General features: G+C 37.3%; 10 protein-coding genes, 2 long non-coding RNA genes, 1 other non-coding gene and 1 pseudogene across 28 annotated transcripts; 4 read left to right on the top strand and 10 right to left on the bottom strand.

Moving 5' to 3' along the window:
• Positions 1-715, bottom strand: part of LOC126794426 (uncharacterized) — a 1,463-nt pseudogene extending 748 nt beyond the window's left edge.
• A 6,872-nt stretch (positions 716-7,587) lies between these two features.
• Positions 7,588-8,874, bottom strand: LOC126795717 (uncharacterized). Its single transcript, XM_050522490.1, has 2 exons — positions 7,938-8,874; positions 7,588-7,841 (listed from the first exon to the last, which is right to left on the bottom strand). Exons 1-2 carry the CDS (start codon positions 8,872-8,874, stop codon positions 7,588-7,590), a joined length of 1,191 nt encoding a protein of 396 aa, XP_050378447.1.
• A 4,732-nt stretch (positions 8,875-13,606) lies between these two features.
• LOC126795716 (uncharacterized) lies at positions 13,607-16,156 on the top strand. The gene is made up of 3 exons (XM_050522489.1): positions 13,607-13,676; positions 15,529-15,681; positions 15,821-16,156. The coding sequence occupies exons 1-3, from the start codon at positions 13,656-13,658 to the stop codon at positions 16,154-16,156; spliced, it is 510 nt and encodes a 169-aa protein (XP_050378446.1). The 5' UTR covers positions 13,607-13,655.
• Positions 16,157-16,204: 48 nt separating this feature from the next.
• On the top strand, positions 16,205-18,545 carry LOC126794428 (uncharacterized). 2 transcript variants are annotated; one of them, XR_007672148.1, is made up of 6 exons: positions 16,205-16,322; positions 16,404-16,528; positions 16,812-16,926; positions 17,105-17,271; positions 17,464-17,818; positions 18,083-18,545. XR_007672148.1 is itself a non-coding variant. In XM_050521144.1 (3 exons), the coding sequence occupies exons 1-3, from the start codon at positions 16,213-16,215 to the stop codon at positions 16,742-16,744; spliced, it is 321 nt and encodes a 106-aa protein (XP_050377101.1). In that variant the 5' UTR covers positions 16,211-16,212; the 3' UTR covers positions 16,745-16,794. The 2 variants fall into 2 exon arrangements, 1 of the variants encoding a protein (XP_050377101.1); XM_050521144.1 differs by lacking the exons at positions 16,812-16,926; positions 17,105-17,271; positions 17,464-17,818; positions 18,083-18,545 and adding an exon at positions 16,659-16,794 and having other exon boundaries at positions 16,211-16,322.
• A 674-nt stretch (positions 18,546-19,219) lies between these two features.
• On the bottom strand, positions 19,220-27,147 carry LOC126794421 (uncharacterized). The gene is made up of 8 exons (XM_050521134.1): positions 26,935-27,147; positions 26,694-26,785; positions 26,440-26,547; positions 25,447-25,553; positions 25,184-25,239; positions 24,094-24,271; positions 21,191-21,469; positions 19,220-20,433 (listed from the first exon to the last, which is right to left on the bottom strand). Exons 1-8 carry the CDS (start codon positions 27,118-27,120, stop codon positions 19,547-19,549), a joined length of 1,893 nt encoding a protein of 630 aa, XP_050377091.1. The 5' UTR covers positions 27,121-27,147; the 3' UTR covers positions 19,220-19,546.
• A 1,294-nt stretch (positions 27,148-28,441) lies between these two features.
• On the bottom strand, positions 28,442-31,505 carry LOC126794429 (uncharacterized). Its single transcript, XR_007672149.1, has 3 exons — positions 30,953-31,505; positions 30,126-30,205; positions 28,442-28,910 (listed from the first exon to the last, which is right to left on the bottom strand). It is a non-coding gene; the product is annotated as an uncharacterized LOC126794429 (long non-coding RNA).
• Positions 31,506-32,464: 959 nt separating this feature from the next.
• LOC126794427 (protein SMALL AUXIN UP-REGULATED RNA 51-like) lies at positions 32,465-33,336 on the bottom strand. Its single transcript, XM_050521143.1, has one exon. The coding sequence runs from the start codon at positions 33,298-33,300 to the stop codon at positions 32,812-32,814; it is 489 nt and encodes a 162-aa protein (XP_050377100.1). The 5' UTR covers positions 33,301-33,336; the 3' UTR covers positions 32,465-32,811.
• Positions 33,337-59,149: 25,813 nt separating this feature from the next.
• LOC126794424 (uncharacterized) lies at positions 59,150-85,235 on the bottom strand. Of its 5 annotated transcripts, XM_050521139.1 has the most exons (4): positions 85,043-85,235; positions 84,465-84,525; positions 80,601-81,514; positions 59,150-59,630 (listed from the first exon to the last, which is right to left on the bottom strand). In XM_050521139.1, the coding sequence occupies exons 3-4, from the start codon at positions 81,499-81,501 to the stop codon at positions 59,470-59,472; spliced, it is 1,062 nt and encodes a 353-aa protein (XP_050377096.1). In that variant the 5' UTR covers positions 81,502-81,514; positions 84,465-84,525; positions 85,043-85,235; the 3' UTR covers positions 59,150-59,469. The 5 variants fall into 5 exon arrangements, with proteins under 5 accessions (XP_050377096.1, XP_050377097.1, XP_050377098.1 ...); XM_050521140.1 differs by lacking the exon at positions 80,601-81,514 and having other exon boundaries at positions 59,150-60,544; XM_050521141.1 differs by lacking the exons at positions 80,601-81,514; positions 84,465-84,525 and adding an exon at positions 63,312-63,372 and having other exon boundaries at positions 59,150-60,544.
• A 10,636-nt stretch (positions 85,236-95,871) lies between these two features.
• LOC126796549 (small nucleolar RNA R71) lies at positions 95,872-95,978 on the bottom strand. The gene has a single exon (XR_007672391.1). It is a non-coding gene; the product is annotated as a small nucleolar RNA R71 (small nucleolar RNA).
• Positions 95,979-107,171: 11,193 nt separating this feature from the next.
• On the bottom strand, positions 107,172-110,349 carry LOC126795213 (uncharacterized). 5 transcript variants are annotated; one of them, XR_007672246.1, is made up of 6 exons: positions 109,874-110,349; positions 109,435-109,770; positions 108,958-109,081; positions 108,037-108,110; positions 107,552-107,724; positions 107,172-107,435 (listed from the first exon to the last, which is right to left on the bottom strand). It is a non-coding gene; the product is annotated as an uncharacterized LOC126795213 (long non-coding RNA). The 5 variants fall into 5 exon arrangements; XR_007672249.1 differs by having other exon boundaries at positions 107,668-107,724; XR_007672247.1 differs by having other exon boundaries at positions 107,172-107,724.
• Positions 110,350-115,700: 5,351 nt separating this feature from the next.
• LOC126793982 (purple acid phosphatase 23) lies at positions 115,701-121,346 on the top strand. 5 transcript variants are annotated; one of them, XM_050520619.1, is made up of 10 exons: positions 115,701-116,083; positions 116,192-116,383; positions 117,033-117,369; positions 117,775-117,992; positions 118,202-118,392; positions 119,671-119,952; positions 120,145-120,231; positions 120,362-120,415; positions 120,549-120,671; positions 120,792-121,346. In XM_050520619.1, exons 1-9 carry the CDS (start codon positions 115,753-115,755, stop codon positions 120,609-120,611), a joined length of 1,755 nt encoding a protein of 584 aa, XP_050376576.1. In that variant the 5' UTR covers positions 115,701-115,752; the 3' UTR covers positions 120,612-120,671; positions 120,792-121,346. The 5 variants fall into 5 exon arrangements, with proteins under 5 accessions (XP_050376576.1, XP_050376577.1, XP_050376578.1 ...); XM_050520618.1 differs by having other exon boundaries at positions 115,702-116,083; positions 120,145-120,267; XM_050520620.1 differs by lacking the exon at positions 120,792-121,346 and having other exon boundaries at positions 120,145-120,248; positions 120,549-120,668.
• Positions 121,347-123,863: 2,517 nt separating this feature from the next.
• Positions 123,864-126,156, bottom strand: LOC126794438 (pentatricopeptide repeat-containing protein At3g04130, mitochondrial). The gene is made up of 2 exons (XM_050521156.1): positions 126,003-126,156; positions 123,864-125,726 (listed from the first exon to the last, which is right to left on the bottom strand). Exon 2 carries the CDS (start codon positions 125,673-125,675, stop codon positions 124,215-124,217), a length of 1,461 nt encoding a protein of 486 aa, XP_050377113.1. The 5' UTR covers positions 125,676-125,726; positions 126,003-126,156; the 3' UTR covers positions 123,864-124,214.
• Positions 126,157-133,374: 7,218 nt separating this feature from the next.
• LOC126794751 (F-box protein CPR1-like) lies at positions 133,375-135,288 on the top strand. Of its 3 annotated transcripts, none has more exons than XM_050521526.1 (2): positions 133,375-133,512; positions 133,768-135,288. In XM_050521526.1, the coding sequence occupies exon 2, from the start codon at positions 133,777-133,779 to the stop codon at positions 134,986-134,988; it is 1,212 nt and encodes a 403-aa protein (XP_050377483.1). In that variant the 5' UTR covers positions 133,375-133,512; positions 133,768-133,776; the 3' UTR covers positions 134,989-135,288. The 3 variants fall into 3 exon arrangements, with proteins under 3 accessions (XP_050377483.1, XP_050377481.1, XP_050377482.1); XM_050521524.1 differs by having other exon boundaries at positions 133,379-133,512; positions 133,747-135,288; XM_050521525.1 differs by having other exon boundaries at positions 133,485-133,512; positions 133,672-135,288.
• A 2,796-nt stretch (positions 135,289-138,084) lies between these two features.
• On the bottom strand, positions 138,085-141,253 carry LOC126793704 (serine/threonine-protein kinase ATM). Its single transcript, XM_050520301.1, is given in 4 exon segments — positions 138,085-138,421; positions 138,424-138,488; positions 138,490-141,008; positions 141,104-141,253. Coding segments are annotated over 3 exon segments (2,628 nt in total). The 5' UTR covers positions 140,967-141,008; positions 141,104-141,253; the 3' UTR covers positions 138,085-138,335.
• Positions 141,254-144,179: the final 2,926 nt, after the last annotated feature.

Below are 144,179 nucleotides of genomic sequence, written 5' to 3'. Positions count from 1 at the left end.
TCTCATATTGACTTGAACCCTGAGTGCCAGAAAGTGAAGAAGGAATTAACACATGAAAATAACACAGACAACAACCTGTGAACTGTATTTCAAAGATTATTACAGACTAAATTCAATTATGAAATTAAAAAATTCAAAATTGATACTCCTAAAGATAAAATTCGACTAAAGAATACATATCGTATGAAGCATGATATCGCAATTAAATCCTCAAACTTCAAGAATTTTGCTCATAAAACTCTAATATGTAAGATGAAGAAACTGAAAAGCAAAACAGATTCAGATAATATTACCTTCCCAACCACAACCCATTTGTCATCTTGCCAGAACTGTCTGACTCGAACTTCCAGTTTCCCGACCTTGTATTTCAGGCATGATCCAACTATCTTGACCAAAAAGTACCTATTCCCTAAAACCTCAGAAATGGTTGCCATTTTCCATGTGAAATTGTCGAGAACCTCAACAATATCACCAGGCACCAAATTCTCGGAAACTTCCAACGGAGGAAAACAAATGCGGTTGTGAAGGCTGGATGACCTAATGTTTATGTTTTTTCAGTTTTCTGTTAAATCTCAATTATACCCCTGCGTGTCCTTGTTATTTTCGTGTCCAGTCCAGACACACACGTGTCCAACTCGGACACTCACGTGTCCACCGCGTGTCCAAAATCAGACACGCGTGTCCGAGCGTATTTGCGCGTGTCCGCGTGTCCAATACGCGTGTCCGTGTCTGACACGCAATACGCGACCATTTTCGCGTATCCGTGCAACATAGCATCAAACCCAGCAAAAGCATACCCGTTTCTTCGTCAATTATCACATTCATGCATCCACCACTCTAAAGATATCTCTCACCTTTTGGTTTAAGTTTCTGTCAATTGTCCTTGGAGTTATTCGTAAGTATAAGCTTAACTAATAGGTGTTCAAATGAAAACATTGCTAACCATAAGTTTTGGAGTCATTTTGATGGATCTGAGTTGAAGCCATTAGTTAGCTTATTCATATTTATTTGGAATGAGTCAGGTTTCCTAAGAATTGTCTATAAGTAAATTTTATTTGTTGTAAGGATCTAACAAGCATTAACAAACAACCCATTAAGGTCATCCAATCTTTGCAACTAAGCTTATAGAGGATTACTTATATTGAACTATTGAAGACTATATACGTGATAAAGATTCTTCATTCGGCGGTTACATTCAAGGTCTGGGAACTCAAAACCAATATTAGTAACAACTTTAGACAATCAAACCCATATGAATTTTGTTCTTCGACTTAAAGCTGCATGTGATTATGATTGTAATAAGATTGATTCCAATTCATGGTGATTCCATATCCGTACATGAGGGTGTGGAGTTAGGAGTTAAAACTGTTTCAACATTAAAAACAGTTGGGTACAAGAGTGTCAAACTTATTGGTTCTTTAATCTTTGGTAATTATCTTGATAACAATGTCATTTCGTATGAGGATGAAATAATATTTTTATTTAGTTAAGTATATTAAGAAATTTGCTGGGTATATTTAGCAATACTCTTTATAATTAGTAGCACAAAATCGAATTCAGCAAGTATCTTTGATAATCAATGATATTTCTTATATGAACTTTGGCAGTTGGAGGAAATCAGACCAAAAATGCATCACCACAACTCTTCAGAAATTTCGACCAAAAAAAAAACTCTTTAGAAATGTTATCGGATTCTCTGTTTTGCCTATGGTTTTTAACGTGACCGCATTTTGACGAATTGTGACCATCGACAGCTCTATATCTCCACCCACCAGGGTTGTGTGGAGCAACTCCATAAGTTACACAAAAATTGTACTACGATTAATTGGGAAACAAATCTCAAAACCCAGGTTTAACAACTTCTATACTACAGATTTCATTATTTACTACCAATAAAATATTCTACACGAAGAAAATTATAAATAACGACTAGCTTACATCAGCTATTTCTAACAACTAGCGTACAACCCTTTATTTCTCATGGCTAATTTACAATGTTAGCGTGATTCAAGGAAGAAATCACGGTGCCCGTAATTTCCTCCGTGATTTGTTGGGGGGGGGGGTAATCTGATTATATATAGACAACATTATGTGTAATATATCATCAATCAATATACATTTCATCTTGGTATCAGATCAAGAAAAATCGGCTCTGTTTTTCTAGGGTTTCTTTTTTCCGGCAAACGTTTTGGAAGTCTCTGCCTACTGCTCCTTTCTTTCCTGCCGGCCGCCTTCTCCCGTCCAGTGGCCGCCTTCATCTCACCCCTGGCACCACTCTCTACCGCTCTCTCCTCAAATCCACTCACCGACGTCGGCGAAACAGTCGCCGACTCCAACCCCTCCAGCTCCTTGGTGGTGTCGTCCTCACTGCTCCGATCGAACGCAATCACTGAAGTAGGCGACACTGTCGACTTCAGCTCCTTCGAAAACGTCTTCATCAGCGAACCAGGTGCCATAACCGGCTGGACCACCGGCAACGACAGTTTATCACAAACATCCACCTGTCCGACCACCGCCGCCACTGGGATTCTGTCGACGTTGATCGGAACCGCCTTCGGGAGATCATAACTCACCGGAGGACCTTTATACTCTACGGCAACGAGTACTGGACCCCATCCTCCACCTCCGACGCACCCGTCGGCATTGTGGTTGCTCTCTTTGTCCAACTTTCCTGAAGCTTCAGGTAAGGAGCTCCAAATTCGACACGGACCGGATCTGACCCGGCCCAGCCCAGAGTCAACCCGACCCGGACCAGCTTCGACCCGACCTTACCCGACCCGGACCAGCTTTGGTAGTCTTGGTTGTCAGTGCAGGTTCACCGATAGTGTACGTGCACCCAAGACAAGTTCATATCCGTTATTTGGTGTTTCCACTGTATAATTCATGATTTGTCAATTGTTTTTCAATGGGTTCTGGCGACGGCATTAAGAGTTCTCAGATCAATGATATTCTGACATTTGAAGTATCTGTCAAGGGTTATGACAGTGGTTCTTTTGGGGGAACCAAACTCAATGTGACCAATTTCCATAAATAGAAGAGAATTATGGCGGCTCATATTCGAGGCATGCACAAAATGGGGCATGTAACCGGAGTCACTAAGGCTCCTAGTGCCGATAATATTGTTGCCTATACTAAGTGGGACGATGATGATGGTCTTGTAATGTCAGTCTTGTGGAAAGCTATGAATGAAGAGATAGTTGATATGGTGAAGGCATGTGACACTACGCAGGTAATATGGAAGACACTGGAAGGCTTATATACTAATGACTCTGATTTCATACAGGTTCATGAGTTAATGTGCACAGCTTTGACGATGCAACAGGATGGGTAACCGGTGGCGCAATATTTCACCAAACTAAAGAATATTTGAGCTGAGATTGATGTGAAATGTCCTTCCCTGATTAAGAATCAGGAGGATATTGTTTGGTACCAAAAAGAAAAGGAGCTTGAGCGAGTTCACCATTTCCTGAAAGGTCTTGATGCAAAGCATAACACTGCGAAAGAGGAATTGCTCAAAAAGACTGAACCCCTAGCCTAATTACAACTTTCACATATATCCGTAAGGATGAATCTCAACAGGAGAGTCTTCATCAAACACAAGTTGAAGTTTCCAGCCTTACTGTTCGTGCTAGCTCTCCAGCACCTCCCCTTCAGCAGGCAACTCCAGCTCCGCTTCATCAGCAAGGACCGCCACAGGCTTCGGGAATCAGCTCCGCCCTCATTGCTCTTATTTTCATGATACTAACCATGCTCGGGCAACCTAATGGAAGCTGTATCCATACCTTAGGCCTAAGCGGCCTAATTATCGTCCCAAGGCGAAAACAACTATTCTATTCGTCCAGGAACCAGATATCTATGGTCTGCTTGGACATGATCATTACACAGCAAGAGGAGCAATACCTACGGCATCCATAGCTGGTAGTGGTAAAATTGGTATGACTTTAAATATTTCTAACTTTGTTGGTTTTGATACATGGATTATTGATTCTGGTGTGTCTGATCATATAACTTATGACAAATCTTATTTTACCGTATTGTCTCCTTCACCCGTACCCTGTGTTACTAATGCTAATGGTGAGGTCTTTCCTGTATTAGGTAAAGGGTCAGTTCGTATTACTCCAACAATAGAGCTTCACAATGTGTTCTATGTACCTGCTTTATCTCATCATTTGATATATGGTCCCCAATTGAACCCTGACGCTAAGTGTTCTGTGACATTTTTTCCTATGTATGTGATATTTCAGGATCTTCTCACCGGGGAGTTAATTGGTCCGGGGTATCTGAGGGGCCGGTTGTTTCATCTAGATCAGACATATGCGGGGGATAAACCAGTGGTACAATCTCGGACCGCTTTAATCTCCACTTCTGACAAGGTAAGTGAAGTTTGGTTATGACATCGTCGCTTAGGGCATCCATCTTTTAGTGTTATGAAAACATCTATGCCAACTTTGTTTATTAGTGTGGATGCGTCACTTTTACGTTGTGAGACATGTGTTTTGGGCAAGAGTCATCGATCTACCTATTCTCATAGTAATTCTAATAAACGTATTATTCCTTTTGAATTAATTCATTTTGATGTTTAGGGACCCTCTAGAGAGTATACTGTGTCAGGAATGCAGTATTATGTGTCATTTATTGATGATCGCACCCGTCTTTCGTGGATTGTTCTCCTCAAAACTAAAGATGAGGTTTTTTCCGGCTTTTAAAGCCTTCTATTACTGTCCAAACACAATATAATGCCACAATTATAGTTCTTTTTCGTTTTGATAATGGGGGGGGGGGAATATGTGAATCATGTCTTTCAGGAGTTCTTTAACACACACAGAATTGTTCATCAAACAACGTGTCCTTACACACCTGAGCAAAATGGAGTTTTTGAAGGGAAAAATCGTCATTTACTTGATATGGCTCGGTGTATTCTTTTTAGTGCCCATATGCCTAAGTACCTTTGGGGTGATGCTGTCATAACTTCCGCCCACCTCATTAATCGTCTTCCCTCTGGTGTCCTTTAGGGAAAAGTTCCATATGAGGTGTTTGCATCTCATGACTCATTACCCTCTTTTCATAATCTTCCTGCTCGTGTTTTATGGTTGTGTTGCTTTTGTCCATCTTTTAAAACATCAGCGGTCTAAATTGGATGTCCGGACAGTTAAATGTGTGTTTGTTGGGTATGGAGGACATCAGAAAGGGTACCGGTGCTGTCATCCACATACCAAGAAGTACTATGTCACTATGGATGTTACTTTCTTTGAGGACATGAGCTATTTTGCCTCTTCCGATACTGCTATTCAGGGGGAGAATTCATATTTTGAAGAGTTGTATCATGGAGAGGGGGACACAAGTAAGCCAGTAGATATGGTGACATGTTCAATTGAGATTACCAATGTGTCAGCTACACAACCACCACCGGATGATTCTGGCAGTGTAGTCACTCCAGAGATTCAGGTACCAGAAGATGACAACACAACTGCCCCTCATGTCTCCCGTACTACTATTTCTACACCTGACCAATGCTCTCTTAGTACGGAAGATCACTCATCTGAGGTTAGTCATCCTATTGGGGCTAATACTAGTAAGGCTAATAGTAGACAATATGTCTTGCCAAATAGGTCTACTCGGGGTCAGCCAACAAAAAAGTATGAACTTACCCTTTAGGCTAAAACTAAGTATCCTGTGGCAAATTTTATGTCTACCAAAAGATTGTCTAAGTCATATGAATCATTTGTGAATCAAATATCTATTGTATCAGTACCTAACAAAGTGCATGATGCATTAGAGCATATGCAGCCGTGCATCACCATCATAGCAAAAAGCATAAATTTTGCTTGTTTGCTGCTCTATTCCAATGCAGCCGTGCAAAATGAAGAGGCAATAAATGAGTGGGACCCATGTCAAATGATCAAACCAGCAAGCAGGCAGGCAACTTTTGCTTGCCGGAGTGATTGGCAGCAAAGGCTGGGACCCGCGCACGTGGGCGCCCAGCGTTCTCTTTTTTTTTTTTGAATCTGGCGCGTGTTTTACACGGGCCTTTAAAAAAAATTAAAAAAAATATATAGCCGACAGCTGCAGAGCCGATGGCCAGTTACAGGCTGCCACGTGGCGCCAGAATGGTACAACGGCTCCCTGCGTAGCCAACGGTCAAATTTTTTTTTTTTTCAAATTACTCCGAAAATGTACAAATTACTCATTATTTTCCCTATAAATACCTCATCATATTCTTCACAATTTGTACCACTTCTCTTTTCATCTCCTCTCTTCCATCTTCCTTTCATCAAATGGGTTCTGGTTGGCTTCCATCCGAAGAGTTGCAATTATGTGTTTCTTGGGTACGACAATCCACTTGCATCATCACCGGCCGATATCAATGCAAGGATAATTTGTGGAAGAAAGTTTACGAAGATTACGCCAAAAATTGGTGTGGCAACCCCGAAGATCCTCATCAAGGTCCTCGCTCGAAATGTGCGCTTGAATCACATTTTCCGCGCTTGAAGAAAATGCTCAAGAAGTGGCATACAGCATTAAGCAAAGCAAGAAGCCGTGCGGCTAGCGGGACGAATTTGGTAGATGAGGTATGTCTAATCAATTTTTCATGTATATTTTTTTTGTTTAACATAGATTAAATTTTCCTATTAATAAATTTTTTTTCTTGTTTTGTTATTTTTTTTTCTTCATATTAAATTTTTGTTTACATTAAATTTTCCTATAAATCTAATATTCGTTTCTATTTTTAGGAAACTCAAGCTCAATCATTATATTTCAAAGATATGAAAAAAGAATTTAACAAGAAAGATTGTTATGAAGCAATGTTGAGTCATCCTCATTTTGTGACGGTTACAAGTAGTACTTCTTCTCCGTTTGAGCGAAATTTTCCATGTTCTCCCGAGCAACATGATACGGATGAGCATATTGACACGGATGAGCATATTGACTTGGATGGTGAGGACGAATTCACAACTCCGCCGTCGAACCAAGAGAGACCCCGTCCCTCAAGCCCCGTTAGACCTATGGGAATAAAAGCGGCCAAGGAAGCAAAGAAGAAGGGGAAAAAATGTATGACGGAGAAAGACGAGATGTCTTTAGCTATTTTTCATAATATGCAATGTAATCAAAAATCACTTATGGAGGCTAACATGCGAAGAGATGAGGAGACCCTTCGGTTAGCTAGGGAGGGCTTAGAACTTGAGAAACAAAAGGAAGCAAGGTTGGCCCGACGTGATGCTATGTTGGAGTTGGAAGAAGAAACGAAAATTATGGCAATGGATAGGAGTGTCATGAGCCCGACAAAATTGAGGTGGCACACAAAGAGGAAAGCGGATATCATGGGTAAAATGAATGAGAGTAGTAACACTAGTGATGCTTATTATGTTCATTTTGATGAAGAGTAATGTTGTGTTATTGCTATTTTTTTTCAATTCCAAGTTATTTGATGTAATTTCAAGTTATTTTTATATGAAATAAATTTCATGTTTCTCAATTTCAAGTTATTACATTGCACAATATCAAATACAATACCAAATAAAATTACAACGCCAAATAAAATTACAATACCAAATAAAATGATAATACCAAATTAAACTCCATAATCGATTATTGTTGGTTGGCTTCCAAAGTCCAATTGTGCTCCACTAAATCATTCTGAAGAAGGTTGTGGATATAAGCTGACTCGAGGTGGTCAATACGATCCCAAAATGCATGTTGGTTCCGTCCATCTCTTTCCACTGGTAAAAAAGGAATTCGAACCCCCTGAGGATCCACTGGCCCATCATAAACTCTTGCAGCCAATGGGTTTAGTAGATCTTCTTCTTCCGGCTTGACATATTCTTCTTCTACAAATTCATCCTCTACAATCATGTTATGCAATATGATACAAGCTATCATTATGTTTTTCAGTGTCGAACTCCTATGCAACCGAGCTCCATGTCAAATGATTGCCCAACGAGATTGCAGGATGCCAAAACACCTCTCTACATCTTTGCGGTATGCTTCTTGTTTCTTTGTAAATAGTTTTTGTGCTTGTGATTCAGGGTTTGGAATTGTTTTTACAAATGTGGAGTACCTTGGATATATTCCGTCGGCGAGATAATAAGCATTGCTATATCGTCTACCATTGGCGTAAAACATCACAGTCGGTGTGTTTCCGGCAATGAGCCCTTCAAACACAGGTGATTGATCAAGGACATTAATATCATTTTGAGCTCCTGGTACACCGAAGAAAGCATGCCATACCCATGTGTCATGCGAGGCCACCGCCTCTAGTATTATGGTGGGACGACCTTTCCGGCCGCTGTAAGCCCCATGCCATCCGGTTGGACAGTTCTTCCACTCCCAATGCATGCAGTCAATGCTTCCAATCATTCCTGGAAATCCTCGCTGATCAGCTCTAGCAAGAAGCCTTTTAAGGTCAGTCTCTGTTGGAGCACGGAGATACTCGCCACCAAAATGATGTATCACCTGTTGGCAAAACTTCTTCATGCACTCTAGTGTAGTTGATTCCCCCATCATGCATATCTCAGCACACTGATCAGCAGCTGCGCCGTACGCCAACATTCGGAGGGCACCTGTCATCTTTTGTTGGGGCAGCAACCCTAGTAGTCCAGTGGCATCTGCTCTTTGATGCCAATAAGGGTCGTGGTTGCAGAGCTTCGTCATGATGCGGTTGAACAAATGGGTGTGCATTCGGTACCTCCGACGAAATTCTTCTGCCCTAAAGATCGGACGCTCGATGAAGTAATCTGCCATGAGACTAATTCCCCCAGATACCCTATTTCTGGGGTGATTAGGAGAGCGGCCACGACGTGAACCGCGTCCTTGTGGTTCATCTGAATTATCAAGATGTGCCATCATCATCGTCGTGTTCATCACCATGGCATCCATCATCTCAGCATCTTCTTGACTGTGTTGTTGTCTCTACTTCAACAATTTGCGAAAGAAGCTCATTATAGTGATGGGGGAATGTGGCGAAGTAATTGAAGAATGTGTTTTTGAGGATTTAGAAATGAGTTGTGAAGATTGAGTGAGTATAGAATGGGTGATGCAGCTTATTTATGGTGAATTTCAGATCATAGAATTTGAAGATCATGTTACGTGTCGAATTGTCATTCGTCAAAAATCTTATCAGAAATCCTATCGGAAATCCAATGAAATTATTTGGCCGACAAACACACACGTGTCACCTTTTGGTTGGTCGGAAATCCTATCGAAAATCTATAAAATTATTTCGGTGATAAGGATATCAAATAAATGCCACTTGTCATCTAGCAATTGGTTGATTATCATATATGAAATCTCAAAAAATAAAATATTTAATCAATGAATAGTAATTGCTAATTTGACGGAGTTGCACCGCTGCATAAAAACTAGCTCAGAAAAGCAATTTACAGTGAATAGTAACTGATGGAGGCAATTAAATTGATGGTTTGATGGTCTGATGGTTAAACATGGGTGCATATGCTCTTAGGAGATCCAAAATGGAGGAAAACAATAGAGGAAGAGATGGAAGCATTACAAAAGAACAATACTTGTGAGCTTGTATCTCCACCACATGGCAAGAAAACTGTGGGATGTCGTTGGGTGTTTACAGTGAAGCATAATCCAGATGTGTCAGTGAGCCGGTATAAAGCATGTCTAGTAGCAAAATGGTTCACCCAAACATATGACATAGACTATGATGAGACATTTGCACCTGTTGCAAAGATAAACACTATTCGGGGTATTGCTCTCTTTTGCTGCTAGCTTAAACTGGCCACTCAGACAGTTTGATGTTAAGAATGCATTCCTTCATGGAGAACTTATAGAGGAAGTGTACATGGATCTTTCGCCTGGATATGTGGCCGCTTCTCCAAGTAACTTTGTATATAGATTGAGAAAGTCTTTGTATGGTCTTAAATAGTCACCTCGTGCTTGGTTTGGAAGATTCTCACAATTCATGAGGAAAATTGGCTACAGACAAAGTAATTCATACCATACATTATTTCTCAGACATCAACAATGGAATGTAACAACCCTAATTATATATGTTGATGATATGGTAGTTACTGTTGAGGTGGATAGATTACAGAAACAGCTAGCCACATAGTTTGAGATGAAGGACCTAGGTACACTCAAGTATTTCTTGGGCATTGAGGTAGCCCGGGGAAGTGATGGTATTTATCTGTGTCAGAGGAAGTACATCTTTGATCTACTAACAGAGACATGTATGTTGGATTGCACTCCCATTGATACTCCTATTGAGCATAACCATCGGTTAGCATAGTATCCAGATCAAGTGCCTACTGACAAACCTCGTTATCAAAAGCTAGTTTGACGCCTGATTAATTTATCACATACCAGACCAGATGTTGCGTATACAGTAAGTGTAGTGAGTCAGTTCATGCATAATCCTAGTGTAGACCACATGGATGTTGTTGTAAGGATTTTGAGGTACTTGAAGTCAGCTCCAGGGAGAGGAATAATGTTCTCTAATCACAATAATATCTTTGAGGTTTATGGCTTCACAGATGTAGACTGGGTTGGAAATATTACAGATCAGAGATCCACATCAGGGTACTTTACCTTTGTTAGGGGTAATCTTGTTACATGGAAGAGTAAGAAACAAAAAGTGGTAGCTCGATCTAGTGTTGAGGTAGAATACATAGGTATCACTCAAGGAGTGTGCGAATTGTTATGGCTTAGAAATTTGCTACAAGATTTGGGCATTAAACCTAAGTGTGCTATGCAGCTGTACTGTGACAACAATGCGGCTATTGATATTTCACATAATCCTGTGCAACATGATCGTACAAAATATGTGGAGGTTGATCATCACTTTATAAAAGAGAAGCTAGACACAGAGATCATTAGTTTTTCTTTTGTTTCTACAGAAGAGTAACTTGCTGATATGCTCACAAAAAGAGTGTCTAAAGAGACTTTTTATGACTCACTTAGCAAGTTGGTTATGGTTAATGTGTATGCGCCAACTTGAGAGGGAGTGTTAGCGTGATTCAAGGAGGAAATCACAGTGCCCGTAATTTCCTCCATGATGGGGGGTAAATATGATTATATATAGAAAACATTATGTGTAATATATCATCAATCAATATACATTTCATCTTACAACCGCTGGTCGACATCGACGTCCACTTCTTTATAAGGAAGAACAAACAGCCATCACTTTTTCTAATCTCATATCACATTTATGTTTCTTTAATTGTAAGCATTTTTGGCTTACTATACAAAATTAATGTTCGTGAACTTTTGTTTTGATTTTTAAGTACAAAATTATGTTTGGGCGGCCGGTAAAGATAATATTGTAAAAGTAGGTTGTTCGATCTGTGCGTGATCACAATCCAAGTAAACTGTTAGTTCAATTTCAACATTATATATATGAACCATGAGACTTTTTCATAGATATCACTTAGCTTAATATCTTGCTCCTTTGTAATGGCACTAGATAAAGGTACTCGCCCAAAATTGGAAGGCCAAACCTCTGCCGAGCTCTAACGCTCAAAAGCGCAAGAAGTATGGCCTCTCTTGGCGGACTTCTGCAACATAGACAAGTGGTTCCCCAACCTCCACACTTGTTATCAAGTCGATGGAGTTTCCGGCCAGCCCGGTGTGGTTCGGTACTGCGAGATGGGTAGAGACGAGACTATCCTCTGGGCGAAAGAGAAGCTACTCTCGAGTCGTATGTTGCAACAATGCAAGTAGTCCCCATGAACAACAACCATGGCTGCAAGCTAGAATGGTTGTATGTTTGTAATCCGATCATGGGCTCGAGTTTGGAAGATCTCCAATCCTTCGTTGAGTATTCTCTCCATGGGATAGCAAACAACATGAAGCTTGCTCGTGTCTAGTTCTGCGACAAGCATGGTTACATGATAAACCATGACTTCCATGCCATATCAACAAGCAACGTGTATATTTACTATATATTAGACACGCTATAGTCGCGGTACTGTTCTTAAGGACTTTGTCCTTTTCCTGGCCAGCTGTGGCTATTCCCATGGACCACGTATTTTTTGGGTTGAAAAGCAATTCATTAAAAAGCTACTTAGCCTAGAGAGCAGAACAAAGAACTTGATAAACTGCAACCCGACAACCAGAACAAAGTCTCTGCTTTCTCCTCATATTCTCCTTTTCCCCTTAGAACCCAAATATTCCGGCAAACTTTGCGGTCACGAGACCTGCGTTGCTTTGGTGAGTTCCCCTTAGATCAATTTCATGTTTCAATCCCCGTATTCAGGTTTTTTTCCCTTCCTAACTACTTTGATTACATCAATTTTGTTGTTTGATTGGTTCCAACAATTTTAGGGTTTTTCGTTTCTCTTCCTGTTTTCGGTCATATATCGGCTCATCAATTGACTTGATATTTCAGCCGGGCTTTGTTTGCTTTCAATTTTTTTCATATAATCAAGTTTCAAAGTCAATTGTTCCCCTTAGATCAATTTCATGTTTCAATCATGTTTTAATCCCCGTATTCAGTTTTTTTCCCTTCCTAACTACTTTGATTACATCAATTTTGTTGTTTGATTGGTTCCATCAATTTTTGGGTTTTTCGTTTTTCTCCCTGTTTTCGTTCATATATTGGCTCATCAATTGACCTGATATTTCAGCTGGGCTTTGTTTGCTTTCAATTTTTTTCATATAATCAAGTTTCAAAGTCAATTGGAATGGCTTACAATACAATACCCCACGATCCAAATGCTAATATTGATGAATATTATCAATGTAATTTGAATAACCTATTAAAACAAATGTATTTTACATATGATCAATTAGGTGATATTTTTTCATCCTTGAGTGAACATGAAGTTTTAGATATTAAGAATAGGATCGCTAGCGGTAAATACAATTTCCCCACTATTGAAATATGTACCATTGAAATATGTATGCATGTATAGTGAAACTTTAAAATGCACACAGCATACAGTGCCTAAAACACTTGAATCTGTGTTCCAAACGGTATACAATCTCATAAATTTATGTCTTAGATTCTCTGTTATTTTCTATCTGCCTTCATGTTCATCCATTTTGCTATTTTTTATCGTCAACACACTAATATATGTATTTTTACACATGCAGGTGAGGTATAACAGAAACTTTTGTTGTGGTGGCATAGAAATTGGAACTTTCATTTGGGCAAAGCGGAACCAACCTCATTGTAATTTTTGGGTACTGCTCTCTTACTGTCTTTTATTAAGATCATAATGTGCTTATTCTATATTTACATGCTTTCTGTGTATTATATAACAGGGTTATAGGTTCAGTATACTGTATATAGGACAGCTATGACACCAAACTATTATGGAGTTGCTTAATTTGAGTCTACACAATGACTCAAATGATGCAAACAACTCAATAGTTTCAACTTTGATTTAGAGGGTGTCTATGTGTTCATAGGCTGTCTGTGCAGTTTGTAGTTTTCAGGGTTAGTTAGGGTTGTAGAACAATTGCCAAATAACAATGAATATATATATATATATATAAATATATCGGTTTATTATTTAGTTATTTTGTTAATCTTTTTGATTGTTTGATAATGCGTTTTTATAGCAAGTATGACAACTGGAAGGAAGTCGGGAATGATGAAATTTTTTGAACAAATGTTTCTGCGAGTGTGGCTGCTGACCCAATAGAAATTGAAGGGATGTCGGTGGCAGCTGCAGGTGATATGAGAAATGAAAATGCAACTCTGTCAGGTATTTATATTTTGTTGTTCATGCTATGTGAATTTTCATTAATAACAATCTTATAATGAACAATATAATTTACTGGTTCTTTTGCTTAGATAAAAAACTTTGTCTCATCTAACATAATGAACTATTCATACGACATTGGCTCACTTACACTAGCCTTTTAGAAAGTATCATTTACGGTTTCATACAACATCTCTACTCTTATACAAACTCAATTGATCTGAAATAGTTTAAATTTGTTTATCTAATTTGGTTTTAAAGTTTCACAATATCAAATTGGTAAATAGCTGTATCTAATATTTGTTCACTGACTTTTATGCAACACAGATGTGATACCTACAAGAAGTGGTAGAAAAAGGAAGTCAATTTGTACTTTAGATGAAGGGAAAAGAAATTATATTCATACAAGGAATGCTACTGATAAAGAAGCCAGTGCTAATCAGATTTCAGAACTTCATCAAAATTCAATAGGTTTGATAGTTTTGTTGTAAACACAATTAGTTTTGATTCTGATGGCTAATTAGAGTTGAAAGTCTTAATTTGTTTGCTGATTATAATTCTTTCATATAAAATGTGGTGATCATGTACTTTAATTTGTGTTAGCCTATGACAAATCTTTTTAGTCAACAGATTTAAAACAAATGTGTTGCTTTTATTTACTAAACTTATAATGACTTGATTTGTTTACTAATTATAATTCTTTCATATAAAATGTGGTAATCGGGTGCTTTCATTTGCGTTGGCCTGTGACAATTTTTTTATTAAAACAGATGTGTTGCTTTTATTTTTACTAAACTTATAAACATACAAAGAGAAATCAGTGCTTATATAGTGTCTTAATGTTTCCAGACCAAAAAAAAAAAAATATATATATATATAAAGATATTTGCTCTGTGGATAAATTGCTCTCCCAGTCATTTGCTATTTATCAGTCTTTTATTGTAGTAGAATTATATGTTTTTGTTGTTCATGAGCTCATATTTGATATCTAAGACAATGACAATAAAGATAAACGGTTAATATTAGTTTGTAATGTGTTGTGATGGCAATTTTCAGTCTTACTATTTATGTTGCAGCGAGTGATGAAACTGTAGGTGTAACTTCAAGGGGACAGGCATGGTACCAGAAAAATAGACGAGGTTATATCTCTGATATATTAGGAGTCTTTTAACATGAATGTGTTGTTTGTATTGATGGTGAAAACATTTCACAATTACTTGAGTGTCACCAATGTAACCATGATGAACTGTTTCAAATCCTCTTCTACCAATAATTCTCGCAAAGTTGTCGATCATATGGAGTACCTGAGACAACAAGTAAATTGACATCGCGATGATGGCTCGATTAACTTTGTATTCAATCGTCAACGTCTCTTAAGGCCATTAGGTAAAGGTCCAATTATCATTTTCTAAAGCAAAAAGTAAATACAAACCGGCAATTGTGAGTCTCCAGTCTTCATGTCATATTCACTTATTCAGTACCCTTTGAACATTGATACCAAAGCCCTTCAAGCTGCTCATGATGTTGTTCAGTCAATTAACTCTTGACATTTGAGCAGCAACTTCCGTGAAACTCTGATATGACTGTCAATAATAATTCTCTATATGCAGTCTTCTTCCATTTTATTTGCTTTGATTTAATTTGAATAGTTGATTTATCAATATTATATAAAAACTAATTTGGTAAGTTTAACTGATATCCTTTGTACTTATTTTCTTTCAATTTTACATAATACCTAAGATTTTTTTTAATATCCTTTTCTATTAGGTTACTGTTGTTTCAAAAATTCACTTAGTATATGTGCATTGACAACTTCATTAATATCACTATAATTAACTCTTTTTCTGATAGTCAGGCAATGAGTGAGATGAGCATAACATATCTGAATGACATACGCCCAAATCAATATGTGGGCAGAATTAGAATTCGTGTTGCAAGAGCATGGAGGCCAAAAAAGTTTAAAAGCGAATTCTTTGATGGATTACACTATCTTCTGATCGATGAAAGAGTAAGCTTTAGAACATTATTATCTCTTAAAGATCTATATTACCACACCGATATTCATACAAATAATTGGAATTGCCAATACAAGATTATAACTTTTGTTCTGTTTGAATTTATTCTTCTCAATACAACTGTTCATGTAGACTGACACCATGCATGCTATTGTTGCTGAGAATGACTATGAGTACACAACCAAACTGGAAAAAGGCTGCATGTATGACATTTATCATGTCTTCACCAAGAAACATGTCTTTGGATACAAAGTGGTGGATCGTAATCTACAATTGACTTTCAATCAACCCACGAAGTCTATCCCACTAAAACAAGACACATGCTCAATTCCAAGATATGCATTCCAATTCTTACAGTTTGAGCAAGTTGAAGATCGCTTCAAGGAACACGCAGAAAAAGACAAACAAAAGAAAGAACAAATCGTGCTCATAGGCAAGTTATCAAACAAAAATTCAATTTTTAACTAATATATGTTGCCTTCTTAATAGAGTGAATCATGTTGACGACATATGCTTCTTCTATAATGCAAGATATTTATGGCTGCATTAAAGATGTTCAATCAGAACGCAAGCGATATATACCATCAACAGATGAACATGAATCCATTTCTGTGGTTACTCTTGAAAATCTTAGGTATGTCTTTATTAAATTTGAGTTTTGAAAATTTTAATTGCCTTTTATAATAACTTCAACTATCCACATTTGATAATGTAGGAGACAACGCGTAATAGTCACACTTTGGGGACACCATGCAAGAAGTTTTGACTTGAAAGTTATTGAGGACCCAACAACATCAGTGTTTGTCGCATTCACAAGTTTGAATCTAAAAAAGTTCCGAGGTATTCATTATTCAACCACTTATATCTAACTGCTTATGATAAAATAGCCATAGACACAACTTTAATTTAAAACCATTACGTAATCATCAACATTACACTTATTTATGTTTTCCTTACTTTTTATCAACAGATTACATAACACCAACAAGCACAAATCACACATGCATTATCTATAACCCACAATTGCCAGATTCTGCAGAATATGAGGCAGAGTAAGTATTGTAATTAACTGAAATATATTATTTATATACAAACATAACACAATTACCAATATCAAATACAGATTTAACAAACCAGGAGACAAACCAATAATCACTGCACCATACAAGCAGAGGAAAAAAGATGAAACATGGAAGACAATTTTTGATCTATATACACTGGACCCAAAAGCCTATAAGGTACAACATATTATATTATCTAATTGAAAAAAGAGAAAAATAAACCCAAGAAAATACTTCTATGCCCTAGCTCAGCAAAAACTGACATGGGCACATTATTTTCACTTCTCTTATAAACTAATTTTTGAATTCTGGTATTAAATTAGACTTCATACTGAAACTAATGTAATTTCCACAGGATCAAATAGTTGTATGTTGTGCAACGATCATCAGATTCTCAACTCACAGCGGGTGGTGGTACAATAGTTGCTCAGAACCAAATTGTAACAAGCAACTGAAGCAACATGGAGATGATGGCACCTACGAATGTCAGAAACATAACGTTGTAAAAGGAGCTTTGCTATGGTGAGGCATCTTTATGAAAACATATAACTACCTCACGTATTTTTCATATTTTGTTAAAAATGATATTTTTGAAAATTTCAAAATTTTAGCCAACCATAACATTTTTTTATAATCCTTTAGGCTTTCACATGTTAGGGCTGAATTGGAGAACTCTATTATCATGTGAACTGATTACTTTTGTTACACAAATAGTTATAGAGTTTATCTAACTATAGAAGATGACAAGGAGGATCAAATCACCCTAACACTAATGGGACAACAGGCAGAACAGCTCTTTGGCTACACATGTTCAGAATTGCTAGAAAAAAGAAACTATGCGGGTAATCATGATCTACCGGAAGAAATAGCCGCCAAAAGAGGCAACAAGTACCTGTTTGATCTTCAAGTTAAGCTCGACCGTGAAATCACTGTAAAGGGCATACAACCAAACCCAGACAACGATGAACCAATATCAGCCACACCTCAAAAAAACGTATGAGAAAAAAAGGGCAGCTAATCTCATAGGCAAATCAATGGATGCACCAGAGAAAGACAAGAAGACCAAAAGGTAACCGTTAACATCCATGACTTGGAATTCTTAAATTAGTGTTAGTTTTTGCATTTGAAGCATGAAAATAAGAGTTGAAACATTTCTGTTTAATTTCTCCTATGATCTCTTTAGCATTACTACAAGAAAAAATAATTATCTTCTTCCATCCAAAATTTAGGTATACTTGATCTTTCTTCACTATTAGCCACCTCCAATATTTATAACCTCTGATATTCACAACCTTATTAACTCTGCCACAATCTTATTAATTTCAAATGACAGGCAAGGCAAAGAGGCAACCCCATCTCTTACAGAGAAGAAACAAAGTGAAAAAGATAAGAGAGAATGAACTAGGCTGAAAAGCATTTTCTATCTATATCTATAGCTTTTATGTCGGTATAGCAGTAGCTGCGCTTTTGTATCACAGCAGCAAACAAAAGCAATGGATAAATTAGTGCAAAAAAGGTTGGGGCAATATCCTTTTTGAACAAACCCCAAACTAAACTCCACATCCATTCAAGTTCACCACTGATGCAGTAAGAGGAAAACCTAGAGTTCAGCATTTTTTTTGTTATCTAAATGTTGTCCCATTTTTTGGATGGAAACAAACAGTTGTACTGCAACCAAAACCAGTTTCCTATAAAAACTATTGTATATTAAGTAATCTAACTCAGATTGTTAGATTAGGCTCCTCTATTTTGGGTCAGTTGTACTAGAGACAAATAGTTCTACTGCACAACCAAAACCAGTTTCCTGTAAAAACTGTTTGTATGTTAAGTAATCTAACTCAGATTTGTCTAATTCAGATTCTTAGAATTTCAATTAATCTAACTGAAGTAATCAGGTACAACACTTGATTTAGTAATACAAAACCGCAGCAAAGCGCGGGCCCCCTATCTAGTATTTTCTTATTTTCTCTGTGGCACTAGTGCACAATACTTGTACGTGGTTTATTTCACATCTTGTGTCCATTAATTATCGTCTATTATGATTTCAATATGTAAGAGGATTATTGGCACTTTACATTTGGTGAAGCGATAGGTGGGTATTGAATAACAAAAACAATGAAACCTATAAATAACTTCCTGATAGCCAAATATATGTAGTGAGAGAACCAAAAGATGGAGTAGTACGTTTATAGTTTACTTCTCTGATAATTCGTAACAAGCTAACACATCAAAAAAGAACCGTCGTCGAGTCTTTTCTAGGGTTTCAGGGTTATATTATAATTAACAAGCCACAAATGAGTTGTGAGATTTTGGGGGTTGGCCACATGGTTGACACCCACAAATGAGCCACATTTAAATGTGCTTATTGCTAATGTTTTGTTGTAGTGATTTCATTTTAGAAAAGGAAAATGGTCAATGAGAAATGCTCCATATTCGCAGAAATTTTGCCCATGATTCAAGTTGAAAACATGGGGCTTCAGTTTTCCCCTATTCGATATTAAAGACGGGGCCAAAAGTTGGGAATATCAGATTTACGACTTATCTGTGAAATAGATCGGGATCTAAGACAACACACGACCATACGATATAGACATGAGCACATGATTCAAAATGAAGATTGAGTATCACGGACAAAATTGCTGCATACTAATCCAAGTACAGAGGCATCCGATTAGTCATCACGACAGTTTAGCGCAGTAAGTCAGCTCTCTGGTATATTTTCCGACAGTTCTCTCATTCCAAAATTGATCAATGCAACAGTTTAGTACTGTTCCAGCAAAAATAAACTGCCACTACATTAAACTAGTATCCTCACAGCCGACTTAATCGCAAGTATTTCTTCCTCCCCAACTTTCTTCCAGAGACCACCAATCATAAGTTTGCCATTGACATATTCCGAGGACAGAGTATTGACCTCTTCTGAGGACAGAACATCTTCCTCGTCTGATACACAATCATTTACTACCGTCTCCCTCATCTTCTTAACACATGGATTATCGAACAGCTGCATATCAGAACTAGCTCGTCTCTTGCCTGTATACAAGTTCGGTTCGCACTTCTCGTTTTCTCCAGGTACTTCAGGATCCCTTTCAGAATCGTAATTATAGTCCAGGACAGGCAAGCGGCCGGAATACCCAAAAGCACAAGGTAACATTCCAATTGGACACTGGGTCCAAGATTTTGTTGTGATCCATCTTTTAGAACTTCTGATATCAGCATCTTTTGTTCCCTTCACTTCTTCATGCTTCATCTTGTGACATTTAATCAACTCTAGCTTCTTTGCTGCTTGCCTTATAAATTTTTCATGCTGAACAAATATACTATTTGGACTTGCAAGACTGGTGTTTTCTTCGGTAGCATCCAAATTTGATGATACTAAGAAACAGAGTTTATTAAGCTTTTGCACTAGATGGTCATCTCCTGTAAGCTTTGCAAGACGGAGGGCAGAGTCCATGAGCTGGCTATTAGCAGAAGCTGATACAAGAAGACATTTACGTACGACATCCATCAGAACAGCTGTTGGCACAGTTTTTTCTGGAGAGGAAACTTTGACATCTGGTGCAGAATCTTTTTCAGGAAGCTTTAATCCTTTGAAACTTTTAACAAGCCAGGTAAACAGAGATGAGAGGTGTTCAACTTGGCTTCTCTTTGGCCCACAGTCTGTTGATGTGTTCAACCCTCTTCCTAAAACAAATTCAAAAACATAAACTAAAATGAGGAGATGTAAACATAATATGTGAAATTCACTTGCACAATTATGCGGAGCAGAGAACTAGGTACGTCTAGCTGCACACTCAGTGTTCACATGTCAGTCACTTGGTTATGATGAAAACTGTTACTTGAAGTTTGCAGGGACTACCATATCTAAATCACCACATGCAACTACATTCAATAAATGACGTAAATAAATTGCATTCTGATGAACCTAAAAACAACCCAAAAACCTAGTCAAGCTTCCCTGTATGTTGCTTTGATGAACATGCTTTGAGAAAAGCAGCCCTAAAACCATCTAAGACCTAAAGGAAGGTGGACATTCTTATCCTTAAAGAGCACAAGGCAGTAAACCTCTTACCACAGGGTACACTGAAAACTGGATCTTGAATTTATATATCCTACTCCCCCCAAAAGAAAATGCAGAAAACTAGCCTTTTCAACTTAAGAAAGTACAGGTCCATATTGGTTTCTGAAGGAATTAAACATATTAATAAATCAAAGCGATCCCTCAGTGGAAAGCCAAAGAATTATACGACAGCAGCCTAGTCATTCCATGCAAAACCAAAATTTATATCTAAACTTGGAACTCAGAACCTATGGACATTAATTACCACTTAAGCGGGGCTAATATCAAAAATCATCCCACTTAAAGCCCAAGTACATTATATTCACATGTATTTATCTGATCAAGGAGCAATGAATACAAAGAAACAGGACAAGTGATTACCCAGAATTCCTTCTGTCTCAATCATATCAAGAACTGCATTCAGAAGAGCTAGATGCAACTCTGGTTTCTTATTTGAAATTTTTGTTATCACAGGCTTCCACTCATTCAATGACGTAGGTAGAGTTGTTCCCTTTTGGGAATCTACCGGAAGGTCTGATGAATCTGAAGAACTTTTAGTGTTCAACAACAACTCCAACAGTACAGATACAACCTCTAAGGAGAAAGAAGAGTACAACCCAACAAGACTTTTTACTATCTTGGTAACATCTTTTTTGTAACCTGAAAAGTAAAGTGCATCCATTAACAATTATACATGTAAAGCATGCAAGTAAAAAGACAAATACAAGCTATTAGCATAAGAACCAGCATTTTTACAATACATGCAACTATTTAAACACAACACTATCTTTGCCCCAAGTCTGATGATGTGCCTTTTAAACAAATTCAAATCAGAAATACCATGAATGCATGCAACTATTTAAAGACATCAATTTTAGCGAAAAGATCGGGTCTTTCAATTTCTATCAAAGCATACCTAGCTGCCTGTAGAAAAAAGCACATTTGATACACCCTTTCAAACATTCCAACTGATATATGATTGATAGGAACAGTGAAAGAACCAAGTCCTCTCTGTTCAAAAGGCACAGGAAAGAACCTAGAAGAATTAAGGGAATATGACATTATGTTTTAAACAAATCAGGAAATGGGAGTGGTTGGTTCTATTGTTTTGAAAGTATGCACTCCAACTATCACTATCAGTGAGAAAACACAACACTTGCATAAGAGCTTACGCAAGTGTCCAATTGGTTTTGAGGTGTTTAGATGGTTAACCCCAGGTATGAGTCTTGATGGCCAAAAGTACTCCTCGCCATCCAGTTTTGAGTAATATTTGGCTTGAGCCCACCGTACTGAGACTGAGAGATGGTGGAGTGGTATGCCACATTGGAAGAACAAGACTTCGGATAATAGAGTTTTGTGCCTATTCACACCACCAATCAGTTTCAGATTGGATGCTTATACGTTCTCAAAACAAAAACAAAAAAGCTATAGCCAACCAAATCCTTCTTTTCAGAACATAAATAATTGCATCATTTCTTAATACTAGCAACTGAAACAAGTCAGTGAGGTACAATAAATCTCACCTCAGTAAACTGTTATACCTAGATTAACTAGGATTAACCTTATTTTATCTCAGCATGCTATCTTCGCCAATAAAGAAAGTTGTCCTCACTATAGTAGAACCGAGTACTAAGCCTAGAACGTTTTGACACAACGTTGAGTGGTCAACACCAGATATTTGGACACGGCCCCAACCAACTCCACCCAATGATATGGAAAATATTGGGTAAATGGAGTTCTGGGATCACTGGCCTTTGCGGTAATAATGTAGCGATTCCAAATAGAAAACCCACATGGTGTTTGCTATCCATTCTGTTTGACACATCTATACAGTTGTATGAATTTGTAATTCATTACAAACCTGTTAAACTAATTATAGGACCTTTGATAACCTATTAATTCCAAACAATAGCCATATTTCATTACATATCATTCTTTTAACTATTTTGGTTCTATTACATAAACATGACCAGAAAGTTATACTAGAGCAGAAGAGTTAGCTTTTTCCTCTTTTATTTCTTTCACATTATATGACCATATGGCAGCAAGTATTGGAACCTACTTATTTTCTATTTTCTTTTCAGAGAAACGAAAAAGAAAATGATAGTGCATTGAAGAAATGACCACCTTTTGAACACCAAATTGATATAGTTAGTGATTGATCTTACATCAAGATTTTGATGAACGGTCGCCAGCCATTATTGAGAAAAATGTATTACACCGACAAACCCATTTACTATGTTATCCACCTAAAGAAAGCGCGAAATTTGACACAGTAAAAATCAATATCAAACAATAGTAAAATACTGTAAAGCTACACATCAACATGTGGTCCCCAGTTTAGGCTGACAAGTTGTAGTGCAAATGCCAGGCCAGTGGCAAAGACAGATGTTTTTCTCATATCATAGAGTGGCTATAAAATGAAAAATTTCAAGTGCATCATAGAAGATTAAAATATGTTTGCATTATTTTGACTAAAGTACAACACATCAATTTTACTTTTAGGATTAATTTCAGTTTACTACCCTGAACTTTAGGTCTGTTATCAGTTGTGCCCCTTTTCTTTTATAATCACGTGTGATAATCTTATATCGTATCTTCCCATATCTAACTTTTAATATCATGCTAATCTTAAGATCTGTCTATTTTGGCAAAGTGTTGTGTGTCAGGTGCCTGCTGACACAGCCCAACACAGTGAGACAGGGTGTCATACATGGCAGTCATATTATGTGTACCGGGTGGTGATGAGAGCCTATATGGCAGCATCAAACAATCAGCAATTGATATAGTGTTACTAAGTTAGAGTCAGCTCAGCTGTACAGCTATTTCACCCAAATAACTATCAATGCCCTTTTGACTCTTTAGTATGCTGACGGCATGACAGTTTAGTTCTTTTGAACCATACAGACTGATATTCACCGAAATGTAACAAACAAAGGAAGTTCTGTCTGTGCATTTAACCATTATACTTTCACAGATCCCTTGACTCTAAGATAGCATACATGCTGTGCCTACATTACTTGATGCAAGGTACAGTGAAATCTTAAAATGACAGACATGAAAACCATATGATAGAAATCAATTGATGAGGTCCTGACAAGCATATTTCTCATTGTAATCAAACTACTGTGGCCAAATTTTAACATAAAAGTTTGTCATAGGTGCAACTGCAGATTACACTCTATTGCAAAATCAAACTTGTTCAAAAGCATTAAAAGGAGACATATACTCCAATAAAAGTTTACGCATTATCAACATACTTAAAAAATAAAATAGTATCGTACCGCGTTTTTCTTTGACTTGAGAAGAACACGAGTGAGGAGTTGTTTTAACTCTCAAGAAGAAAGCCAATTCATGGAACTTTGACTTTATTTCATTTCTGATGCTAGCACTTCCACTGCTTTGAAATGGAATCGCATTCTTCTGAGGTTCCCAATAATAGTACTTCAACCAATCAAGGGCCTGAAAACACCAAGCACAGACATATTTTTACTCCTCAAACTTAAACCAAGTCATTCTTTCCACATCTACATTTTCTGGAATAAAGATTATCAGTATTGCTATGGGAAGTGGGGAAAGTGAATGAACATGAAATTGTGATTGTGAAACCATGTTAAGATAAATTTAGAGGCCCTATGTTTAAGATTAGATACAGATAATAAACAAAATAAAAATGTGGTAATATCTGGTATTTCATTGCAAAACACAAGTTCAAACTTTCATATGTAAGACATGAAAGGTCTATCCAACAGAGAGGGAAAAAGAAATAGCTGAAGTCTGCAATAGTATATTTCAGAACAGATCTACAGATTATGATCTTAGCAGTCACCAAAGGTGTGTTGGTCTAGTTGAAATACTTTCCATAATTACAGGGAGACTTGAAAGGAATATGGTATAATTACAAAATTGAGATTTCCCTCGTACTATATACAAAGTGGTTTCTCCTAAGCTGTCACCCCAAAACCAGGAAAGTGGTTATCTTTTCACCTAAGAAAATGGGAAGGAAAGAGTGATAACGTGTGTCCCTTCCACAAACTTGGATTCATCTTATGACAGGACAATATAAGACAATGTTTTCATGTTGAATTGTTAATCTACTTGACATATTATCATCTTAATAAATTTGATGTTTCAATCTTATGACAACATCAGCAATTGTCACTTTCAAGCTGGAATGATATATGTAGCTTGTAATCTAATCAGCACCCACAACTAGGTAGATCACCAAACCAAATCTTGGTAGGATACCCAATATAAATTAGCCACCAAATAAACTTGGATGTGCTGAGAGAAAAAAACTAAAAGCACGGAAAAGCGTTAGAAAAGTCAACTGTTCGACCCATAACTTTTTAAAATATCAAGCATTACGCATACCTTCATTGAAGCAGTACGAACAACCTGAAGAGCGGGAAGTTCACGGTGAGATCCCTCTGGTAATTATAGCAATGACACAGAGAAAAGAAAAATTAACTCACCATCATAAGTGTTTAAAAGATTATATATAAATCTCCACGGACTATGCAATGGCCGACCGCCGATGGTTAGTGTTGTTTAAGCTACATAAGCTGAATCGCCAAAAACACTAACTATATATAACTAGTGCATATCAACAGAAGTTTAAAGTTTGCATTGCTAACCGTGACGAATATCAATCAGTGATCGTGGAATGCCAATTGCATCAGCAGCCTCAGCAATTGAAACCTCATGTTTCTTGCGTGTCTTCTCAACAACACAATTCACAAGCCTTCAAAAATGGGAAAACTAGTGTGAAACAAAAGACTTTATCTAGGCATTATTATCATATATATGTATATATATCAGAAGATCATATATAATTATATACTATATATATATATATCAGAAGATCATATATAATTATATACTAGACTATAAAAGAAGCCTATTTTATTGAATTGCCAATGAATTACAAATACATAATGTTGTTGTTCTATGCCTAATCATGTCAAACCTTAAACACGAAAAATCCACAAAAAGCTATACTGACATGTTAACTTTATTAGTATCAAAACTTCTATTGGTGCACAATAAAAAAAAACTGCATAAATAGATACATATTTAGAAGTACCATTTGACTTGAATGAAGGTTTCTTCAAAAAATTTACTAGATTATACGACATTCATTACTTTCAAGAACTCCTTTGAAATGATTAGCACTCAGACCATATGCAATTGTATTACCTCCCTAATATCATGGTGGAGCACTTTCCATGACCTATTGATTTTGAAGTAATCTTTTTCTTATGCATATATTCATCGAGTAATAAGACTATGTATGGGTGAATTCTTTCATAAATAGTAAAAGGTGAAGGACTCAAAAGTTTCTTGACATTGGTTAACTTATAGTGCATCAGTGATCCTTGATAAAAAAAACCAACAGAGCAACTAGCCCGGGCATCTTATTGACTTTCTGTCCAGTTACAAGTTTTCCTACTAGATACACAGAAATTACCCTTGACTACTTGATCAACCATTCAACTCAATCCAAACCATTTCCCAGAGAGAGAGAGAGAGAGAGAGAGAGAGAGAGAGAGAGAGATGTCCATACACTACAGGATGATACGGGAGTAAAAATGAACAAATGCAAAAACCAAGAACATTAAAAACCTCACCTCATGATTGCCATGCAGTATAGCATGGCCAGCATTTCCTCAGACAATTTAGAATCACCTAATCGATCGGCTCTGAAATTATCCACACCATCCTCCACCCAATCCTTTCTAAAATTCACAAAAGAAAATCCTCACAGTCACACTAGTTTTCGATATACATCACAGCTCACCACTATAAAATAAATAAACAAATGCCAACACAACCAATGTAACGCAATAATTCCACACCAAGTTTCGAGTTTTTGCTTAGGTACCTAAAGTGAGGATCTTTCTGCTGAATTTCGATAATCGAAGCCGTAACTTCAATCACAGCAGGAACACACCCTCTGCTTCTCCATGCCGATATCTATAACGAATTAAAGAGAATTCCAACCACTCATTTCACCTCACTTTGAATCAAAAATCAAAACAATAGCACAAAATAATTACAATATACAATTATATATATATAAACAGAGTGTACAATATCCTAAAGAAGAGGCAGAAAGAGCTTACTCTTCTCAAAGCGGAGGGGACGGAATCAGGTGAATCGGAAAAGAGAGATTGAGAGACGAAGAGCCACTCGTCCCAGCTCAACCACGGCACCAATTTGTGGCTGTACGAAGATGAGGACGACGTCGTTTCGGCCTGGTCATAAGCCCCTGCTTCTTCTTCTTCCATAAACCCTAGAATCGATTCCATATCGGAAAACGGCTACTAGTCGAGTCTAGTGAGAGAGAGAGAGGCGCCGCGCCAATGAGAGAACCCAACGCCCACTCTCAAGTTTTGTTTCGGACTTTGACGGTTTAGTCCCCCGCTTTGTCGGTGTCTTTTCACTTTCTAAGGTTATTTTCGTCTATCTCTTATAATAACTCGGGGTAAAGTAGGTAACTTTTTAGAGGATTTATCTGAGCGTTAATGGCTTTTCTACCGTTGTTGTTTGGTTATTCACTTATTTGATAGCCAGCTAGCTAGCTTTGTTATTGACCAAAAAAAAAGCTAGCTTTGTTGATTCTTTCTTCAAAACTTCGCCGAGATTTCTTCAGAGTATCCTTGATGCATAGTGTGCATCTTCACAGTGAATTGCATAGATTAGAGAAAATCATGTACATATATGGTGAGTCTTGAATATGAATATCAATAACTAAAATTGTGTCGTGTATTATACACGGCCGTGCACACAAGATTATCTTTGTTCATCGTCTCCGTCTCCATCTCCATCCTTCTTCTTGGGTTGTAGTTATGTCTACGTCTGCAGTCCCTCCTCTTGATATGAGAGGAGGTATTTATAGTGCTAACGCTCTTTTGCATATGGAAAATGAAAACCCTGATGAACCATCTGATTATACAACTTGATTGTCAACTTTATTACAATGTTCCAAACTTCCCATCCATTTGCCAAGAGAAAAGAACAAATAGTATAATCAGAGACACATTAGAGACCTATTCCACGTAGATAGTTGCAATATGTTAAGGAAGATACGGAGGTGTCTCGAGAAGCCATTGATGATCTTTGTTTCTCATATCTGTTTTCTGAAGAGGATTGAAACTTATTTAATTACTATAATATCAGTATCATTGATGAAGATCGATCATCCACTTGGAGTCGCTTTCCTGATCCCACCATGGCAAAATCAAATGATAATCTGATAGATCTCTTCTGCACAACAACTCTCCCCGCAAAAAATCTTACCCTCAAGCAAATGAGACCTTAAAACAAGACCAGACAACTCCGGGGTGTCCAAAAATGATGGTACATCACTCACCAGGAATGCACCATACCACATATTCCTGAAAGCATGCAATACAGAACCACCATGACCAAATGTCTCATGTAAAGTTCTTCATGGGCTAGCAAATAAGAGAGGATCAATATCATGAGCAAAAGCAAACCAGTGACTCAGCAAATAGTTTTATATATAATGAGGATGTTGTTAACTGAAAATAAAAGATAAAAGATCGGCTATTATCATAAGATATCAACAATGGCTTTTCCAGGTCATCAAATGCATAATGAAGGATTAATCACCAGATCAGACAATTAATCAATTAGACTAAAGACCATCAGTATCTTATACGGTTTCATGTTCTTTGATGACCCACATGATCAAATCAAACACAATGCTAACTGCTCAGTGGTCAAAGTATTTCCCCACTAATACTTCCCTCAGAGTGATTACTTACTATACTGAGCACCATTAGTACTCACCAATTTGGTTTGCTAAAACAAATACCAAAAAAAAAAATTGTATCAATTTGTTGCTAAAACAGATAAACATACAATGAACCAAGGGAAGGGTATTGATGCTGTGTTTATGACAATGTTTCATAGGCCTAAACCCAACACCTTGAACCCCAACTGGGTAATAGACATCTTCCTCTGACCTTTCCTTGATCAGTGCGATTGTACCCTCAAAATTCCCAGCATCAATGGTCTTCTTCTGATCCAATTTTTTCAATTTGTTTTTGAGTCTGACGTCTGCCCCAATTATCTGGTACTCAAAAAAAAAAAAGCGGTGAAGAAAATTGGAAGCAAATTTATCTGATCAACAGAAAATTTGGCAGCTGACATGTTTCCTTTTTATATCAAGAAACAGAGATCAAAAGGTTGATGAAATATTGGAGGCTTTCAATTCATCATATTCACCTCCTTTACTTCAGCATTAGATCATGCTTGGACAAAATGAAAACAGAGGAAAATTATTCACCGACAGTAGATTAACCAATTGGATCAATGCTGGTTGTAAAGATCCAGAGAACTACATAGTCCAAGCTACTACATTTCATTAAACCAAAGGAAAAGACATATAGAGGCATAAAAACAAGCAAAAATGTTGCCAGAATGAAAACCATGGGGACTCGATCAGAAAGTTATGCAATAATGGTATAACCATAAAACAAGGGATTATACTAAAAAATTTGCACCATATCATTTATGTATCAGTTTCTAAAAAATTAAAGTATTGTTTGCAATGGTCTAAATATCGTTTTCGGCATTGTATCGGTCGAGAGGTAAAACGATATATCGGGAGATATATCGGTTTTATCGGGGATATATCGATTTTATCGGATTTGCTTATTTTCAATAAAATTTATAAAATTATACTTCAATATGTACCAAATAAACTAAAAAAACGGTACTAAGTAAACTAAAGAAAATAAATACTTGATTTAATGACAATTAAAGTACACGAACGACATCTAATAATTAAAATAGGTATTTAAAAATGATTATTTAGACTTGAAATTCATCATATATATTTAAAATTTATATAAATTAAAAATATAAATGAAAAAATGAAAAAAAATATAAGTTTTTCAAAAAAAAGAGGAAATAAATATTAAAAAATTAAACATAAATTGAAAAAATAATTAAAAAAATCAAAGTTTGACCGATATTTGACCGTTAACCATCATTTTTGCGTTGACCGATAAATTTTGACCGATATGCTCTTATCGTATCGGATTCGAAATATCAGCGATATATCGCCGATATTTCGAACAGAGATTGTTTGCATTCAACCATCGGCAATGATGCTTATTTTAAAATAGGTCTGAATCTTATGAACTCATGAACACAGGAAAGACGGGTGAGTTTATTTTCAAAATCTCAAAATTGCAAAAGAGAGTCAGAACAGATGCATTCCCAGTTTGCATCAAAACATCAATCAGAAGCAAGGAATTGCAACAATGATATATATACTTACAGGTGATTATTTATTGTAAGAAGCAAATTCTGAAAAGTTCGGCATGAGTTCTTCCTTCATTTCCCACTGGATGTAATAATCTAAAGCACAAGCAACAACCATCAGAAAAGAAAAACCGGATGACAAAATTACAGAAAGTGTATTGCTAAGGTAGTGATCAAATTCTAAATCCATATATATATATATATATATATATATCAATTCATAAAAAAAAACCGTTGAAAATGAGAGAAATATATATATATATATATATATATATATAGATATTATATCACTAGAACGCGAGGAAAAACAAATGCAAAGGGGAAGACCCTAAGCAGACATAAAGTATATAGCAACTGACATTGATCTATGTAGAAAGTTCCATGTGAACTGGGAGGGTCATAGGAAATGCTTCATGACGTAATTCCATATTCAGATTGAACGTTCTTGAATTTATTAAATTCATAAAATTGGGAGGATATAAAGAGAAAGAGAGGTCAATGCAGTCCAAATAGATAGTATTATATGAGAAATAGATTATAATCTAACCTTACTATAGTAAGAGATTAGCAATAACAAGGTAAGAAGCAGAAGCAGTATTTTAATCGGAAAATCATGAGGCAAAATAAAATATCGCATTTGTTGTTTCAGTTAAATGCTTGCAGATTCTCCCTCCTAAACAAACCGAGATCATAGCATAATTACATCGTGTGTGGAAGGAATAACACGTATGACTAAAGTTTCAATAGATCATAGTGCCTATATATTAGGTAATCTTACTATGCACACTATCATAATCAAACTTACAAATATCTACATTGAGGATATAGCTTTGTCATTTTTACCTGTCCACAGTTGCAGCTGATTTTATGACTCTCTCTGTCAGTATTGTCTTCTCCTCTATGTTATGAATGCTCTTATAGTTTTCTGAATCAGCTAAAGCAAAACCATCAATCATGTTGAGAAAAAAAATTGACTGTTCAAAGAACTCCCTTTCATTTCCAATACAAACAATAATGATGTTATGGAGAATAATATCATATAGAATGTTCAATATTCCAGCACAGAATTTCTCAAATACCAAATTCAGGAGGCATAAATCTGAACTCCATGTCTATATTTCAGAAAAGAATAATGTTAATTTCAGCATGAATGTCAGCTTCATAACAAGTCATTTACAAATATTGCTACAGAAGCTTGCTTCTGGAGTCATGATTTAAACATTTCAAACAAGCTAAAAAAATAAATAAATAATAACAGGAGTAAGAAAATGAAGTGGCAAGATTTGAGGAGCTAAATTTACATAGCAGATCATTTGCTAGAAGCCTAGAACAATACATGAGAAGGCTCAACACTTGATAATTCTACAAAGTGAAGCACATATGAAGGCAAAACCAAAGCTTGGGATGTTTATCCATTACCATTTGATAAACTGCCCTTCTGCATCATGCACGTAAGTTTTGAGTGATATAAAATTATAATTTGCACATCTCTGATACCCCATGACAATCCATTGCACCAAAAGAAACATTGACCTCTCGAACTTTCAAATTAAATACTAAAAAGATGGTTGCAAAGAAAAATAATAAATACCTCAATAACAGAGGTCAAATATACAGATTTGGACAGAAAACAGTGAAATACTTAAAGAAAACTCACGAGCAGTTTTTGAAGAGAAATGAATATAGATGTTAGATTCTCATATCTATTTGATGGCAAGACCTTTAATTTAAAGTTCAAAGACTAACAGATTCACTTCATAGGTATCTTCAAGGTATAAGTTGACAATTTCATACTACCAAGTATGAACTGCTCTTTTGACCTTCCACATATAGCAGTATACTGCAGTGAATACTGAATACATGAGTCATAGGCAAGCTTGGGGTACATAGTGGCTTTATGATAACATTATTAACACAAGTTTAGGTCTCAAAATGTCACAATCTAGTTACACCCAAAAACAATTGGTTAATTCGTCTTGACCTCCAGCTCTCAGATTTAGCAGGTTTGAGAGTGTGCAACTTAGTCAAAATTATTACACGAGCCTTGGCATCATATTAGCTTCCTCCAAAATCATTACTGTTACTTAGTCAAAACCCCTACATACCATTGCTACAGGCCATAGCTAAAGCCAAAGGAAATAATATTATATTTATGATTATGTTACAATTAGATGATAATTAACTTTCAGAATCTTTCTACAATCTACAAGTGGCCTGCCCCTCTCACCAACTCAATAAACAAAATGGCAAACTCCAACAAGTAGTTTCAATGGTAGAATTAAAAAAAAAAGTAAACCAGCAAAATAGAAGCCAAATTGAGAACAAATTTCAATTACCATTAATCATGATAAAAAATCCATTACATGATAAGAAACTGTTCTCGACGCTAGAACAAGTCCTAAGATTTCATCATCATCAAGTCTAGCTAGAAAAAACTAGTTCAAACATCTCATTGAAGCCCATGATCAAACACAATTAAAAACCATAGGTGCTTCAAGGATGATTACGAACCAACAATCCCTACAATACTCAGAAAACATTTCTAAAAAAAAAGAAAAGAAAATCAAGTTGGCTGCCACCCATATACAATTAACTCCCTATCATCACTAAAACACCTTATCCCAAAAAAACCAAAGGCATTAGATCGATTCGATTTCAATTCAAATCAATCAGAATCCTAAAAAACCTGAGAGAAGAATCCGTCAAACCCTAGCTTCCTGCAGGAGCGGAGTGAATGATGAGCCGGCCGCCCTCGCCGCCTTGCAAGAATCAAATCCCGCATCAGTCACCATCTTCAAGAATCCATCAAGCGACAACTTCCCGAACCTTCTCTCATCTTTCTCCAGAAACTTCAGGACGTCCTTGAAAAACGAAACCTCGCAAGGCAAGACGAGGCCGCCGGTGGTTTCGAACCCGAACTCCTCCGCGGTCTTTTCCAGCAGGCCGACGAACACCGGGAGGTTGACGAACCGGGCGGGAATGACGAAGCGCCTGCGCTCCGGTCCGACGTAGACGGCCAAGAATCCGGAGGGGGTGCGGCGGGCGAAGGCGGTGTTATCGGTATCGTCGATGTACGATAGAGCGGGTCCGCCGAGGCGGAGGCTGGCCAGCTTCCACCGGATCATGATTTGCTTAAGGCGAACAATCTGGCGGATCTTCTCTACCTTTCTCATCGCTTTTGCGGCCGCCATTGTTGGGAGGAGGAGAGAGAAACTGAGAGCTCTGAGAGAGAGGGGAGTATGAATGGGAATATATGGATTATGGAGTCCGAGATGTGTGCGAAGTTGGAATGAAGCGCACTGTGTCTGAAAGAATGACAGATATGCCCTCCTCGGTGGGATTAGTTTGATATTTCGTACCGGAGTGGAGTACTTATATTTTTGAAATCATGTTCTCTCTAGGTGTGAGTGTAGTTTCTTAGTCGTTGGGGTTTGTGTGGGAGCAGGGAATGGAAACGGTCGGTCAGTTAAGAGTTAAGACCAACGACTATCATCGATACCAACCGAGGTTTATAATATATGAGATTATATGCATGTGGAACATTTAGCCACCAAAGTAAGGCCCAATTTGGCACAGATTTTTAGGCTATTTTTAGGGCTATTTTAGTTTTTGGAAAAAATAAATAGTGTTTGGTAAAGTTTTTAAAAACTGTTTTTAAACAGAATAGATTTTCTGAATCGAGTATTGCAAGAAGCACGTACACATTATGAGTGGTGGATTCAGGATCAAATTGTTATCCGGGGTAATTGTAACGAAAAATAATTTGAACGAATCTGGACAATATATTATATTTTTAAGCAGAAAAAATTAGATTATATGTCAACCATTTTGAACTATTATATACCAGTTCATGCATATTACACCATCATCGGCATTAGACCTTCAATATTTGAGTTTCAAATGAAATTTTATTGGCACTATCAACTAATTATACTATTTTTTTAGCTAATTGATTCTAATACAAAAGGATTCGAATACGAAATTATTAATAATTTGTTCTAGTCACATTTTAAAGACAATCACAACTACTTGTATATAGTAAGAATTGAGGATACCAATTATGTTAGTGTATATATGTATACATATGATGAGTTTTTTTTTTAACCTCTCAAAAACTCAGCCTAGGTAAGCCAAGGATGGATCCAGCAGTGGACACTACCTCTAAGTCTGACGACCGATCCTCCTCCCCGGCGACGATGACGTCAAGATCTAGGACGCTTATGTTACGAATTGGTCGACCGTTTTGTATTAAAGATTTAGTTTGTTTCGTTGTTTCCTTAGTACATGATAGTGATCCAGTGACCCAAAAAAAAAAGTACATGATAGTGGGATTGGCCTTATCCTTACTGTGGTAGTTTAATTGTCTAAGTGTCCTTGTTTTTATGGAAGTCAGTGGAATACCTATCTATTTAAGCTGAGGTAATTCATTCAATTAAGTCATGCAGTATTCGAACTCTCAATAGCCTTGTCTTATGAGAGATCTCGGTTCCTCAATTAGCCGTAATCAAGTTCTCAATCAAACACTTTGCCAAAAAAAATTATCAATGAAATTGATCTATATGAATTTGTAAGTAAGGAATAAAATTTTTGGAATTTAATAGTAGACGAAGCACATGCAAAGAGTAGACCGAGTAAATAAAAAAACGCTCAAGAAAATTTTTCAAGACACAACATGTGTCTCTGTTAACAACTCGTGAAACATGTAGACTAACGATATGAAACTAGTAGACTAAATAAATAAAACCAATCTTATGAATATTTATCCAAAAAGTCCACTACTCAAACTTTGCTTCCCACAATTGGATCATCGATAGCGGGGCAACCGATCATATTTCATCATCAACTGAATTAATTCATGCTGATAATTGATGTTCCTTGCCTCCGGTCTTATTACCAAGTGAGGATAAAGTTGCTATGTCGCAAAAGGATCACTGCCATTAAGTTCCAATTTTTACCTCCATGATGTGTTATTTGTGCCAAAATTTAAAGTGATTTGATGTCAGTTAGTCGTTTGACAAGAGGTATGAATTGCTCAGTGACTTTTGATCCTTATTGGTGCATATTGCAGGATCTAACTACGAGGAGGATGATTGGTTTGGGTGAACAACGTGATGGATTATACTATTTGGTGGCATTAGCGACGGAGAAGTCCATGAACCAACCTACCTCCACCACCAAACAGTCTATCTACAAGCTCTTTATTTCCTCCACCGATCTCTAGCACAATAGGCTCGGACATGTGTCTTTACCATGCTTAGGTTTCATTGTTAAAACATTTTCTGAATTTTCCCATTCAATCAAATAAAGCTTGCCACATATGTCCTATGGCAAAGCAGAGTCGTTTACCTTTCTGTAATAGCAAAATTTCCTCGAATAAACCTTTTGAAATTATTCATTGTGATATTTGGGGTCGTTATCAACATCCTTCACTTTCTGGTGCTCATTATTTTCTCACAATAGTTGATGACTATTCACGTTTTACTTGGATTTTTCTAATGCGACGTAATAGTGAAGCACAACCTCTCATAAAGCGTTTTTTAAAATTATGCTCTTACGCAATTCGACTCTCACATTCAAATTTTTCACAGTGACAATGGTGCTGAATTTATCTCACTCCGTCATTTCTTTTTTGATAATGGAGTTGTTTTCCACCATTCGTGCGTTTACACACCTCAACAAAATGGGGTTGTGGAATGTAAGCATCGTCATATACTCCAAGTTGCTCGGGCATTAAAATTTCAAGTTCACTTTCTCTCACAATTTTGGGGTGATTGTGCACTTACAACCGTTCACATCATCAATAGGTTACCCACACCTCTTCTTTTCTTCAAAACTCATTTCAAACTACTCTACTCCAAACCTCATTCCTTTTCTCATCTTCGTGTTTTTGGGTGTCTATCTTATGCCACAAATGTTCATCCTTTCCATAAGTTCGATCAACATGCTACTCGATCCCTCTTTATTGGGTATCTGGTCGGTCAAAAGGCTTTTAAGCTATATGATTTGTCTACAAAAAACGTTTTTACCAGTCGGGATGTTAAATTCCCTGAAGATATCTTCCCTTATGCAGTCACAGACCCTTTGGGCCACCAACCCGGCCCAATTTCTGCTCCAATACACGAACCCGACCCGGTCATTCCTTCATTTGATATCGATGGCTTCACTTTCAATATGGCCCTGCTTGAGCCACAACCTTCACCACCTCACTCTCCTCCATGTCCATCCACGACAACTCCGCCCTCTACCTCACCTTCCCCGCCACCACCTCTGCCTCCACCACCTGTGTTCCGCACATACTCTCGCCGTCCACCATCACCCTCTGCCTAGCCTCTGCTAGCCGAGATCAGAGACGATCTTCTCTCCTCTCCGCCTAATCTGCCCACATCAGTCGCCCCACCCACCACCGAACCCATCCCCCTCCGTCACTCCAGCCGCCAGCCGCACCCGGACTGCCTCATTCACACTGTTCGCTCAGTGCACTCATATACGTCGTCCTTGTTATTGCCTGGTCTGACTAAAGGAACTCGTTACCCGTTGGCTAGCTATCTCTCTTACCATCGGTGTGTGCCCCATCATCAGGCTTTCTTGGCTCAGATCAGTCAGGTCATTGAGCCACACACCTATTATGAGGCAGTTGTTCATCCGGAATAGCAGCAAGCCATGTTTTCTGAATTGCAAGCCCTCGAGGCTAATGGCACATGGACTCTTACCACACTTCCGGCTGGCAAAGTTCCCATTGGTTGTCGTTGGGTATATAAGATCAAGTACAAAGCAGACGGCTCTGTTGAACGTTATAAAGCATGGTTGGTTGCCAAAGGTTTCACTCAGTTAAAAGGGGTGGATTATCAGGAGACTTTTTCCCCTACTGCTAAAATTACTACTGGCTGGACTCTTACCACACTTCCGACTGACAAAGTTCACATTGGTTGTCATTGAGTATATAAGATCAAGCACAAAGTAGATGGCTCTGTTGAAAGTTATAAAGCCTGGTTGGTTGTCAAAGGTTTCACTTAGTTAAAAGGTGTGAATTATCAGGAGACTTTTTCCCATACTGCTAAAAGTATTACTGTTCGTTGTCTCTTAGCTTTAGCAACTGCTCGTCGTTGGAAATTACACCAACTAGATGTGAATAATGCTTTCCTTCATAGTGATTTATTAGAGGAAATATATATGTCTCCTCCACCAGGTCTTCAGCAACAGGGGATGAGAATCTGGTATGTCGATTGCACAAGTCTCTATATGGTTTGAAATAGGCTTCGAGGCAATGGTTTGAGAATTTTTTTGATGCAGTAAAGTCAGCCGGGTATGTTCAATCCAAAATTGATTATTCATTGTTCACTAAGAAGAAATAGAATTTATTTATTATACTTTTGATTTACGTTGATGATATATTGATTATTGGGAATGACTTGGAGACAATTGTTGCATTTAAGACTTTCTTGCATAGTCAATTTCAACTCAAGGATCTTGGAGACTTAAAGTATTTTCTTGGCATCGAGGTTTCAACTTCGAAACGTGGTACCTTTATCAGTCAATGTAAATATGCCTTGGAGATTATTGAAGATGCATGATTATTAGGGGCTGCTCCGACAGATACTCCCATGGAAAAAGGCCTGAAATTGTCGGAGCGTAGTGATATGCTCAAAGACCCTGAGAAATACAGGAGGTTGATTGGCTGGCTCATATATCTCACTGTATCCCATCCTGATATTACCTATGTCGTCCATGTCCTTAGTAGGTTCATGAATCAACCTAGGAAGACGCATTGTGAAGCAACATTAAGGGTGGTACGTCACTTGAAAGGTTCTTCAGAACAAGGTTTATTCTTTTCTTCCATTAGTGATTTAAGGTTGAGAACCTATTATGATTCTGATTGGGCAGGATGTCCGGTCAGAAGAAGATCTACAACCTTTATCTTTCTTGGATCTTTCTTGGTCTCTTGGAAGTCTAAGCGCCAAAAGACAATGTCTTTATCTTCAACAGAGGCTGAATATTGAGCTATGACATGCACATGCTGTGAGTTGACTTGGTTACGTTGCTTACTTAAGGATTTGGGTATGTTGCTTCATGAGTCAGCTTTGTTATTCTATGACAACAAGGCTGCACTCCACATTGCAGCCAATCCTGTTTTTCATGAGCGAACAAGGCACATTGAGATGAACTGCCATTATATCCGAGACAAAATCTTAGATGGTTTTGTGGTCAACAAGACATGTAAGTTCTGCCTATCAACTAGTTGATGTTCTCACTAAATCATTGAGGAAAAAAAATTTTATTCCTATGATTCGCAAGTTGGGAGTGCAAGACATCTACTCTCCAACTTGAGAGGGAGTGTTGAGAAACAAATATGTTATATTGATTGTAATAGGTTGTGTATGAGTTGTAAAGTTTCCTTATGTGTAGTAATAAGTTGTGTATGAGTTGTAAAGTTTCCTTATGTGTATTAGTACTGAAAACAGATCATGACTTGTAGGATCTAAACGTTCCCACTACTGTATAAAGCTTTCATACTTACCACCAGAACGAAGCTTAAAGTGAATTATTAGCCGGTCTTTCCTTATTTCAGAGGAGTGCAAAACCTCTGAACCATGTAATTACCAGTGAATGGATTTAACTTGATGGTCTAAAGCAATGTTTTAAAAAACTTAAAACTACTTATATGACGTCTCTGTTTTTCGGTCTGGGCACCGAGGCTTAAAAAGCTTACACCTTTTACGCCTTATGTTACGTTTTTTTACGTATTTTACTACGTCTTAGAAAATAATCTTTGTAAGTATTTATTTATATTTATTTATATAATGTGTTTAATTTGATAAAAACTATCTAAAACGTTTGGATTATAAATTTTCATTATATCTATACAATAAATTGGTAAGTTCTTATGTATATTTGTTCTTTTTGTATGTGTATAATTATATATTTACAAATTTAACTACTAATATTTTATAACATAAGGCTTATGCCTTACGCGCCTCAAGTTTTAAGGCTCAAGGTTTTCAAGAAAACGCCTTGGAGTACGCCTTCGCTTTTTAAAACATTGGTCTAAAGCATATATATGTCTCTCCCTACAATGCTGGCAAACGTCTGTACAAAAACAAGGAGCTGCATGAGGTAGTGTTTTGTGAATGATGTTTTGGTGACAAGGTTTCTGTTAGTCTGAGATAATGATAATCTTTCTTGTCTTCTTGTTGTCTTTGACATTCATAGGTCTCCAGTAGAGGTGGCAAATGGGCCCAAAAGCCCGAGTCCGGCCCGTTAAAAATCGGCCCGGCCCGGCCCGATCACGTTAGAAGTCCTGCCCGACCCGAGCCCGTTATTATAATGGGCCGTGCCGGGCCGAGATATTTTGGCCCGTGGGCCCGTCACGGCCCGAGCCCGTTTTTAGCCCGGCATGGCACGGTCCGAGCCCATTTTTAGCCCGGCACGACCCGAGCACGGTTAATTCATGGGTCGGCCCGTTAAACACATAATTTTATATTATTTATATCAATATTTAAATAATTATCATTATTAAACTTGAATATTATACTTTTTAAATTAAAATCTATTGATTATTTCATTATTTTAACTATAATATTTCACAAATATTATCAAAATACTGAATAAAACATCATTATTTTGAGATACGTAACGTTTTAAAAATAAGATTATGAAATGTGTTGTAGTATTTTATGTATTTTACTACTCTAAATAGTTATATAAAACAAATATTCAAAGTACATAATGTTGTAGGAAAAATGGAATGAATCTACTCATCTCATTGATAATCCTCTTTATATAGGGGTCAAGATTACAATAGAAATAAATGCTAATTACAATGGCAATTAAGGCTACATAATGGTGATTGATCCGTTACATCCGTTGACCATAAACGTCATTAACTTATTCCTTTATTTGCATTAACGAAGGCACACTAATGGTGTTTTTCCTTCAACACTCCCCCTTGTGCCGAGTTTAAAGATATAATGGTACATAAGATGTTGCCTCATTAAAAACCTTGCCAAGTAACAAAACCCAATGGGAGAAAATAAAACCTTGGTCGAAGGAGAAAAGAGTACAACGCACCTATTACATTTAAGATTAACATATATGTGCTAGACTCCCCCTGATGTCTGCACCTCCCCCTGATCTTTACATTAATCATGGGAGTTATGATAACTTTTGCATATTTAATGATGCATCTTGTTTGGTAGGTATTTCTAATTACGCCAAATGTGTAACGACGTGAATAGAATTCATTCTCATCATGTCGTTTTATCTTTTCTTTATAGGGACTATAAACCTAAACCTTTAGGTATTGTTGTTGCGTGGGCGCTAAGCTATACATCGAATGAGAGGTCGAGTCAAGTATATTGTGTTAAGTGCAATAATGCGTCTTTACACTTAATAGGGAATCTCATTTCCTGACACTTATTTGTCATCTTTCATTTAAACGAAAACGGATCTATCTTTAAAGACTATGACTGATCATGAGAGCTATGGAAGCCTCACTTTTAACCTTTAGAGTGCTTAAAAGCCGATTGATGGTTTAATCATCAATATTACAGTCCTCAAGATCCATTTTGAGACTGTGTCTTCCCAATGATCTTTTTCATTCTCGACTTAGGATTTGTACTGGCGACATTTTTTTAGTTCATCAAAAGACTCTGCAAATCCATATTGAATACGCAATGACATAAGACATCTGATCCCTATTCATAATCAAGTATTTTACTTCGTGAACGTTTCAATTCCTTTTGTAACGCTACGTGATCTAGAACCATTTCTTGGGTGGATAAAGTCTGTTCTATGACTTTCATGTATATCTATTAATTTCGATCCCCATAGAGATACCTTATTTCACCATTCATAAGCTGCATTTGTCAGTTTTTCGGAAACTACCAAACTGATAAGGTAGTGGAGTGCAATGACTTCCATTACGAGAATATCTCTTTATGGTCCATTACAAAAGAATATTTCCTCGTAGTCGATTCCAGTGCGTTTGTGAGAGACCTTGCGCTATAAGGTGAGTCTATATTTTTAATTCTCATACGCATCCTAACAAAGATATATGATAGGGTTTACACTTGCGGTGTCGGCTTCACCTGCCCAAATACCTATCTCTTTGTTAGTGAACTTTAGTTCATGCTGGATCGCTTCTTTCCATTAGGCCAAAATTACTACGTTGTTATTTCTCAACGAAGTATGGTTCGATATGAAGACTCAATATCATACATCCTCATGTGGTTTATATTTGGTAGAGATCTCTATATATTCAAGGATTTGTTCTAACATCTGAGGCGTCCCCCAGTGATAACCAAAATCCAGGAATTCTTATGAGGCGGATTTGAGATTATGGATCAATGGATCCAATTGTGCCAAACTCGCTTTCTTCCTTTAATCGAGTATATATCGAACATAAGGTGGTCTCCCCCTCTTCCTTGGAGAGCCACGGCCTATGACACCATTTATGCCACTTTATGGTGCCAACATGCCACCATCTATGGTGCCAACGCAATGCCCAATTCATTTTTGGGTGGTGTCATGTCCTCTTGTTAGGACATTGAACCTTGCAAGCATATTTGTAGCTAATATATGTGATCTCATCACTTTGTGCAATAGTGGGGATCAAGATGAGACACAGTGGGGACAAACCACGACAATTCATGTCGTTCCACTTGAACATTCTTTGTTCTTATCTCCCCCTAACGACGGGAAGACTGTCTCATCAAAGTGATATTCCACATGTCTAGCGGAAAAAGAGATCGCTTGTCAAAGTTGATATATAGCGGACTATCTGGATGCTCGTCTCCAATAAGAACATTTACTCACATTAGTTGGCTTCACCATTATGCGATGTGGCATCGCAATTTGGCACGTAGGTTAATCTAGTTAAGCTCAAGGATTCTAGATCCGTGTCAATCCTGACGAGCTCAAGTATTTCGATTCTTCGATGTTATCGATTGTAATTCCTTTTACAATGATTAAGGTGATAGCCAAAAAACTAGTGAGTAATAAGTTGTTTATGCAAAAATTACATTACCATAAATGGAAAGATTGGTGCGCATTACAATTTACCAATATCAAGACTAGTACTTTAGTCATTTTTCGTGAGACCAAGTGGGTTTGTAACTAGCATAAGTAACATTAGTTTTAGTAGTGAATGGTGTGATGACACTTGACCACCGTGTCAACACATTAACCAACACCATAAATTATTTAAAGTGTCCGCAAGTTGGTTGAACTAATCCACATAATTGTCGTTGAATTCAATCCTTGAACACAATGAGAATACATGCTTTTGCATAGGATGATCTCAATACAAATTTCTTTAAAAAATTGATAAGATTTGAATGATTAGCTTTACATACCTAATAACAATGGATATAAGAAGCATAATATGGTGTTAGTGCATATACTTATGCATCAAAAATATCATTGTTCCATCTTAGGGGAGCGACGAAATCTGGGGATGAAATTACATCTTCAATTCCTCCATAAAAATAAATTTAAGGATTTTGACAGTACTTTGTTTCCTTAGTTCTTACTTCTATTTTATCCAAAATAATATGAGTGTCCTGGTGTAACTCCTTTCATATACGGACACATATGACACGACCTGGGTATCCCAGTAAATCGTGTCAAAGCCCAAATATGCCAAAATCCTGAAAGTCAATTTCTTTTGACGTTGTTGGATTTATTAAGCAGTTTCATATATAGACATATGAACTTCTCTAATACTCGGTTAAATCCACATTCATTAGAGATAGTGCAAAAGAAGTAAACTGTAATCTCACTTATTCATTTTACATGAAAAAGTCGTTGACATAAATATTTAAAACGTATGAGGGTTCGATTATCTCACGTTGACCCTTGTTACATAAAGTGCCAATGAAGTATATAGGTAAGACATGAAAATGGAATATAAACCCAAATTATTTAGAGTATTTTGATAGAATCGTAAAACGATATCTCCATATCATAATGCATGTATATTTTAAATTCTGAAGGATTATATATTAGCGACCATTATTAATATTATTATTTATATCCACGGCTATAGTACGATTATTCTTCAGTACTATTACTGTGGGGATCGCATGATGCATTTCTTTACATTCAGTTATTCATGTCATACTAATATTTTGTGAATTTACTTTACTTTATGCGGTACTTTGTAAAATCAAATATTAAAAATCGAACAATGTATATTAATATTCGAATATTCTCAATTCATTGAGAAAATTCATGACCTTAGTTGTATGTCAACGATTGCATTAAGGTCTTGTTCAATCCAAAAGCACTTCAATACCAAAATTTTAGGCATATATAATAGCCTACAATTATATCTTGGAAAATTAGTGACAGACTGTAATCGAAGTCTGAAACATTTTGAATTGACATAAATTTATGTCGCTCTTAAAATTGAGGAGGTTTCTCCACATAGTTTGATATTGAATATACTTTTTCAAATTGTCGTACTCTCATTATTCTATACTCTTTTTGTAAGAGGGCATTCCATTGCTCATATCATATCCCTTATGCATTTTTCAAACGGTACATTGTTATAATTGCCATGGATCGGTTTGTATGAATCTACATGTTCATAATATTTGCCATTTGCTTTAGGGTTATTTCTTCATTATTATCCATAGTTCGTTCTGAGAATTGTTCTCTTTTTTTCTTTCTAAAATACATTTCGTTGTCGTGAGAGACATTTTTTTGTCATTCAAGATTTTAAATATGCTTCCAAGTTACGTGCAGGGAAACATATTTGCATAATTCGATCATGGTTGAGCCTTGGTTGGCTTGTAGGGAAGGTCGGTACTCAAATTCTTTAGAGTCTAATATATGTTGGGTTGGTTTAACCAACTGTAAATAGAGTACGAGACATATTAGTTTCGCAGTCTAAAAGTGTAAATAGACTTACACGAAAATTAAACATACCAAAATACATTATGGTCACTTTGGAGCTTTTGAAGATGCTTTATCACAGTAAAGATATACAATATAATTAATTTCCAAGAAATACAAATTGGATTGCAAGACCAAGAATTGAAATGGTCGTATTTTTCGATACTTCATGAAAATACTTTATCACAAGAATATGTTTGTCCTCTCTTTGTTTTTGAATTATAAAATTCTCATGAAATTTCGTTATCATGGCAATGCTCATATAATATGCTAAATAACATAATTATAAAAATTATATAAACATAGCATATGCAACAAATAGAGCATATCATTGAACATGGTTAAGTAATTTACAAAACTTAGGCAATTATCGTATTCATGATACATGCCAATGACCATGTATAAATATATAATGCTTAAAAATTTAAATCATAGCATCATGATTTAATGACATGCTAAGTAATTAAATTTTAATAATAAGCATAGCATGTAACATGGTTACATAATACACAAGGCTAAGACAATTATTGTACTTGTGCTAAAAACCATGTATAAATATAATGCGTAAAACGTAAATCATAAAATTACGATGCAATTACATGCTAAGCAATTAAAAATAAATTTAAATTTGCATAGCATATAACATGTCACGATATTCAGAGGATACTTTAATCACGTAACATATATAATTTCATTTATATGAATGAAATGCTATAAGCAAGAAATATAATTGAGATCTTACTTGTATGTGAGTTTGCCATATAAACCACATATTAAGCGATTCTTGATCTCATAATCTATGTTGCTTCATTGTCAATTGGATCATCGCATTTCTCGCATTAATCGTCGTAGTGTAAGTGATACGTTACATACAAAACAATTAGAATTATATGATTAGGTCACATTTAATCATATATATATATTTATTTAACTTACCATAACAATAAGTGGTAAGTTGACAACAAAAAAGGAAATAATTAATGGTAAATTACATAATTACCGTATAATATTTTGGTAAAACATAAATAATGAAATAGTGAATTAAAAATCACTATGTGATAATTTTTTTAATTACCTTTTAGTTTACCACTAGTAAATTCTGATTTCCCAAAAAAAAATTTTGTGTGGATCGGATTGAGTAGATCCGGGTCGAGCACATGGGTGGGATCGACAGATCCGGGTCGAGTGCGTGGGTGAGATCAACGCAGTGAGAAGGAGGGTGGCATGCGGCGCCGATGGATCTCGTCATCAGGTGAATTATGGTTTAATAGCTTGATCACGTTGTGCCCTAGCTATATACTTGGGATTAATATTTAACAAGTCGTCAATATTCAATTATATATAAGAACTTCAAGCAGTAAAAGAGTATAAGAATTTTCTTATCGTTTGGAAATTTGTGATGCCCCCATTCGCTCATGTGGATGCGGTTTGAGCTCCCAAGTCTTGTTGCTTAGGTATCAATCTCGTTGCCCCCACTCTAGCTTGGATTAATATAATGTGTCAGAATAAAGGTTGTGCAGGCTGAAGGGCTGCGACATAATTTTGCTAGGGTTTTGATCTCTCTCTCTTTTTCTTTGAAAAACTCAATGGTTAAAGCCACGTGCTGATAACGTGTTGTAGGAAAAATAGAATGAATCTACTTATCTCATTGATAATCCTCTTTATATAGGGGTCAAGATTACAATAGAAATAAATGGTAATTACAATGGCAATTAAGGCTACATAATGGTGATTGATCCGTTACATCCGTTGACCATAAACGTCATTAACTTATTCCTTTATTTGCATTAACGAAGGCACACTAATGGTGTTTTTCCTTCAACACATAATATTTTTTATTTTAATTGTGTCATATAATGCTAATGGGCCGGCCCGGCCCGTTTTTTGGCCCGGCACGGTCCCGGACCGGGCTTAATATTTAAGAAAATGACCCGGCCCGAACCCGACACGATAAATAAATGGGCCGGCCCGGCCCAGCCCGCTTGCCACCTCTAGTCTCCAGTGCTGATATTTCCGAAAATACTATCTTGGAGGTCTTGAGCGAGTCTTGTACAGGAAGTGATTTTCTATTGGATATTCTATCCCAAGTTGATAATCATGGGGTGAATCAATCTATGTAGAGTGCTTTGAGACTTGGTCTACTGCATCAAATTTTGCTTGGGAGTCTGCCATTCCAATGTCTGTGGTGAAGCAGTGGGTTAAGGTAGCTATAGCGTCTAAAAAGTTCTGCAGTGTGTGGACTAACCACGCTGTTTATTTTAGCAATTTTTTATCTGTCATATCCAGATGGAATGTAAATGGTGCAACGTTGTGAATATTGAGGATAGTGGTCTAACTTTATATAGTTTGTTGTTATCTTCTACAAAAATATCAAAGAAGACAACTGAGATAATCTTGGACCAAGTTAGAATGTTTTGTGGGTTTCTTTTCACTTCAAGGTCGTGCGTATGTATATATTTTGTAGGGTATCAGTGAGTAATATTGTTTTTCGGCTTTTCCATCTTGAACTTCATAGGGACTTCATGCTTATGAGAAATTGTATGCTGTGAACCCTGAGGTTTGTCAGAAGATGCAAATGCAAATTATAAATATACTACTGCAATATGTATATGTTTACAAAAAGCAAGAGTTATGGTGAGAAATGGAAGAGCTCTAAAACTCTACGGAATAAAAGGCCTAAAGGACTGTATTCATTATTTATCAGAAGCAAAATCTTTACTTGTAAGCAATCGTATAAATTCTTCTCTTTTTGATTCATTATAACTTTTCTTTAGATTAGAGTGCAAATTTCTTTGACTTTGGAGTTGGATTTTTGACTGACATGAATTAGTTACCGAAGCAGAGTAAGATGAACAATATAACCAGTATACATGAATCATCATCGCCATGAATTAGCTGTGGCATATTGCTTGTGCGCGCTTTCTACCCAGGAGGATGAACCACAATCAGAGGTGTTATAGCACAAACTAGTTTGTTGAATTGTATACTTGATCATCAAAAGATTGTATGAGTCATATGAATCATTTGTAAATCAATATCCACTGTATCAGTACCTAACAAAGTGCATGATGCATTGGGAGACCTAAAATGGAGAAAAGCAATGGAGGAAGATGGGAAGCATTACAAAAGAATAATATTTGGGAGCTTGTATCTCCACCACATGAAAAGAAGGCTATGGGATGTCGCTGTGTGTTTACAATGAAGCATAATTCAGATGGGTCAGTAAGTCGGTATAAAGCACGCCTAGTAGCGAAGGGATTCACCCATACATATGGCATAGACTATGATGAGCCAGTTGCACCAGTTGCAAAGATGAACACTATCCAAGTATTGCTTCTTTTGTTGCTAACTTAAACTGGCCACTTAGACAGTTTGATGTCAAGAATGCATTTCTTCATGGAGAACTTATAGAGGAAGTGTATATGGATCTTCTGCCAGGATATGAAGCTGGTTCTCTAGGTTACTTCATATGCAGATTGAGAAAATCTTTGTATGGCCTTAAGCAATCACCTCGTGCTTGGTTTGGAAGGTTTTCACAATTCATGAGGAAGATTGGCTATAAACAGAGTAATTCAAACCACAAATTATTTCTCAAACACCAACAAGGGAAGGTAACAGCCATAATTATATATGTTGATGATATGGTAGTTACTGGTAATGATACTGTTGAGATGGATAGATTACATAAGCAGATAGCCACAAACTTTGATATGAAGGATCTAGGTACACCATGCCTACTTTGTTTATTGGTGTGGATGAGTCAACTTTACGTTGTGAAACATGTGTTTTGGGTAAGAGTCATCGAGCTACTTATTCCCCTAGTATTTCTAATAAAAGTTTTCTTAATTTTGAATTAATTAATTCTAATGTTTGAGGACATTCGAAAGAACCTACTATGTCGGGTATGAGGTACTATGTGTCATTTATTGATGATTGCACACGTCTTTCATGGATTGTTCTTCTTAAAACCAAGGATGAGGTTTTCCCGGCTTTTCACGCTTTCCATACCAATGTCCAAACACAATACCATGTCAAAATTAAAGTTCTTTGTTCTGACTATGGGGGGGGATATGTGAACCGTGTCTTTCAGGAGTTCTTTCAAACACATAGGATTGTTCATCAAACAATATGTCCTTACACACCTGAGTAGAACGGGGTATCCGAAAAGAAAAATCATCATTTACTTGATATGGCTCATTGTCTTCTCTTTAGTGCCCACATGCCTAAATATCTTTGGGGTGATGCTGTCATAACCTTTGCACACCTCATTAATCGTATTCCATCTAATGTCCTCTAGGAAAAAGTTTCATATGAGGTGCTTGCATCTCATGTTTCCTTGCCCTCATTTCATAATCTCCCTGCTCGTGTTTTTGGTTGTGTTGCCTCTGTCCATATTCTAAAAAGTCAGATGTCAAAGTTAGATGTCCGGGCACTTAAATGTGTGTTTGTTGGTTATAGAGGACATCAGAAATGGTACATGTTCTATCATCCACCTACAAGGAAATACTATGTCACTATGGATGTTACTTTCTTTGAGGACATGAGCTATTTTACCTCTTCTGATACTGCTATTCAGGGGAGCATTCATATTTTGAAGAGTTGTATCGTGAAGAAGCTGAGATAGGTTCAGTTGAGATCACTGATGCATCAGCTTCGAAGACACCACTAGATGATTCTGGTACAGTTGCTCCAGAGATTAGTGACCGGTCATAAGATGTGCATTGATTATAGGAAGTTGAATGCTACAACACGCAAGGATCACATGCCCTTGCTGTTCATGGACCAGACGTTGGAGAGATTAGCTGGACACGAGTTCTATTGTTTTCTAAATGGGTACAGTGGGTACAACCATATATGCATTCATCCGGAGGATTAGGAGAAGACGACATTTACATGTCTATTTAGCACTTTTGCCTATCGACGCATGCCCTTTGGGTTGTGCAACTGATAGAGCGATTTGTTAAAACGTCTATAAAATACCCTGAAAAACATCATCGTTAGTATAGAATAAGCATGGATCGTTCAGTCCGGGGAATCAAAAGGGCCTCAACACTTATCATGTTATTGGGGGATTTGATTTGGATTCTAAAACTACAACTTAAAATAAATCCTAAATTACTTATATACAATTGATCAACCATTCATCACATAACCAAAACACGAATTCTACTCAAGAAACATGTATGACACGCATAAAACAACATATAGGCAGCAAGTATTTTCTATTATTTCTAAGTCCATTTCAATTTCAATTCTAATTATAGTCCGAAGAGGTTCATCTAATCGTTAAGACTTCTTATTTATTTAGAATAAACGAAGCGTTCAATCCTAAACATATGCTAAAAAGAGTTCAACATAACGAAGCGTTCTAGTTAAACAACAAAGTAGCACATAAGCACATTAAGTCGAATTGGAGACATGTAAGCAAGCATGGCGTCATGCAGCTTGACTAAGCATGCAATTTCCTAGAACTATCACAACCCTATATAAGTACCAATAATTGAAACACGAAGCGCATATTCAATCAAAGAACACTTTGGTGAATTAAATCGCAACCTTAGGAGAACCATGGCCTTGGATTCCTCAAGCATTGATTTAGATGTACAAATTCAATGAATTAATTGAAATAAAACCTAAATTAATTTCGAAACCCTACTGCCCATAGCTATTATACACGACATAAATACATATTCAAGAATTCATACAATCAAAACATAAAACCAAAGAAGTCTGAATTTATATTATTCATATATGAAACCAAAAAGATCATCCAATAAATCATTCAATGAATTTGAAAATTTCAGAAAACCAAAATAAAAATTACAAGCCATGGAGGAATCACACATTAGAAACCTTGAAGGATGGAGCAAGATGAATTCGGATTTGGAGAGGCAAGAGGATGAGTATGGTTTGGTGATGATGGATGAAGGTTTTAGCTTGAATTTTCTGGATATTTTTGGGTAGAATTTCGGCTTGGATTTATGAGAGAATGGAGATGGTGAATTGTGAGGGAGGCCGTGCCTTTTATAGAGGAAGGAAGAGAGGAGAGGCTGCTAGGGTTTTGATGGGCTGATCCATGTATGCACGGATGTGATTTCTCTCTTTAATTGGATCGAATGGCTCTCATTGCTTTCCTTGTAGAATAAGCTCTTATCTCCTATTTCTTTTAGGGTTACACGGCATGGGCTGGGCTCTCCTTTTTCTTCTTGGATATGGGCTGAAAACATGAGTAGATTCATCTTCAAGCTCCTTGCCGTTCTCTATTCTTTTACAACATGGAATAGGACTCCTTGAAATTTTCCAATTCGTGCCTCTTTCTTTTCCCATGAATTATCTCTTAAAATCTGAAAATAAAAACCGAAATTAATAAGAAGAGATAATCTATTTCGAAACTTATGTCTTAATCTAGACATTTGTTGTCTTAAAAAGGCACATGTAATAGATGAGCTCAACTAGATTAGGAAAGTTTCTAATTTGCTAAAAGGAAACTTACTAGAACAAGAAAGTTCATTTAGGAAAGTTTCGTAATAAGAGTTTGAGTTCAAGTAGGACTTTCCAAAATGGTACGTTTCCTAGTCTAACAAGGATTCCTAATGCAAACATGACTCTCTAGATATCGCCAATGCGACCAAAACGTAGAAAGATGGAGACTCCTAATCCAACTAGGTTTCCTAGTCCTATAAGGATTCCTACTCAAACTAGGACTCTATACCAATTCTTCGCTTTTAACTCGTTTAAGCACAAATACACATCCATAACCGTCCAAGACTCCTATTGTGACTCAATGACTCGATATTACAACAATAAATGTTAAGCAAAGTACAAATGGAGGTAAAAACATATTAAAAACTTAGCACAAAGTGCTCCTATCAGCAACGCACCAGGTACATTTAAACGATGTATGCGTTATATTTTCTCTGACTTTATCGAAAACATCATTGAGGTCTTTATGGATGATTTTAGTGTTTATGGAAAAGACTTTGATGCATGTTTAGAGAACTTAGAGTTAATCTTGAGAAGGTGTGTAGAAACTAACCTTGTGCTTAATTGGAAAAGATGTCATTTCATGGTGAATCAAGGGATAGTTTTGGGACATATTGTATCTGCTAAGGGTATTGTGGTAGACAAGGCTAAGGTTGATATTGTGCATCACTTACCCTCTCCCACAACTGTGAGAGATGTTCATTCTTTCCTTGGTCATGCTGGATTTTATAGGAGATTCATCAAGGATTTTTCCATGGTGGCGAGACCTATGTGTACCCTATTGCAGAAGGAGGTGCCGTTCATATGGGATGATGCATGTGAGAAAGCGTTTGTGAAATTGAAAGAGTTGTTGACTAGTGCCCCCATCATTTGTCCACTGGATTGGAACCTGCCATTCGAATTGATGTGCGATGCTTCAGACTATGCAATTGGGCCAAAGAAGAGAAAAGAAACCTAAAGTGATTTACTATGCGTCGATGACTCTTAATGAGGCCCAGATAAATTATTCGACTACGGAAAATGAGCTTTTGGCTGTAATCTTTGCTTTAGAAAAATTTTGATCATATCTTTTGCATTCTAAAGTTAGGATCAAAATAAATTATTCGAGTACGAAATTTTTGATATGTGGGGTATAGATTTCATGGGTCCATTTCCTTCATCTAGATGATTCTTGTATATCTTATTAGTTATTGATTATGTGTCGAAGTGGGTGGAGGCAAAGGCCACCAGGACTAATGATTCAAAAGTGGCTGTAGGTTTCTTAAGAACTAACATATTTTGCATGTTTGGAGTACCACATGTTTTGATAAGTGCTGGAGATTCTTATTTCTGCAACTGGACAATTGAGGCATTGCTTAAGAAGAATGGAGTAACCCACAAAGTTTCGACACCATATAATCCTCAGATAAGTGGCATGGTAGAAGTGTCCAATAAAGAAATCAAGGGAATTCTAGAGAAAACTGTAGGTCCAACAAGGAAGGATTTGAGTGATCGGTTGGATGATGCATTATGGGCCTACAGGACCGCGTACAAGACGCCTATTGAGATGTCACCATTTAGATTGGTGTATGGGAAGACATGTCACCTTCCAGTGGAGTTAGAGCATATAGCATGGTGGGCGGTGAAGAAGTTCAACATGAGCTTGGATGAAACAGGTCTACATCGAAAGTTGCAGCTCAATGAGTTTGAGGAGATTAGGAATGAGGCTTACGATGCTTCGTGGATTTACAAAGAGAAAACCCGTGCTTACCATGACAAAATGATTAGAGGAAATAAGTTCCAAGTGGGCCAGAAAGTTCTGTTATTCCATTCAAGGCTTATGTTGTTTCCAGGGAAACTTCGTTAACGTTGGGTTAGCCCATTTGTTGTTACTAACGTGTTTTCTCATGGTACAGTTGAGATTTAAAGTGATACAACAGGGAAGACATTCAAAGTGAATGTGCATCGACTTAAGCTATACTATGAGCCGTTTGAGGAGCACACGTATGAGGAGACAATTGTGAGAGATGCGCCTAACGGAGAATGAACATGAGAGAGTCTAAGTTGAGAGACTATAAAACTTAAGCGTTGCATGAGAGACAACTCATTTCAACCGTATCTATGGAGGAGTCGTCTACGAGAGTTTGAATTTTCTAATCCCTTCACTCTTATGGTTGAATTGTATATGTGTTGATATATGCTATTGTTCTATGCTTATGAATTACATTCTTACTATTGAGCTTACATTGAGGACAATAGATCATTGATTGTTTGTTTTTGCTTTTATTTATTGTTTGTGTCATGATATAAAAAAATCCGAAAAATGAATGAAAAAATGAAAAAAAATAATTTGTATTGCTTTATTGAGTTTTAGGATACCCCTAAAGTCTAGGATGATTATCTCTCTAAATGCATAGATGATGGTTTTGCATTTCATACGAATTAAATTGTAAGTTTCATTGATGATGTGAATTTGGTATGAACATGTTAGATTTGGATTGATTGATTATGTCATACATGTTTTGGTCAGTTTAAAGTCCATAACAACCTGTGAGTTTTTGAGCCTATATGTACTTTCGTCTTGAGATGTAATATGAAATTTCGTGGTTGTTCATGAACCTCACTATTCTTTGCATATTCAATAACTATGTGTCATAGCTTTTAATTGACTCTAGAATTTACTAGAACTCGCTTTTGTGATTGTTGAAACTTTTAAGTCATAAAATGCTCTAATTTTGAAAAGGATTTATGGATCATTTCTAGGAATACCACCACTTTAGTCAAACAGCCATGTATCCCTATATGTGCCATGTTTGAGACCCCTTAGTTGAACCCCATTTGAGCTTACATTGAGCCTTTTCTTCATCACCTATGTTATCTCCATGCTTAGTATAATTACCTCTACCTTGTCCTATAGACTTGGTAGAATTCTTGTTGAGATGATGTTGTGATGATGCATGAAATAAGTGTGGAGTGGATGACATTTGAAAAAAAAAAGAATCAACAAGCTTTTAAGCAAGTATTGTCGAGAAAAAGAAAACAAGAAAAAGAAAAAAAATGAATGATGAACTCGACAAGAAAAGAAAAAAATGCTACGTTGTCTTCCATTTGTGATTTGGAGTTGAGTTGTAATTGAAGGTCTAAATTTTTTTACTTAACCTTTGTCCATGTTCACTTTGTGGTTAGAATGATGATTGTGCCCAACTTGTTATATTCGGCCCCTGATGGTGTGTGGTGTCATAAGGATGATATTTACTCTGCTAAGTCTATAAGACTACCTTTGTGATTCCTTGATATTCCATGCCTTTAGCTAAACCTAAACATTTACCTTATTTAATGATTCTTAAAATGAGCAAATCTTGGTTTGTGGAGATGATCACAAGAGTTGAGCATATGGTTTTGGTCCATTTGTGCACTTAGTTGTTAAATGAGGTTTTCCTCTGTTATTCATAAAGTGCTTTCATTTTTTGAAATATGCAAGTTATTTGATGCCTTAATATCATTTCTCTTACATATACTTGTGTGTGAATGATAATCATGCATCTCAATGAAAATAAGAGAGTATGCCTTGTGAAGAGGATTGGATTGACTAAACATGTTAAATGCTTACTGTCTCATATCTGACTTATTCATACTATGAAACATGTTTATGAAACTTGGAATTTATGTTCGTACATTCAAATGCTTCAACTTGAAAGCTATGTGTTTTGAGATTCTGAGACAATCATTTAGGAGCAATAGTGTCTTATTTAGTTTTGTTTTGCTAAGGGACTAGCAAAAGCCAAGTGTGGGGTAGTTGATGGAGCACTTTGTGCGACGTTCTTAACATGTTTTTATCTCAATTTGTACTTTGCTTAGCCCTTATTGTTGTACTATTGAGTCATTGAGTCGTAGTAAGAGTCTTGTGCGGTATTGGATGTATTTTTGAACTTACATGAATTAAAAAAACATAATTGGTGTAGAGTCCGAGTTTGACTAGGAATCCTTGTTAGGTTTCGAAACTGATTATCTCTTACTTATGATTTAATTTTCTTATTTTCAGATTGGATTGAAGAGATAATTAAAGAAAAAAAGATGAAGCCAAGTCATGCAACAATTAAATAGAAGATGATCATTAAAGGCATACAACATGACATGATTTTAGGAAATAAATTATGGCTTGATTTAGGGAATAAAACATGACATGATTTAGGGAGATAAAGCATGACATTATTATAGGAAGAAATAGGCAAGTTCAAACCCTCCCTCTTTCCTCTATATATACATGGCTTCACCTCTCAAATAACATCACTTCTCATTTGCATTCAAGAGCCAAAACTCTACCAAAATACTATCTCAAACATCATTCATCAAAACAGCAAGCTGTTCTCCCCCATATACCAATTCCATCTCCACCAAAATCACCATTGAAGACACACCTCCAAAGTTCCTACAACGTGTGATTCTCGCAAATATTCTTCATGGGTTTGTTCATTTTTGATTTTTTACAATACTTTGTCTATAAAGATTGTAGTATGTTGTTTGTGTGAGATTATTGTTTTGTATTAAGAATCAAAATTTTCAAATTGTTTTATTGGATTTTTGGATCTTTGCCGAATTGATGGTTTCCCATAATTATTGAGTTTGTATTTCTATTGTTGTGTTCTAATCATCTTTCTCATACTTTTAAATAATTTTCAGATATGTGCATATGAATTTAGTGTGTGGATGCAGTCCCTAAGATTGTGTTTGAGTGCTAGATTCATCAACCATATTAACACAATGGAATCATGTCCTGAGTAAGTTCAGTTTGTGTTGATTAAAAGTGGTAATTTTTTTGGAAATTTGCATTTGAAAAACCATGGTGGGTGACGCCATACATGAAACATGTCTCTAACAAAGATTTGGTGCTTAAATGTAATCTTGTTTGATTTCTACTCTAAGTGTTATTGAATTCGATTGCATGCAAATTTAGATTAAGCCATAAGTGAATCTAAATGTTAATTGAAATCTTGCATGATTAGATGATCTCCTAAGGTTCTAATTGTATTGTAATCTAAAAAGTAAGTAATTGGTCGAATTAGAATGCATGATATGTTCGAACTTGTAATTATGTGGTGTAATGGTAAATTTGGTTTAAGTTTGTTAAAGATAAGTCGATCATGTAAATAGTAATTTATGATTTATTTTCATTAGTAGTTAATAATCAATCTAAAACCCCCAATTATTTGTTAACACTAAAAGTTTAGAGTTCCCTTCAATTTCCCGGACTGAACGTTCCTTGCTTATTTTATACTAACGATGATGTTTTACATGGTTTATTATAGACGTTTTAATTAATGATCTATCAGCTGTTGTGAGAATTTTAAGGTATTTGAAATCAGCTCTCGGAAGAGGAGTGATGTTTTCTAAACACAACAATGTTTTTAAAGTATTTGACTTCACAGATGCAGACTGGGCTGGAAGTATCACAAACAGAAGATCGACATCAGGTTACTTACCTTTGTGGGAGGTAATCTAGTTACATGGAAAAACAAGAAATAAAAGGTGGTGGCACGGTCTAGTGCGGAAGCTGAGAGGTATGGCTCATGGTCTGTGTGAGTTACTGTGGCTGTGAAACCTGTTATGTGATTTAGGTGTCAAACAAAAAACTACCATGAAATTGTATTGTGACAACCGGACATCAATTGATATTTCACAGAATCCGGTACAACATGATCGCACTAAACATGTTGAGGTTGATCGTCACTTCATAAAAGAAAAGCTTGATGCTAATATCATCAGCTTTCTTTTGTTCCTACAGAAAACCAACTGGCAGATATATTAATTAAAGATGTTTCGAAAATGCCTTTTATGACTCGCTTGGAAAGTTGGATATGATTGATGTGTATGCGCAAACTTGAGGGGGAGTGTTAGCTCAACAACTTCTTGACTTATGCAATTGTTAGGTCAACAACTTCTTGACTTATGTAGTAATTGACTTTTGTGTTAAGTGTTTATATTAGATATGTCTCCTATAAATGTATGATATGAACTTGTATGAATTACAATCATCTATTATATCTGATTGGAGGTTCACGTGTTACACAGCTTTGTCTTAAAAACGGTTCCTACAAAGTAAAGTTGGATATTGAGAGGAAGAAAACGGTATGGCATTATGTAATGAATTTATTGGTGGCAAGAACATGTTTGAGTTAGCCTACAAACTAGTGTTAGAAGCAGTGAATGAGCTTGAAGGATTACATTCTTCTGTAAACATAGAGCCAACAATATTAGTTTTGGACTACGAGGTTTTAGGTATGGGCTTTGATTCCCTAAATTTTCTCCTTGTTATATTTCGACGAGGTGCAAGTAAGGGGTACGTCATGTAGACTATGTACTCCTTCTTACTTGTTATATTTCGACACGTTGATTTATTACACCAAAATTATAATTCAATATATTTTTATTATTTGTGAGATGACCTTCATATGTATTAATGATTTTGAATTAGGATTTCAGATTTAGAGTTTAGAGTTAGCTGTCCCTTTTTCTGGAGTACTATAATGGAATGTGAATGAACTTACTACTATAATGTATATTCAAACAAATTGTACAACGTCTTTTTTTTTTTCCTAATTTACAAGTACGCGTACAACCTTAGAAATTCCAAAGCTATTTTCAGTCTGAAAGATTTTGCAGGATCGATTATGTATGCAAGGAAGTAGAGTTGGTGTTTCAACTCATGAGGGTGCTCTAGATCATCATTCAGCTTTTTGAATCCCTGGTCCTTGATACGTATAGTTGTATACCAGCATTGACTAGGCTTATTCTCCTCTTTGCTAATATGACATTTAAAAAGTGTAATTTACATATTTGGACATTTAGTTGATACTTGTTTTTTTTATTATATCACACTTGGTAGATATCATTATTTGCATATAATATGATTGATGATTTTATAGTATTTAGATATCAAGTCCAGTCTAAAGTATGTTACAACAAGTTGATGAGCTGCATGGTTACTGCAGATGCTTCTGTGGGAGAACTTACCAATCCTTAGAAACCAGGAGGTTAATCGCATGCCCTCTGTTGGGAGCATTTCGACAACATCCAACAGAAACTACCACAATCAAGATCAATTTCAGAGTATTGACACCTCATTTCCACTGATAGATCCCTTGGATGCGTTTTATCTTCTGAATCCCAGTGGTGATTATACGCAAAATGAATATGAGACATGGTTCAGAGATCAAAATTTGGAGGTAATAGCTCTTTCTATCAAGAAAATATATACCATGTGGAAACATACAGATTTTAATTTAGAATAGAATGTATCTATTCCCCACTCAGATGCATCATTGCATTTCTCGCCATTGTAGATGCACCAGAGCATTTGACTATGAATCATAAACTGGAGATATGTCTCATAGAATAATGTTTTACTTGAATATCTGTTCAGGGGAAGGCAGGATGTGCTCCTGCTGAAGAATTGGCAGTAGCGCTGAAAAGCCATGATCTATTTATGTATTTTGGCCATGGATGTGGTATGTTTTTGATTTTTCTTGTTGCTTATGTGTTGCTATATCTATACAGTTACTTCTGGCATTGTGTTGGTGATAGGTTTCCCAACCTTTTTTGAACTTTTTTGTTTGTACTTGCTGTAGTACAGGGCGACAATATATACCTAGAGGTGAGATTCAAAACTGGAACACTGTCCCGCTACTCTCTTGATGGGATGCAGTAGTGGTTCTCTGAGACTGAATGGATGTTATGCTCCACAAGGTACTCCACTATCCTACCTGCTGGCTGGTTCTCCTGTCATTGTCGCCAATTTATGGGATGTGACAGACAGGGATATTGACCGATTTGCAAAGTCCATGCTTGAGTCTTGGTTGAAGGCCAGGTCGAGTCCCTGTGCCGGTTGTGCCCAATGCAGGAAGAAAGTTGCAAAGATGAAATTGGGAACAAACCTGTCTTGCGAGCATAGGCCGAAGGTTGGATTATTCATGAGCGAAGCACGTAAAACTTGCCAGTTACCTTTCTTGATAGGAGCGGCACCGGTATGCTATGGTGTTCCAACTGGCATATGGAAAAAAGGAGCTGTAGTAACTATCACATGTTAGAAATGCAGATGTATATAAAAGATGCTTATTGTATAGCTTTTCCTCCAATTTTGTCAATATATTAGCAAATGAGTATACACCAATCAAAGAAGAGCAAAGCCGAAATAGCACTAACATCCCTAGTGAATGTTGCTTCAACAGTAAGCATCATTTAGTGTCGTCCATAGGCACTTTGGTTTAATCCTTGTGCAATCTTGGGAAATTTGATGAACAGTAGGGCGGGCGGCCGCTATTGATGGCAAATTAGAGTTGTCTCGCTCTCGCTCTTTAATCCATCAGACTGGGTTGGATTGTTTTGTTTTGTTACAACATGAAGATTTGTGTTGAAAGAAACACTCGACAGTGGCTCATGCATGGTGAAAGAAATAGCTTTGAACTCTGATCAACGTGAGGTCAAAAGTTTGTAACATTGGCTGTATTGTCTGTAGCTCTTACTGGCAGGTTACAGACACCACATTCATCTTCAGTTATGTTCTATTTCCGAGTCAAATTGAGCTCTTACTACTGAATGGTATCAAAAGGACACAGAAACAAACAGACAAAAAATAATGTCTTGATTTCTAATAACATATAAATGAATTAGAATTCAAGAAAAAAAATGAATTAGAAAATCTTTAATATAATCACATAATACAAAGTAGGCATTTTAGTCCAATGTGCGACACATACAGAAGAAATTATTATATGCATAGGTTAAGGGGCAGATTATGGGTAACTGAGAAAATGTTACATTTGAAATATACTACACAACACGGAGAAAAGGAGCCATCATCTCCAGTGTCCTATTTCCCTTGCTATTCAAATGAGAATTTAATCAAGGCAAATGCGAGAAAGTAAAATCATACCTTCTTTTTATTTTTCTGTGTGCAGTCCTCCTAAATTTGTGTGCCTACCTATTCCCCCTCTCAACCATTTTCCAGTCTATTGTTCCTCACTATTTGCTTCTCTACGCCTACGTCTCCTCCCAGAGCGTCCCAACAAGACCCTGCCATGACGATGGAGCCGGCTCACCAAGGACATGCCACCATCATTATCACCGTTACTCTCATTGTCATCATCTTCATCAGAGGAATTCAAACCACCTATAGGAGTTGTGTGTCTGATGCCAACGCTACCATCTGATGCCTGGTGGAATGCCCTCTCATGCTGCCTCATCCGTCTGGAGGACCCAAATGCATGCCATAGAAGAACCACATCCAAACCCAACCCTAACCCCGCATTCCTTCCTGCAGCATCTGCATCAAACCCACCATCCTCTTCATCCGAATCAAATCCATAACTATTTCCTTCTATTACATAATCTCCGAAAAACATTGCCCCTGGCATGGACGACTGTATTGTGCTGATCACATCATCCTGTTCCCGCTCATGTTCAAGGCTTCTCCATTTCTGTTCAACTATAGGATCCACTTCCCGTGGCCGGGCTGACGGGTGATCCGTCTTAACATGCTTCCTAAGCTCCTTGTAGTTTCCAACAAATGAGCAGTTTTCTTGCATGCAGCTTCTCTGTTTTGCATCCAGATATTCTCGTGCTGGCTCAAGAACAGTCCAGCCTTTCACCTGGCCCCTACAGAGGGGACATGCAAGCTCTGTGACTTCACATTTCTCAACTGGCAACCCAGAATCTGGGATAACAATCAGATTAGTGTCAGAGCCATGCAATGATTGTGCATGATCACATGACACTATTTTTGTATAAGCTTTCTTGTACTGGTCAAGACAGTTGGAATGTCGAAAACTAGTTCCACACATGTAAGGACGACAGCCTTTGTCATGAGAGGAACATAGCAGAAGAACGGCATTATGAGGGTATTCCATGCACACAGAACATGTTGCATCTTCCCAGTCCTTTTTCTCCAAATTTTTGGAGAATTTCTTAGGGTAAAGATCCTCAAAGATATCTTGATTAGAGCACAATGTGTATGGAGCTGACCTGTACTGTCGGGAAACAAACCTGCGTCGTCCCCTGCTACCTTTTGCCATTTTCCGGGTACACCTGAAAACCATATTGCACAAATACAAATACATGAACCTTTAAAATCTGAGCTATATGTATTTCATATATTTATGTACATGTTATATAAAATAATTGTCACAAGCACAAATGCACATGGACACATACTAATCTGGACTTGAATTATTACTGATTAACAGAAGCAAATTATGAAAACAGAATATCACATTAGTAAATAAATCATATGCAGTTTTAGCAATTAATTAATTGAGTTACCCACCTTAAAATGGATGCAGAACAGAAAATACTAAATTTGCTGAGAACCTTTAGTCCAACTTGTAATGGAACAAAGGAAGTAAGAATAAAAATTATCACAAAAAAATTTATTATTATTATTATTTTTAAATATTCCCATCGGCAGTACTTATAGCATGCCAAGAAAGCATTAGGCAGCAAGTTGGAGGTACACATGACTCTTCATGGATCACACAATCAAATTCCCTCAGTCACAGTGGTCAAAAATCACCTATTCTATAGAAATTTGGAGTTTGTACATTTCTTATAATATTTGCGAAAGAACAAACATTCCCATCACATTCTTTATCATAGGGGTGCAAATTAGAAGTTTCCTCCCACATTAGAACTCAAATATAGCAACAAACCAGGCTTGGGTCTCTCGAAAAAAGGAAGAATGATAACAAGAGAGTTAACAGAAAAACACAAATAATGAAGAAAAGAATTGTTCACTTTAAGTCTTACCTGACACAACATGGAATAGTTCAACAGATGTGACAACTTAGAGCCATCTAGACCATCCAGAACAGTTGTTTCGATCACGTAATAACAAAAAGACATTCTTTCTTGACAAATTTTAAAATTATCCTGGGTAGGATTGTAGCCTCCGGACTTAGTTGGTGTATACTACGCTGCTTAAATTTAATACAGAATTCTGCAATAGCAAGATGCATATTCCAATTCAAACAGATTTTTGGAACCCATAGATGTTTAATAAAAATAATCTCAGAGAAAAGGGTTGTACAAAGAAGAGCAAAAGGGAGGGTGGATGATATGAATAATCCGAAACATTATTCTTAGTAAATCATGGACCACACTAACCTGGCACAAATTCCTCCAAAGCTTTACCCATAAATAAAAGCCAAAGGGATTTCAAAGAGCCAAAAATGTTACTAATCACAAAAGATTGAAGTGTGCAGAAATAGGAAGATGATCAAACAGGCATAAATCTATGACTGTTACACCTCATTTCAAATTTTAACCAAAGCTTGTTCTAAGATTGGAAACATATTAAAATAAAAGTGAATACACAATGCTCTGGAAAGTGAAAAGTTTTTCAGCAACTTCAAATTTATCCATCTGTAAATGTAGCAGGTATCACAAGCTATTCTTTTCAAACTTCTGATAGACCGACTGAAGAAGGGTCTACGTCTGCACAAGTACAAAAGCGTTTCACTTTTAATTTGTTCAATAAAGACTATTTTGATTATTCACTGTGGTGATGATATTGTTTATATAAGCCTGATTTTTTTTCAAATTAATTATAAATCTAAATAAATATATAGAAATATAAAATAATGTACTAAATTTTTTTTATTTAATTTTTATTAATTTTTGATATCTAATTGTACATTAAATTATATACTTTATATTGAGGCAATGAACATACAAAACTACAGAAACAAGACGAGTGACGCTATTCTTTAATTCTCTGCCAGCCGATATCAAAAACACCATCTCTACAGCTGATATTAACAATGGAGTCAATGTCCTTCTACTCTACTCTTTGTTTCTCTTCATACTGCACTTCATTAGATAAAAGGCAAAATTAAGAGCGTACTTATACTCTATATGAGATCGAATGAAATTTTTAGGAAAGAACTTCTGAGAAGCTATATAAAAGGATTAAAACTGATGGGATCTAAGGGTGCAAATAGAACAAAATGTATCAGAAACAAGTGTATAGAGTTGTGGTTGTATAACTGTCACTCAAAACGTTCGGTTTAGCTGAAAAGTCAGGAATACTCATACCATTATATGTGCCTAACCTATAGCTATGGGGGCAAAAAAGACTCCCTTAACTAAATTCATTATATTAGTGGGGGCACAGGCCCTCACTAAGTCCTTCATAGGCTCCACCAACACACAAGACCATAATTTTTTACTTGGGAAAAAATCCAGATCCTTCTGAACATACGGTGTACTCAGCAATTTAAATTAGGTGTCATATAGTACAACGATACCTACCCGGTTCCAGAAAAATTCAGCCATGAGACTTCAACCTTCTCCACTCGAAACACCAAGGAACATCTTGTTCTCCACATCTCAGGATACCTTTTGATCTCACTTCTTCACCATATCTAAAGTCTCACGTTTTCATTCTATTTTTCTCTTGGGAAGCTTTTATAGTCTGAGTTGACTACCCCACAAATACATTCAACTCACGTAAATGACTCCAGAATGTACAAACAAAACACAGAAAGACATTCAGCAATTCGAAGACACCACATCAGTGCTAATACCATAAGAATTACGGAACCAGAAACCAATGTGCCAAGCAATCATATCAAAAAAAAAATCCAAAACAAACCTCACAAATCAATTGCAATCAAACATCAAAACAAAGTATTGAATGCAATGCTAGACGAGAAGCTAACTAATTTCAGGAACAGAAAACAACCCTTAAACCAACTCTCAAATCATTAAAAATACAAGGCCAATTCAGCCCAGAAATGTACATTTTAAGCTATGAGTATAATCCGGACAACCCAAAATTGAGAACCAAGAGCCTAACCTGGATGGAGTCTGAGCAATTCTGGATCCGAGATAAGTTAGTTGCAGAGACAAAAGTGCATCTGAATCAAATCATAAGCCAAACAACTACACTGGATCAGAGATATACAGGATAACGTGTTAAGTTAAGGAACCAGGCAAGAAGACAGGTTCACACATTAATTAAACAATCAATAATGAGAACATGAAGTCACATGGCCTCTTTAGACTACCCATCTCTTAGAGAGAGATCCACAATACTAATATTCAATTTCACAATCCTAAAAACTAAAAACACACTGGACCAAAAAAATTCAATCTTTCAAATTTCTGGGCACCATTTGTTTAACCCCAAATCGTAATTTTTAGCCCAAAAGCGAAGGTGCTACACCAATTGGGAAATTGGGTTTGCTCAGCTTACAAGCAAAGCAAATACCCAGAAATAAAGTTTCAACCTTTACACCTATTCAAAGAGAAAACTTCATAAACTCTGCATTAATTTTCTGCAAGCATAGAGATAATAATGAAGAATGAACAGAAACAGAAACAAAGGGAGGAGCCGAAAGAGCATCGCACCAGATAAAAGAAGAAAGCTTGAAACTTTGAAGAGATGGGATTTGGGGCGAAGGAATCGAAGCGAGTAAAGAGGCGGGAGGGAGAGATGGATTGGGTGTTTGGGAGTGTTTTTAGATAGTTCGACTCATTTCTACGCAACTTTGGGTTATTCGAGTTCTCTCTTTGTAAAATGAGACCAGTTTTAGGAGAGAAGGAAGAAGAAGATGAAGAGATGGGGGGGGGCCACGCGAGGGGTGAGAGCGTGGAGGGGGCGCGGAGTGGGATACTGGTATAAGACTATAAGTGGCGTCACGTTGTGCCAGGTGGATTTGGACCGTAGATTTGTGCCAGGTGTCGAGCAGGGAGGCGCTGATAAGGAGTTCAGGGCTTTGATTGGAGAAGTGGTGTGGACTAGCCAAGTGTGCTTCTGTAATTCAAAGCAAGGAAGAAGAAGTGGTTCATGAGTTTGCCCAAATGTTAGTTGTTTCCTCGTTCGATTATCTGATATCAGACATTGCAGTGTGTTAGATGAAACTGTAAGTGATAAGGTGCACAGACAGCTCGCCATTTATTTCGAGAGGTGTACTCTTTTTTTAGTCCGGGAGCTATCAACGTCTGGACTCTGGAGAAAGTCTCGTATGCAAGTTCTGTTGCACAACAGTGAGCGAGTATGCAAAGTCGCCCATCAAAGATCATATGTATAAGGTTATGTGAGCTTGATTTTTAGTTTCTTTATGTACTGGGAAATTGATGGGCTTATTCTAATCAGCATTTCTTTTATGCAGTGTGGTCGTCCAATATGTTCCGCTTTATTTTCATTACAAATTTACAAGAAATTGGCTCGTCACTGATCAGTAACACATTGTTATGCTTGTTGGAGTCCCTTGTCGATGAATGCAAGGTAATCTTAGCTGAGCTTAAAGTTGGTTGATCACGGAGATTGGTATGATTAATATTTGTTTTCTTCAGTTATCAGTCCCCATGCCAATGTGTAGTGTTTAAATTTAGGCTTCAAGGGCGAGCCATTAAGTAGTACAGATTTGACTTCTGTTTCAACGAAATGGCAGAGGATTAGAAACATGATATCTGGGCAATTTCCAGACTTATGGATATATGTTTTGAAGGATGAAAACCGAAACGCCTTGGAGTTTTTCTTCATCCAGCAGCAAACGTTTTAAAAATAGAATTAGTTTTTCCGTTTATACTTTTTTGTTTTTTATTAGAGATTGTGTCTTTATCTGGCATGAGTTACTATTCCAAAAATAGTTATCTGGTCTCTTGTTGTATTTGTGTTTTCTTTTGCACCAGTGCTGATATATATTGATTTCACTGTTTCGTTGCTTCTTCTTACCTTTGGTTGTTGGGTTACCGTTGATGGCGGGCCTTTCAAAATTTCTTGCTTTGAACTTCATGTCATATTATCTTTGGCTTTATGTGGCGCTATGGTATCATTTTTACTTTTGAGTTCGTTGTGTGAACATAATCAATCCTTATTAGGTTTGAAATTAATTATCTCTTACTTATAATTTTATTTTTTTATTTTCATATTAGATTGAAGAGATAATTAAAAAAAAGATATGCAACAATTAAATAGAAGGCGATCATTAAATGCATAAAACATGGCATGATTTAAAGAATAAAACATGGCGTGATTTAGGAAATAAAACATGACATGATTTCTGGAATAAAACATGACATGATTTAGGGAATAAAGCATAACATGATTTAAGGAGATTAATGAAAGATGCATGTTCAAACCAAGCATACCCTCCCTCTTTCCTCTATATATACATGGTTTCACCTCTCAAATATGATCACTTATCCTTTGCATTCAAGAGCCAAAACTCTACCAAAACTCTACCATAAACTTCCCTAAAAAATTAGTCAAGCCGTCCACCCCAAAACCATCATCATCTCCACCGAGTTTCACTTATTGCAGCCGTACTTCTAAGGTTCCTACAACGTGTGATTCTCGCAACTCAGCTCAATGGCTTCGTCTATTTGTGTTAATCTACAATTCTTTATCTATGAAGACTGTAAGTTGTTGTTTATGTGGAAATATTGGTTTTGTATTTGTTTTAGAATTTTCAGATTGTATTTGATATGTTTTTGAGACTGTGCTGAATCTATGTTCTTATAATTATTGAAGTTTGTATTTCTATTGTTGTGTTCTAATTATATTTCTCATACTTTTAGATAATTTTTAGATATGTGCATATGAATTTAGTGCTTGGATGCAGTCACTAAGATTGTGTTTGAGTGCTAGTTACATCAACCATATTGACACAAATCGAATCATGCCCTAAGTAGGTTCGGTTTGTGTTGTTTAAAAGTGGTAAAAATTCTGGAAATTTGCATGTGAAATCATGGTGGGTGACGCCACACATGAAACATGTCTCCAACAAAGATTTGGTGCTTAAATGTCATCTTGTTTAATTTCTACCCTAAGTGTTGTTAAACTTGATTGCATGCAATTTAGGTGAGATCCTAAGTCAACCTAAACGTTAATAGAAATCTTGCATGATTAGATGTTTCCCTAAGGCTCTAATTGTATTGGTGTCAAAAAGTATATAATTGGTCAAATTAGAATGCATGATAGGTTCGAACTTGTAATTATGTGGTGTAATGGTAAATTTGGTTTAAGTTTGTTAAAGAGAAGTCGATCATGTAAATAGTAATTTAGGTTTTATTTCAGTAGTTAATAATCAATTTCAAACCCCCCATTATTTGTTAACACTAAAAGTTTAGAGTTCCCTTCAATTCCCCGGAAAGAACGATCTCTGTTTATTCTATACTAACAATGATGTTTTATAGGGTTTATTATAGACGTTTTAATTAACGCTCTATCAGGGTGATTGTTGATCGATTGACGAAGTCGACACACTTTCTTCCAGTATCGATGAAGTACTCAGTGGATGTGTTAAGGAAGTTATATCTGGATGAGATAGTGAAACTCCATGGTGCACCTGTTTCCATTGTTTCAGATAGGGATGCACGTTTCACTTCGAGGTTCTGGGGTAGTTTACAGAAGGCTTTGGGTACTACCTGAGATATGAGTACATCATTTCATCCTCACAACTGATGGGCAGACAGAACGGGTGAATCAGGTGATTGAGGATATGTTGACAGCTTGTGTTTTTAATTTTAAGGGAAGTTAGGAGGATCACCTGAAGTTGATTGAGTTTGCCTACAACAATAGTTACCATTCTAGCATCGACATGACACCTTATGAGGCTCTTTACGGTAGACCATGTAGATCACCTATCTGTTGGGCCGAAGTTGGTGATGAAGGGTTGATGGGTCCTAAGGTTGTTCAAGAGGCTTCGGAGAAGATCTCGATTATTCAAGATAGGATCCGAACAGCCGAGAGTAGACATAAGACCTATACAGACTTAAAGAGGAGACATGTCGAGTTTGAGATTGGTGATCATATGTTCCTAAAGGTCTCACCTATGAAGGGTGTGGTGAGATTTGGCAAGAAGGGAAAGTTAGCTCCAAGGTATGTTGGGCATTTCGAGATTCTTGAGAATGTAGAAGATTTAGCCTATCGGCTAACTTTACCTACAAGCGTGTCTGGTGTTCATAACATCTTTCACATTTCCATGTTGAGGAAGTATGTACCAGTTGAGTCACATGTGATTGATCACATCTCCATTAAGTGAAGGAGAACACCACCTTTGTTGTCGAGCCGGTTCGTATCTTGGATAGGTCGACAAATAAGCTTCGTAGGAAAGAGGTGGAGTTGGTTAAGGTTTTGTGGAGTCACCATGATGAGGGTGATGCATTTTGGGAGCTAGAGTCGGATATGAGGACAAGGTATCTGCAGCTGTTTGTTGAGTAGAGTACTAGAATTTCGAGACGAAATTCCTTTAAGGGGGGTAGAATGTAATAATCCGAATTTTCGAGTTTAATTTCTTATAATTTCCTGTAAATTATTAGGCTTGGTAAGTCGAGTAATTTCACATTCTACACCTTCTCGTTGATGTCTTTACGAAATGAAAGTGATTTTGGAAATTAAAGGTTGAAAAACGTTATGTATTCAGTGGCTCAAAAGTTGACTTTTAATCCATCACTCAGCTCTGAAAACTTCCTTCACGAAAGTAGTAGAGCTCGTCGATACGAGTTCATACACACGCGATGTCGTATTTGAAAGTTGTTAGCAACATAAGTTTGGTTTCCAATTCTGGAATGGTATAAAAGGACATTTTTAAAAACCCTAAAAATAAAAAATAAAAAATAAAAATGGAAACAAGAGCAGGCCGCGTGACCCCGACCCCCATTTTCGCCAGAAATCGCCACCGACCTTCTTCTCTGGCGATCACCTTCCTCTGGTTGTCGTGACGAAACAATTCTCGGCGATCTACGTCTTGACGCAGGTACGAGCATGTACTACTCCTTGTGATATGTGTTTTTGATGTTGGAAGTTTTGTGGTTTGATGAAGTTTTGGGTGGATGAGAGTTTGGTGCGCGTGCCGCCGCCTAGGGCGGTGCGTGGCAGGAGGTGTGGCGGCGGAGAGTAGGTATTAGGCCCTAGTAGTGTTGTAAGTAGAAAATTGGTTGGTTTTAAGGGCTGCAAGTGAGGTCACGCGCGGCTGTCTTGGGCGGCGTATGAGAACCACACACGGTTGTGAAGGGCGGTGTGTCAATAGTTTTTAACTGTAGTTAATATCCTACTCTATTTTATGCGGGTCGTTTCTAAGCATGTGTTATGCCACTAGGTGACCGACGAAATGAATGAGGGAATCTCACTTAGTGTTGTAGAAGTTGCACGCATAATATAAAGTGAGTAAATTTCACTATGACAAGTCTACCCTTGGCGGTGACTTGCATTTATGTTAAGATGCATTTAAGTTAATGAAATGATTTCTCTGAAATGAGTGAACTATGACGTCTATATAATATAGTGAGTTGTGTATGTATACAAAAATGATAAATACAATACATATATATAATATTTGCTATATTATATACGTTACGGTTTTTATTTAAATTATGTAATTTTTATTGCTTTCGATTAATTGTGGCGGATGAGACCAGAATGAATGAAAATGTACCTTCCGGTAAATTGGAGGATTTTTGTGGCGAATGGGGCCGGAAGGGAAGAAATTGTACCTTCCGGTATAATGGATTATTGGTGTGACTGTTATATAATTTGTTGTGTATGAGTCGCTTGATTTTAGTACGATATAAACACGAGTGAATTGTTATATTGTACGTGGTTTTAACATTGAGTCTTGTTAAAACGTTTTCTGTTCTTTGGGCTTGGTGATGACATTTAAATTGGGAACCAAGCCTTTAGCCGGGTGTTGGTTACGATCAATTAGAGCTTTAGTCTGTCTGTCGTTATACGACATGAAGGGTAACCAGATGGGCTGCCCGGGTCTCATGAGTACATATGTTTTAAAATGTTAATCATTACAATTCTTTTGTTTTGTGATGTATGTTTAAATGTTGGTTTACTAATACGGGCTAAAAAGCTTACCGGGTTTGTGTTTACAATCCCGGTGCACAAAATCGATGGTGTATGAGATAGTTCTACAGGTGGAGATTAGCAGGCTTGGAGAGCTTACACAGAGGATTACTGAGGGTTCCCCTCTTTCGTTTTTAGTGAGGATCGAGTGAATATTATATTTCCAATTGTTTTGATACTTGTGTACATAAATTGGTGGTGTATTATTCAAGTCGACTGAGTCATACTTTAAACTCATTTTGATACACTGTTATTGTAAGATGATTTCAATATATTTAAGATTATTTTATAGTTTTTCATGACTTCAAATTTGAATTTTTATCATTCAGAATTTCAGAACTATGACATCGCATATTGCTTGCGCGCTCTATCTACACAGGAGGATGAACCACAATTAGAGGTGTTATAGCCCAACCTAGTCTTTCGAATTGTTTACTTAATGCTCAAATATTTCCTATCTCATTTTAATGTTGTCATTCGACTGGTTTTAACAATATTGGTCCTACTCTGGCTGTTTTTCTTTTACAAACCGAGAATCTTTCAAGATATCCGTTCTGCCCTTGATGCATGGTTAGGAATTTCTACTACAGACGTGTGCTCTCCAGATGACAAATGCGTCTTGGTGTCTGAAAATACAGTGATGCTCCTATATAATGTTATCGATTTGTTATCTATCAAGGTTCGTCTTTCTACCTTTGGTGGTGCTCTATGTTTCACAGAAAGGATAAGTATATTTGTTTCAGGAAAACCCTTGAGCATGAGGTTTATAGCAAGGACTAAAATATCGGTAATTAAGGATATATCGAGGCTTTAAAAAATAGAAATTTCGACGGAAATATCGGGGAAATATCGATATTGAAAAATAATTAAGAAAATTGATGGAAATTTAAATAAAAATATAGAAATTATGGATGTAATTTTAAGAGATGTTTCTTTAATCAATTGTCTACTATATTTCATAAGAAAATATTGTAGAATTTTTTAGTCTATAAGGAGTTGTAGTGATTTGAGATAGAGCAACCATCGAGAATTCGTAAAAATTGATTTTAAAATATAAACATCTAGTTGACTTGAAAAGAATATAGTGAATAATGTATTGTTGAGCTTCTCTCATAAATTCATCATCAATTTATATGATAGTAGGTAAGTGGAAGAAACATATTAAGAAGAACAAATGAAATAGTAGTGGTGCAACAATGCATTACATCTTTTTATGTATTCGTAGTATAGTAAAGTTAACAAAGGAAAGAAATTAAAAATTAGCTAACAATGACTTTTAGTTGAATAATAAGGAAGGAAAAAAGAAACTAATAAAATTAGTTGGGATTAGACAATTTATCAAATGTTTTTTGGAAGATGGTATATATCATAATAATTGCATAAAAAAACAATAACATGAATTGGTTGAGATGGTAAGGTCATAGAGTGCCTAACCATGTGATTAGGGGTTCGATTCCCCTAAAAAGCATGTTTGAATTTTATTTTGTGGTGGCGACACGTGGCAAAACGTGGATATATCGCGATATTTCCCAATAATTTCGAAAATATCGCACGAAATTATACTAGTATATGAAAGATATATCGTAAGGCGAGAAAAACAAAATTATCGCCAAAATATCGACGATAATTTCGATTTTTCAGTCCTTGGTTTATAGATTTCTTGCTGCTATATTTTTACTTTCTGCCTCAAGTGAGCTTTTTTCTTTGTCATCTCTGGCAAAAAGCTCCCCGCTAATCATTGGGCTTCTTACTTTCATCAAGCTTCGATCGGCACACATCTCGATTACCATTTTTTCACGAAAATATCTGAGAGCTGTAAGCTCCAACACCCTGTAAACAGTGAGGTATGTCGAAACTTTCCCATTCTAATCTATAAGTCTATTTGTACGAGCATCTAATCAACCTACATGCTTTCAGTCAATTTATGTAATAGAGTTTGAACAATTATGTGTACAATGGTCAATATCTCCCAAGGACAATGCAGATGGTAATTTTTGGGAATTGGGAAACTTTTGACTCCGGTCAAAGGTAGTTCAGCAATGAGATGAATCATTCTCATACCTTTTAGTACAAGTTGACATTGGTCTCAAAGTTTCTATTGGTTTTACTTTTCTCTACTTGTAAGCAGGGGTGGGCATAAAAAACGGAAATCCCGATCCCGTCTCGATCCCATCCCGAAATTTATAAGGACAGGACAAGACGGAGGTTTAAAAACGTTTGTCCCGTCCCGATTCCGTCCTGCTTCATAATAGTGGGATAAGACGTGGGACGGATAATTTATATCCCGCTTCGTCCCGTTCCGTCCCATCTTTAATGAAAATTAAAAAATTCTTATATATTTGTATCAAAATGAAACTAATTTATGTTCTTAATAACTCCAAAATTATATCAACTCAAATAATAATGGTAAATTATAATATTTTTGAACATAATATGCATTTTTTTGTTAAAATTTCATTATTGAATGTTAATTTGTTATGAAAAAAATAAAAATATAAGTTTTTATTTAACTTCATAGGAATGTGAGATTTGTCCTGATCCCGTCCCGTCTCAACCGGGATTAATCCCAAGTGGGATGCATTCTTAAAAACCCTCGTCCCGTCCCGATCCTGTCCCGATTCAAAAGAGTGGGACGAGACGTGGGATGAGCCTCGTCCCGTGCCCACCCCTACTTGTAAGCGTTTTGACATCCTATTTAGTTTGTGAAAATTAGAATTGAAGCCAAGTGTTACTTTTATATATGTTTAAGCCAAGTGTTACTTTTTATTTCAGGGGGCACATGTGGCTAGCTCATGCTTGGTATCAGAAACACAGAATTTGCACAGGTGATTCTTGTCACTTTAGAGTGTGGCTAGCTCATCCCCTTCTGTTCCTACCTCAATGCAGGGTCGGTCCAGAGTCAATTCCCGACCTTGAAGAATTTGTAACAGAATTTTTTTCAGGCCTTCCATGTACCACAATTATATGTATAAGTGTGCTTGGAGGCCCTTATGCTAGTCTGTTACAAGATCTGTTGTGTTTCCCTTCAAATGTGCATGCATGGATTCTGGTTTCACGGTTGAACTATAAGAATCAACCTACCAGTATGCTTTTGCCAGTGGATTCAGTATTAGAAGGTCATTTTGTTTAATAGATACGAATTAAAAGCATGTCTTTTAACATGTGATACTTGATGTATGAATTCTGTCCTGCTGAACGGTTTGCCAATTTAACAGGAGATTCAGATGATGTTAATTATTCCGATATCAAGGACTGGCATTGTCCATGGGGTTCCACTGTGGTGGATGATGTAGCTCCCGATTTTAGAATGATATTGGAAGGGACTCATACGTCCTCTATGAAACATGCTGTACAAGATACGAATGAGAAAAAGCGTTACTGGTGGGTGCAGTGCAGATGAAGAATTTTGATTGTCGCCTTGGTAATTTTTTGAAGTAGGTTATACTTTCCTTCATCTCTTTGTCTGCAGGTTGCCATAGGTTTAATTGGGTAACTTTTAGGTTACCTGTTATTGTTAACATTAGGTATCAGTATTTAGTATTCGAAACTCTTATCATTTGACACTCCCGAGTTATGTATTTATGCACCAGGAACTTGGAAGATTCATGGTTTGGTAGTTGGAAACTTTTGCTACTGGGTGAATGGTTAAACCACAAGCAGTTGGACTTGGTACATAAAAGCTAGTTCGCAGTTTAAAATCCAAATACAAAATAGAGATAGATGAGAATATTTTGAAAATCATTCTTGGGGGTTCGAAATATTCCTTTGAAGGAGGTCCACGTGTTACACAGCTTTTTCTTAAAAACGGTTCCTACAAAGTAAAGTTGGATATTCAGAGGAAGAAAACGGTATGGCATCATGTAATGAATTTATAACATGACTGCAGACTCTCTTGCTAAATGTAGTATCAGTCATGAACTTGGTATCATCACCTTTAAAGATCCTCCTGCTCATGCTGCTCAAGCCTTTCTTGATGACCTGTGTCCTACTACTCGCTCCAGAAGATCTGGCGCCTGCTATAGCTTCTAGTTTGCTTTTCCTTTTGCTTGTGTCTCTTAGACACCGATTGTACCCAAAAAAAATATGAATTTATTAGTGGCGAGAACATGTCTGAGTTGGCCTACAAACTAGTGTTAGAAGTAGTGAATGAGCTTGAAGGATTACATTCTTCTGTAAACATAGAGCCAACAATATTAGTTTGATTCCCTAAATTTTCCCCTCACAATTTAGAGATGAATTTTCCTATAGCTGTCCCTTTTTCTGGAGTACTATAATGGAAAAGTGAATGAACTTACTACTATAATGTATATTCAAACAAATTGTACAACGTCTTTTTCCATAATTTACAAGTACGCGTACAACCTTAGAAATTCCAAAGCTATTTTCAGTCTGAAAGATTTTGCAGGATCGATTATATATGCAAGGAAGTAGAGTTGGTGTTTCAACTCATGAGTGTGCTCTAGATCATCATTCACCTTTTTGAATCCCGAGTCCTTGACATGTATAGTTGTATACCAGCATTGACTAGGCTTATTCTCCTCTTTGCTAACATGGCATTTAAAAAGTGTAGTTTACATATTCGGACATTTAGTTGATACTTGTTTTTTTATTATATCACTTGGTAGATATCATTATTTGCATATAATATGATTGGTGATTGTTTAGTATTTAGATATCAAGTCCAGTCTAAAGTATGTTACAACAAGTTGATCAGCTGCAGATGCTTCCGTGGGAGAACTTACCAATCCTTAGAAACCAGGAGGTTTATCGCATGCCCTCTGTTGGGAGCATTTCGACAACAGCCAACAGAAACTACCACAATCAAGATCAATTTCAGAGTATTGACACCTCATTTCCACTGATAGATCCCTTGGATGCGTTTTATCTTCTGAATCCCAGTGGTGATCTAAATTATACGCAAAATGAATTTGAGATATGGTTCAGAGATCAAAATTTGGAGGTAATAGCTCTTTCTATCAAGAAAATATATACCATGTGGAAACATGCAGATTTTAATTTAGAATAGAATATCTGTAGTGATGTGTATCTATCCCCTACTCAGATGCATCATTGCATTTCTCACCATTGTAGATGGACCAGAGCATTTGACTATGAATCATAAACAGGAGCTATGTCTCATAGAATAATGTTTTACTCTAATAACTGTTCAGGGAAGGCAGTGTTAGAAATTTGATCCTGAATTCCTCTTGTAGAAGTTAACAAGTGCAAACCAATATAGATAAATGATTGAGAACACAAACACAAAGTTTACGAGGTTCGACAAAGTACTTGTTTATGTCCCGCTGGGTTTCACTATAGAAGAACAACACAAACAAAAATATAAGATCTCTTGCAAGACGTTTTCACCAACACTCAAGACCTCATTTGTTCCCTATGTTTTACCTTGATGTCTAACTACTGCTACCTATGTCCCTATTTATAAATGTTTAAACCTGAAACCTATAAGTCATTAGAAATTTATTCCCAATAGACATAGAAACCATTACCAAGTAGAAACCACCAAAGTGTTCATTCTTTGATCAAGATCTAATGAATCTTTATCCTAAGTGGAATTAGATCCACAAATCTAACAATTTTCCACTTTGAGCCGATTGCGCCAATAGCAACAGTCTTCAACACTCTTCAATCATAGCAACTCGAAACCCACCACAACAAACATCTCTTTCTTCAAGTTTGGAAACCAACTGATACTGATTTGACATCTCTTTCTTAAACTTCTCAATCTCATCGAAGTCCGCCCCAGCTATCAACATATCATCTACATACAATAAGAGAATGATATAAGACTTTTCAAACCTCTTAAAGTAATAACAGTGATCTGATTGACATCTTGTGTAGCCACTTCCACACATGAATGCATCAAACTTCTTGTACCACTGCCTTGGGGCTTGTTTTAAGCCATACATGCTCTTTTGCAGTTTGCATACCAAGTCATTCTTACCAGGTGCTTTAAAACATTTTGGTTGCTGCATGTAAATTATCTCCTTCAAATCTCCATGAAAAAAGCAGTTTTGACGTCTAGCTGCTCCAAATATAATCCTTCAGTTTCCACTAATCCAAACACCACCTGTAGGCACCCCTACTAGCATAAAGCTAGTATGGTATGCCACCGAGCATAAGCATCACTATCTAGGCGGATCTACAAGTCACTATGTGGCTCAACCATGATATCTATAGCGTACCTCGTCATACAAGCTTCCAATGATAGTCAGAACTCACCAAGACACTACCGGAAAGTCACATTTCCTGCCTCATCAAGATGGCTCCATAGCAAGCCTAGAGGGGCACTTGTCCCACATTGAAGAATATGTAAATGAGAGGGGTTCCCTCACCTATAAAAGGGACTCATCATCCCATTTAGAGAAAAAATCACTACTTGTATAACTCAAGGCTATTTGCCTATACTAGTGGATTCAAGTGGATGTAGCTTACCCCAAGAGAGGGAGGTTAATCACTATACTTCGCGTGTCAAACTAACACTCACTAATAGCTAACTGTGTTATCAGCTACCCATCCGGTAATCACCACGTTAACACCACCTGAATTGTTGTATGCTTAACAACCAAAAAAAAAGATCTCATCAACACCCTCCTTTTACTGAAAACCTTTCACAACCAGCTTAGCTTTGAAGCGTTTGCTCCCATCAAGTTAAATCCACTTATTTTGTAATGTTTTCTTTTCCCGCTGGCAATACAGTTAACTCCCATGTATTGTTGGACATGAGAGAGTCAATCTCATCTTGCATAGCACCCTCCCACTTAGCTGAATTTTCATGTTGTATCGCCTCATCATAAGTCACAGGTTCACCACAGTCAGCTAATAGCAAATAGTTAGCACAAGACGAGTATCTATTTGGCAGTATTCCTTTGTTACTTCTCGACGATACTCTTGTCACAAAAGGAGGTGTCGTTGGCTCAACATTAGGAACTTCATTATCAGGTTGTGCAGCCTTAAGAGCTACTTCTTTTTGTTCCTTCCCATGATTAACCTTAGACACATCTTTATCAGATATATCATCCAATCTTACAAACTGTCGATCTTTTCTTACAAGACTTTCAGGCTTTGTTGCTTGCCTATTCTTATACATCACATTTTCATTAAAGATGACATTTCGGCTCCTGATAACTTTCTTGCTTTGCATATCCCAAAACCTATAGCCAAACTCATCCCCGCCATAGCCGATGAATATGCACTTTCAAGACTTAGGATCTAACTTGCTTCTTGCACCAGACTCAATGTGAACATATGTCACGCAACCAAACACTCTTAAAAGTGATAGCCCTATGTCTCTTCCACTCCATTTTTCCTCAAGTAGAAGATTATTCAATGGCGCTAACGGTCCATAGTTAATAAGTAAGCAGCAATATTAACCGCATCAGCCCATAACATATCTGGCAATCCTGCGTGTATCCTCATACTCCTTGCGCGCTCATTCAAAGTCATATTCATGCGTTCAGCCACTCTATTCTGCTGTGGATTTCCAGGAATTATTCTTTCCATCATGATCCTGTTCTCTGCACAATACTCTTTAAAATCATTACTAAAGTATTCACCTCCCATTATCCGACCTCAAACATTTGATCTTCAAACCTGTGTCAATCTCTACGATCGCCTTCCACTTCTTGAAAGTACTAAGAACTTCCCATTTATGTTTTATAAAGTAAACACATACTTTCCTTGTGGAATCATCAATAAGGCACGTAGTACCTTGAACCAGCCATTGAAAGCTCAGGTGCAGGACCCCACACATTAGTATGAACCACCTCCAATTTTGCATCTTTTGGCGCCTTGCCACCCTTTGAGAAACTGACAGTTTTTTGCTTTCCAAATATACAATCTTCACAAAGCCAATTTTCACTGAGTTCACACCATGTAATTTACCTTGTGCCTGAAGTACACCCATTCCTTTCTCGCTGATGTGCCCAAGTCTACGATGCCATAAGTATGCATCATCCTTCGGACCATTTTCCTGCCTTGGACACACTTCGTCATTTTCCTTCTTGGACTTGGACCTTCCACGATTATTGTTTGAGAGTTTGTTAGACGTACTACCTCTATTTTCCATAGATAACGCAGAACTTGAAGACTCATCAAGGTTATTAAGTCTTCGAGTCTCCTCATTCAAAAGAATGTCACGCACATCATTAAACTTTAACTTCTTCGTAATCCTAACTCCACTACAAATTGAGTTCACAGTCACATCCCAATCTGAAGGCATGGAAGTCAACAACACAAAAGATTTGATGTGTTCGTCGAACTTTACATCCACCGAGGCTAGTTGCTCAATAATATATCCAACTACTCCAACTTGTTGGCGAACAAATATATCCTTACCCATCTTCAGAGTGAACAGTCGTCTCATCAAGTATAATTGTTAACGGCGTTTGGCTTCTCATACATGTTGGATAGACTATCCAACATTCCCTTCAATGTAGTCTCCTTGATGACAAATCACCGTACTTCATTTGAAAGCGATAATCGAACTGCTCTAAGGGCCATCTTGACAAATTCTTCCTCCTTCATCTCTTTTGGGAGCTGGCCACTTAAAGTCTTCGCAAGCTTCTTCATACTCAGGTAATTCTCGATCTGTGACCTCTATAGGATATAGTCATTGTCGTCGAACTTGTCGATCCTCTTCTCAACGTCTTCTATGCTCATTGTTTCCACTCTAGAACCAGGCTCTAATACCACACCGTTAGGAATTCGACCCTGAATTCCTCTTGCGGAAGTTAACAAGTGCAAAACAATATAGATAAACGATTGAGAACATAAATACAAAGTTTACGAGGTTCGACAATGAACTTGTCTACGTCCTCAAGCTGCTGGGTTTCACTATAGAAGAACAACACAAACAAGAATACAAGATCTCTCACAAGATGTTCTCACCAACTCTCAAGACCTCACTTGCTCTCTGTGTTTTACCTTGATGTCTAACTACTGCTACCTATGTCCCTATTTATAGATTTCTAAACCTGAAACCTATAAGTCATTCGAAACCTATTCCCAATAGATATAGAAACCATTACCAAGTAGGAAACCACCAAAGTGTTCCATCTTTAATCAAGATCTAATGAATTCTTATACTAAGTGGAATCGGATCCACAAACCTAACAGGCAGGATGTGCACCTCCTGCTGAAGAATTGGCAGTAGCGCTGAAAAGCCATGATCTATTTATGTATTTTAGCCATGGATGTGGTATGTTTTGATTTTTTTGTTGCTTATGTGTTGCTATATCTATAGTTCTATACAGTTACTTCTGGCACTGTTTTGGTGATAGGTTTCCCAACCTTTTTTTAACTTTTTTTGTTTGTACGTGCTGTGGTACAGGACAACAATATATACCTAGAGGTGAGATTCAGGAACACTGTGCCGCAACTCTCCTGATGGGATGAAGTAGTGGTTCTCTGAGACTGAATGGATGTTATGTTCCACAAGGTACTCCACTATCCTACCTGCTGGCTGGTTCTCCTGTCATTGTCGCCAATTTATGGACAGGGATATTGACCGATTTGCAAAGTCCATGCTCGAGTCCCTGTGTCGGTTGTGCCCAATGCATCAAGAATGTTGGAAAGAAGAAATTTGGCACAAACCTGTCTTGTGAGCATAGGCCGAAGGTTGGATCATTCATGAGCGAAGCACATAAAACTTGCCAGTTACCTTTCTTGATAGGAGTGGCACCAGTATGCTATTGTGTCCCAACTGGCATATGGAAATAGGAGTTGTAGTACTAATAACCATCACCTGATAGAAATGCAGATGTATATAAATGATGCTAATTGTATAGCTTTTCCTCCAATTTTGTCAATATATTAGCAAATGAGTATGCACTAATCAAAGAAGAGCAAAGCCAAAGTAGCACGAAACAGCCATAGTGAAGGATGCTTCAACGCTTGGCATTCCTTTTTGTTTTTTTTTTCCTCTGCACTTCTCGGGTTTTCCAATGTCGAGCTAATTATGTTTTGTTTAATAACAGCAACCCTTTGAAATCAAAGTTCTCCTCCACCTTTCACCCTCATGTTCCAGGCATTTAGCGACGTCCATAAGCACTTTAGGTTTAATCCTTGTGCTTGTTCCTTATGCAATCTTGGGAAATTAGAGTCTCGCTCCCCCACTTTCTTCAGATTGGGTTGGATTGTTTTGTTTTGTTACAACATGAAGCTTTATGTCGAAAGAAACACTCCAGTGTTTCATGCACGGAAACAAAAATAGCTTTGAACTCTGAGCAACCTAAGGAGGCTATAAGTTCAGTAGCCAAGTTTTGTTCGAGTCAAGCTTCACGTCTTTATAACTAGGGTATACCAGATTACCAGAGACGGTTTCTAATCAATCAAATAGTTGTGATACCCCTCAATTGGTATCGAATGCTTTGCAACTAGTGAAAGGTGGCACCAATCCTATTTGTTGAATGATTACCTAACTACTACAAGATCCACCAGCTTGGCTGATACTAGGTTGAGATCCACCTCAATCTCAGCAAGGCCACATCTTCATCAATTTCAACATAGAACTATGGTAGGCAAATGGGGATGTCGATTCGAACTTCGGCCACCATTCATGTACAATTTTTTTCTCGACACTCGAGGATATCCTCATGCCAAGGCTTTGAAACTGCCAAAGCTGGCAGGTTACAGACACCAAATTCAATCTTCAGTTATGTTATATTTCTGAGTCAGATTGAGCTCTTACTACTGAATGGTATCAACAAAAGGACCTAGAAACAAAACATGTCTTGATTTCTAATAACAAAGAAATGGATGAGAATTCAATATAAAAAAACAAATAAATAAATTAGAAAATCTTGAATATAATCACATAATACAAATGTAGGCATTTAGTCCAAAGAGCAATACATACAGAAGAAATTATATGCATAGGTTAAGGGGCAGATTATGGGTAACTGAGAAAATGTTACATTTGAAATATACTACACAACAGAGGGAAAAGGAACCATTATCTCCAGTGTCCTATTTCCCTTGCTATTCAAATGAGAATTTAATCAAGGCAAATGCGAGAAAGTAAAATCATACCTTCTTTTTATTTTTCTTTGTGCAGTCCTCCTAAATTTGTGTGCCTACCTATTCCCCCTCTCAACCATTTTCCAGTCTACTGTTCCTCACTATTTGCTTCTCTACGCCTACGTCTCCTCCCAGAGCGTCCCAACAAGACCCTGCCATGACGACGGAGCCGGCTCACCAATGACATGCCACCATCATCATCACCGTTACTCTCATTGTCATCATCTTCATCAGAGGAATTCAAACCACCTATAGGAGTTGTGTGTCTGATGCCAACACTACCATCTGATGCCTGGTGGAATGCCCTCTCATGCTGCCTCATCCGTCTGGAGGACCCAAATGCATGCCATAGAAGAACCACATCCAAACCCAACCCCAACCCTGCATTCCTTCCTGCAGCATCTGCATCAAACCCACCATCCTCTTCGTCCGAATCAAATCCATAACTATTTCCTTCTATTACATAATCTCCGAAAAACACTGCCCCTGGCATGGACGACTGGATTGTGCTTATCACATCATCCTGTTCCCGCTCACGTTCAAGGCTTCTCCATTTCTGTTCAACTATAGGATCCACTTCCCGTGGCCGGGCTGACGGGTGATCAGTCTTAACGTGCTTCCTAAGCTCCTTGTAGTTTCCAACAAATGAGCAGTTTTCTTGCATGCAGCTTCTCTGTTTTGCATCCAGATATTCTCGTGCTGGCTCAAGAACAGTCCAGCCTTTCACCTGGCCCCTACAGAGGGGGCATGCAAGCTCTGTGACTTCACATTTCTCAACTGGCAACCCAGAATCTGGGACCACAATCGGATTAGTAGCAGAGCCATGCAATGATTGTGCATGATCACATGACACTATTTTTGTATAAGCTTTCTCGTACTGGTCAAGACAGTTGGAATGTCGAAAACTAGTTCCACACATGTAAGGACGACAGCCTTTGTCATGAGAGGAGCATAGCAGAAGAACAGCATTGTGAGGGTATTCCATGCACACAGAACATGTTGCATCTTCCCAGTCCTTTTTCTCCAAATTTTTGGAGAATTTCTTAGGGTAAAGATCCTCAAAGATATCTTGATTAGAGCGCAATGTGTATGGAGCTGACCTGTACTGTCGGGAAGCAAACCTGCGTCGTCCCCTGCTACCTTTTGCCATTTTCCGGGTACACCTGAAAACCATATTGCACAAATACAAATACATGAATCTTTAAAATCCACTATAGGTATTTCATATATTTATGTAAATGTTACATAAATAAATGTCGCATGCACACACATACTAATCTGCGCTTGAATTATTACTGATTAAGAGAAGCAAATTAAGAAGACAGAATCTCACATCAGTAAATAAATCATATGCAGTTTTACTAATCAACTAATTGAGTTGCACATGTTAAAATGGATGCAGAACAGAAAATATTAAATTTGCTGAGAGCCTTTAGAGTCCAACTTGCAAAGGAACAAAGGAAGTCAGAAAAAAAGTTATTTTATTTTTAATATTCCCATAAGCAGTCCTTATAGCATGCCAAGAAAGCAATAGGCAGCAAGTTGGAGGTACATATGACTCTTCATGGATCACACAATCAAACTCTTTCAGTCACATTGCTCCAAAATCACATTCTATAGAAATTTGGAGTTTCTACATTACTTATAATACTTGCGGAAGAAAGCATTCGCATTTACATTTTTTATCCTAGGGGTGCAAATTAGAAATTTCCTCCCACATTAGAACTCAAATATAGCAACATGGTGGGCACTAACGGATGCATTACCATTCTCAAGTGAAGTAGTTCTATTCTAAACAAACTAGGCTTGGGTCTCTCAAAAAAAAAAAGGATAGATGATAACAAGAGGGTAACAAAAAAACACAAATAATGAAGAAAGAAAAGAACTGCTCACTTTAAGTCTTACCTGACACAACCAGGAATAGTTCAACAGATGTGACAACTTAGAGCCATCTAGACCATCCAGAACAGTTGTTCCAACACGTAATAAAAAAGAGACATTCTTGCTTGACAAATTTCAAAATTATACTGGGTAGGATTGTAGCCTCCAGACTTAGTTGGTGTATGCTAGGCTGCTTAAATTTAATACAGAATTCTGCAATCGCAAGATGCATATTCCAAATGTTAACAATTCAAACCGATTTTTGGAACCCATAGATGTTGAATAAATATAATCTCAGAGAAAAGGGTTGTACAAAGAAGAGAAAAAGGGAGGGTGGATGATTTGAATAATCTAAAACATTATTCTTAGAAAATCATGGACCACTTCTAACCTGGCACCACTTCCTCCAAAAATTTACACACAAATAAAAGCCAAAGGGATTTTAAAGAGCCAGAAATGTTACTAATCTCAAAAGATTAAAGTGTGCAGAAATAGGAAGATGATCAAACAGGCATAAATCTATGAATGTTACAAGACACCTCATTTCAAATTTTAACCAAAGCTTGTTCTAAGATAGGATACATAACAAAATAAAAGTGAATACGCAACGCTCTGGTAAGTGAAAAGTTTTTCAGCAACTTCAAATTTATCAATCTGTAAATGTATCAGGTATCACAAGCTATTCTTTTCAAACTTTTGATTGACTGACTGAGGAAGGGTCTACCTCTGCACTGATCTTTCATGCACCAGTCCACAGGAGGTCAGACTTATATAAACGATATCATCACCAGCAGTGAAGAATCAATAGTCTTTATTGAACAAATTAAAAGTTGAACGCTTTTGGACCAGCCACGAAATTATAACTCTCTTCCAACGTGGCATAAAATTCAATCCAAGGAACTTTTCTTTAAGTGAAAACAGTAGAGGGTCCATAAAGTAGCTCAAGTGCAACCAAAGAAAGCAGACTTGTGCAGTAGAAGTGAATGGATTTTAGTTACCCAACCATGAAAAGGTTACAAAAAACATCTATTCCTCAAAAAATTCTCCACATACTGTTTCGTTCTGCTATTTTATCCCTATGAGACAATGAACATACAAAACTACAGAAACAAGACCAGTGGCATAGGCAGGAAAATATGTATATGGGGTAAAAATTACTTTTCTTTAATTCTCTGCCAGCCGATATCAAAAGCACCATCTCTAGCAGATATTAACAATGGAGTCTATGTCCTTCTGCTCTACTCTATGTTTCTCTACATACTGCACTTCTTTTGAAAAAAAGAAGAAGCAAAATTAAGAGAGTACTTATACTCTATATGAGATAGAACGAAATTTTTAAGAAAGAACTTCTGAGAAGCTATGTAAAAGCATTAAAAACTGATGGGATCTAAGGGTGAAAATAGAACAAAATGTACCAGAAACATATGATTGTCACTAAGAGAGTTTGGTTAGCTGAAAAGTCAGGAATACCCATACCATCATATGTGCCTAAGCTATAGCTATGGGGGCAAAAAAGACTCTCCCTTTCACTAAATTCATTGTATTAGTGGGGGCACATGCCCTTCATAGGCTCCACCAACGCACAAGACCATAAATTTATTTTTCTTGACAAAATCCAGATCCTTCTGAACATACGGTATACTCAGCAATCTGAATTAGGTATCACATAGTACAATGATAACTATCGGGTTCCAACAAGTTTCAGCCATCATACTTCGACCTTCTCCACTTGAAGCACCAAGGAACATCTTGTTCTCCACATCTCAGGATACCTTTTGATCTCACTTCTTCACCATATCTAAAGTCTCACGTTTTCATTCTACTTTTCTATTGTGAAGCTTTAATAGTCTGAGTTGACTACCCCACAAATTCATTCAACTCACGTAAAGGACTCCAGAATGTACAAACAAACACAGAGTCATTCAGCAATTCGAAGACACGACATCAGTGCTGATACCATATGAATTGCGGAACCAGAAGCCAATGTACCAATCAATGATATATAAAAAAAACAATCCAAAACAATCCTCACAAATCAATTGCAATCAAACATCAAAACAAAGTAATGAATGCAATGCAAGACGAGAAGCTAACTACTTTCAGGAACAGAAAATAACCCTTCGAACCAACTCTCAAATCATTAAAAATGCAAGGCCAATTCAGCCCAGAAATGTACATTTGAAGCTATGAGTATAATCCGGACAACCCAAAATTGAGAACCAAGAGCCTAACCTGGATGGAGTCTGAGCAATTCTGGATCCGAGATAAGTTAGTTGCAGAGACAAAAGTGCATCTGAATCAAATCATAAGCCAAACAACTACACTGGATCAGAGATATACAGGATAACGTGTTAAGTTAAGGAACCAGGCAAGAAGACAGGTTCACACATTAATTAAACAATCAATAATGAGAACATGAAGTCACATGGCCTCTTTAGACTACCCATCTCTTAGAGAGAGATCCACAATACTAATATTCAATTTCACAATCCTAAAAAACCAAATACACACAAGACCAAAAGTTAAAGTCATGAAATGTAAAAACAATTCAATCTTTAAACTTCACAGCACCCATTTGTTTAACCCCAAATCGTAATTTTTAGCCCAAGAGCGAAGGTCCTACACCAATTGGGAAATTGGGTTTGCTCAGTTTACAAGCAAAGCAAATACCCAGAAATAAAATTTCAACCTTTACACCTATTCAAAGAGAAAACTTCATAAACTCTGCATTAATTTTCTGCAAGCATAGAGATAATAATGAAGAATGAACAGAAACAGAAACAAAGGGAGGAGCCGAAAGAGCATCGCACCAGATAAAAGAAGAAAGCTTGAAACTTTGAAGAGATGGGATTTGGGGCGAAGGAATCGAAGCGAGTAAAGAGGCGGGAGGGAGAGATGGATTGGGTGTTTGGGAGTGTTTTTAGATGGTTCGACTCATTTCTACGCAACTTTGGGTTATTCGAGTTTGGTCTCTTTGTAAAATGAGACCAGTTTTTAGGAGAGAGGAAGAAGATGATGAAGAGATGGGAGAGTCCACGCGAGGGGTGAGAGCGTGGACGGGACGCGGGGTGGGATAGTGGTACAAGTGGCGTCACGTTATCACGTGCCGAGTTATTGTAAAAGGCACGTAGTGGCGTGGGCTTTGTAACTAATTTCACGTGCCTATGAGAATCCCATATCATCGGGAAACTTCATGTTCAAGGTTGATTATTATTCCTTGAATTTGAGCAATTTTTTTTTTGTGCTAACTTTGCTTTAAGAAAAAATAAAGAAAATTTTATACAAAGGAACCAAACTTACAAACAAAAGTATTAACAAGAAAACTACCACAGCAAACAAGAAACTAGAAGCTAAGGGCGCTGCTAGGGTTTTCTCTCTAGCCCTTGTCTCTTTTACTTAACATCCCTCTCTGCCATCGACGCTATGTCTGAAGGTTTCAGCGCTCGATTTGCCGCCACCCTTGCAATCAAGGAGAAGGCCAATGTGGTCTTTCATGGCGATTAAGCGATCTTACAGCAACCATTTTATGTGGGACGTCTGCTTTCCATGAAGAAGAAGCCGGCTCCGAAAGAAGTTATCAGAGCTATGACGTCTATTAGGCATACAAGCATCGCCTCTAGATCAGGCACGGATGCAGACGTGGGCTGGGGTTTGCTGCAGCCCACCCCATTTTTTCAAAAGAATCCCAAATTTTACTACATGTTAGAGCATAAGAAAAAAAAAAGATAAGAAAAAATAGGTTGAAAGTCAAGACTCTTTCTCTCTTCCACCGCTCCATAACTCTGCTCTCTCTCATATTAGTCCTCTGCAATTCTTTGTCACTCTAAAACTTTAATCACTCTATTTGAAAAATTCTCATCCATAATCCTACTGATTAAACAATCTCAGGTATATATCGATTGATTCGTATCTATTTCTCATATTAGTTTTTTGAGTTTATTTGCTATGTTTTTCTAAGTTTCTCTATCAATACAAAGTACATATGATAATTCATTTAACTTGAATCTCAGTCTTCTATCTTGTTCCAATAGGTGTAAACTATGATTTTCATGTTGAAATTATAATTGTTCTACTACGAAGTCCTTAAAAACTTTTTTTGGGCTTCGCCCAAATTTAGCACACCCTATTATTAAATCTTGGATCTGTCCATGCTCTAGATGCGCATGCGCAGGGTGACCGGTTTATGATGAAGTTCACAGAGGAGGAAGAGCGCAATTATGTGGTTGCTAACGAACCATGGTTTTGTAATCGTGTTCTGTTTGCTGCTGCAGCTTTTGATGTGCTATGTGATTTGGCGGCAGTGCCGTTTTTGAGCTTTCCGGTCACAGTCGAGATTTTTGTCTTGCCACTGGCTTTGATGACACCGGAGGTGATGAAATTGGTGGGTGAGACGCTAAGCATTATGGAGGAGGTTCATGACAACACCGTCCTAGACTGCTAGGGTTCGTATAACCCATTTCCTCTTTGACCCGGTGAGGCAAGCTTACCTGCCCATGTTATACGAGTTTGGCATGTCCAGAATTATGGGCATGCTTATGTTCAAATATGAACGTACGATAGGGTTTTTTGCAAGGTGTGTGGGATGCTTGAGCATGACAGAAATAGGTGTCGGGGGCCGCCAGACACGTCGAGCCTCGTATTCTCGGAGTGAATCATGTGGGAGGGAAGGTCCGCAGCAAGCAAGTGAGTACATTGCGTAGTTTTGCGCATGCATCGTTGGTGGTGAGCACGATGCTATTTGAAAACCCTAATCCTAATCCTTCTCGGGTCGGATTAGGTTCGGATCTAAGGTTTAGGTCTGTTGCTAGTTCTTCTGGAACAACTACAGCACTAGCGTTGGTCTAGTTTCTCTCTCCTTAGAGTGACAATGGCGGAGCTGGCGGCCAAATTTGGCCTTGTTGAGACTGTGGCATTGCCACCGATTCCTAGAGTGCTGTGATCTCTTCTTTGTTGTTGCAGCAAGAAGTGCTTCCTTTGCCGGAACCGCTACAGGTCAGCGTTGGCAAGGGAAGGGCTGACATGGAGCTGGTAGTTCTGAGTAAGAAAAGTCTTGATATGGGTCCAATGGTGGTGGCAGAGATGCCGCTGGAGCTATGGTTCCAACCAGAGCTCAACCTTCCCCATCAGGAAGGGCTTCTATCCATCAGCCCAGCAAAGCGCAAGAGGCTGGGCCGGCCCCTAGGTCAAAAAAATAAGCCCAAGGTTGCTAAAGGTGAGGCAGTCTAAGAGAGGGTTGGGCTGCAGTGGGCTCGGAAGAGGAAGTTTTGGCCACAAAGGAAGCTCAAGGTAGGTTGAGCTAGGCAATTTGCAGGGCAAGGAGGATGTTGGGCTGGTTGTTCTAAAGGCATAAGAGGATTTGGTGAGTTTTGAATGGACTTCTTCATGAATTTCTCTCCTTGCTTAAGCTCTCATTGAGGTGTCATCAATAAGTTAGCCGTGCTAACATGACATTGTTACTGGTTACATTTGGGTCAATTGCACAGACTCAACATTGAAATGTTTGTGTCTAGTTGTAGTTCTAGTTTATAGACTTATTTCTAGTCCTAAAGGATTTCACATATTTTCAAGTATCATGGCTTCAAAAAAGGGGTGAAAATATGTTCATGTTGTTTCGTACATTTACCTATTTAATACTAGATCTTGCGTTGTAGTTTCAAAAAAAAAAGTATTAACATGATCAAAAAGTAAAGCTCTCAACACTTACTTGGAACTTAATCACTTCAAGAAAAATCAATTCTATGTCCAAGATTAGCAATGACATTTGCGACGAAATTACCTTGGCAGAAAATACTAAAAAGTGTTGTAGGATAATGAAACGAGAATAATAACAACATAATAAAACATAACGTAACTCTTTATTGATTGATAATGAGGCTTATATATAGACATTACATAACCACAATCTCGTAGGATTCAGAGTCTAATCTATTATAGAGATGCGAATCTATCTAAAAAAAACCTAATAAGGCTAAGACACACACAATGGTAGAATAGTAATTCTTCCGGAACACTCCCCCTTGTGTCGCATGTCTAGGTTCCATGGTGCACATATCGTTGTCTCGGTAAAAACCTTGTCAAGCAAAATAAAAACCACATGGATAAAAACAAAAGCTTGATCGAAGGGAAAAAAAGCACAACGCACCGTCTACATTTGATAGCATCATGTGAGGTAGACTCCCCCTGAAGTCTACGAAATAACTCTCCTTGATTAGTGTCATAATCATGGAGTACAAAGAACAACGTATACAACATTCATTACATGCTTCTCAAAATTAGTCTTGGGCTAATGATTAATCATTAATCTAGCCATACATCCTTAGATCATACATGTCATACTTAGCCAAACATAGATCTTAGGAAACAAGATTGCATAACAAATCAAAACAAGAGTTTGCAATGAAAATCAGATTCTCGGGTAGAATGACCTTCACTCAGTTAAACAGTCATAACTTCTTCATCACAATAGGTATGAGTGAACCGTAAAATGTTCTGAAAAGTAGACACCCGTGGAAGTTGAACAGCCATAACTTCACAGTGCTTTGTCGAAGTTGACTGACTTGCAAATTTCTTGACAGAATTGTCCTACTTTGCTAAAATAGCCATAACTCAGTCAATGCGACAGATCTAATCAAATTGTTGGTATCCCTAAAAAGTAGACACATAGACCTTTCCAACGGCACATCACAACATTTATGTGCGATCTCGTTAGTTTCGCAATATCGGTAAAGTCATTGAGCATAAAATCTTTGACTTTCTGGAGGACGATAATGTGTTGCACTTCTTGCTAACTCAGAGTAGTACGGGATCTTAATGAGACATAGTGTCACACCACGTCAATTTCTAGCGTTAAAACTGGAATTGGAGCATTCCATATCTCCCCTTATGTCTCATCAAAGTGACCGACTGCGGAAATCACAGGATAGAGATCAACGGTTATAGATTGGAAATAGCGAACAAGTGGTGGTGATTCATAAATCATAACCAACAAAAATACTTAATCGTTTCATATAGACCCATCTGAGATATTAAAATGGAGGCACATGAACAACTTCACCAAATAGGCGTTAGTAAAAAAAATATTGGAATCGTATCCAATAACCATTTGGTATGCACTAAACATTTGGCAAGTTGTGAGTCTGAAATGAATAAGTGTCGCTGCATGCAACATCATTACATATCCTCATGCAAAGACCGGCAGGTTAGTACCCATAACCAAGTCCGAGCTCTGTTGGACCATTCCGTGAATGAACATGGGGAATTATATGTTCAACGACGATCCCAGAGACATCCAAAACGAAATCATCAAAAGTCTTAGAGGTGAACTTTCAAATCGTATCCAATCAAATAGATTTGAGAGGATGTGAAGGGTGATGAGCCCTTAGTATGATGATCATAGCTAAAAACTTAGCAAATGCAGCGTTCCTTGTGGAAAGCAAAGCGACGTGTGACCAACACGTCGTTGCATCAACCAATACCATAAAATACTTAGAAGGTCCGCATTCTTGGTTGAATAAGTCCAAAAATGGCATCATAAATACGTTGTAAGAATGAAATAGGCTCAATTAGAGTCTTCACATGGCGGCAATTTTCTTAAGGATGCTCCTGGTCCTTCAAAACTCATGCCCGCGCATGTTGAGGTATTCACTAGAAATTGTTTTGTTGTATTCGCTTTTCTACTTGTCCCATTTAGTCATGTTGAATGTATCATATTCAAGAGTTCACTTATTGCCGACTTGATCCAATTTTGTTCCTCCCAGCTTGATGATATCGGTTATTTTGATGAAGTCTGCTTAGGTGACGACGTTCAATTTCCTTTTGAGGAGTGTGCAGCTAATACTCTCCCAGAAAAAGTACGTCGAAAGGAGAGTGAACCACATCCAGTTGACCAGAGAGGTACACGCGAATATATTTATATACTATTTTCCCGTATTTCTTCAATAATTTATGCTCATCCAGCTTTTTTTTTCATGTATGCAGGTTTGTCCATGGCGACGGAGAGTACAAAGCCTTCAGAAAGAACAATATTTCTTGAAGCGTCTGTGCGATATTGAGGTAGTGGATACAAGTCAATGACTTCGTGATATCTGCATGCGAGAAGCTGCGGAAGTTTATGCAAAGATAGAAGGCTTGATAGCGACGTATTCTCTAAAGATGATTATTGCTGGGAAGAATGAGCTTGATATGTTGACAAATGAACTTAGCAATATGAAGTCGACCAATCAACAATAAAAAAAAAATTGGAGCAATTGATGACAAGCGCTAACATGTATGACTCGGAAAGACTTGCATGCACTCACAAATGCGCCATGGGCACAAGTGCCCAAAAATTGGCAGAGACAGAGTGTGAAATCACCATAGCCCAAGCAATGCGACAAAATACTTTCGGTCAGCGTCAGTCTACGCTCGAGTCCCTTGAGAACTTGAAGAAAAAACAACATAAGCAAACGTTGGACTCGCTAGATGCAAACTTTTTTCTTCACGATGCAAGACTTGTTGATCTAGAAGAGAAGAGGTGCGAAATTCGAGAGATTCCAGAACTGACTGCAGTAGAGATTGAATAGGGAAAGAAGTTGCGAGCCAGTTTTGAAGAACATCAAAGTAGCTTCAAGGGTTTGACCTGGATATGATAGCTGACTTGAATGATCGAGACTTGCTCTTTTTTTGTTATGTTTTTCAATCATCTTGTAATAAATCGATTTTGAAATTCAACTTACTATCAGTAAAATAAGAATTTGTTTTATTATTTGATGGACAAACCCTTATTTTTATTTTGGTATGACTGAACTTAAGATTGTCATTCTCAAGCTGCCTACGTATCATTTTAAAGAAGAAATCAAGTCATCACGTAGTTCAAGGATTTTTTTTGGGTGTCTTGTGCAGTTTAAGCTCATGCAGGCGTCGAGCATTTTTTTTTGTCTTGTGCAGTTTAGGCTCGTGTAGACTTGGAGCATACTTGACGTTTCCAAGCATGGTACTTCTTCAAGAACTTGCCGTTAATGGGACCGATCCTCAAACCGTCTTCCGCCACAATTTTGTAAGCTCCATTGGTGTATACTTCTCTGACGACGTAAAGACCAACCCACTTTGGCTTGAATTTGGGGCCAGTCTTGTGCGTCATAATGATGGGTCTTCGAACAGCAAGAACTAAATCATCAGCTTGGAATGACCGTGGCCGAACACCTTTGTTGAAAGCGTGTGACATCCGAGCTTGGTAGCATTCCAAGTGTTGTTGTGCATCAAGCCTCTTCTCGTCCAAAACTTCTAACTCTTAAAGGCACAACTTGACATTTTCCTCATTTGTGAGACCTTCTTGCAAAGCGATTCTCAATGACGAAATTTCTTTCTCTAATGGTAGCACGGCTTCGACACCATAGACGAGAGAATAAAGTAGCATTGTGGCCGTCTGATACATCGTTCTATAAGCCCAGAGAGCTTCGCCCAATTTCTCATGTCAATCCCTATGTTTCTTACTGATAGATTTCTTCAGAATGTTACAAAGTGTTTTATTGAATGCTTCTGCCAAACCATTTGCCGGGGCGTTGTACATCGAAGAGAAGTGAAGCTTGAAGTGGAATTTCTTACTCAACTTTTCTATTGTAGTATTCGAGAAATACTTGGCGTTGTCTGTGATGATGCACCGTGGTATACCATAGCATTATATAATGCTTCCCGTAATGAGTCCACAACAGTTTCTTTTTTTATTTCTTTGAGCGGTATCACATCTGCCCACTTTGAGAAGGAATCCGTAGTTGCCAGGTACATATGACCAGCCGATGATTTTGGAGTGAGCGGTCCAACTGCATCCATTCCCCAGACATCGAACAGGTGCGAAGCAATTGTCGGATGCAACAGCTCAGGTGGCTGATGAATGAAGTTGTCGTGAAACTGAGAAGCTTGGCATTTTTGTGCATATTCCATACAATCCTTGACCATGGTCGGCCAATAATACCCTAGTCGTCTTACTTGAATATGTAACTTTGGTCCTGACTGATGTGCTCCACACACTCCAGAATGAACATCTTCCATGGCTATGACCGCTTCATCTTTTCCCAAGCATCGAAGGAGTACTTGATAGGAGCACAAAGTGTGACGTTCTTAATGCGTTTATGCCCTATTCTTACTCTTTGTTACCTCTTATTTAGTATGTTTTAGTTTATTTTGTATGAATAAGTGTCTAGGTAGAGCTTTTATCAATTATGAATGAATTGATGATGAAATCGTGCTAAGTGTTAATAATCCTTGTTGAGATATGATTCCTTGTTCGAGTAGGATTCATCCTTTCGTATTTCTTTGTTTCTAACATACTTATTCTTATTAGGAAATACAAATCCATGTTGGAGAAGGAAAGCAATCCTAGTTTCACAAGGAAAGAGAAGAAGATACACTTAAAAGCCCAATCCATGCAAGAATGAAAATGCTGTCATGATTTGTAGTCCAACTTCGATGGGCTCCCCTGGATAACTCCGATCGAGTTAGAAGACGTACCTTATATGGATAAAAAGGATTTTGAGTCTAGTTTCTGTAGGATTTGGAATCAAATCAATATCTTATTCCTACAGGGAGATATGACCGAATCATTGATCGGAGGTCCAGTGAACTCGACAGAATTATCTCAGCCATTGATTTGCTTTTGATCCAAGGGCTATGAGGGAAACTTGGGACCTTGTTTCTCCTGCATATAGAGCACAAATATGATCAGAATCTCCATAAATCCCTGCACCAAAGAATGTCAAAGAAGGCATGCAGCAAATTAAATGAGAAGAGGCAAGAAAGTCAAAGAAGGCATGCAGCGAATTTAATGAGGAGAGGTAAGAAAAATCAAACATGGCTGCAACAATTAAGACTTTTGCTGCCTCCCTAATTCAAAGGAAGAAATTTGTGCAAAAGAAATCAGCATTAAAGGAGGAAGAAGATATGCAATTAATGCAAAAGATATGCAATCCTTATAGAAATCAGAATTCTGGCACTGCAGATCATCCAACTTTGACGAGTTCTCCTGGACAGCTCAGAATGATTGAGAACGTGCATGATATATGGATGAAAAGCCACGGAAGTCTAGTGGACATTGCCAGTTGGAATCATCTTAATATCTATTTTCTAGAGAAAGTTATGGCCACAACAAGGGACAAAGGTCAAATCTGCCGAATCTAGGAAACCTCTACCAATTTGGTTTCAACTTTGTGGACTTTGTGGCCATCCTCCCTTGGGTTTCTTCCTCTATATATAGCACCTCATTTCTACATAAAATGGTCATCAACCTTGCTCACAAGACTTGTCAAAGCTCTGCCCAAACACTTTCATTCACCAAGCATCATAGAATCCGAATTCACCACCCTTCACCATATTTTCTGTCCAAAGCTTGGGAGCCTAGGATACCATTCTCTTGAAGATCTTGTGCTACCACTGTAAGGAACCTTGGAGGAGAATTATAAAGTGTAACTCTATGATTTTCATGTTTAGTTTTCGGGTTTTTATGTTCTTGTTCTTGGATGATTTATGTTTAGGTTTTGTTAAAGTTATTTTTATTCTTGTCTATGAGATATTTGTAATTTTCGAATGACATGATGAATTAAGGTTTTCGATTTTTATTCAATGATTTTAGGTTTTATGCCATGAGTTTCGATTTATGTTCTTAATTAATTTTCGGTGTGTTCTTATATTGCATGTGTGATTAAGACAAGTAGTTGATGTCGCATATGTTAATCATTCAAAGTTAAAAACAATTTTGATACAAGTAGTTGATTAATTGTTTGTCCCCTTTGTGTTACTCCACCGATTATGATCTTAAGTTAGACATTGGATAAGTGCTTTAAACATGTTGATTTCTCTTTGTGATACTTAATTGCATGATGAATTGGTATGTTAGATTTCATAGCAAGACAAGTAGTTGAGCTCGATAATATCTATGTATTAGGAACCAAGTAGGAACTTGATGCATGATCAAATTTAAGATGAACTATGATACTTCCGGCACGAACAAGATTGAGAGTAGATTTCGTTACCTTTGTTCTTATGTTATTTGTTTGGTAATTTCTTATGTGTTGGTTGGTTGATCACATGTATATATTAGTTTAGGTTTATTTTATGTTTGATCCGAAATATATTCCAAAATCCTCAAAATCCTCAAACTCTTATGAATTCGTTGTTAAATGTTTGTGATTTTATGCCCTGGTTGGATCCCCGGTTTGTGAACGATACCCTCTTGCTTTATACTACTAACGATGCTTACAGGGTTAATATTGATCTCGAGTAATCGAACCGATCAAATGGCGCCGTTGCCGGGGATCCATCTTTATGGATCTCTAATCTTTTAATTTCAAATTCACTGTTCATATTGTAAATTTGTATATATATATATATTTATATATATTTTTTTCTTTTTGTAACATATAGTAAATATATGTTAGGTTGTTGTTTTGGTGATTGAGTGAATGATTGTTGTAGGTTGTAAATCGAACGGAATAGGTAAAGTCCCTTTTGTTAATATTAGCCTTAACCCCTCATGTTTTCTTCCAAAGTTTTTGCATGAGGTTGAGGGCGGCTTTTATTAACACTTGGAGATTTGTCTAACACACAAGTTTCAGTCCAGCTGAGTAAGGGGCACGCTCTTTTATTACCCTGGTGCATGGGACCAAAATTGGATCTCAGAGAACTATTGACTGACATACATCTTGGTGATGGAGTCGATAGGGAGTTCGCTCTCCGTAGTTCAACAAATGAGTCCTACCATGTTCACTATCTCTAATTGAGCTATACGACATTCTGAAACAAAGACTTGATCTTGTGTCTAGACATCCATACTTAGGCCGCACGCCCACCTCGGTTTACAACTTAGAATCAATTGATCATTCAATCATTGAAATAGCAAAAAGAACTTGTGAATTGTATGAACTTTGTAAACGTAAAGAACTAACTTTGTAACATGACAACATAGTTGTCGTGCCTCTTCCATAAGTGTGCTGCGTATATGACCAAGGAAGGGCACGATTCATGTCTTCATTTTGTATCCTTCAATGCTAACCCTTTAACTTTTGTATTACAGGAATTATGCATGTCTGAAATATCTAAGAGAACACAAGAGCTCAAAGATCGAATTCAAGCACTTCGAGATTTAAACAACTCTTTCAGGAGTGGACCCTTAGATTTCGAATCATCTCCAAGCAATTCAATCTTGAACTCTTCACCTAGATCAGAAGAAGAGGAGGATCCTTTCTTTCCCTTCATCTTCAATTCAGAGACAGACACAATTGCGGACCATGATATAGTTCATGTTGGTGCTCCAATGGCACTCAAGAATGCTTTCATCCCCACCACCCCTGAATCACCTTCATGCATTGCTTTCACTCCACCTAATCAAGCCAACTTCTCCATTCCGGTTCAATTGCTTGGGCAGCTGCCTAAGTATTCTGGTTCCTCAATGGAAGACCCTAATGTTCACCTTAGGGAGTTCTTGGACATTTGCAAGCTCCAATCGATTCATCATCTGTCTCAAGAAGGCTTGAGGTTGCTTTTGTTTCCATTTACCCTTAAGGACGATGTTAAACGTTGGTTGTACTCTCTGCCTCCGGGAATCATCACCACATGGGATGAAATGACTAGGAAGTTCTTGAAACAATTCTTCCCTGCTCAACTCACGAAAAGACTAAGGAGGGAGATTCAGAACTTCACTCAAAAGGATGGTGATTCACTCTACGAGGCATGGGAGGAATTTCAAGAACTACAAAGAAAGTGCCCTCACCATGGTATTTCGTTGGATGACTTGGTGCAATTCTTCTATGAAGGACTCGACACCATTAACAAGAGTATGGTGGATTCGGCATGTGGCTGCACATTCATGAACAAGACCAGTCAAGAAGCTTACACCTTGATTGATGACTTGGCAGACAAGAATCGCCAATTTAGTTCTAAGGAAAAGAGAGGAAGCAAGAGCCGTGGAGTGTATGACGTTGATACAAGGAATCAAATGGCTACTTTAGAAAGAAAGCTTGATGTTCTAGTTAAGGCATTCAATGGTTCGACCATCAACACTCAAGCGTGTGGCATTTGTTCATTCAAGGACCACACCACCGAGAATTGTCCAAATGGTGCAATAACTGAAGAGGAGTTGAACTTCATGGGGCAACAAAGGCCTAGGTACGATCCATACTCGAACACATACAACCCTGGACTTAGAGATCATCCAAATTTTCGTTGGAACAACAATGCTCAACCGTCCAATGCTCAAGGTCAAGGACCTCGTCCTTCAGGTTTGTTTGTGAGGCCTCAGGTACCTCAAGGTTCTGTTCCCTTTAACTCTAACGTTCATGGTTCAAATAATGCACCTGCACCTAACTATGATGAACTTTTGAAGTCTCTTGCTCAAGGGCAACAAAATTTAAACTCTGCTACTCAAGCTTTAGTTACAGGTCAACAAGCTCATTCTAAAGACATAACCGAGCTTAAGAAGCAAATGGGACAAGTGATCGACTTCATGGGCAAGATTCATGAAGGAGGTAAGTTGCCGAGCCAAACTGAGCCAAATCCTAACGTGAAGGCCATGATGACAAGAAGTGGGAGGATCTTGGATGCTCAATTGCAGCAGAACAAGAAGGCCGTGCCTTCTAAAGGAAAAGAGGCCGAGAGTTTCAATGCTAATGACATAGAGAAGGACCCTGCCTCCTCTAAAGCTAATGATGTTATGCTTCTTCCCACAAGTGATCATGACACGCATGACAAAGGTAAGGATCCTAACTCTAGTGGTGTGGTTTCAACTAATGCTCTTCCTCGTGTCCCCTTCCCCAATAGATTCGCAAAGAAGAAGAAGGATGACTCTGATCAAGCCATGCTCGACATCTTTAAAAGGGTAGAAGTGAACATGCCTCTCATTGAATGCATTCAACAAATCCCGAAGTACGCTAAGTTTCTAAAGGAGTTGTGCACCAATAAGAGGATGACTCGAGAGAAGGAGGTTGTTACAATGAGTGAGACGGTTTCTGCCGTGCTCCAACGGAAGCTACCACCAAAGCTTAAGGATCCAGGGAGTTTTTCTATCCCTTGTACAATCGGAAACATGACATTTGAAAAGATAATGTTAGACTTAGGTGCATCGATAAATGTAATGCCTTACTATATTTATGAGGATCTAGGTCTAGGTGATTTGAAACGAGATAATGTTGTGATTCGATTGGCAGATTGTTCCAACAAAGTCCCTTTGGGCTATGTTGAAGATGTTCTTGTGCAGGTTTCGAGCTTGATATTCCCTGCGGACTTCTATGTCCTTGACATGGAGCCAACTGAAGGAGATGACAAGGAGGTCCCTATTCTGTTGGGGCGTCCCTTTATGAGAACTGTAAGAACGAAGATTGATGTGTTTAGTGGATCACTTACCTTTGAGTTCAACGGTGAAGTGATTAGCTTCAACATCTTTGAAGCTATGAGGTATCCCCTTTCGGAATTAAGTGATTGTTTTTCAGTTGACATTCTTGATTCCCTTGCAGATAACTATCTAGATACCTTGGCACATGACGAGTTGGCATTCACCATTGCCCAAGGGGCCGGATTTGCAAGTAATGGCTCCAACGTTTCTGAGTTGGAAGCCAATGATGCCGTGCCATCATTTGTACTAGAGAATGTGGCCTCTCTTGAGGTTTCGCCACGTGAGGTAAGTTATGTCTCTCCTAGTCCAATTCTCTTAACTACTAACAAGAATCTTCCTTCTGTGGTGCAAGCCCCAAAGCTTGATCTTAAGATTCTTCCGGACCACTTGAAGTATGCGTTTTTGGGAGATGAGGATACATTGCCAGTGATCATTTCCTCTACACTCAATGAGGAACAAGAAGAGAGATTGATTGAAGTGTTAAAGAGACACAAGACGGCAATAGGATGGACCCTAGCCGGCATCAAAGGAATCAGCCCTACCATGTGTGTGCACCGAATTTTGCTTGAAGATGGTGCCAAACCAACCAAGGAATGTCAAAGACGCCTTCACCCACCAATGATGCAAGTTGTAAAGGATGAAATCACTAAGTTGCATGATTGTGGCGTGATCTACCCCATCTCGGATAGTAGGTGGATCTCTCCCATTCAAGTTGTGCCAAAGAAGTCAGGAATCACGGTGGTAAAGAACAAAGAGAACGAATTGGTGCCTCAAAGGACAGTGACCGGTTATAGAGTGTGTATCGACTATAGGAAGCTCAATGCTACAACAAGGAAGGACCATATGCCATTGCCATTCATTGATCAAATGCTTGAGAGGTTAGCTGGTCATTCTTTCTATTGTTTCCTTGATGGATATAGTGGATACAATCAAATTAGTGTTGCGGAAGATCAAGAAAAGACTACGTTCACATGCCCTTTTGGTACATTTGCTTATCGTCGCATGCCTTTTGGTTTATGCAACGCTCCAGGTACGTTTCAACGCTGCATGTATCACATTTTCTCTGAGTATATTGGTTCTAAAATTGAAGTTTTCATGGATGATTTTTCTGTTTATGGTGAAAATTTCGAAACATGCCTAGAGAATGTTGAACTTGTGCTTAAACGTTGTGAAGAAACTAACTTGGTTTTGAATTGGGAGAAATGTCATTTCATGGTCACACAAGGCATTGTCTTAGGCCATATTATTTCATCTAGAGGAATTGAGGTTGATAAATCTAAAATAGATCTTGTGCGACACTTACCCCTCCCCACAAGTGTGAGGGATGTTCGATCTTTTCTTGGACATGCAGGTTTCTATCGTAGGTTTATCAAGGACTTTTCCAAGATTGCGAGACCAATGAGTTCATTACTTCAAAAGGACGTTTCCTTTCACTTTGATGATGATTGCATGCATGCATTTGAGACTTTGAAGAAGCTCTTAACTTCGGCACCTATCATGGCACCACCGGATTGGTCCTTACCATTTGAGTTGATGTGTGACGCCTCCGACTATGCAGTTGGAGCCGTGCTAGGGCAGAGGAGGGACAAGCAGCCCTACGCCATCTATTATGCCTCACGAACACTCAATGATGCTCAACAAAACTACACCACAACTGAAAAAGAACTTCTTGCTGTGATCTTTGCTCTAGATAAGTTTCGTTCTTACTTATTTCAATCCAAAGTTATTGTTTACACTGACCATGCAGCTTTGAAGTATTTAATGACGAAGAAAGATGCCAAACCAAGATTGATTCGATGGATTCTCTTACTCCAAGAGTTCGATCTCGAGATCAAGGACAAGAAGGGCAGTGACAATGTTGTGGCGGATCACTTGAGTCGTTTGGTGAGAGATGCCGAGCCCTTGGCTATCCAAGAGAGCTTTCCGGATGAGCAACTCTTTCGAGTTGAGGTAAGTGAGCCATGGTATGCAGATATTGTCAATTATCTTGTTTCTAAGCAATTTCCAGATACTTTATCGCATGCTCAAAAGAATAGACTCAAGGCATTAGCTAAGTATTATGTTTGGGATGAACCATACTTGTGGAAACATTGTGTTGATCAAATCATTAGGAGGTGTGTCCCTGAATCTGAACATCATTCTATACTTACTTTTTGCCATTCTGAATCTTGTGGAGGACACTTTGGTTCACGTAGGACTGCTCTTAAGGTGTTAGAATGTGGTTTCTTTTGGCCTATGATTTTCAAAGATGCATATCATTTTTGCATGACTTGTGATAGATGCCAACGCATGGGAAACTTAGGATCTAGAGATCAAATGCCTATGACACCGATTATATATGTTGAAATATTTGATTGTTGGGGTATTGATTTCATGGGACCTTTTCCTAGCTCTAATGGTTTCTTGTACATACTCGTTTGTGTTGATTATGTTTCGAAATGGGTGGAAGCAAAAGCCACCCGGACTAATGATTCTCGAGTTGTTGCAGATTTCCTTCGTTCTAACATTTTCTCTAGGTTTGGTATGCCGAGAGTTATCATTAGTGATGGAGGATCTCACTTTTGCAACCGGACCATTGAGGCATTGTTGAAGAAGTATGGAATCAAGCATAAGGTTGCTACGCCTTATCACCCCCAAACAAGTGGACAAGTGGAGCTATCTAATCGTGAGATCAAGAGAATTTTGGAGAAGTCTGTTGGACCATCACGCAAGGATTGGTCTCAACGATTGGATGATGCTCTTTGGGCCTATAGGACGGCATACAAGACTCCTCTTGGCATGTCACCATTTCGGTTAGTATATGGCAAGGCGTGCCATCTTCCTGTGGAGCTTGAACATCGTGCATGGTGGGCTGTGAAGAATTTTAACATGGACATTGATGAGGCCGGATTGCATAGGAAGTTGCAGTTGCATGAGCTTGAAGAGATTAGGAATGAGGCCTATGATTCGGCAATGGTTTACAAGGAGAAGACTAAGATGTTCCATGATCGTATGATTAGGAAGAAACACTTTGTCGTTGGGCAAAAAGTTCTTTTGTTTAATTCTCGACTTAAGTTGTTTCCCGGTAAATTACGTTCTAGATGGATAGGTCCTTTCATTATTACTAACGTTTTTTCTTCTAGTGCTATCATGATAAAGAGTATGGTGAAAGGCACCGAATTTCAGGTCAATGGACATCGCTTGAAGCCTTATTTTGAGAATATGGAGAATCACGTGATTGAGGAGACATCTCTCCTTGATCCTTCGCCAAACAAGTGATCTTTTTGAGATAGTCTAGGCTATAGACTCTAAACTTAAGCCAATGAAGGAGCCATCAACGAGTGTTTGCATTTTCTTATCCCTAATTTTTATTTTTCGTTGCTTATCATATTGTACATTGAGGGCAATGTAAGTTTTAAGTGTGGGGTGGGATATACATCATTCGTTGTATTCTATTGTTTGATGTTTATGTGTTTCGATTTTGTTATTTTGATTTTCAATTTTTAGTGTTATTTTCGGTTTTGTTTTTCGATTCTAAGTTGTTTTTTTTTTTTGAGTCTTAGGTATGCCTTTAACTGTCTAGGATGAGTTGATCTTTGAATGATTGGTTGAAAGATGATCACAAGATTGGAAATTGAACTTAATTGCTATTTGATGGTTAATCGATGTGTAGAAATTGTACGAACATGTAGTAGATGAGGATTTTGAAACTTAGGTACAAAATGAACATGTTCCCTACTTGTTTGAATTTATGTAACCTATGTGAGTTTCGAGCCATATATGTGCCTTTCTTTGGAGAGTTTAATGTATCGTTTCTTGGCTATATAACCTCATTACATCTATTTTGATCAATTCATATGCCATAGAATTGCAATGAACTAGAGAATGCTAGCACTTACTTTGTGAAACTTTCAAAACTTTTATCATAATATACTCTGATTTTGAAAAGGATTGTTGGATCTTTTTAGGATTCCACCACTTAAACCAAAAAGCCGTATGCCTTATTTGTGCCCTGCTTGGGACACCTTAGTATTAACCCATTTGAGCCTACGTTAAACCTTTTCTTTCATCACCAACATGTTAATATCTTTGCTTAGTATAGTTATATCTCTACCTTGTTCTCGAGGCTTGGCCGAGCCAATTGTTGGATGTTAATATGGAGTGATGATTCGACTCAAGTGTGGGGTTATGCTATTGTATATAAGAATGCCGTGACAAGAGTGTGAAAAAGAAAATTTGTATGATGCCGTGTGAAAAAGAAGAAGAGAAAGTATATATGCACGGCTTGAAAAAAAAAATGAAAAGATTGAATGATGATCTCGGCATACATGTTGTTTATGTGAATCTGGAGTTGTGATGTATTTGTTGAAGGCTCAATGATGTTATACTTTAGCCTTTGTCCATTTTCACAACGTTTAGAGTGAAGAATGGGTTCAACATGATGAAAATTAGCCCTTATTTTATTAAGTATGGCGACATAAGGTGGATGAGTAATGCTCTGCTAAGTCTTGAGGATGACCTTTGTGATTCCTTTTACCTAAGAAAATAATATCCTTACCGAGCCTAAGCCTACCTTTTATAAAGATCCGCATGATTCTTAAAATGAGTAGCTCTTGATTTGTGGAGTTTGTTTCATGAGTAAGCATATGGTTTGGGTTCATTTGTGTATATGATTGGTATCTCTCATGAGGATTTCGAATTCACTATGTGTTCATAACTCTTATGTGTGAAAAGATTTTAAGCATATGCCATGTTTTTGAGAGAAAAGATTCGGAGTGCATATCCCTTGTGAGTTGAATTTGAACTTGTTTTGAACATGTTGAGCTTAATATCACTTATGTTTCTGCCATGTCTTACTTGTTATGCGAGTTCTCATGTTTATTAACCACTGAATTCATTCTATCTATTTTGATTAAGTGTTATTCTTGATGCTATGAGTTTGAAGATCTCTGAGACAAAATGTTGAAGGCATTATAGTTGAGTCATTAGTTTAGTTGTATTGATTTTTGTTTTATATTTTTGTTTCCCTTTTCTAGTGTTTGCTAAGGGACTAGCAAAGCTTAAGTGTGGGGTTGTTGATAGGAGCACAAAGTGTGACGTTCTTAATGCGTTTATGCCCTATTCTTACTCTTTGTTACCTCTTATTTAGTATGTTTTAGTTTATTTTGTATGAATAAGTGTCTAGGTAGAGCTTATATCAATTATGAATGAATTGATGATGAAATCGTGCTAAGTGTTAATAATCCTTGTTGAGATATGATTCCTTGTTCGAGTAGGATTCATCCTTTCGTATTTCTTTGTTTCTAACATACTTATTCTTATTAGGAAATACAAATCCATGTTGGAGAAGGAAAGCAATCCTAGTTCCACAAGGAAAGAGAAGAAGATACACTTAAAAGCCCAATCCATGCAAGAATGAAAATGCTGTCATGATTTGTAGTCCAACTTCGATGGGCTCCCCTAGATAGCTCCGATCGAGTTAGAAGACGTACCTTATATGGATAAAAAGGATTTTGAGTCTAGTTTCTGTAGGATTTGGAATCAAATCAATATCTTATTCCTACAGGGAGATATGACCGAATCATTGATCGGAGGTCCAGTGAACTCGACAGAATTATCTCAGCCATTGATTTGCTTTTGATCCAAGGGCTATGAGGGAAACTTGGGACCTTGTTTCTCCTGCATATAGAGCACAAATATGATCAGAATCTCCATAAATCCCTACACCAAAGAATGTCAAAGAAGGCATGCAGCAAATTAAATGAGAAGAGGCAAGAAAGTCAAAGAAGGCATGCAGCAACTTTAATGAGGAGAGGTAAGAAAAATCAAATATGGCTGCAACAATTAAGACTTTTGCTGCCTCCCTAATTCAAAGGAAGAAATTTGTGCAAAAGAAATCAGCATTAAAGGAGGAAGAAGATATGCAATTAATGCAAAAGATATGCAATCCTTATAGAAATCAGAATTCTGGCACTGCAGATCATCCAACTTTGACGAGTTCTCCTGGACAGCTCAGAATGATTGAGAACGTGCATGATATATGGATGAAAAGCCACGGAAGTCTAGTTGAAATTGCCAGTTGGAATCATCTCAATATCTATTTTCTAGAGAAAGTTATGGCCACAACAAGGGACAAAGGTCAAATCTGCCGAATCTAGGAAACCTCAACCAATTTGGTTTCAACTTTGTGGACTTTGTGGCCATCCTCCCTTAGGTTTCTTCCTCTATATATAGCACCTCATTTCTACATAAAATGATCATCAACCTTGCTCACAAGACTTGCCAAAGCTCTGCCCAAACACTTTCATTCACCAAGCATCATAGAATCCGAATTCACCACCCTTCACCATATTTTCTGTCCAAAGCTTGGGAGCCTAGGATACCATTCTCTTGAAGATCTTGTGCTACCACTGTAAGGAACCTTGGAGGAGAATTATAAAGTGTAACTCTATGATTTTCATGTTTAGTTTTCGGGTTTTTATGTTCTTGTTCTTGGATGATTTATGTTTAGGTTTTGTTAAAGTTATTTTTATTCTTGTCTATGAGATATTTGTAATTTTCGAATGACATGATGAATTAAGGTTTTCGATTTTTATTCAATGATTTTAGGTTTTATGCCATGAGTTTCGATTTATGTTCTTAATTAATTTTCGGTGTGTTCTTATATTGCATGTGTGATTAAGACAAGTAGTTGATGTCGCATATGTTAATCATTCAAAGTTAAAAACAATTTTGATACAAGTAGTTGATTAATTGTTTGTCCCCTTTGTGTTACTCCACCGATTATGATCTTAAGTTAGACATTGGATAAGTGCTTTAAACATGTTGATTTCTCTTTGTGATACTTAATTGCATGATGAATTGGTATGTTAGATTTCATAGCAAGACAAGTAGTTGAGCTCGATAATATCTATGTATTAGGAACCAAGTAGGAACTTGATGCATGATCAAATTTAAGATGAACTATGATACTTCCGGCACGAACAAGATTGAGAGTAGATTTCGTTACCTTTGTTCTTATGTTATTTGTTTGGTAATTTCTTATGTGTTGGTTGGTTGATCACATGTATATATTAGTTTCGGTTTATTTTATGTTTGATCCGAAATATATTCCAAAATCCTCAAAATCCTCAAACTCTTATGAATTCGTTGTTAAATGTTTGTGATTCTATGCCCTGGTTGGATCCCCGGTTTGTGAACGATACCCTTTTGCTTTATACTACTAACGATGCTTACAGGGTTAATATTGATCTCGAGTAATCGAACCGATCAGTACTCCGTCAAATGACCTATGATATAAAGTTTCTTTGTAGTAGAGGAAGCATGGTGCTCGCCGCTTAATGCTCCACCTTTACTTCGAATCTTCGGGAAGCTTGTTGTGCTCAAGATAGTCAATAAAAGGATGCCGCCAATCTTCAACATCAATGGTGTAAACTGACACTACATGAGAACTGGCACACTGGAGTGAAGCCTTCGTTGTCACGACCCACCTTTGGCAAATTGAGATGTCCAAATTTCGTCTCCAAACAATGCCAAAGTCGCTGCCAAGTTTGCCAACGCATCTGCCATTTAATTTTCTTTCCGTGGCACATGTATGAGTGTAACATTATCAAGCCCTTCAAGAGTTATGTGGCGAGTTGGAAATAAGGTATCAAATCTTCCTTCTTGACCTCGTAATTAGTGAGCAGTTGATCAATCACTAACTTTGAGTCTCCATAACTTCGAGACTTTGGATTTCAATTTCTAACGTTGTTTGTAATCCCATGATCAACGCTTGGTACTCTGTGACATTTTTGGAGCACAGTTCTCCAAGAGTGAAAGAATAAAGCAATATATGATTTTGTGGAGAGACAAAAATAACACCAGTCCTTGCTCTGTCTCCCTAGATGAGCCATCGAAAAACATCTTCCAAGTAGGGAGGACCTCTGCAAGGAAGACTTCCTCTGTACAAATAAAATGTGATTTATTGATAATCAAGCGCGAGGTTATAATCTTTGTGAACTCTTCTGAGTCTATCTCCGTATATAATTTGGCTCAAGGGTGACATGCACTTGATCTTGAGAATTTGAGTTGGATTTGTATTTGATGAAGAACGAGCGATTTGGTAGCTTGATGATTCTTTGTGGACTTGAGTTTGGATTTGGCTTTGATGAAGAACAAGTGATTTGGTAGCTTGATGATTCTTCGTGGACTTGAGTTTGGATTTGGATTTGATGAAAAACGAGCGATTTGGTAGTTTGATGATTCTTCGTGGACTTGAGAGACTTCAGGATTTCTCGAGAGTGATCTTGCTCAAGTGATTTTCTCTCTTCTTCTCAAGTCCCCTTCTCTTCTTGTTGGAAGGGGTATTTATAGTGCCAAGACTTCTATTTTATAACTAATTTTAAATTAATCAGAAAATACGAATTGATTTAATTATAACCGTTAAAAAAATTATTAATTTAATCAAATTTCCGATTGCCATTTCGAATCGTCAATGACATTCAATTTCCGATTTAAGTCGGAATCACGTAGCTTCGATTACGATCATCCATTTATGTGGTGACACGTGTTTTATTCAGATTCGCACTAATTTTGTTAACTTTTGGGCCACGTGTGCAATTTTGTCGGGTTCTTGGTTGATTTAATCATTTAATGAAGATGATTTACTTCATTAAATTTCATGTGTCTACAAACTTAGACATTCAAAAAACAGTCTCGATGGCGACGCATCCACAAGAAACAAGGGTTGTATAGGTTTCAAATAATCGAAACTATTCAAGTATGTATCCGGAATTATCTGAAATTAGACAGTGGTGCACTAAGGCGACCACACGAAATTGATTTATTCCCTTTAAATAATAATGTGACTCCCCCAGGACCGTCACACGAAAAACGTCGACCAAGAGGGGAATCATATCTCTCTTTGGTCTCATCGGCGTTATAAGAAAGGCCATAAAGGAGACATGAAAAATGCCAATAGCGCCCGATAATTTATATATATGTTCAAAGCATGAATTTTAAGAAAAACTTACTTGTTGGTCTGCCAAATAGACCTTATATAATTTGAGATAGTCTTCAAATTTATCGTTATTCAAGAAAGTTGCTGAGGGGTTCTAGTGACACAATTGACAACATCAATTACCAATTTCAAATCACATTCTATCTTCATTAGACTCCTCTATTTAGCTGCGAGAAGGCTATTTCTTAGGGCTATGGCCTTTGCAACAGGATCAGTCAAGTTCCCAGCATAGCACATAGAAGTAAGGATATGTCTGTCATCATGACAAAACTAGAAGCTGTTGAATTGTTATGTACTGAACAGTTAAAGTTGATTTTGAAGCAAGTATGAGCTGATGCTTGCCACTTAAGTATGGTGGTAGGGTTTAGCACAACAAGACTTGCATTGTCACTTACAGTCTTGTTCATGATATATAATAGCGAAAGTATATAGTTTTAACATATATTTGTCTCCATGTATTTGTCGTTGTTGTCTACTTCTAACATCATATAGTTTTAGTTTGTATTGTTTCTATGGCATTTAGAACACATATTTATGTTGTTCGAGTATCATAACCAAATATGAAAGATGTGGAGAACAAAAACCACAAAATATTCAGGAAGAAGAAAACATTTGCTCATTCATAAACCAAAAAATGATCTACATCGTTACATTTATGCAAATGGTTCAAATATATGCAGGCAAATTGCAAGCTAATCAATAAAATAAAAGATAACTAACCCTACAATGTAGGCAACCTCGTAAACAACACAGAAAAATAGGCATGCATGTCGTTATTGAGCTACTACAGTTCCGATATTATGCAAAATAGGCATCATCGCGCTGGTTCTGCTCCCCAAATACCCCACATTCTCAAGCATATCAACATCTGTTGCATTAAAACAAAAACCTTCAATAAACAAAAAAAATCATGTGATGCTTATAAAAAGTAAAACACAAATCAGTGAAGTTACAGGTGCATCTAAACCCTTATAAAATACTAACCTCAAAAATCACATGATTTCCACCTGAGTTAATTATTCTTAACAACAAGAAATTCCTTGTTTCAATATAAACAAGTATGATATTGCGAACTACCTTATATAACATCAAAGTCTTACATCTAATGTCAACTACGTTAGTCATATCTGATCAGCAATGCCACTCTCAGCCATAGTCTGCAAAACAAAAATGCATTACATCATTCCTATGTATGATGAAACACATAAACGATAAATGAACATCATATAGCATTGTATAGAATATTTAGTCAAAACATGAAAGAAATGAAGATAGAAGTCAGACTTGAACATAAAGAAGAACTGAATCACACTATAAAGATTAAAGGAAGTGTAGACAGCTCAACTACAAGTAGCTCCCTCAACTCACTGTTTATATACTTGGCCTACACCAATCAACTAGAAGCTTTGGACTTAACATAGTTTCAAAATAATTCTATTTTTCATCATCGTGATGCTAGCTACACGTACATGGCTTAAGTTTTGTGTTAATGCTTATGCTTCCTGCTTGCTTCTGAATGGCCTCAAATACATGCTCCCCATATCTGCTTCAGCAGGGATACAAGTAAAAAGTATAAACATTGAATTAAAAATTTTCAGAATGCATATATAGCAACTAGGAAACTCTCAGGCTGCAACAGTGTAGTGTGAAGCATAGTGCTATGATTCTCAATTTCTCCACAAGCCATATGTGTAGAATGTAAAACACTCATGATATATTATCTACCAGATGTGTGAAACTTAATTGATATTCTGTAAACCATCCAACTTCATTATTCAAGAGTGATAAATAACAAATTAATATGTTAACATGCTATCACTGGTTTTATGATACCATTTAAAATCGTGACTATCAGGGATTCAATGGCAAAACATGACTGTCTTTGGAGTTTGATGGTTTGAGAATCATAGTTTCTAGCAAACTTAAAAGGAATCATAGATGCCATTTGGCACACATAAAAGGTTGCACATGGAGAAGGCAATTAGTAATATATGAATATGTTCACCAGTTCTTAATTTGGCTTCTTTACTAGAAAAATTACTTAACCATATGTTATGATGAGTTTGTTAAACTGAAGTCAATCTTTCGAATTGAAGCTTAAAGCTTCATACAGTTTGTATCTTACATAAATTGGAGGACGGTATATAAGGTTTGTATTAAAAAATATGGCTACTATGGCCCAAGATTATTATGCATTTAGATCAAATATAGATGGAGATTTATCTATATCAACCTAGATGGGTCAAATGGAACCTAATAAAGTTTTCAAAATCAAAGCATCAAGCATGTGCTTAAGAGAGGGAGGCAGGGAATTATATAATTTATAGTGACAACATAAAATTTTTGACACAATATAAAAGCACGAACAAAGTTTCAAGAGTAGAATTTACCTCATATACAAACAGTCTCCACAGAACTGTCCATGGGTTTTATTGCATTAATCCACCGTTTGATAACCTTCCACCATCAATACATCGCCAGACTCACCTTTCGTTTCCTGCTTTGCTCTTATCTCTACAAAGGGAATTCAACAGTTCATTAGAGAGAGGAGAGCTGGTGAGCTGACAGTGAATAAGAGGGCAAATGAGCTGAGGTAAAATATTGTTGGCTCAGAGTGAAAATTCATGTGAAGGATATCACTACAAATAGCATCAACATCAGCATACTACATTAGGAAAAACAAATGTAAAGAATCTTCAACTAAATAAAACATATCAAGGAATTAATGAGTTTTCCTATTGTAGTGTTGGTGAGTTCTGAGTTGCAAATATTTAAAAGATGTTGTTACAAATTACTTGAAAAGTTGAAAGTGTCAATGAGCAACAAAGACAGCATACAGATGCATAAGTTTTTCTAGAGACACTAACCTTGGATCACTACTGCTCAATTTAGACACTTTGTCTCTTTCTCTTTATATTTCTGTTACTCAAAGACATTGTGCATGAACATCCGGACAATGACAAGCAGCATAATACTGGCCCTAACACCCGACGAACCTCCCTTGCTCCACCACCACCATTATCTCATCCTCCTTTGTTTTCTCTGCATGTGGCTCTGATAACAGCTCCAATGTTTGGCCAGTGCCTCCCCTTGCAGCAATCTCCAATGACTATGCCTCCCACTATAGTGCACTGTTTCTTATTTCCGACCGGTCTAGAAAAGTTGATGCTTCAAGTACTCCAAACAGGGATTTCCTTCAACCTCTTTTGGAGGCCAGTAAGCTTTCTTAATCTTAGTATTCACAATTATTCAAAAACCAAGGGACTGAATTAAAAGCTCCAAATTTAAGAGGTAACATAAAATTACCTGATACAAAGAAGTTCTATAAAACCTAGCCACCGTGGGTGGTGGAGCTAGCGGCGGAGGTGCGGCGGCAACGACTGTGGAGCTAGTCAAATCTAGAGATACGATTAGGGGTTCTTCTATACGAGAGGTACCGACCCTGATTTTGGTGATGGGAAGGCCAGAACGTCGCCGGAAGTTGGAAATCAAAGATCATGAAGCTTAGAGCTCCATCGGTGATGTTGGTGCGAATTCTTAGCCTCGGTGGATACCCAAGCTTCTAGTTTCCAATCCTCTTAATCTTTGAGGCAGGGCACCGGCGGTGGTATGTCAAGGAACTGCCAGAATTTGAGGAGCTATGGCTAGTGAAAGTAGAGAGGTTCAGAGGTGATGTGCGTTTCCGATACTTATAGATTTAGGCTCGATTTTGGATAGGGAATTCGGAGGTGGTGGTGGTAGTGGCGAGCCGAGTTGGTGGCTGGACGTGAGGTTCTCGACATCGGCAAAGGAAGAGAAAGCTCGGGGAAGATGAAATGGAAGAAGAGAGGTGCGACAGAAAGAGAAGGGGAAAAATGAGAAATATGGTTTCATCTCTTATATATTTATAACACTGGAGAAAAGATGAGAATGCCCTTACGACCAAATTTCAGACATACATAGGTGACATTTATATGTCGTCCTATTAAGGTGGCCAACTTGCGTCTAGATAGAGCAACTTTGGGAGGGAGAGTAATCCAATTATCTCTCCAAAAACATATATGTCATCCTATCTAGCAACACATATATATCTTCCTATCTATGTGAACAAGCTTGTATAAGTATATACTTAGGTCTAGGGCAACAACTTTTGCAGGCAGAGTATATAAAGTTATCCCTAAAAAAAAAAATCGACAAATTTTCATACATATTAAGCGACATATACATGTCGTCCCATCTAGCCAAGAAGTTTGTATATACTTAGTTCTAGGGCAACCAGTTTGGGAAGGAAAAGTATCAATTTATCCTCCAAAAGTTGAGGGAATGAAGCTAAAATATCCAACGACATATAAATGTCGTCAAACTAACAACATTGATTTAGTCAACTATGGGTGTTTGCCTCCAAATTAAGCTTCAAACTCATACGACATATAACTGTCGTCTTATTGTTGCTTCATTTTTTTGTCAACTTTAGAATCCCTCTGGAATTAAAGCAAAACCTCACACGACATATATAATTCGCCTAAATATTACACTCATTTCCACATAAAAGAACCTTTGAATTTATGACTACTCAGACGACATATACAGATATATATGTCACTCCAAACCTCCGAACAACACTTAACCCGACATATGTCGCTTGATATGGGTCGTATATTGACAGTATTAGCATAGTGAAATTATAAGCTTGATTGAGGCATAAGTGACTGAAGACCTTAATGTAGCCTTCAATCCAATGCATCTACCTTGTGAAGTTAGAATTCCTCCAAACTTGTTAAGTAAGTAGCATTCACCAAATAAGTGACTAACATTTTCATTATCCTCTTAATAAAGAGGGCGGAAAATACCCGCATAAAAATAAGGGGCATTTTCCAATAAGGGCCATCTTATTGAGGACCAATTTGATTCACCCACTTTTCAATCACATATTCATATCTCAACCATGTAGATTCTAGATATATATGAGTGAACTTGAATGGTTCATATTTGATAATTTTGGTTCATTCACTCATTTGATCTACTTTGATATCTTAATGATCACTAAATTTGCTAAAAAAAAAATATCTAATCTACATTTATATACCTACTATCTGAACGGTTGAGATGAAAAAATATGACCGAAAAATAGGTCTAATTAACGATTAATTAGAAAGTCTTCAACTAGTCCTCAACAAGATGGTCCTCATTGGAAAATCTCTCATAGAAATAAATCTAGAAAGTCTAAATGTAATTTTCAATCTTCATTTAAGAAGGAGCCAGCCAAAAAGTTTGATATTTGGTTGAACATCTAGTTTCCAGAGTTTACCAAGAGTTTAATATTAACATGTGTCCTGAGTTGATCTTGCAACTAAGTTGCATATTTGATTGAGAAGTTACCATTAGAGGCACAAAACCTGATTGCACTATGTTGTTCAGAAGCGGCCAACAGTCACACACAAGATGTGGGGATATAGCAAGTGAGCAACAAGGTTCAACACACGAGTCCTATAATACCAATACTCCTTCCTCACCCTTTAGCCACTAGTTGAGACTCGGTATGAGGATTTAACAAAAGACCTCAGCATTAGTGTATGTGGTATCATTTGTTATAACCGAGGATGACTCTTTACTTTTTCAATGTGGGATTCTAAATGACACAAATTTAAGCCACATGTTTCCAACAATTTGCACCTTGGTGTGATTCAAGTCACCATCAATATCTTTCAATTTGAATACCAATAGCTCCACCCTCGATCTACTACAAACATCGAATTACAAATTTTGTGACCAAAATCCAATAAACTTCACCAAATTCGATCATACGAGACCCCAAGTCCCAAGCATATATAACTTGATCTCTGATACCAATTGTTTTGCGAAAACGGCCAATAGTCTCACACACACGAGTCCAACAATGTTGATAGTCCCTCCACTTCATCCACTTGTTGAAGGCATCAATATTAATGTGTGCGGTATCTGTTGGTTTGTGGCTTAAATTAATTAGTCCATGCATCAATTATCTTTTGGATTAAGCCCATACTATTGATCTACCCCGTTCAATTTAGCGAGTTTTTCTAGCATTATAAATGGCAAAATTGCCAAAATACACTCCAAATTTGGCTGAAATTGTCAATTTCCACTCCGTACTTGTATTTGAGTCAATTTATCTCCTAAACTTTGTACAAATTGCCAATTTGCACCCCATCCGTTAAATTTAACTGTTTATATCAAATTTTGCATCACATGTCATGCACATGAGGGGTAATGTTGTCATTTCTTATTTATATTTTTCTTAAAAATAAATAAAAATATTCTTTAAAATGAGGATTTTTTAAAATCCTATTTATATCTTTTTTCTATATAGTTAACCCTACTTCTAATTATATATTCAACATATCCACTCATTCAAATATAGTGTGTTGTGTATATATATATATAATTATATGTACGCATTTATTTTTAATTTTATATGTATTTATTTATATTTTTCTAATATATTTTAACATATCATATCACGTAAAATAATAAATATATAAATCAATAACATGTTTCGAAAAAAATAAAAAACACATAGTACAAGTGTTCCTCTTAAGTAATTTTAATAATTTATTTCATTATTAAATATGAATAATTATATAATGACACTATTGCTCCTCAAATGCATGACATGTGACTTAAAATTGAATGAAAAACATCAAATTTAACGGATGAAGTGCAAATCGGTAATTTTTACAAAATTTAGGAGGTAAATTGACTCAAATGCAAGTTTGGGGTGCAAACTGACAATTATGACCAAATTTGGGGTGCAATTGACATTTTTGCCCACTATAAATTCATGCTTTATGTCACTGATTGTGGTAGAGAGGGAAAGAGAGCTACAACTTTGGGTTATATAGAAGCAACTACATCTTAGATATCTAAAGAATTTGTTCTTTTATTTGGTGGTTTTCTCTATTGGTGAGTGTATTTGGGTGTCATTGAGATATTGGATTTGAGTGATAAGCATCTTATAATCTTCTTTTGATATCAGTGGAAATTGTCACCCCCGGGCCCCAATGGATGGCGGGGACGTCGATCGAAGAGCGAGACTTGATCTTATAGTGCATAATGTAATAAAAATAAAAACAACTTCTTTCTAGGCTCTTTACTCTAGGCTCGTCCAATCCTTTCCCGACTCGGTAGATTCTACTCTAATATGCAAAAGAGTTTATAAATGGGTGAGTGAGCAAAACCATGCACTCAGTGAGTAGGTAATGTAATATGCTAGTAAAACCATGTTATTTTACTCACGCTATAAGAAAACAATATATCATATACGCACAGTTCACAACAATATGCCACATCGCACAATCCCTTCTTATTGGTTATTCTTCAATTTGGTGATCCCCATAGGACACCTAATAACCTCTTGTTTTATACATTTGTGTGCCACATCCATACTTTGGCACAACCTAATCAAGAAGTTTACATAATCTATGACTAGTTAAACAATATATCCAACACCATAATATATGTAATCTCAACATAGTTCACAAATCGACATGCTTCACTTCAAAATAGAGAGATATTTAGAAATTGATCAAAAACACGCTTTTCAACTATTTTAAAAGCATATAAGAATATTTGAAACACATTATAAAAAGCATTCACCTTGAATATACAAATCGTCACCCATATCATAAACTAAACCTCTTAGAACAAGTTTTTTAGAAACCACCATTGGATCTACCCCAAATATCTAGGATGGAAAGAGTACGATGATACAAATCCGTAACCACTCGTGGATTACAAATCAGAGTTATGGATCAAAAGTTATGATCCATGGAATCGAAATTTCATCACAATATATACGGCAAGAGGGTTGATCGCTCTATTTATACACTTCCAACTGACATGGAGTCCATATGTCATTGGCTACATGTTGCCACGTGTCAGCTCCACAAGAAACCAAAAAACACTTTGTCATTGTCCTTGTGACACACTAGAGAAACTCACAGGGTGGGTTGAAATACTTAGCTTAATCGTTTTGGACCAATGAGATGGCGACGGTGCAACTTCGACGAATCTTCTAAAAATTGTTTAAAATAGCTTGGGATTCCGAAAAAAAAATACGGCGAACTCGTGATAACCTCTACTTTCTATTCTCAAAAGAAAATCGAATTGGATCTATTTCAAAAATCAAGATGTTACAGAATCTCCTAATTGACTTTTCATGTAGATATAACCCTTTGATTTCAGGGTGAACCATGTAAATTGATCTTTGGTCTTTTAGCCATTCCATCTATTGTCAATTGGTTTTATATATGAACCCTAAATCACTTTAACATGAATAACTTTTTTTTCTTTAACAAAAGAGGAATCGTGCCAATACTTTTAGTATCACATTCAATCCACAAGCCATGACTATTCATTTTCTCAAAGTTGTTCTCACTTAACAACAATCAAACTGTGAGGGTCACAAGAGGTTCATACAACTAGAATAGATTATAAAAATAAATAGTGGCGGTTTGGGAGTTGTGAATATTAAATGTAGTTGTTATCGGCAAGTCTATTGCCGTTTTTGTAAATTTAGAGATAGTGGTACTCTCTCTCTCTCTCTCTCTCTCTCTTCACTTTCTCCTTTTTAGAGAAGCTGTTGAGGTAGAAAATGCTCAATATTCTTCAAAATGGAGAAAAACAACAAAATGTAGAATCCGTTGGAGTTGTTCTCATCAAGAGAGTCAACTCAGTCAAGATCAACAAGACAACACCCTTTGATCATAGACTAGTTCAAAATTATTTCAATTCAGCTTATCAACTATAAAACCATGAAGCCAATCTACTTGTATATCGAGCTAGTTCACTTGTGTTCTATACATCATCAGTAATATTGGTCATATTCATGAGGTCTATACATGAGACCTCCCATAGTCCCATGGTTTTACGTAGAGAAGAGAGAGTATATCACAAAATTTTGTTAAGTTGGTTGACAATGTTTCCTCAACTTCCCGCTACGTGCTTTGCAATTCGATGGTTCTCTATTATTTTATTCCATCTCCAGCCTTTTCGGCTTTTCCAAGGAAATCAAACCCCACGGTTGACAATATTTAATTGGTTGCTGGCACTATCGCCTGTTCACCTTGCTCTACAAGGAAATCAAACCCCACGGCATATTCTCATGAATCCACTGTACAGATGCCATGACCGTACGTACCTTATCACTATCTCTATTTTGAACCCAACCCATGATCGGAACGCAGTTCTCTCTCTACTGGAAGCAGAGAGACAGAGCCATGAACAAGTACTGTAAGCTTTCGATGATCACTTCACTGGTTCTGTTCATGGTTACAAAGATTATGGTGGTGGGTGGTGATCAAGCTCATGATCGCATACCCACAACTCTGGAAGGCCCTTTTAAGCCTTCAACACGGCGCTTCGACCCATCTCTCCGCAGAGGAAGTGATGACTTGCCCATGGACCATCCCAGGCTCAAGAAGAATGTCACCCTCAATTTCCCTGAACAAATTTCACTTGCAATATCTTCACCTGCTGCAATGTTGATTTCTTGGGTTACTGGTACTTTCATGTCTTTACCTTTCTGTTTTCAATGAATTCTGATGTTGGTTTCATTTCTCTGTTTGATTCAAGGGAATTGCTGAATTGGGTTTGTTTTTGTTGGGGCAGGGGATGCCCAGATCGGGGAAAATGTGACACCACTTGATCCTTCAAAGGTTGGGAGTGAGGTGTGGTATGGCACAAAGAGGGGCAAGTATGAGAGTGTGAGGAAAGGGGTTGCTGAGGTTTACAGTCAATTGTACCCATTTCAAGGCCTGTTAAATTACACATCTGGCATCATTCATCATGTTAGGATTGATGGTATGAATACATTCTGATTTGATTCTCACTTGTTAGTTGCTATTATCATAGTGTACAATTATCTTCCCCATCAGAGAATAGAAACCCATTATTGCTAATACAATTTTTTGGTGGAAAAACATGGTTCTTAGTTGAGTATTATCTGCCTAATGCTGCTTAGCTGAATCAACTGGGCAATGACATTGTATTAGCTTAATATCTTGACTAAATCTAAATTATTGGACACTGATGTTTTAGGAAATCAAAATTTGTGGTCAAATGAGAATCCATGGATTCGCACAGTTGCATTTAGGAGTTTTAGAGGTGGTATACTAGTACTTTTCTTATCTTCATTCTGCCTGTGATAATAATAATTCACCTATGAAAGATATAGAATTATAATCCCATAGAAGCAATAGATGTCTCATTAGTCATGACACCTAGTCCAATCTTGACATAGAAGCAACCTATGATCCCTATTTTCCATGTTTTGATTTGATGAGGTCATCCCAGAGTTTTCACATGTGTTGAATTATTCTTCTATACGACTCAATATCAGAAGTAAATTTTGTCTCTCCTGATTGATCAATTTGAAATCTAAATGTCTCAATACATGGAATGCATTAGATTCAAATCACCAAGAACAACTCAATTCTTTAATTTGTTGTAGGTCTTAAACCAGGAACAAAGTATTACTACAAGTGTGGGGATAGCTCCATCCCTGCCATGAGTGAAGAGCATGCCTTTGAAACTTTACCTTTGCGTAGCCCAAACACGTATCCTCGCCGAATAGCTGTTATTGGAGATTTAGGTCTAACAAGCAATACCACTACAACTGTTGACCATTTGATCCAGAATGATCCTTCAATGATTGTAATGGTTGGAGACTTAAGTTATGCAAACCAGTACCTTACAACTGGTGGTAAAGGAGCTTCATGCTTTTCATGTGCATTCCCAGATGCACCTATCAGAGAAACATACCAACCCCGCTGGGATGGGTGGGGAAGGTAAAATTTCTAATTCCTCTAATTAGGAATGAAAATGTTTCTGTTGTCATATCTCAATACAGATGATCATCCTCCTGCTAAATTCTTTCCTATATAGCTATGCAGAAAAGATTATCTTTTAGAGAAATCTGCCTTTAACACGGTAACATGTGAAGTGATAAAAGTAATTTATTCCAAACGAAAGGTATTAAATATATATTAGTAAATTATATATTTATTGTTGAATGTTGTTGCATCGCAGTTGTATCTAAGAACTAGTACGTTTATTGTTTAGTTTTGTTAGAGACGGTTTGTGTTAGCCTGAAGTGTTTGTAATGCTGATATATATTGAATGTTAGATCTAGTTTGTTGTTTTTTTTAATGGAGTTTGCTTTTGTTTCTTATATAGTTGAAATGGCTGTTCAGATTCATGCAGCCATTAACGTCACGAGTCCCAATGATGGTTATTGAGGGAAACCATGAGATTGAACCTCAAATAGCTGGAATTACTTTCAAATCCTATTTGGCAAGGTTTGCAGTTCCATCTGAGGAATCTGGTTCTAAAACCAACTTCTACTACTCTTTTGATGCTGGGGGAGTGCATTTCATCATGTTGGGAGCATATGTTGATTACAATGCTACAGGTATAGGATGCCCTCTTCCTTTTTCTTTTCAATTTGTTTAATGAACAGAAAAAAAATGATATTAAATGTTTTGATGTGGTGCCAAATGCTGTATTATACTTTTTTTTGTCTTTTTTCTTTTCTCAAAGTGCAAGCACTTCTTGAACTGCATTCTTTATGACTTCATTTGTTATTTTACTTGCAAATTCTCATGCCAATGTTCATTCCAGGTTCACAGTATGCTTGGCTTAAAGACGATCTACATCGAGTAGACCGGTCGGTGACCCCATGGCTTGTAGCTGCATGGCATTCACCTTGGTACAATAGTTACTCTTCTCATTACCAGGAATTCGAGTGCATGAGACAGGAAATGGAACCACTTCTTTATCAATATGGTGTTGATGTTGTTTTCTCTGGTCATGTAAGTTTGAGCTGATTCTTTTTGTAGATATAACTTATTGATATACTTACTGTTAGGATTTCCTTTTGATTGTCTTTGACAAATTTTATCTCCTCAAAATAATTTTCAGAATTTACTGAGTACGGTTCCTCTAATTTAAATTATAAGGTTCCTTCCCTTCCAGAACCTCAAGAACATGCATTGCAATGTGATAATATGCTTTGTCTGTAGATGAACTAGAACTTAAATGATCCTTGCATCTTGGAAATTAAAAAATCAAACGAGGAACAGAAAGATTATTTATAGTCATCAATTTCAATTCTCATAACACATTCTCTGTCCTGAAGTTGGTTTTGTGGTTATAAATCACATAGGGTTTTGGAACAAATTTTTTTCCCGAATGGAAGTAACATAGATTATGAAATATGAATGAGGATCTAATCCATTAGAGTTATTCACTATATAACTCCACTCAGAAATATTGAAATCTCTTTGATTGCATGTGTTTAAGGCGTTAACACTTGTATATTGATTTTACATGCCAGTGACGGTATCTCAATATTGTTTGCCACCAATGTTATTACATTAGATGCCCAATAGAACTATGAATTATAGTTACCTTTTGGCAATTCTGCACTGACAGTGTATTTTAAGTTACCAAAATTGTTCCGATTTGTCTTTGCTTCGTTACCATTTGTCCCTTTTGACTATAAGGTCAGGTACTATTGGTAATTAAAATCCCAACTTTTCTCCACTGACAGTGTAATTTTAATTGACAAATTAGAGCTTGATGATCACTCATACTTATACTCCAGATAGAACAATCTGCATTCATTCATGCTGATACAAGTTCTTAGACACCTCATGTTTGGGAAATTTCTTCTAATAATATTGATATACTTACAAGAAGGAATGAAAAGAAATTAAGTGGCTAGAATAAAAACATTTACTATTAAAACTGATTCTGAAGTTCAGATGTTAACCATGGATGTCGCACTCATATGCAAGTGAGAATTAAAGATATGAGATGCCAGTCCTTTTGATAATAGTTTTAAACTGTAGGTCTTTACCTTATACTTTCAAACTGAGTATTGTCTGATTTTCTGTTTAATCGTTAAAAGTGATGGTCTCACGTTACATCTATTAGAAGCTGATTGGGCGGGATAAAATAGTATTCTCATAAGGTGAATATTGTGGGTTAGACACAAATACATTGGTAGGCAAACATAAAGTAACTGGAAGATACATTTATAAAGTGTTTCTGGTTAAAGAAGGTTTCTTCTTTTCTGTACTTTGCAGGTGCATGCTTATGAGCGAATGAATAGACTATATAACTATACATTAGATCCATGTGGACCTGTTTATATAACAGTTGGAGATGGTGGAAATATTGAGAAAGTTGATGTTGATTTCGCTGATGACCCTGGAAAGTGTCCTTCAGCTGGAGACAACATACCTGAATTTGGAGGGGTATGTCATCTGAACTTTTCTTCTGGGCCAGCTAAAGGGAAGTTTTGTTGGAGCGAACAGCCAGAGTGGAGTGCTTTCAGAGAAAGCAGCTTTGGTCATGGAATACTTGAGGTACAATTAACCTTAGTTTGTGATATTCTCAACTTCAAGGTCTGTGAACAGGTTTTTTCCTGTTTTCATTTTGTGGCATGTGAAAGTATAAAACTTGCTTAGAAGGTGTAAATGATCATGATGAAACTGGAAAGCTTGCATTACTTGAGACTGATTCCTCTCTTCATTATTCGTTTCATATATAAAATGCAGGTTCTGAATTCTACATATGCTCTATGGACTTGGCACAGGAATCAAGATACTTATAAGGAGGATAGCCATGGCGATCAGATCTACATCGTTAGACAACCTGAATTGTGCTTTCCAAATTTCAGTGTGATCTCTCAGTTGAATTTTTGCTAAAAGATTTCTTATTGATGCAATATTCCAACTCTGATGCGCTCTGTTAATATATTTCTCATTCTGCCAGCCATCAGTCGTGCAGTCTTTGACCTCAATCTCTGCTCCTGCACCCCACTCTCTGGTTAGGCGTCTTTCTCACTCATTTGTTCGTATGTTTTGAAGGGAGAGTAATTTCCCTTGGTTCCAAATTGTGTGTTTCTTTGTTTTTCTGCTTCTTCTTCTTCTTATTATTAACTCAAGTTTTGATCTTTTAGGTGCTTGCTCTCTCCTTGTCTCTCATTCCTCTCCTATTGAAAGTAGTCTCTTGTGCTCTGTAACTGTGCCGTGCTTCTTCATAAAAAATCTGGGGTAGCTGAAATTTGAAGTATCAATATTAGGTACTTATCATCGCTATGAACATATATGTACACTAAAATTGGTAACTATTTTTTTCGTATCTTAACTACGCCAGTAGCTTATCCATTCCCATTAATAAATCCGTTATACCCTTTTCTCAGGACCGGTGCAGCAGCTTCTTTGATTTTCCTACAACTTACGGCTCTCATATACTCCAAACATTTAATCATAAAAGTTTATAAACTATTGGATCAATATGCAGAAACTTAGTGTGATACAAGTCAATGAAGTCATTCGCCGTTTCTGATACAATTAGTTTGATCAGTGTGTTGTACGTTACACTCTGGGAACGATGAAAAAAATGGATGAATACCAGAATGGCTGAGAAAATTTGGTTTTTGTTATATTGGTACCATTGTCGGCCGTAGCATAATACTCATCCAGAAAGTAGAACTGTAGAGATTCCACAGCCGGTTGCAGTCTCTTCCATTCTTCCTCCAAACATAATGCCTACTTAAATTGGTAATATAAAGGCCTTGTTCTGCAAATAATTTACCCCTATCAGAGCAATGACGGATAAAAAAAGGTGGCCAAATTGTAATTGCATCACTTGATGAGCAGAATAGGAGTAATTTAGCTTCTTCATGTGACAGATTTGTTTCAGTAAAGCAACAACACCATGTTCCTCAATGCCAATTTTTATTGATTTGGCGCTCTATTTCATTGTTTTTGCAGTAGTTACAAGTAGATCGACGGCTACTTGTCAATAAAAAGCGTCCATGGCAAATGATCATTAATCCATGACTAGCTATATCAAATTATTTACTGTTGCTTTTGGATCTAGCGGTTCTCTTGTCTTGTGTGAACCAGGAATTCAACAACCTTGTACTGCTAGGGCGATCGTGTGTGAATGTGAAACACACGGAATAATACAGGGAGGAAGTTCTGAACAAAAACGAAATTGTCCCGTGGAAGAATGCGAAGCGCCAACTGCAAGTCTGCAACTGGTTCTCTGGTTGTTATCATCGAAAAATAAAAGACTGCAGTTGGTGGTGGTTGTTGTTGCATCACTCTCATTTCACGTTTATACAATTTCAAAAAATTTCATGTATGTTTATATATATCTTGTAGTCTCTGCGTATTGGCTTGGATAATTGGGGAAGCATCTTTAGTTTATGGATAGTCCGTCTTATTTGCTTGGAAGTTAGAACTGGTCGATGAAGTCTCCATGTTTAAAATAATCACAGAAGAAGTTGACCATGATACTACTATATATATAGAACTCGCTGGAAGAGGGTTGATATCATACACATTCAGACACAGTATTTTTTTAATGGAATATATTATGATTTTATATTAAAACGAAGGTTTAATAGTTATTAGTTGTCGAGCAGCAGACAAGAGGTCTTGAGCAATATGTATATTCTTTAAGAACTATCCCTAAATTGAAACAGAAAAAATAAAAATAAAAAGTCTATTCTACAATTTATAGAAACATAGCAATAGATTAGGAAAATACTCTAAACTGTCCCTGGCCCTGGGGCATAATCCAAACCAAAAGCAATGGGCCCAACCAACCAGTCAATTTTAAGAAGCAAATACTTCTTTAGATGCAATTGCCTGCAACATTTACATATTTGAATACCAACTCAATATTTAAGATACATATAATTACTCACAACTCAAACGAAATGTCATTACTCAAAAAATGAAAATGTCAAAACAGAGTTTATTACAAAAAAGAGGCACACATCAAACTGTTTCTCAATATCAGTCACTTGCTCAATTTTCCTTTTAATGCTTTAATAGCTGGAAACTAATTATAATACTAGTAACAGTATTGAAATTAGGCTGACGAAAATCCCTGGGAAACGTAGTTTCACCAGACTGGTGATGTAAATAGATTTCAATAATGAAATTTTAATTAAAAACTTAAAAAGAAATCCTTAAAAAAGGAAAATTTTGCACTATAAATTTCCTCACAAAATTAAAGTCATCAGCCTGAGCAAAGTTACCATAATAATCTATTATATCTTGAACATACTCGGTTCTTATAATCAGCTCTTGTGAGGAAGTGAACTAGGCGTTAAGAACTATGACCCTCCTTACAGTAATATGGGAGTTGTGATTCGCAGGATTTCAGGAGCTTTATCTAAAAATAAACATGGCCATATAAGTCTGAAACTGGAGCACAGAAAATCGAATGCTCACCATTTGATAACACAACATATATTCAACCTCGACAACTGGAAGGGTAAAACCAAAAGTGCTAAACAATGCAAGTCTACATAGGACCATAATGTGAATGCCTCAATAAGGGGAGCAACAAAACAAGGGCAAAGGTGGATGTTGATTAACTTAAAAGAACATACCATCAAGAAGTTGAATCTGAAATACATCGTGCAATAAGGACACCAGTGCCATAATTACTGCAGTTCCCACTCAGTATGTTAAAATGTCAATTTTCTGTGACCCCAATTTTCAAACTAACACATAGATTCCAAATGAAAAGAAAAATGTGCATACCATCCCCATACAGGCAGAAGATCCCCTGCTGATTAAATATCAGACTTGGCAAACGGAAGACTCTTTCAGACAACATGTTTGTTCTACAGGGTGCACCAGCACCACCAACATCATTGTAATTTTGTTTCAAGATAGAGATCTAATAAGATAAGAAGGGGTATCAACCTCATTATTCCAAAATGAATGCATAAAACTATAATAAAAGTATATCCACTATCCCAAGGATCAGTAATAAATATAGAAGTACGATATATCAGGAGAGCAGGCTGGACTAAATGATATTGAACTAGCAATGAAAGCATTTTTACAACTATACGACTGGCACAAGAGAGAGGAAACTAAGTCCAGTACCAATTCAAATTAAAAGGACAGAGAGGCTAGAGATGAAACTTATGGGAGATAATCTAAAGTGTTTTAGGAGAAACTTTAAACTCACGGGATCTGAAGTGTTATATGAGGCAACTTTTTCTTCTTCTATTCAGGAAAGCACTTGTGGCTGTTTTCCTCATGCACAGTGCATCAATTTGAACTAGTTTGCCTACCATCAAACAATTATAAAGAGAATCCTAGGATTTAAATCCGAAATTGCCTGGCATTTTCCCAGAAGGAATAAGAGTATCAATAGAAGCTACAGATATATATATATATATATATATATATATATATATATATGTCAAACGTAGAACTTAGGAGGCAACAAACAAAACCTGAGAAAAAACCACATTTATTTCAAATCCTGAACGGACCAGAAACCCTGAATTAAATTGAAAAGGAAGTATTTACACCAAAACCTTCTCTTTAGGGGAAGGAGGTCAGAAATTACACCAAAACCTTCAAACTGTTTTTCTAATGAACAAGTGAGGGAAGAGAAACCTGGTTTTCAGTTGAAGCGGCTGTTAGCTATCAGAGAATTGTATGAAGATATAGAAGTTATTTCTCGAATTAAGCTTCCAGGCCCTTACTGGTATGGTAAGAACTCTTTAGATCAGTGTTACATGCAAGATTGTATCTGTCACCTCATATGAACTGAAGTACAACGACAAGGCTTTCACATTTAGTTATAGCTTCTTCATGAAATCTTCAATGCTGTCAGCAGCTGCAGACATATTCTTCAGTCTGACTTCGTCCCAAAGAAAACGACACGTCTTATACCTGGGCTTCATCTCTTGAGCAATCATCCCCTCAAAAAGACTATAAGCTCTCTCACATTTACCTGCTCTGCATAGACCGTGGATTAGTAGTGTATATGTTGAGAGATCAAAACTGAGATGATGTCCATTGACCATATCATTCACTAACTTATCCAAAAAATTGTCTGTTTTGCCAGTTTTGAAGCACATTTTAAGCAAAGGATAGTATGTCTGAACATCAGGCTTACAGAGCCCAGAACTTTCCATCTTGCGAAGGATTTCCAAGGCTTCTTCCTCCTGAACATGATTGCAAAACATGGCAATCATTGTATTGTATGTTGATGTATTATGATGAACCTCATTCTGAGACATCTCAACCTCAAAAACTTGAATAGCTTCACTCACTCGTCCAGCTCTTCCTAGAGTGTGGATCAATGAGTTGTAGAACAGGGTATCTGGTTTACATCCAGCTGATTTCATTCTCTCATATAACTGCATAGCTTCCTCAAATTCCTCAGCCTTTGAAAGATAAGACATAACAGTGGTGAAAGTGACAACATTCGGAGTGCAGCCTTGAGCTTCCATTTCATCGAATAGTTCATAGACCTTACCAAAGTTGCATTTTTGGCAATAGAAGAGGATAATAGTCGAGTAGCTCATGGCACAAGGGTGACCGCCGTGACCCTTCATTTCTTGGATTGTCCAATGCGCCTCATCAACCCGATTGACCTTGCACCAGCCGTGAATGAAAATGTTAAACGTATGAGCATTTGGTGAGATATGTGATTTCAGTTCTAAAAAGATATCGCGGGCGATCTCAACTTTGTTCTCTTTGCAGAGTGTGCCAAGCAACAAGTTCATTGACTCTGTGTTCTTCTCTAATCCAAATCTTCCCAACCCATCAAAAATCCTCACAGCATCTTCCCATTTCCCTGCACCAGCAAACCTTCTCATAACCTTTCCTACAGTGTTGAGCGTCACCAGACGATCCTGATGCATTCTCTCCAACAAATCCATAGTCTTATCCATCCGCCTCATCTTCCCCAAAATGTCGATGATCATATCATACGCATCCGGGGAGAGTTGATAACCCGGCCGTGACTCAGCCCACCTGAACACACCCAATACCGACTTCCAATCATTCTTAAACCGATAAAACAACTGATGCACAAGTCCATGCGTGAGCTGAATGCTGTTACACGCTTGATCGTGCGAAAGAGACGATAGTACTTGATCATCACTGGTTCCAACAGGAACTCTAGTTATAATAATGTCAAGGTCGGATAGTCTTGACAGGCCTTCCACATGTGGAGACACAGCAGATGAGCAACGTTTAAAGACAGAAGATTTTGAAGTAGCACCTAGAAAGCGGGGACCCTTTGAAAGCATTTCGGAACATAAATGACCATGAAGAAAAATTCACAGGTTTGAAGCTAGTTCCTGCATGCCATAATCAAGGCCTCAGCTTGTACACTAACAAATACAACATTCACAGCTGTATTCAAGATGAAGCTATCAAAGAGTGAATACAAACTAATCTAAAAGTTACACAGAGAGAGAGTTTGAATAGAGAGATAGAGCCTACACAAGCCCAATGTAGAAGTCTGATTCAAAAGAGAAGCCTGAGTAGACTTCAAGCTCCAAACTCAATTACTACATGAGGCAATGATGTGAATGAACAAGACACAGTAAAAGGGCCGAGGAGTGAGAACCTACCTGAACTCCTGACTTGAGGAGAATCCGGCGGCGGAAACAGGACTGGGAAAGCTGGGCATCAAACAGAAACTATGAAACAATGGCTGCCTGGCTATTTAGCTTTTTCCAAATTACAAATCGGACCCTTCAATTAATTTCTAATTTCAATTGGACCCGACTCAAGCGTTATGATGCCAGTCTGGTCGTATCAAGGGCGTTACACTTTTTTTTATTCTTTTTTTGTTTTTCACACAGAAAAACTTTTAATTTCATTTAATTTATAAAAAGGAGGTTTTAGTTGCACCTCCACTGATTTTGTGTAGTCTATTTTGCCCTTAATAACAATATTGTTAATTATGTTTTCTTTACCTTGAGTTTAAATCTTACTGTGCTACTCCTTCTCTTTTCCATTTCTCATCGTCTCTCTTTTGTACAAAGATAATTGACAATGAGTTTACACATGCAACACCGTAGAAAATTAGAATAAGTAATCATATATCAACGGGCTTATATAATCTTTTGGTTTTCAGTTCCTAAGGTGACAATTTTGTGATGGAATGAGCATGATTAAGTCGGGGGTTGTGAACTCATAAATGGATGAACAATGCAAAAGGTGATTAATAATTGATATGGGGATGCAAATTCTAATCGTAACTATTATGGCCATGAGAACCAAATCCAATTAGTTCTATAAAGTGCCCAATCCTAAAGAAGAAAAGAGATTTGAGAAGGATAATTGGAGAGGATGGGAATCCCGAGAGGACGAAGGCTATACAAATTGTATTCTCAAAATTTTGGGAATTTTTAAGTATTATAGAGAGACTCCTTGTCAGTTATATTCATAAGCCTAACTTAGGCTCAAGCCCATGAAGCCTACAAGTGGATCCGCCCATGAGCTTTATTCTAAAAAGGCTCCTAGACCTGGACGACTCCTCCTGTGGGTTGGCTAAAGGCAAATTTAGATGGCACCTTTGAGTATTCCCTTTGTCAGGGGGAGCTTTCTGCTCTGGTCCAACCCCACTGTGGTCCGACCTGTGTAACGTTTGTCTCAGTTATCACTGTATACGTACAGTGATGCAGTGAAGTTTTTTTTTTACCGTAAAAGTATGGACGTCGGTTTGCACGTGACCAGAAGAGTGGATCTACAGAAAGCTCCCCACGATGAAAGCATTTCTGGTCTACTTAGTGCCGCCATGGAGAGTTTATGGGATTCTGAATCCTATCCAATTAGTTAGGTGGTTCCCCCTTTCATGAATCCATGTAAGTTAAGAGTTTTTTTTGTTAAACTACAGTCTCAATCGATCATGGAGGGAAAGGAATTTGAGAGGGGAAGGTTGTCCAAGTCCGTAACCCGAGAGACAGTAACTGGGCAATGTTCAAAAGCCAAAAATGTGGTCACTGGAAATTCCATGTAAGTTAAGATAGTTGTTTTTGTAATTTACCAAGTATAACTTGTAGCAGGTTGGATTTAATTTGTGAAACTTACAGGTTCAAGGCTTACAATACTCATGGAAGTAAGAGAGGTCGACAATGGAATGAGAAGGTAGTTTATAATTTGTTTAATTCCGCCGTGATTAACTGCATTTCAAATTATGGGCTTCTTATGTAGTTGACATTATGTGTGCAGGAAGGGGAGTTATGTGCATATTCATTGGAAAGTGTTTCTGATCGTGTAAGTGAGGAGGTGGAGAGGCTGACGAACTGCAGAGGTAAGGAAGTTAACATGTTGACAGGATGTAATCTGAAAGGGTTTAAAGACGTAGTCTCCCGGCTGTCTGATGAGAAGCTAACTGCAGTTGAAGAAATGGGTTTTGGACGAGTTCATCAATTCCGTTGCACCAAACTCAATCTCCGACTCTGCTGTAGACTGGTGGAAAATTTTGATTTGGATCGGAGTTGTATCAACATCCACGGGCGTGAGTTGTCTATCACGGAGGATGATTTTGAACGTTTAATGGGATTGAGGTGTCGTGGTATTTTAGTTGAACTTGAAGGGTCAGTTGTTGTTACTGAAATGGAGTTGTTAAAGAAACGTTTGTTTGGTGATTGTCAAGAAATTGATCTGAAAATTTTGAAGAGAATGGTATGGTACTCAGATGATGCAGATGACATGTTTAGGGTGAGTTTTGCTTTGTTTGCCTTGGCCACAATGTTCTGCCCTTCGCAGCAAAGGAAGACAATGACTTTTTCTCCCAAATTGAAATTTCAATTCAACAGTTTCCAGTTTCGCAATCATAACCTAATACCCAATTCGAAAATTACCCTCCTCATTTATTTTGATTTTACCCATCCACATTTTAAACCAAACTTACCCTTGACCAAAACAAATTTTTTTAACAGCAACCAGCCCCGCTGTCGTTAGTTCGATTTGTTTGGGGGAATGGAATATTGACACATGTCCCCGACAGGGTCGGATCACAATAGGCTTGGACCATTCCAGAACGCTTCTTGTCAGGGTGGTATTGGGGTTGTGTTTCGTGATTCCTCCTCTTCCATTATAGGCGACATTTATGTTTAGGTTCCCAATTTAGTTTCCCTAGATTTGGTTCACACTACAACCGGTAGGCTAGCTTGTACTTTTGCTGTTGAGCATGGTCTAGGTCCAGTTCTCTTTGAGACAAATTGTTTGAAGCTCACTAATGTTGTGCGTGATACGGAAGGTGATGGTTCTAATTTTGTTACTGTGGTTGAAGATGTTCAAGTTAGTCTTGTTTCTTTAAATTCTTGTTTTTTTTTTCTCATGTTGGTAGGGATTCTAATATAGTGGCTCATAAATTGGCCAAAATAGCTCTTCAAACCAATTTTGTTTTAACGTCTTTCAATAAAGTTTAACGTCATTTTGGGAAAGGAAGGAAAAAAAAAAGTCAGATTTTTTTCTCGAGCCTGTCCTCTCTGTGCAAATTTCTCGTCGCTGTCGCACCGGTGTCGTTCGAAAGCTTGGAGGAAACCCTACCGATCTGGGTTGGTGGTTGGCCCTGTCTCGCCGCTGTGAGGAAGCGGTGTCGCCTAGAAGCTCCGCTTGCCACAACGCCTTCTCTCGCCGGAACTTCTTCCTTCAGCCACTGTAGGCCGAGATGCTTGGTGCGTTTTGAAAGTCTCATTCCATGCTACAATTTCACCGAAGGAATTGAACCAATTCGAAGGGTAAGTGATCGAATCGATGATTTCGAATTCTAGGGTTTTGAATTTGGGATTTTTTAAAAATGGTGAAATTGGACGGTTTAGAGATAAACTTGGTTGTTGTTGTGAACTAGAAAGTTGTTAGGAATGTCATTTGGATTGTGGTGGTAAAATTTGGTGGTGGTCGAAATACGGCCGGCCGGCCGCCACACTTCTGGCGGCGCCAGGGGCGGCTGCCGTCGTACCAGAGAGTTTTCGAATGTATTTTTTAAGTTGTGTGATGGTTGAGGAGGGTGTTGGAATATTTGTATAACTTTTAGAGGAGTTTTGGGATAGTTTATGCGATTATTTTCCGTATTTAAATCGTAAAGAGTTGTGGTTTTGATCCACAAACTGGGGGACTTTTGGTATTAGGATGCTAGAATATTTTGGAGAGTGTACAAAGGTTATTAGTGAAATTAAAGAAATTTTGGTGGATGTGGTAACAGTTTTAGGTGAGTGAGAGCGGTTGTTTTTCTCCTTATTAAATATTACCAGGTTGCAGTAATTAATTCTATATGTCTCTGCAACAGGAGGTGGGGAGACTCGAGTTGAGGAAACTTCGGACCGACCCTTGGCGTAGCTTGGTTACTGTGAGTGGACTTTTCTTTTGAAATATAATGCATACATGAATGTTTATATTTTAATTACTTTTCTTGATTATTTATAATAATATTTCCATTTAGTTGTCTTGGAAATAAATATGAGAAATATATATATATATATATATATATATGACGCCTTATTTGATATTTGAAAATTATTGATTAATTATCCGAGAATGAAATTTTCGAAATTATTATTAAGTATATTTGAGAGTTATACGACATGTCCCACATGTCGGATTATATTATTTATTTCTTTGAATTTTCTTTTATTTGATATTGAGATTTATAAGTACGGTTGGGAACCGTACTCGTTCTATCTATTCTTAATTTGTTATCATTTTCTTTAAGTACATAAAAGGGGCACGATTAACGGATAAGAATGTTGTCCAATTTCTATGATTTTTTCCATTGATCTTATTGTGACTAGCGGGGCTAGGTCACTCATTACCTTTTGAGGCCATACACTTTGAGATGATTATGCTAGCATACTATATCACTTTTCCGCATGGGAGGCGATGCCGTTTGGGAGACGATGTTACATAGCTGACAATGATATGACGAACTAATACCCTCTATGTGAACGTGACATGACGGTATTGAGAACTTGAGATTATATATATACATATTTTGCCCGAGGTGGGGGGGGGCATATGGTATGACACTTATTTCATGTTTGACTAGCGGGGCTAGTATACTTTCTTATTTAAATTGACATCCTCTTTTGACTAGCGGGACTAGTCCATTTTCCTATTTTTGGTTATATTATTTGGCTAGCGGGGTTAGTCGACTTTCTATCAGTATCTTCATGGATATTATTTGACTAGCGGGGTCTAGTCCGATTTTTATGAGAATATTTATGGTTATGAAAGCCTTTTAATAAAACGTGCATGCATCGAGTTTCTTTTATATAAAAGAAATTTTTTTATTATTTCTGATATTGTTTTTGTCCACTCACTCTAACATTTTAAATGTTTTCCCCTAACTCTTCATTTTCAAATGCCCAGTTAGCAGGCTTACAGACTCCATGTGGTTATCGTGAGACAACGTTCTTTACCGCCAAGTACCAGACTGTAGGTTACATGCTTAGCCTACAAGTCATTTTTCTTTTATGCCCGTTTAGTTTCTCTAATACTCTGAATATTTATTGGATTAATTTTTCTGATGTTTAAAGAGTTTGGATTTAAGTTGTGTAACTAAGATTGAATTAATTGTTGTTGGAGTTGGATATCCGTTATTACAGTCTTTGAGATTAATTGTGTGGGTTTGATATTTTCAGAGATAGTGGAGGGTTTCAAGATGATTGGACATTATAAGAAGTAGAGTTTTTTACAGGTTGGATTGACTAATTTAAAAAGATACTATGCCGAAATTTTAATATATCTATTTCCGCATGATTTATCTTAAATATTAAGTTAATATTTAGCCATGGGTCATGTCATAGAAAGTCATTGACTCACTTTCTTTTTCTTCTTCTCTCTTTCTAAAAAATTCTCTTCATTTTTTTTTCTTCACTCTTTCTCTCTCTAGAAAAAGGTCGTTGTTTGTATTTGCCTGGTTGAAACTTGAAAGTCTAGAAGTGTCCGAATTTAAAGCTTCTTTTTGTGGTTTCCACTTTCCACTCCCCAAGTACCAAGTGCACGTGATCTATGTACTCTTTGCTTCCCACCATTGTTTAGTTTTCTTTTGGCTTCAAGTGCTTTCTCCTTCCCTACTCAACTAATACTATCTTATTATTTTTCTCATTATACGTTTTATTTTGATGCATTTCATCCGTTTTAAAAGGTTATGAGAGTTCGACGCCCAAGGAGTTTGGTGTAGTGGTAACGTAGGCATCTGCATGTTAAGGGAATGCTGATGTGATATTCTTGATAATAGGAGGTCATCTGTATGTGAAAAACACCACATAGGGAGGGCATGTACCATATATGTTCTCCGGGTCTGGAGTGGTAGACCCACCCCGTTCACTATTTTTTTTGTACAAAAAAAAGATTATGAGTTCGACTTAAGAAAAATTTTAAATATGGAATATCATTTTATTTTGTAACCTGATTTAAATGATAAAAAATTAAAAATGGGTAATCATTTTACGTTCGCTCGACTTATAGACCTAGATATATTATGCGTGTTAAAATTGAGTTATCGTCTAAAAAAAAGAACGGAAAAGTAATTGAACAATTTTTTTTACCCAAGATAGCATACTAAAATGACAAAAGTTTGGAGGCTAGACTAATCTATGTCCAGGAACCATGTCAAAATGCCATCATCCCCTAGTCCCCCAACCCACCGAGAATATATGTTGCAACTAAGATATGATCAACGTTGACGAAATTTGAACCCAGGAGACTTCAACATTTGGGATTGATGCCAACTTAATCATCTGCAGTGATTGGGTAACTACGTGAACTAGACACGTTTAACAGATAAAACTTCTTGAATCTCGACTTGTCCATAAGATCAGCCTATATAAAAGAGGAGCTCCCCATAAGCAACTATTTGATGGTAGACATTTCAGCTTGAAACTTTATCTCACTCTTCCGATCTTAATCTTTCTAGGAAGCTTGACACCCTTAGACAATGTATCCTTAGTAGCCATTAGAGACTTTGTGCGTTTTGCTACTCCACGATCGACAAAGCATGCTCAATGTATTCAAATTCCAAACTTGTCTAAACTAGTTAAATGTGTAAATATTTTTTACAAATTTTTATATATATACGAGATACTCATTAAAGAAAAATTATTTTTAAACACACTAACATGTGTATATGAGATAATATTTTCGATTTTCAATGAAATGTTAATGGAAAAGGGAAAATTAATCAAAACAATCTATCAAATATATATCAACAATCTTTTCAGAAGCAATCAGTGCAGGTAATAAATATTGTAATCTATAGAACCAGTGGTTGTACATAACAATATCAATGCCATCAAGATCATGTAACTTCCAAGGTGTAAATGTGAACATCATATATTTTTAACAATTAGACTTGCAAGTGGGATTCCAATAAGGAGAGTCTTTAATAGGTGATGGCCATTACAGTTGTCATAGTAAGTCGCTCGATCTCCTGTTTGATGCTACTGCATGAAGTAAAATATACTTCACTGAACTTGGCCAAAGTTTAACATGATTATTTAGATACCTAAACTTCAAATAATAGCAAGTGGTTTCTGCGTGTACGTTAATTAGGTTATATTGATATGAGTCATATGACGTGTATATATATTTTTTGTATACAAGGGGGTCACAAAGACCCAAAACAAACACAAAGACAAACCTATATGACGTATATATCATCACTTCAAGCTTTTACATTTTCTGGGTAAATGTAAAGAAAATTGCTCTAAGCTTGATACCATCATGGTTCATAACTTCATACACCTTCATGTAAAGAAAATTACTCTAAACACAAAGTCCACCAGAATAGTGAGATTATGTACTCAACCTCAAACTCTAGAATGTGCCATAACATAACAATAACAAGGGTAACGTACAAGACCATAGTGTATGACTAGTTTATTTGACTTTATTCAGGAACATTAGAAGTGAAGCGTTTCGAACTTGGGTCAGTTGGGTGTATACTGTATATATGTATTCTACAGAGATATAGTAGAGGTGGAGGTGGCCCGAACCCAAATCCGATCCATCTCTCGGTTCTTTAAAACCTCGAACGCATTTCTACCAGTTTCATTTCATTTCATCTCTCTCTCTCTCTCTCTCTCTCTCTCGTCTCTTCAGAAACCTTGAACATCCATCTCCATCTGGGTAAGCTCTGTTTGTCATTCAGTTATTTATGTTAATTTGATTCGTTAACAATAAAACATCTTGCTTTACCATGAATCCCATATCTCTAATGGAAGTATGAAACCTGAGTTTACCTGACATATACAGAAGAAGTGTTTTGTCTCTGTAATTGTCTCTCAGTTTGTCAGTGAGTCAAAAGATGAAACCTTTCCGCCCAAAGTCTCAATCTTTTTTCCGGGCTTCTGTTTTAATTAGGTTGCGAACTTGTGATTGAAGCTCTTGGCAATGTTGACGAAGAAGGAGCAGCACATTGATCCTGACCTCCCAGAACATGTTGTGCTCAACATCCTCTGTCGGTTGCCGGTTAAGTCCTTGATCCGCTTCACTTGTGTCTGTAAACGGTGGCATTCTCTCATCATTTCCGACCGCCAATTTGGCAACTCCCATTTCCAACTATCATCCCACCTCCGTCAACATGTCCTTATCGCCACTCCTCGTATGTCTTCCACTCAATTTCAATGCTTAGATGATAACTTTACGACGAAAAAGCTCACTTGCCCATTGGAGCTGACTACTGTGACTAGCAACACTGAAGTAATGGGCTCCTGCGATGGTTTGGTACTTTTGGGTCAGTTCAATCGAAATTGTTTGGTACCTCTGGTCGAATTTTACTGTGATTATTATAGAAGTTTGGTAATCTGGAATCCATCGACTAAATTCGTCCGCAAGATACCTCTTCCAAAATTTCAGATTGGGATGATAAAATTGGCAGATGAAAGAAAGAAAAGGCACATGAGCTGTGTATATTATGGTTTTGGTCGAGTGTCGGCCTCTGATGACTATAAACTTGTGGTGATACCAAATTTTGGTGGTTTTATGGAAGTTCAGGTGTTCTCATATAGGGCTAACAGTTGGAAAGTTGTTAAAGCTCCTTACCTGTCACCATACCCCTTTTGGTCTAAAGAATGGGGGACTTATTCAAATGGAGCCATTCATTGGGTCAGTGACTGCGAACCTGGGTTTGAGCCACCACCGGTCTATGCTTTTGATCTGGACAGTGAGCAGTTTGGGGAAATGCCACTTCCTGTTTTTAGCCATAATGAAGATGGTATAAAAATGACGCGAGTAAGAACTCCGGTACTTGTAGGAGGATGTCTTTGTGTGATGTTTCAGGATCCTGACAAATATAGTGAATTTTGGGTGATGAAAGAGTATAAAATGCCTGAATCTTGGGTTAAACTTTTTCGGTTTAATGTACGTGATTTACCAGATGTGTTTGCTCCAAACTATAACTGCTATTACTGGGATCCTATTTTTCTTTCAGAAGACGGAACAATTGTGATCAAACTACATATGAAGTTGGACTTGGTCAGAATTATATGCTGTAAGGACAACGCCCCAGTCTGCACTGATCGGTACAGAGTTGAGGTGCCCGAGTACATGTGTTCATTCAATGCCCATTTTTATCATGAGACTTTAGTTTCAGTGCCTGAATGATTATGGTGATTCATATGGCTTTACACCCAGAGAGTCCTGCAAAACTAAGAAGCAAGACCAAATCTGTACTGCTAGGTGCATCTTATTTCTGGATTCCTTTTGGGTTTTAACTATTGTTATTTGGACTGCATCCTATTTCTGGTTTCTTTGTAGGTGTCGTATTGGTATTTCATATGGTTGTGGAAGGAGTGTATGTTACTTTGTTTTAACCAGTGAGCTCGAGTGGCCAAAAACTATGAAGTATGAACTATTACTGCTGTATAATGGAACTTGTTTATGATAGTTTGCATTTGCTCCAGAGTTGAGATATTCTTGCCGATTGCCTCATCTGAGATATATAGCATTTGGAACCCTTTCCTCCTTTCTAGTCTATTTTTCATCTTTTGTGCACGCATTATTGTTTGAGAAAATATGTGTTGGTGGAATTTATATTGTCAGCAACTTGCGATAAATGTTCAGTTTACAGGTATTCATCTCTTTTGAGTGCATTTGCCCTTATGAATATTAGTGCCTTTTTTTTTTCTTGAAATCCAATCCCTGCGTAAATTGATACACATAATCTTTGATGCCACCTGAAATTTGTTATACTTCTGTTGAAAGAAATGGTCAGTGATCAGAATGCGTTTGTAGTTTATGGGATCTTATGATGGTTTGGGACAAAAATTGTATATTTGAATCCAGAAAGAAGGAATTCAAGTCACAACGGTTCTAGTGGCGGATCTAAGGTCTTAAAGTTAGGTGAGCGGAAAAAATTCATCAAACATAATGAAAACCCTTGAGAAGGTAAACAAAAAATATTTTTACATAGTATTCATCAATAATTCAAAAGAAATATAAGAATCGCAAATATATAAAAGTTATTAAGAACTCTTACATAAAATACTCTATCTGAATTACTCTCTACGTTCTCCAATAGACTCGAAATGATCAATCACTGCCTCTGCGTCAATACTGTCTACATATTCCTTTTCAATATGAAGCATCATACAACCTGAAAGGTATCTGTCTTCCATCTTGTTTCTTAGCCTAGTCTTTATAATTTTCATAGCTAAAAATGCATGTTCCGTTAGCAGTGGAAATAGGAAGTGTCAAAGTCATATCTGAGAAGAGAAGTGAGGAGCCGTGCTTAAGAAGAGTTTGAGCGGAACACACGCACATTTGGTTTAATTCTGATGTCTGCATAGTTGCATCACTCTTTGTTAATTAAGGTTGATTGGGCTAGGCTCAGGTTAGTTGTTTAATAGGGTTGTTATTGGTCAAAATCTATTTTTTGCCCGGCAGATATGCTAGATTAAGCCCAACCTCTAAAATTGCTGGGAGAGTCGTAGCTTAGATCCGCCTCTGAACGGTTCATCAAATATCTTTACTCATTAACTAACTGGTGGCTAGAGTTGTTTTGTTCATGAACACCCAGGGCTGGGTAATTATCTTCCGTTTGTTTTTGTTAAATAATGACAAGCGTCACACAATTTTGTTAAATAATGACTAGCGTGGCATGTGGATCATTGTGTACGCTCTAACTTAATCACTATAAAGCGTTGGATTTTAATTCCAAAATATCGCGGTATAATAAGTTCTAACATGACCTCTCACATGCAACATAGGAGCACGTGAAATGAATTAACAATCCAATTATGTGAGGAGTTTAACTTGTATGAGTGGTATCTTAGTAGAGATTGTTCTTACACAACAGGGTGCTTCGGTTGGATACCAACTATATAGCGTTTTGCTACAGACATGAAGCTATGCATTAGCTATGTATTTGTTGTTGGTTTGCTGAACGTTTTTCAGGTACCACCTTTGGTAAGCTGATGTTTTTTGTTTTTTTAGTGTGGTGTGAAACAGAGTCAGGCGCAGGATGTTTTTCTTTTAGCATCATTTCGGCTTGCCGAGTTCATACATTATATTTCGAAGTCTTCTACTGCAGGTTGGGTAAAAATCAATTGTGATGGACTGATGGTGTTTTTATAAGCATATACTTAAAATGGGAGGGAGTCTGTCGTTCAGGGACGACTACTTTGGACGGAGCATGCCGAGGTCTGAAGCCGGTCACCATTGAAACGGATTGATTGTAGTTCAGCGGCAGTTCTACAAAACTTTTTCAGTCGATGCATCTTCGTATCAGGCAGACTTTATGAAGATGCTAGTTTGGTTGCAGGAGTACTAGAAGAGAAAGCATGATGCTTGAATTGAGGAAATGCTGGAATGTTCTAATTCCATTGGGAATGGGAACCCAAATGGAAGATGGAACCAGACACATAGAGCCGGGGTACGGATTGAGAACAGGCTTGGTAGTTTACCGCAATATCAGGGAAGCTCCAAGGTGGTGAAATCATAGATCTGGAAGGAGTTGGTAACCAAAATAACTCATTACAGAAGATTTACTAAGCAAATATGAGCATTCTAAGTCAGGCAAGTGCAGAAAAATAGAGTTTGGATAACAAAGATCACAAAAGGACCCTTTTTGATGTTTGTTTTTCCTTTTTCTGTCAGCTATTGTTATTTTGCAAGATCCATGTTTTATATAGTAGTCTAAGACCCAAAGCACCTTGTGCTTGCAACAATGAAGCCACCACACTAATTTCATAGAGGAGAAACAAACCAAACAAGATATCAAAAATAATTGAAGCTAGACTTGTCATCCAACAAGATGATTAACAGCTTTACCCTCAAGAATTTTTGCAGCAAGAACACCTTTGCATTCTGGTTCTCTGCAGATAATTATATCAATGATCTGAACGGTGTAGTAACTGTGCCTGAAAGACATGATTTTCTAAGTGGCATGTAAAATCAAATTATGATCTAATATACAGCAAGGTTCAGTATAACGAGCATGAAGTGTGGTTTGGCCAAGTAAAGAGCAGAAGCAGAAACTATGTCCTTCCTCACACATCGTCTCACACAATACATACAAAACAAGATTGACATGGATGAAACATGTATACAAATAAATGGACATGAATTATTGCGGAGTCGCAAAAACTCATTTCATTATCAAAGTATCCACTTCAGAGGCATTGGAAATAATTTCATGCGGAAATAACTATAGAGCTCTGTCACCGCATAAATCAATGACGGAAAAAGCCGAGGAAAAAAACATACAAAAGAAAGGTACATACAAAAAAGCTACATTAATAGAGATACATGAACAGCTGAAAAAGTTGCAAAGAGGTTCCACAATACACAGTTAAGATCATTTCCCAGTCTAAAGAAGATATACATCAAATGCAAATGAGTCAATACTGATGCCCTCTCATCAAACTGTCAAAGAGGATTTTTAACATCAATATCACTCATGGAGCCTGCCCTAAAAGGTCTCACTACAACCTTCATACGATGTACATAACCTAATCTAAGTAAGCAGAGGAAGAATCATCTGTGGAGCTCACCTTCTGTAGGAGGCCTTTTATTCTGCACTCCAGTTTTGCTCTGGAGAATGATTATCACCCGACCTCTCAAGCATTGACGTCATTGATGGAAGATTCTGCCTTATGACGTCAAGGTAGGCTATTGTTCAGGAGTCAGCAATCTCTTCTTAAATAAAGAGGCTAGGATGTGGCTAAAACCTTGGAAACTGACGGGAGATTAAAGCGCTTGTAACCAACAAGGTTTGTTCCAAATGGGTTGTCCTTCACCAAACTCAGAAAAGCTTCTCCAGCATCAGCCCCTTCCATGAATACAACCTGAGCACTACTAGAATCTTTTAACAACAGTGTCTCCGATTCTTTCAAGGGTCCAAACCTACAAAATGTTGAAATTAAATCATCTTTTGAAGGCATAGGGACTCCTGGGGCAAAGGTCAAGAGGAGAGCAGTTGCTAGAGCTTCTCCTTTTTTCTTCCTTTTCTTCCGCTCGGGTTTACTTGGAGGTGCAAGGCATTCAGCACCAATTCCATTCAAATCTGGAATACCATCAGCTTGAACAGGAACCCCTGGATCTACTTTCTCCTTCTTATTTCTTTTCTTTGGGGCAGGTTTACTTTCAGCTGAGAGAAGGCTGGTAACCTGGTTAGGAAAACCCTGAGCAGGAATCCCCAGATCTACAACCAAAGTACCAGGTTTCCAATTGTTCCCATTGACATCTACTAAGCCAGGAGCCATATTGGATTTTGAATGCTCTGAAGCAGCTTCAGTCCCCAATCCCCCATGGCCAATAGTCCGTTCATCATTAACCAGAACACTAGGTATAACAGTGTTACCATTCAGATCAGGAATACCAATTGTTTGTGTAGTCTGCAAACTCACTAGACCTGCTCCATCCGCCTTATTTCTTCTTTTTCGTGTGGGCTTATCACGTGGCATGACAGGGCCAACAGCTAAAGAACCTTGTACCATTTGGCCACTAGGGGCTATGCTGGTATTGACATCTGATATCCCAGAAAGAGATTTAGTCTTGGATCTCCCCTTTGGCCGTCCTCTTTTCTTGCCAGGGTTTCCATTCACACCCTGTACAGCAGTCGCAGGGATTTGAACTAAACTTAATGTGCTGGCAGCACCTTCACCCTCTGCAATCTTTGAAACAGCCTTTCTCTTTCTTTTCTTTGGCTCAGATTTACCCTCATACTGGTCACCATTTTCCGACAGGCAAGGTTCAGAATCTTTATCCTCATCCTGACCAGCCATGCAGTTACTATAGGTTTCACAGAGAGGCTCATCATGATATACTGATATCCTGAAGTTAGAGATGAACCAAGCAACTGAATCAAATGCTTTATTTTCAAATGGATACTGGCAGTTTATGGCAGCAGAGCAGAACTCAGAAAGCAACTCGGCAGTAGATGGATTTTTCAAATTTGAACTACCAGATATGTTACTCGCACCGGTAAACCTCATATACCATTTCCTCCAGAACTTCTCGCCCGTGCTTTTGAAAGTTAGAGGTCCACCATCAAAGGCTGCAGCCATTCCTTCCACAGATGATCCTTTTTGCCCCAGGTTTACATATGGATAAGATAAGTACCTACTCCTTTTCCGCTCTCTAGACTCGAGGCCTATTTCAATCATTTCTTCACTCCAGCCATCACCATTTCCTGCACTGGCAGCATTTCTCTGTTCTGGCTGGCTAGTCTCTTCCATTTTAGATTCCTTCTTCATCTTTCTCTTCCTGACCTTCGACCTTGAGATGGAAAGTTTATTGGCACTGCCCACATCAAAAACCTTTCCAAAAGCTTCAGTCTCGTCATTATTTTCTTGATGTAATACATTCTCCTCTGCTTGCTTCGGCAAGGTTCCACCTGCACCACTTTCAGCTTCATCTCCTTCCTGAAGTAGATGCATAGGCAGCAGGTCGTGCCCTGTAAAGCTATAGAAGGCATGTAATCGACTCTGCGTAACTACAAAATCAACTCTGCCAACTCTGCGAACAACCTGCGCAAGATTTCTCAGATGTGCAAGGAACTCCACGCAATCAAACTGAGTAACTGAAAATTCACCAAGTTCACTAGAATTCCGCTGGGGCACCAAAACTCCTTCCTTAGATGCTGCATCATCAACCGCCACTCGATTCCCTTTCAAAACACAGGCACAACTCATACTCAACTTCACACGGCCACCAAACTCTTCAAGAGCCTTCTCCACAGCTCTAACGAAAATCCTAGCCTTGCTTTGCCCTGAAACCCGCTCGTAGAACAGCGCAAAAGGCTTCAGTTGCTGCCGGCGGCACCAAGAGACATGCCCCATCCCAAAGTAGCCAGCTAACAGACAGCCTTCTTGGTCACCAACCATCCCATACTCCGACGCATCTGCCGGATCATGAATCCTACCCGGCCACCACGTCTTTATCTTGGTCTCAACCCACACAATATCCCCCACACAAAACTCATAATCTCCACACTCGTCATCTCCAAATTCTTCACCCAAAGACTTTTCAGCTCCATCTTCAAACTCTTTAACCTCATTCACACCACCCTCATCTTCAACCTTTTCCCCAACTCCACCATCTTCAACTTTACCATCCTCAACCCTAAACTCTTCATCCATCTTATCTAGACTCTAAAAATCTCTGACAACCTAATAAAGAAACTAAATTACAAGAAAGAAAACCCGAAATTACAGAACGACAGGGCAAATTAGTAATTATTAATTTCTAAAGAACACGGAAGGGAGGTGGGTGCTACCTTAGCGCAGCGAAACCCTAACCCAGAACGAGGAGCATCCAAGAGAAGCCACGGAAGGCGCGAAACATTGCAGAGAGAGGAGTGAAAGTGATGGAAAAGATTGGGGGCGAATATGCGGAGCTGAGGGAAAGTTGAGATCTTGGCGGTGTATGAGTTTGGAGAGGTAGCAGAAGAACAAGAGCAGCTCTTTCTTACTTTCTTAGTGCTCTGGAGTAGTGGGCATCGTCGGCCTTAAAGAGACAAGTGACTGAAATTTATTTACAGCATTTCTCTCTCGCTTTAACATATTTTACTTCGGAGGCAATAAAATGCGACTTTTTCACTTTTTTTTTTAAATAATAAACTACTTAAAATATCAGAGAACAATTTAGTTTACAAATAACTCATTACCTAATTTGTTAAAACAAATAAGGACCAAATTATGGTAAGTTATCACATGTCATAAAATATTTACTTTTTTACCCCTCTTTCACTCATAGTGTTTGCTACTATCAATGGAGATGTTATCTTCTACTGTTGACTATAAAAACAAACTGCTACTGTCGAGTTAAAAATTAGCTGCTAATGTCGACTTGAAAAACACCTGCTACTGTCGACTTGGAAGGTACATGCTACTGTCGACTATGAATCTAACTGTTAATGTCGACTTGGAAGATACCTGCTATTGTCGACTATAAGTCTAGCTGCTACTGTCGACTGAGAAACTAACTGCTACTGTGGTTTTTTGTGAGCAAAATTCGAAATTTCTCAAAACATATGCAATATGTTTCTTAAATGAAAGCCCATGACAAAGAACAACTTTATATATTGACTTACCTCTAAATTGTCGGTAGTTTGGCCGAAAAACTTAAATTTCCCGAAAAAAAATACTAAAAAATGAGGAGAGGGAAATTTGTTAGATCTAAGAGTAACATTTGGTAATTTTCATGAAAATAAGGGTATTTTGGATATTTTTGTATTAATTAATTAATCAGTTTTGTTTTACTTATTCTTTAGACTTGAGCTTATGTCTTAATCTGTATAAGAAATATGAAAACTGAATTTTTAGTTAATTCAAATGTGGTCTAATACCACTAAGTAATTTTCTATTTTTTAAAGAGAGTTGAAATTTACCTTTTAAAAGTTGTAATCCATACTCTTATTTTCTTTATTTGGTAATTTTTTATATAAAAGACAAAATTTTAGTAAGAACAAAATTCAAATCACTTAAAAATGAAACATAAAATGTGATTTACGAATTTAGTAGTGTAAATTTCACCCCTCTTGAATATTATAAACTATTGCTATTTGGATCCTCTAAATTTGCTCAATTGTGACCTCGTGCTTTTTTATTTGGTCGTTCTCTAAAACAAAACGTCACAAATTGCTTAACAACATTAGGAATAGATTTTCAACGTAAAAATTTTGAAACTATGATTCTAACTACAGTACTAGGTTTAAACATCATTGACTATTTTTATGATTCACTCACATATTTGTTGTAAATAGGAGATACATAATGTTATTAAATAGTAATAACGGTGATTGATAGTAGCACTTTGTGCGACGTTCTTAACATGTTTTTACCTTCATTTGTACTTTTCTTAGCCCTTATTGTTGTACTATTGAGTCATTGAGTCGGAGTAAGAGACTTGGGCAGTATTGAATGCATTTTTGTGCTTACATGAGTTAAAAACGCAGAATTGGTCTAGAGTTCTAGTTTGAGTAGGAATCCTTGTAGGAATCCTTGTAGGACTAGAAAAACTAGTGAGATTAGGAGTCTTCATCTTTCTACATTTTGGTCGCATTGGAGATATTTTGAAAGTCCTTCATGCACTAAGAATCCTTGTTAGACTAGGAAACGTATCATTTGGGAGAGTCATACTTCAATTAAAACCTTTTTTTTTTTGCGAAACTTTCATAAATGAACTTTCATGTTCTAGTAACTTACTTGTTCTAGTAAATTTTCATTTTTGCAAATTAGAAACTTTCATAATATAGTTGAGCTCATATATTACATGTGTCTTTTTAAGACAACAATTGTCTAGATTATGACATAATTTTTTAAACTAATTATTTCTTATTTATGATTTTATTTTCTTATTTTCATATTGTATTTAAGAGATAATACTAGAGGAAAACAAGGAGTTTCAGCCATGTAAAGAAGGACTAAAAGGGATAAGGCACAGATTGAGAAAATAAAGGAGAGCCATGCCTACATGGAGAGTTACTCACAGCTTGGGAGATCGAGTGGAACAAGGAGAAGCCGTGCACTATGGAGTTCTATCATCAACAAGTCATGCAATAATTAAATAGAAGAGATAATTAAGGAGAAGATGGAGCAACCGTGAGAAAGATAAGAGAGAACAAACAAAAAAATTAAAGAAAGAAAAAGAAATGAGCCTTGCATATGCAACCAAAAATCTAGAAGATGATCATTAAATGAATAAAACATTGCATGATTTAGGGAATAAAGTATGACTTGATTTAAGGAGATAAAACATGACATGATTATTGGAAGAAATAGGCAAGTTCAAACTGTGCATCCTACCCTCCCTCTTTCTTCTATATATACACGGTTTCACCTCTCAAATAAGATGACTTCTCATTTGCATTCAAGAGCCAAAACTCTACCAAAATACTACCTCAAACATCCTTCACCAAAACAGCAAGCCGTTCTCCCCTCTATACCAATTCCATCTCCACCGAAATTACCATTGAAGACACACCTCCAAGGTTCCTACAACGTGTGATTCTCGCAACTCATCTCCATGGCTTTGTTTGTTTTTGATTTTTTACAATACTTTGTCTATGAAGATTGTAGTATGATGTTTCTGTGGGATTATTGTTTTGTATATGAATTCGAAATTTTTAGATTAATCTATTAGATTTTTAGTTCTTACCGAACTAATGGTTTCCTATAATTATTGAGTTTGTTTTTCTATTGTTGTGTTCTAATCATCTTTCTCATACTTTTAGATAATGTTCAAATATGTGCATATGAATCTAGTGCTTGGATGCAGTCCCTAAGATTGTGTTTGAGTGCTAGATTCATCAATCATATTGACACAAATCGAATCATGCCCTAAGTAGGTTC

This window comes from Argentina anserina, chromosome 5, assembly GCF_933775445.1.
Source record: "Argentina anserina chromosome 5, drPotAnse1.1, whole genome shotgun sequence".
NCBI classification, from domain to species: domain Eukaryota; kingdom Viridiplantae; phylum Streptophyta; class Magnoliopsida; order Rosales; family Rosaceae; genus Argentina; species Argentina anserina.
This window is presented reverse-complemented; position numbering and strand designations above follow the sequence as displayed.

Coding starts and splice junctions, on each gene's coding strand:
- LOC126794427 (XM_050521143.1), bottom strand. CDS start 33,300: ATGGCGGCCGCAAAAGCGATGAGAAAGGTAGAGAAGATCCGCCAGATT.
- LOC126794424 (XM_050521139.1), bottom strand. CDS start 81,501: ATGGCAAAAGGTAGCAGGGGACGACGCAGGTTTGCTTCCCGACAGTAC. Junction 59,631..80,600: donor CAGACACACAACTCCTATAG/GTGGTTTGAATT, acceptor CAACTCCTATAG/GTGGTTTGAATTCCTCTGAT.
- LOC126794428 (XM_050521144.1), top strand. CDS start 16,213: ATGCAAGATATTTATGGCTGCATTAAAGATGTTCAATCAGAACGCAAG. Junction 16,323..16,403: donor GTTACTCTTGAAAATCTTAG/GTATGTCTTTAT, acceptor TTGATAATGTAG/GAGACAACGCGTAATAGTCA. Junction 16,529..16,658: donor GAATCTAAAAAAGTTCCGAG/GTATTCATTATT, acceptor TTTTATCAACAG/ATTACATAACACCAACAAGC.
- LOC126794421 (XM_050521134.1), bottom strand. CDS start 27,120: ATGGAATCGATTCTAGGGTTTATGGAAGAAGAAGAAGCAGGGGCTTAT. Junction 26,548..26,693: donor CAGAAAGATCCTCACTTTAG/GTACCTAAGCAA, acceptor TGTGAATTTTAG/AAAGGATTGGGTGGAGGATG. Junction 25,240..25,446: donor ACTGATTGATATTCGTCACG/GTTAGCAATGCA, acceptor TATAATTACCAG/AGGGATCTCACCGTGAACTT.
- LOC126794438 (XM_050521156.1), bottom strand. CDS start 125,675: ATGCTTTCAAAGGGTCCCCGCTTTCTAGGTGCTACTTCAAAATCTTCT.
- LOC126794751 (XM_050521526.1), top strand. CDS start 133,777: ATGTTGACGAAGAAGGAGCAGCACATTGATCCTGACCTCCCAGAACAT.
- LOC126793982 (XM_050520618.1), top strand. CDS start 115,753: ATGATCGGAACGCAGTTCTCTCTCTACTGGAAGCAGAGAGACAGAGCC. Junction 116,084..116,191: donor GTTGATTTCTTGGGTTACTG/GTACTTTCATGT, acceptor TTGTTGGGGCAG/GGGATGCCCAGATCGGGGAA. Junction 117,993..118,201: donor TGTTGATTACAATGCTACAG/GTATAGGATGCC, acceptor TGTTCATTCCAG/GTTCACAGTATGCTTGGCTT.
- LOC126795716 (XM_050522489.1), top strand. CDS start 13,656: ATGAAAATGCAACTCTGTCAG. Junction 13,677..15,528: donor TGAAAATGCAACTCTGTCAG/GTATTTATATTT, acceptor TCTGATAGTCAG/GCAATGAGTGAGATGAGCAT. Junction 15,682..15,820: donor ATCTTCTGATCGATGAAAGA/GTAAGCTTTAGA, acceptor CTGTTCATGTAG/ACTGACACCATGCATGCTAT.
- LOC126795717 (XM_050522490.1), bottom strand. CDS start 8,874: ATGGATGCCATGGTGATGAACACGACGATGATGATGGCACATCTTGAT. Junction 7,842..7,937: donor TTTTGGCATCCTGCAATCTC/GTTGGGCAATCA, acceptor ACATGATTGTAG/AGGATGAATTTGTAGAAGAA.